The 144,179-nt window shown below is 37.9% G+C and overlaps 3 protein-coding genes across 6 annotated transcripts in view; 1 reads left to right on the top strand and 2 right to left on the bottom strand.

Annotated features, from left to right (window-relative positions):
* The window catches only part of maptb (microtubule-associated protein tau b), a gene marked incomplete at its 5' end in the record, with an annotated part of 14,402 nt that extends 2,098 nt beyond the window's left edge, over positions 1-12,304 (top strand). Inside the window, 8 exons of the mRNA XM_079810555.1 lie at positions 1-805; positions 2,367-2,401; positions 3,179-3,242; positions 4,089-4,139; positions 4,388-4,620; positions 6,655-6,736; positions 6,996-7,102; positions 10,848-12,304. The exon at positions 1-805 is cut by the window's left edge and continues 28 nt beyond it. Of these exons, the coding sequence (XP_079666681.1) occupies positions 1-805; positions 2,367-2,401; positions 3,179-3,242; positions 4,089-4,139; positions 4,388-4,620; positions 6,655-6,736; positions 6,996-7,102; positions 10,848-11,063 (1,593 nt within the window). The 3' untranslated portion in view covers positions 11,064-12,304. The remainder of the gene's footprint in view (positions 806-2,366; positions 2,402-3,178; positions 3,243-4,088; positions 4,140-4,387; positions 4,621-6,654; positions 6,737-6,995; positions 7,103-10,847) is intronic.
* Positions 12,305-18,140: 5,836 nt separating this feature from the next.
* On the bottom strand, positions 18,141-115,949 carry kansl1b (KAT8 regulatory NSL complex subunit 1b). Its single transcript, XM_079826969.1, has 15 exons — positions 115,455-115,949; positions 81,181-82,462; positions 36,620-36,761; positions 34,678-34,773; positions 34,108-34,220; positions 32,608-32,803; positions 29,977-30,136; positions 25,396-25,578; positions 23,834-24,001; positions 23,585-23,724; positions 23,381-23,499; positions 23,224-23,281; positions 21,621-21,733; positions 21,061-21,317; positions 18,141-20,474 (listed from the first exon to the last, which is right to left on the bottom strand). Exons 2-15 carry the CDS (start codon positions 82,371-82,373, stop codon positions 20,242-20,244), a joined length of 3,171 nt encoding a protein of 1,056 aa, XP_079683095.1. The 5' UTR covers positions 82,374-82,462; positions 115,455-115,949; the 3' UTR covers positions 18,141-20,241.
* Positions 115,950-118,634: 2,685 nt separating this feature from the next.
* cdc27 (cell division cycle 27) lies at positions 118,635-139,179 on the bottom strand. 4 transcript variants are annotated; one of them, XM_079827028.1, is made up of 20 exons: positions 139,004-139,171; positions 137,764-137,839; positions 136,763-136,910; positions 135,028-135,084; positions 129,414-129,539; positions 127,833-127,930; positions 127,530-127,702; positions 125,073-125,284; positions 123,540-123,651; positions 122,378-122,493; positions 122,199-122,298; positions 121,899-122,103; positions 121,581-121,753; positions 121,287-121,439; positions 120,984-121,192; positions 120,729-120,846; positions 120,397-120,525; positions 120,243-120,317; positions 119,974-120,139; positions 118,635-119,899 (listed from the first exon to the last, which is right to left on the bottom strand). In XM_079827028.1, exons 1-20 carry the CDS (start codon positions 139,028-139,030, stop codon positions 119,814-119,816), a joined length of 2,559 nt encoding a protein of 852 aa, XP_079683154.1. In that variant the 5' UTR covers positions 139,031-139,171; the 3' UTR covers positions 118,635-119,813. The 4 variants fall into 4 exon arrangements, with proteins under 4 accessions (XP_079683154.1, XP_079683157.1, XP_079683156.1 ...); XM_079827031.1 differs by lacking the exon at positions 135,028-135,084 and having other exon boundaries at positions 139,004-139,179; XM_079827030.1 differs by lacking the exon at positions 135,028-135,084 and having other exon boundaries at positions 118,635-119,902; positions 139,004-139,179.
* Positions 139,180-144,179: the final 5,000 nt, after the last annotated feature.

Below are 144,179 nucleotides of genomic sequence, written 5' to 3' on the forward strand. Positions count from 1 at the left end.
GAGGACAAAGAAGAAGTTAGTGACAAAGAAGAGGAAGAAACAGAAGTTTCCTTGGTGCACAGTTCTGTGACCCCAGACTTGAAAACCCAGAAAGATGACAATGAACGTGAAACGCCTTCTCATCTTCCCATGACCCCAGAGGAAGCTAAAAAACGTGGCCTATCGTTTGACTACACAGAACCCCAGAGTGGTCCTGTGGGCTGGGAGTGCAGCTCTGACAAAACGCCGCCGGAAAGCAAAAGCCCCGACTCATGCAGGGCGGATCCGGGCTCACCTCTTTCTACCAGTGCTGCCGCCGACCCTACTCAAGAGGAATCATCTCTTACAGACTTCCAAACAGATGCTCGGGAAGAAGAAGAGGAAGTAGAGTTACCAGAACCAGAACAGGAAGAAGATGGGACCACCGTTCCTCCTTTTTCCCAAGAAGATGCTGCACCCAAGATGGAGCCTAAGGCAGAGGAACATATAGAACCTAAAGAAGCAAAAGAGATCAAGCAGGAGAAATACTTGGAGACAAGCAACGAGGATCGCATTGATAAGGTCCATTCTTTTGCCACACCAGAACCTGTTGCCAAACCTGAACCTGATGCCGTCAAAACTAATGATGCCGTTAAGCCCAGTGCCCAAGTAACGCCCACAAAAGCACCAAGCAAAGCAGCTCCTGTCAAAGAATCTCCTGCAAAAAAAACAAAGAAACCTGTCGCTACAGTCGCTGCCACTCCTTCCCCCAAATCTGCTCCTAAACTTCAGAAAACCCCCTCTAAAGATGCTGCTCCGGCCAGAAAAGCAAGTGTCCCATCCAAAGGTCTGTTTTCCGTTCTGTTCCTCCAAACCCCACACAAATCTTTTTATTTCTCCTTTCCTTTCAACCTTTTTTAAAGTAGATTAGTAGAACTATGCAGCACCCTTTCTTATAAGCGCACACTACTAAAAGAATGTGTTCGGTTGAAGAAACGGGCTGCTTGTAGCCACAAAATCTCTCTCTCTCTCTTGAATCTTTGTGCCCTGTGTCTATCTCTTCTCCTTCCCTCTCTGTGTGTGGTCAGTGTTATTCGGCTTTTGTCTGTGACTAACTGCATTGATTGACTGTTATTGCTGGCACAGTTTTCACCTGCCCCTCTGTATTGCATGTCACCTATGCATGATGTGTGTTGAATGTATCACTCACAGAACTGTGCATTACCTTTGTGGGTCTACCCCTTTCTAAGATGTCCTTTTTATTAAACAACCAAATGGACCCAGAGGCCCATGCTGATGGGGTTGACTATAACACATGCTGAAAGGAGGTCAGCATTTGCTGCTGGGTTGAAGACAAATGTCCTCTAAATGTCTCGCACAGCTGTGCAGACATCTCCTACAAAAAGATCAGACAAGCTCACTTAATGCTAACCATCTCGTTTGGTGCATGCAAGGCCGCACTATATTGATATTCCTGAATCATTCTGCACTTTTTTTTTATTTTAGCCATCTACCTTTTTTAAACTTTGTAAACTTAGAAATAAACCAGTAAATAAAAAAGTAAACAAATCAAATATAAGAGATTAATAAACAAATAAAAGACAAAATAATATAAAAAATGTAATTTGAAAAATATTATGACATTTTAATATTTGCCTACTGAATTGCAACTGATTTTCTGTCTTGCATAAACTTGTATGCTAAAAACTTTAATACTACTCATTTGCTGCCTTGCACAGCTATGTACTACAGGAAAAGAAAATCTACAACTTTTCCCTGTACAAAGTTAAAACATTCTTATTTCTTTGCATTTTGCAATAATAAAACAAGGTCCTGCACAAATCAATTGATGCCAAAATATAAAATAGTTCACCCAAAAATTGTGTCATTTTCCTCACCCTCCTGTTATACCAAACCCATGTGATTGGGTTTAAGGAATATCAGGGAATAATGGACTATTTACCATGGCAACCAGAATCAGAGATCACAACTAAAAGTGAACTCTCATAATGAACCCACCAAGATTGTTCAGTGAATTTTAATTATATTTTGGTCGGTTCCTATAAAGCTCTAGAATGGCTTCAGAAAACTTCTGTGTTTCACAGAGGAACAACATGAGGGTGAGTAAACAATGACAGAATTTTCATTTTGTAATAAATGTTTGTTTCTGAACGTTTATCATAAACAAACATAAAAACCGAAACACTGGAATCTGTGCTTCTGGGAACAGGACTCTAAAACATCACATCTGATAAATCACATTGGGTACTGATGTAAAAACACATCAACAACAACTTTCCTTCTTTGAATCAAGTAGATCGACATCTTGATAAATGTAAGTCTTGATTTCAGTCAATTAAAACCATCCATATATGAGCTTGCACTTACTGTTCCTTCCTTTCTTGCAGCCAAGGCTGGAGTAGGGGCAACTCCTGAAAAAAAGGTATAGTTATCATGGGTGATGCTATAATTTGTTGGAAAAACTATAGTCTATAAAGTCCATAGCCAGATTAGGTCAAATACACCACTACTGAGAGGAGTCATTGTTTCATAAATTAATTTGTTTTTACACTTAAGTTTATTTACATTTCTAGTCATCTTCAATTTTAGTATTTTAGTTCAGCATTTCATTTGGTATTTTTGTTTCATTTTTACTTTCAATCAAGTTAATTTGATTAATTTACTGCTTTTTACTATTGTTTTACATTTTTTGTCTCGATCACCTTCTCAAACACACAAGTTACCCACCACAACCCTGCATGCAAAAGCTAGACCCACTTCTGCCCCCCAAAGAGGGTCTTCAGTCTCAGGCATCCCCAGCAAAAAGCCCTCAGCCTCCTCAACTCCACCATGTCGCTTTAGCAGTCCAATCTCTGAAAACTATGTAAAAACACCCAACAGTGCAGGAGCAAGAGAGTTCAGGGCCACGGTGAGTATTGCTGCCCATCCCAAACCATCAGTTAAGAGCTTTTGTTCTGTTTTTTTTAATAAACATTTTACAACATTAAGGTCCCCCCTAAATAGGGTCTCTACAAGACAATTGAATTTACAGCACCTGAGACACTTCACGACATCAACATCCTTATTACCAGAGCAGAAAGAGAAGTTAATGAATGCATTTGTCATGTTTTGGTGTATTTTTGCATTTAAATTGTGATATAATTATAAAAAGTTAGAGACTTACTATTAGCTAATTCTTGCTTTAATTGTCCATATTTAGGTTGTAGATGCCAAGACAAAGACAGTGGGTGCCAAACCTCATGGAGTAGGCACCAAAATGCCTGGTAAGTTATTTTTAGATTCATCTTTTCAAGGTGCCACATTAATCTTTATTTAGTACCATAAAAAAAGGATACTTGGTGACTCAAAATGTATTGTTATTATGTGAGCCAAGCACTTGGCAATGTAGTCATCTTATTTATATAGCACATTTTGTACACAATGGTAATTCAAAGTGCTTTACACAGAAAAGGAATTGAAATATTCATAAGAAATATTTTTTTGTTGTTGCTTGTAACAAATTTCACTTTATTAATTAATTCTCCCATGGCATAAGCCCAATCCAAATTGAATGTCGCTGTATGCAAACAAACTTGTCTAATAATTATAAAATCATAAGCAAATAAAACCTGGAAGTGTATGTGGTTCAGTGTATTCCCTGCATGGCAAACTGCAAAAGTCGGCACACCTTCCTGTCATTTTACTGTGTGCACCACTTAAAAGACAATTCTGTCATCCTTTACACACCCATATGTTGTTCAAAACCTGTATTAGTTTCTTTATTCTGTTGAACACAAAAGAAGATATTTTGAATGTTGGTAACCAGACAGTTGATGGTAGCTATTGACTTCTATAGTATTTTTTTCCTGGTTTGGTTACCGCCACTCTTCACAGTATCTTCTTTTGTGTTCAACAAAAGAAAGAAACTAATACAGGTATGGAACAACATAAGTGTGAGTAAATGATGGCGACAGTAAACAAATTTTGACAGAACTAGCCATTTAACTAGTGTTCAGGAAGTACACAATATTTGCCTACTAGAAATAGGTTTGGAAACCCCAAGGGAATGATTCTCTATTTATAGAGAATTTATGTGACTGATTTGTACCACTTTGATTTGTGAAATACAGCTGCTTCAAGGATGGAGCAGCGAAAGACAGGACCAGGGTCCATTGAAAGAGGTAAAAAAGCCTCTTTTGTGCAGGAGCCAATCGAAAATATTTATGTAATATGCAGCTGTTGGCTCTGCCAAAAATCTGCACTTCTAAAACTCCACAAAACTCCATGAAAGCTATTACATATTAATATGCCAAAGAAACGCTGGAAGGTGAAAGCTGTAGTTATTTATCATAAAGTAAAAGAGTAAATGCAAACCAGAAGACCAAAAACAAGAAAATAATCTGGTCTGCTGTTGTTTTTCCACCATCAGCTGACTCACCTAAAACCCCAGACCGTAGTGGTTGCAGCAGCCCAGCCAGTCGGTCCTCCACCCCTGGACAGCAGGTGAAGAAAATAGCGGTGGTGCGCACCCCTCCCAAGTCACCTGGTTCATTGAGAACTCGTGCCCCGATCGCTCCTGTTGCACCCATGCCTGACCTGAAGAATGTCAAGTCCAAGATCGGCTCCACTGAGAACATCAAACACCAACCTGGAGGCGGGAAGGTAATTCTGTCATGCATGTTTGACAACATGATTTGTAATTGGTAAAATCAAATGTCCGGAAGGTCTGAAAACAAAACCAGCTGGTTGGGACACATTTAGAGCGGAATTAAAAGACTCAAGACTTGAATTTTTACAGTTACAATAAAGCTCTAAGAGAAAACTTTGACCCCCATCTGATGGACGTAGGCCAATCATCATAGATGTTTGTGTGGAGATGTTTAGTGGATAATTGGATTCTGGAAGATATTTGATAGAAAAGCCAATAATCAAGCTCATCCATGTTGGGGAATGTTGGTTATAAATTGGAAGTACATCACCACAGAAAAGAAAACGCAATTTTATGTCTTTAACAGTAGAACAAACCCCTTTGCAGAGCCTGGGATCTGCAGTTCAACTCAAAGCACCAGGTTAACGCTCTCGACTCTCCTTGTCCTTCTCCAGGTGGCTATTGTTCATAAGAAGATCGACTTGTCTAATGTTCAGTCTAGATGTGGATCCAAAGACAATATCAAGCATGTTCCTGGAGGTGGTAATGTGAGTAACTGTTAGGGTTAGAACTCACTCAGAAAAATAGTGTAGTTAGAAATTTTAGCATTTTAACTTTATTAATATATCTTGCGTCCTTGATGATCATGTCTGTAAAAGGTCGCTACTAAAAAGGCTCTGATGGCTTTAGCTATGAGCTGTGCTATTAGATGCCAGAGTTTCAGTAAAGGTTTGGCTAGTTCAGGGTCTGCAGCAATCCTTCACAGGCAATGCATTTGGGAAAGACATCCATCTAGATGCCTTTGCGAAAATTAGGTTTAGTTAATTTGCCTGAATCCCCAGTGTTAGTAATCTTCTCTTACCTGGTGTTCTTCTTGGTTCCTCCTGGTGATGCACCTGGATTGCTGACTGGTGTTGCTACATTGCAGATGTGCTGCTTTGTAGTTTGCATGCATGTACCATAGAGAGGTGTTTCTTCCACTGAAATGGAAAAAAAAATCCTCTGCAGGTGAAAATTTTTAGGGGTCTCAGGTAGTCAGATATGCAGAATAAACTCCAAGGGATATGAATCTTCACGTGACTGCTTGAATTGGAGCATGTGCGTTATTGCAGTGCTTGAAAGGCATCTTCAAAGTTCACCATGATTTTTGCCAAAACAAACATATTTTGTTGATCCTGGAACAACATTCCTGTCTGAAAATGTAGTCCTAACCCCAACCCGATCCCTACCCCTAACTTATCCCAACAAAAAGAACAAAACTTGTCTCTCAAATCTGATTGAAATGTTGTTCCAGGAACATGTTGCACTCGGTGAAATCGTGTTCACCGTATTCAAACCATCAATCTGTATTCAAATCCATAATTTCTACTCACTTTTTTTTTTTTTGCAATTCTTTATATTTAACTCTAACCAGACTAGATCATTTCATCCTTAGTTGTGCTACTTTTTCCCCCTCTACTAATCGGAATCATTTTTACCAACAATTAAGCTTTGATGCCTTACGAGCGCTGGTATTGCATTCAGATGTAAATGTAGTTATATCTGAATTTTGTCTTTGTAAATCAGATATAACATGTTTTTGCATTACAATCTCTTCCCTTTGCAAGTATACGAGTGATGCATATATTGAGTGAATCTCTTTTTATACTCAGTATCTGGGACAGAGGGGAAATTTTCTTATTTGATAAGGTATTTACACATTTTTACATCGGATCATAAAAAGACCAAGTGTAAATGCCCTCTATAACGTATTCATATAGATAGTAATCACTTACATTATATACAATATGTGACGTCAACCGAGTCTACATACAAACAGTATGCATTTCCAAATAGAAATGCGTCACTCCATACATGATTTATATCCATTTTGTGGTGGCCTATCAGTGGAAGCAAGTTTCTTCTCTGTCCCATGAACCCTGCTGTTGTGATTAATGGACATTTTCCTACTCCAGATCATCAGCTCCTCAGGTGCCTGAGCATGCGGTTCATTTCCTCCTAAATTGCTCTGGTTGATGACTGACTCTTATCTGTTCTTCATGCTTCAGATTCAGATTGTGCACAAAAAGATCGACCTAAGCAACGTCCAAGCAAAATGCGGCTCCAAGGACAACATTCGTCACAAACCAGGTGAGATTTCAGTCAGATATAAAAGAAACGTATTACAAAAAGCATGTTAGCACAAACATGACAACCAACATTGATTACTGTAGAAATATTATAAAATGTTAATGCATAATCATATAATTGTTTACACATTGTATACAAATTGTATTTACCTTATTGGTTTGGAAGTGCCATCCCCACCCTTTTCTTCACCTTCAGTATACTAAAAACAGGGGAAAGGTTTGATTCAGACAGAAGTTTTACACTTGTATCTGTATTTTAGGAGGTGGAAATGTGGAGATCAAATCTGAGAAGTTGGATTTCAAAGCCCAATCAAAGGTTGGATCTCTGGAGAACATTGGACATGTTCCTCGGGGTGGACAGAAGAGGGTATGTTCTAAGCACAACACCACAAGTCTCTAAGGAGTCACACACGTGCAATAATGTGTTGAATTATTTGTAATACAGATGTAGAATTCATTCACAAAAATATTACAATGCGTAAGACAATGTTTTATGATGCATTTTAATCTAATCTTTTATCTGCACTACTCACTTGAAAGTTTCCTTCTTGCTAGATCTTGCTATGGTCAGCATGCTTCCTTATGCTTGGCAGACTTTCAATGTACTTCTTTTGCACAGATTTTTTGCCAACTTCTTTGAGTTGCCTTTTAGATCTACTGTTTTTAATTGGACTGTCTGTTTCAATACAGAATCTAGAGCATTTTTTTGTTATTATCCCATGGTCCATTAAAGGCACAAAATGTAAGATCTTTGGATTCAAATATCCAAAAACCACTAGAACAATGTTATATATTTTGTTGACTTATGTACTTACATTATTCCATATGTTTCCAAGAATGTTTAAATCCAGAGAAATAAGCTATTTTAACCTGGACACGGGCCGTGTCCATGCGTCGCCTATCAATGACATACCTGCGCTACCCTCGATTTCCTTTTTTTATTTTGTTGAAACCGTGGAAACAAAGACTAATAATATATTATATTTAATATATTATGTTTTTATTGCTAACACTTTACAATAAGGTTGCATTAGTTAACATTAGTTAACTAATTTACTTAACATGAACTAAGAATGCACAACACTTCTACAGCATTTATTAATATTAGTTAATGTTAAATTCAACATTCAATTCGTTGTATTTGTTAACATTAGTTAATGCACTGTGAACTAACATGAACAAACAATGAACAGCTGTATTCTTATTAACCAAGTCTAACATTAACATTAATAAATACAGTAACAAATGTATTGCTCATTGTTAGTTCATGCTAGTAAATGCATTAACTAATAAGACCTTATTGTAAAGTGTTACCGTTTTATTAGACAAGGGAACAACTGTTTGGAGACATTTATAGACAGAAAATAATTATTGTACAGTAATACAGCATTTTTCTCCGTCATACAATATGTTTTAAAATGAATTGCATGCCATTTAGCAAAACAAGCTATCCAGCATTTATTAATATGATATTCTAATATCGATCTAGCTTACTGCAGTGTGCAACAAGTGTCTCATAGCTTACGCGGCTATGCAGAGACTGCGGCATAGTAAAAGTTCCGCTGCTCTCCAGCTGTGTGTTGCGCTCGTCTCTCATTATCAATCGCTCCATCGGCCACGTTGCGCTCCCACAACACTCGGCCCTGCTCTACTTCATACTACAGTAACGTTAATAATCACATCCATGAACATGATTTCTGCCCATGTCCCGTCCCGATTCTTTTCCACCGGCTGTGACTACAAACTACCAAGATTCCGCGCTCAATCTCGGCATCATCAAGCCATGCCTTTGTTTTGAATAGGCGACCTCTAGCGAGGAAAAACTACATAGTGTTCCTTTATCTATTTAAATGCTTATTTCCAAAATTTAACATTCTGTCATTATTTACTTACCTCATGTTGTTCCAAACATGCATGACTCTGTCTTCTGTGGAACACAAAAGGAGACATTTAGCAGAATGTTCTGGCTGCTCTACTCCATTTAATGAAAATTAATGGGGCCTGTTGGGCTTCAAAAACAGCCAAGACACGTAGAATTACTTCTTGTATATTCCACTGAGAGAGAAAATCATATATGACAGTGAGTAAATTATGAACTATTCATTAAATGAAAATATCTGCAGCTTTATCAAAACTTACCTCATTAAATCTGAATTAATTTAGTCACCATGACACAGAAACAAAGTCTATAGGCATCGCATGCATTACTATAGGTGCTAACGAATTACATATACATTTAAATACATATATAATATATTTATACATATATAAACAGCAACTGGGCATCTTGCTCTCCTTCATCTTCTCTCTCTACTGAACATATTTTCAGTCATTTTCAAGATCACGGCACTTTTTAGTGCTCCCTTAGTGCTAACTATTTTCCCATGCAGTAATTTCTGCTCCTGTGTCTGTTTTTATCACACATACCCTAAAACTGCTGGCTGAGTGCTGCTTTCATGTGTTCACATTCAGGAATCAAGTAGGAGTGCTGATCTAAGAACAATTTCCGGCAGATTAAATTTAATAGTTACACTTTATTTCGATGGTCCACTTTAGACATTCTACTAACTATTAGTAACTTTGCTACTACATGTCAACTAACTCTCATTAGAGTATTGGTAGACTGTTAGTTTAGGTTTTGGGTTAGTAGAATTGTTGTTTCTTATAGAATGTCTCTTGGAGGAGCATCACAATAAAGAGTTAGCAGATATTAAGCAGACAGTCTTCTAATACTCTAATGAGAGTTAGTTGGCATGTAGTTGCAAAGTTACTCATAGTAAGTAGAATGTCTAAAGTGGACCATCAAAATAAACTATTAAGTTAATAAGCCTATATAAAATCTCATGACTTGAAAAGAATTCACAAAGAGATTCACCAAATCCCCTAAAATTCATCAATGTCATAATTTTTTTTTTTTAACTCTAGCACTAGATACAGCATAAATAAATAAATCCGCTTTCATCTGCTGATCATCAAACAGCATTGATCATTATTATTTAATCCAAAGGAAGATGACAGATCGGTACTCTTACTCGGAAATATTTAATTAATTAATAATAATAATATTTAAGTATTCAGATAGCTTCATCCCTTCTCCCAGCATTCCCAGTGTGAGTGTTTTTTCCTTCATAACCTCCTTTTTTCATAATTTGCATCCCAACCCCTCAATAATTTGTTTTGTTTACCCATAACTCTGGCCTCCACGCTGTAGAGTGAGAAGGGGAAGGAAGCAGAGCCGCAGGCCGCAAAAGCTTCCTCTAATGGGGACGCTGTTCACTCTAATCATGTGGACATGACCTTTGACCTTCCCTCCACTGAAGGGAACAGTCTGGTTAAGTCAGAGGGCCTCAGTAAGTATATTACTGGAATTATGAAGTGTCAATTTAACTGACGTGTCTCCATTACATGGTTTTTATGTCCTTCTGTGCTAGTTAATAAGCATGTTTTATTTTAGTTTATTTGTGCATTACCTTCTCAATCACCATTTGGTACATTTCTGATACCCTATGCAAAAGGTATATACACAAGTCCCTAACAGAAGACTAGGTTTATAAAATATAAAAATTATACAAGACCCATCTTAACGTACAGCATCAAGTTGTCCATGTACAGTAGGTCCACTAGAGGGCAGCCTTACAGTTTCAGCTGTCTCTGCGAATGAATTAAGACACTACTTCAGTTTTTTAAAGAAATTAATACATGTATTCAGGAAGGAAACATTAAATTGATCAAATGTGACAGACATTTGTCATGTTACAATTTCTATTTCACATAAATGATGTTTTTTTTAAAGATCAAAGAATCCTGACATTGATAATAACAATAATAATAAAATAAAAGATTTTTTTTTTGAGCACTAAATCATCATTTGATGCTGTGATCATTTGGCATCACAGGAATACATTTAAATATATTAAAATAGAAAAATTGTAATGTATTTACTGTATTTTTGATCAAATAAATGAATAAAATATATACATATATAAATGAATATTTTTGTTTTTAAAACATCTTACTGACCCCAAACAATACACATAACCTTTAGCTTTATTTTATGCAAGTACTACCTTAAAAAAACTGATCATTGTTCATTGTACCCTTCCTCCCATCAGATTGAGAGCCACAAGCTAAATTTCCGAGAGCAAGCCAAAGCGCGCACCGACCACGGCGCTGAGATCGTGTATCAGTCCCCCACCATTTCCCAGGACGGATCGCCCCGCCGTCTCAGCAACGTGTCTTCCTCCGGCAGCATCAACATGACCGACTCCCCGCAACTGTCCACACTAGCCGATCAGGTGTCGGCCTCCCTCGCTAAACAAGGCCTGTGAGCTGCCCGCCGAAACGTGTCGGCCATTGACAAATCACACAAATTTTAAAAATTTATCTCCTTCAGTCCTTTCAAATAAGGCGCCTGTCGGATTTCTCCTAACTAAAGGTTGTCCCAGCGGCTTGTCTGCTTGTGAAATATTTTTTGCCTCTTGGCACGGAGGGACAGGTATTGTTGTTATTGGCTTAGTATCATCAAAAGAAGAAAAAAATTACAATTTAAAAGGAGCTGGTGGTGTATTGATCCAAATGGTCATTTACAGCACTGAGTAGCCGGATTTGTTAAGTTTAATGCCCCGTTTTTTTGAAAGAAACAACGACATTTGCTTTCAAAGCTGTATTTGCTTCGTTGCCTTATTGTGAATGTTTTTCTTTACCATAATTTATGCACTCCTGTTTTGACTTGCAGTAAGGAAGGCAAACATGTTACATGGTTTGTTAATGATACTGGCTATGAATTTGACAGGAACCGGACATTTCAAACGCTCTTATAGGTAAAACTTGAGGCAATCAGGCTGTAAAGGACATATTTAAGAACAATAGAGGCCTGCTATAAAATTATTTAAATCAGTGGGCACTATAGTGCATGTTACAGTCCTTCAAAGCTGTTAAAATTCCTTTTATAAAAGCAAAAATAAGACACTAAATAATTACTCAGATCAGTCGAATTCTTAAATCATGGAAATTTTGGTACCAGGCTGCCTGCCTGTAAATTCGTCAAAACTACATCAATACTTCACCACAGCATATTTTCCTCATGATGAATGCACAGGAAGTTGCATCGCTGAAGGAAATCATTTTACTTGGCCTCTAGTGACTCTTGTGACAGAAAAGAAAGCAAATGTCAACACACAAAATCATACAAAACATTGAACTAAAGCTGCTGGACAGGGCTCAACAATAAGGATTTTGTTCCGGCTACACAGCCAGTAGTTATCCATGTTATTTATTTTACACAAAAACATTTTTTAGCAATATTTTAGGTAAAAAAAGGGATTTTTTTTCATCTTTTCAAACTTATTTAATGACAGTTAAAAAAAAAAAAAAAATCACATTTAATTTTATATGAACATTTTATTAAAAAATATTTTACATTTGAGATCTTTTTCATTAAAATACTATGTTTCACATACAAATTTTGTTGGAAAACAATGGTATTATAATGCAAAACCTTACCATTGCATTATTCTTACAATGTCCAATACTTCACTTAAACATAAATTAATATTTAAGTTTTCAAGGCAAAAAAAAAAAAAAAGAGACTATGATTAAATGATTATGATATGATAAAAAAGAAACGACCTCGCCATCCTTATAGTTGAGCTCTGCAGTAGTTTGCCCTGCACAAGCACCATCTAACTGAAATCAATGGGCGCATCCCTCCGGTTTTTCATTACCTTATCCTCCCTTTATGGTAACAATGCTTCTGTATTAATGGATTTCACAGCCTCTGTGTATAAATGCTGTTCCAAAGATTGTGTGAATGGACCAATGCATAAGGACGTAAAAGGATTCCAAAGCACTCAATAAAACAACTAACAACATCATTATGGGAAATCTCGTATTGAGATCAGACAGCTGAAAAGTGCCTCCCAGTGTCCATCAGCTACATTTCAGAAAAACTGTCTATGTTGTAAAGATTCTCTTTGGTCTTAGACAGATTCAGGCACGTGCAGCAACACAGAGCTGATTCATTTGGTCTGAAATACGATGCAGGCCATTTAACACAAGCTTCCCTCAGTACTAAAGCCTTCAATCCAAACCACGCTGCACATTCCCAGCATGCAATGGACTTCACCCATGGTCTTGAATATAATAGCCACAGTCACCACATCCCTGTCCAGCTGTTTAGATAACTACCTTTACTAGACATTAAGAGCGTTTAACTCGTATTAAATCATGAAAAGAAAGAAGAAAAAAAAGGAGGAAGATGAAAGGAACTAAGCTACCTGCAAAGGTTATATGTTGCACTCTTTTTTTTCTAATAGTATTGTGTGGACGATGTAAAATGTACGAATGCGTTCAGATGATCTGATTTGGATCTGACACTAAGCTTTTTATTTAATACCTGCAGTGCATTGCAGCTTTATGCGCATTTGAAAGTGAATGCACTGATTTGACACTAGAGCTGCCTCAAACTACATTATCATTAAGATGTATATCTTGCATTTAAAAAAAAAAATATACAATTAGGTAAAATAGGGGTACAATTTGCATCCAGAATCCACAATATCAGTAAAGGTCTTGCCTAGTGCCACATATATCTCACATGGCCCTGTGAGAAGCTTTCGACGGATTGCTGTAAACCCAACACTGCGTCCTCTTTACAGCATGCTGCTAACATAAACCTGAGCATTTAGACGTGTGGGTTAAGCTGAAGAACAGACTTGTCAGATAAAAAGTTTAAAAATGGCACAGGATAAGGCCTAAGTAATTCTTCCCTTTAGATGTGTTTCAAAACGGTTCTGTAATCTGTTAACCCGTTCTGAGGTCTCTCTCTCCTCCGTTTCATTTCCCGCCTCTGCTCTTCTCATCGCAGTTCTTCATTCTAGCTTGACAGTTGTGATTGTCCTTATTGTAATGTGTTTTATTAACTGGTTTACACTGATACTCCTTGCTGTAAACGTGAATTTGGAAATAAAGTCCGTATTAAACTGCTTTCTGTGTCCTTTGTTTTTTTACAAGGCTGTATTTTTAGCTAGTTTTTCTTAAAATTGTTGAATGGACATGACGCGATATGAGCAAGATGTTTAAAGGTATAGAGTCATGTTTCTTTTTTTTCTTGCCAACTTACAAAATACAAATTTGGCTTTTGAAAGCTGTTCAAACTATTGTACATTTGCCTAATATGTACAAAGACCCCCAGAGAGAGACATAAAACCATAATTGAGGATATCAAGAATGAAAGGGTACATCTATGGTAGGCCTACGTAGTTGCCATATGGCAATAGTTAATTTCTACTAATGTCCTTGTTATTCTGTTTTTAAGTCATATGACATTGGAATGTCCCTCAAAAACACATTTTCCCACTGTCACCCTCACATGGAGGACACATGTTGAAGTGCTCCAGAAATTTCTAAACATCTCTTCTCAAGTGGGATTTTACTTCAGGGAGCAGCCCATCTTAACACACAAGTTCATTTTGTATGTTTCTCCATGGTGTAAGTTCATGTTCCAAGCTACCATTTATTTACTTACCTTTATGAAATACTTTCTAAAATGACTTAAAAAACAACAACAAAAAACCTTTCTGGATTCCAAATAATAAAAAAATTATGAATTTGAACCAAAAATATGTGTATATGGTACAAGTGTATCTTTTTTGTCCATTTGCAAGCAATATTATAATACTTTTAAGAACCATTTTTAAAGGTTAAATGATAGGCATCTACTTATTTTTGGTTTGTATGAATTAAAAGTATATAAATCTAGCAATTTCTAAAAGAAATGTGCATTTAAATAGAAAAAAGAAAAATCAATTTTATAGAGCAACTACTTTTTTGATCATTTTCCATAGTGGGACAGTGTTGCCATATGGCAACGTTTCCCTAGTGATTTGTATGATTGAAGCAATTTCAAGTAATAAAAACTTATTTGAAAAAATATTTCATGGTTAGAACATGGTTAGTATTTTGATGTTTTTTTTTTTTTTTTTGAGAACCAAATAATAATGTTCTAGGAACGTTCTTTTTAGGTTTACTTTTTTGCAACCATAAAATAAAACATACCAATTAACCCTTAATCGTCCCTTGGGGTCCAGCTGACCCCACTGGACTTTTCCTCCATTTTTTAAAAGTGTTCCCTTCATCTCAGGGCCATGAGACTCGGTGACTTTTCCTAAATAATCTATCTAAACATGCACAAAAAATCTGGGCTTGATTTGGTTGTTCTAAAGGTGTGTAAAAAAATTTTTACCGTTTAAGTCCCTCGGGGTCAGATTGACCCCACATTGAAAATGAATGGGAAAGTGTAAAAAATAATTTTTTTTCACTTTTTTTGTCAATTTTTTTTTGCTAAATCCAGTATAAATCTGAAAATTTCCACATTTATATCAAGGTCTGGTCCTAGAGCATAAACACAAAGTAGAACGAACTTTCTGTCTCATACACACACGCACACACACACACACACACAAACACACACATGTGTGTGACTGCAACAGAGAGCATTTTTATAGAAACTGGCAAATAAAATCAACAAAACTGGCATAAATCTGAAAGATTTTCATACATAAATGAAGTACTAATACTAGAGCACAAATGCAATATGGAACAAGCATGTTCACTCACACGCACACACACACAAACACAAACACAGGTGTCTGGAGCATTTTTTGGGATTTTGGCAATGAATGGGAAAATGTAAAAAATGCTTTTTTTTCACTTTGTTTGTAAAAAAAAATCAACTAAATCCAGTATAAATCTGAAAATGTCTACATTTATATCAAGATCTGGTCCTAGAGCATAAACACAAAGTGGAACGAACTTTCTGTCTCATACACACACGCACACACACGCACACAAACACACACATGTGTGACTGCAACAGAGAGCATTTTTATAGAAACTGGCAAATAAAATCAACAAAACTGGCATAAATCTGAAAAAATTCCATACATAAATGAAGGACAAATACTAGAGCACAAATGCAACATGGAACAATCATGAGAAAGAGAGGGAAAAGGGCAAATAAAAGAAAGATGAAAGGCAGCTTAACTTTTGCATAACTTCCCTATGGATCTCTATTGGATAATGTGGTCATTGCACTCTCTTTCTCTTTAACTATAATTCCTAAAGTTTTTCCACAAACCTACAGATGGCGGTATTCTATCCCTAACACATAGAGCAATGTCCAAAAACTATTTATATTTATTTAAGATCATCATTCAAGTGATTTTTTCATAAAAAAATGATTTTTAATGAGCCAAATTATGACATAGTTAAGTATTTGTGCAGTAAATAGGTAAAAAACGACCAAATACCCACAAAAACACAGCATAAATGTATAGTTGAGAAGTAAATAAAAAAAATGATATATAGTTTTCCATGTAAAAAAATTATATTTCCTTATGCAATCGCTCTGTAAAAGTTTGGGGTCTATCTGACCCCAAGGGACTCAAACGTAAACCCTACTTGAGGGGCGATTAAGGGTTAAGGAATTTTCTGTATTTTTTTGGTTATTTAAAAATAATGTTCTGGGAATACTTAGGTTATTATTTAATGACATTTTAGAACCTTAAAATGTGGCAGATGTCTTCACAGAGCTCTGAAAGTAGTTTAATACAGCATTTATGTTGAAATGAGATCAACCTAAACACGTGGTTATGATCATCAGATTAATCCAACTTAATAGCTGAAATATTAAGCCAGTGTTAAGTGTAAATAGCACAGAAATCATAAATACGTGGGGTTGTTTCTATCTTCATTGACCACCTCTGATCTAAATGCGCTTTTTCATGTCTTTCACAGAAAGCCGCACACTCGTCTAATTAAAGGTAGGGTAGGCAATTTTCGAAAAGGCTAGCAATAGCGAGCTAGCTTTGAAAGCACAACATCCCACTCTCCCTTCAGTGTCTCCAAAGCCACACCTCAAACACATGAACGCTACAGCAGGGAGTAAACAAATGCGTCACAAGAAGACATAACTACTTCATGCCTCAAAGCACATCAAATTACAATGAACATAAAACAAAAACTTAAAGAGCACTTACCTGTAGGCAACCACCTGACTGCAGCAAGATTCATTTCGGCATCACAAACCTCTCAGAGTTTAACCTCATGGGATTCCATCTCTTCCATTAACATTTACATCAAATATTCTATTTATAACAACATTTTGAGTTGTCATGATTTAGGTAAGTATATATTTACTAAAACATTTTTTTTTAAATTAAAATTATTCATAAATGAAGTGAATAACTTTACCGTCAAGTTTACAACCTCGAAACAATTAAACGTGACGTGTAGTTTTTTTGCTCAAAATGGCCACCGATCCTTAAGTAGTGCAGGAGAGTATACCATATACGGCAGCAAGTACATTATATATGGATTAACACTTAATTTTATGTGATGGGGTTGAGTTGTTAAGCTTGACAGTACCCTCCCTGAGTGTGTCATATGTCTCCAAAATATGAATAAAAAATATGAAAGTACTTACCATCTTCTGCACCACGGTTAAAGAGACCTGAATGTCATTTTTGTTAAAAGAAGTCACATGTGGGTGGAGTCTAAATTATTATGGGTGTAGAATGGTTGTCGTGACAGGGTTGAGTTCAAACTAAGTAAGAAACGAATTAATACTTACAATATGGCCAAAATTTTTTATTTTAAGTATTTCACATTTGAATGTCTCAGGGACATGACAAAATGTGTGTAAGATATAAATAAAACATTATGAATAACCATGGTGCTGAAGAAATGTAAAATCTGGGAACCCAATGAAATATAGTAAGTCATACATATTCATGAATACATTTAATCTTCCATATGATGGTTGATGTGCTCCGATTATTTTTATTACTTAATAAATAAAAACAAGATTTGGTTTGTATAATACTGATTATAGGAGTCAAGTATAAGTATACAAAGTATAGTCAAGTTATGTTTACCCAGGCTTTATTTTACTCATAAATTGAAAACCCCCATTATAAAACATTGAAGGAACCAGTGACCAATTAAGTCTTCCGGGTTCATGTGATGTCCATTCCAATGGTCACTAGCTCTTGGAGACGAGTACATTCATGATGAATAGAGTGCATTTTTCAAAGCAATTGGTAAAAAATACTGATTTTGCTTGATACTGCATTATCGCCACTAGGAGTCAGTAGAATGACTGTAATTAGCTGTACATTTTCAATTGAGCACCTTCAAAGTCGGTTAACTTGGCACAGCAATTTCCATGCAGTCATTATCCTCCATGAACATTAATTTTAAAAACTGTAACAGGATCTGCTTTTGAATACGTTTATGCAAATTCTTATCCAAATCCTTGGCGATCCAAGCAGATGATGAATAATCTTGCTTCATATGATCCTGATGGGAAAAATTCACTAGTACAACAGAAAGACAGAAGACATAAGTACAATATAATTCACTTTTAATTTGAGAAGCACAAACGTTGCCTGCCTGTCCGATCGGCCAATTATCGATAAACATTTTTTTTTTCTTGTTGCCTCTGCATAAACAAAGTGTTAAATATTTCCGTGTGTCTTCTCCCTAGACAATCAGGACAGCTACAGCCTGAACATCAAACACAGTAAAGAATCAAACAAGGTATGTACAAAATAAACTTTTTTTTTGTTGTTTTGTACAAACTATTACATGCTAAAGGATATACCAGACTCACCCAACCCTCATTCACCACATTGGAAATTCAAAGTATGAAAATAACTCACACGATACAATATTGGCTTTTGAAAGCTAGTCAAACCTTATGGTACATTTGCCCGATAAGTACACAGACCCCCACAGAGAGAGACATAAAACCATAATTGATGATATTAAGAATGAAAGGGGCGGCGGGTTTCTCAGCAGGAAATAGGACAGTTGTTGATGGTCCGCTTACAATTTGCCACATAACCTCAAAAGATGAGATTTCTCTGACACTATGAATGCTGTTATGCTCCAGTGAGATTAAAAAAAAAAAGAATATATTAAGGATTTCTGGTTTACATGACATCCCTTAAACAAGAACAAATGGCTACAATAGCTAGATTTGTGACAACAGATACAGAGAAGCTACTTATAAAAATTGTAAGTAACTGGTGTCCGCTATTAGACTTTATTACATTCGTATTAGTTAAAACAACAGGAAGGAGCTGCAAGCTGTGACTCGCTGACTGGGGAAAAAACAGAAATCGTTCCTCGTCATTACACAATGAGAAAAAAACAACAAAACGGACCGTGACCGACAGCAACCGAGGAGCCAACGAATGAAAATTTGCCATGTCCTTTCTTGTCAAGCACTCCAGCTAATGTTCTTACTCATCATAAGCCCAGTTACGAGATTCGATGATTGCTTGTAGGTATTGCAGATTGTTTAATTAAACGAAGAGAGTTTAGACCTGACCAATCAATGGAAGATCTCTTTTATATGGGGTACCACATTAATGTGGCAGGAAATTTCAGTTTATATTGGAGTGACTGCATGTTCTTTGGACTAACTTGGTCATGCATAGTAACGCCAAGTGCTTCAAAACTCACACTAACGCAATCCCACACGAGAAGGGCCATTCCACGATGCTATAAGCAACAGAGTTGCAGCGAGTGCAATCGAGTCTCCAATATTAGCGGCCTGCGCATGTTTATTCGGGTGCTGATTGTAGGGTTCCTGGAAATAGTGTCATGCTAGAGAGACCAATTAAGTGCTCTAATCAGACTTGGTGGTGTTTAAAAAGCGCACGAGAGCAACATGGCAGTTTCATTTCCTGGCTGCGATGAAGGCACCTGCTCTCTCCGTCACTTTGACAGAAATAGGGCACAGACGGACCATGGTATACAAGAGAACACGGGACGAAAATTAAACTGGGATTGAAATTGGGATTTATGCAATTCCCAGCATTAAATATGAGGAAGTTTGTCTGTTCAAAACAAAAGAAAGGGAATGTGGAAAGAATTAAAAGTGAAGTGCTTTCACAGAGAAAACATAGACAAGCATTGGCGCCTTCGTGCAAGTCTCTTGTAATCATTATTGGCTTTATTTTTGCGTTTTATCACTCCAGTATAAACTGCAAGGCTGAATGAGTAATTTTAGGTTGGATTTTGGAAAAAGCTGGAAGGGAACCACACACAATGCAAGCTGAGCCCCTTAGTACGACAGCATGCCAAGGGGGAAGTGCTCTTCTGCGATATACGATACGTTTCGGAGCTTCTTATTTTGGTTTAGCACTCAAGCTAATCTCGCTTTCTTTCTTCCTTTTTAATTTGTTTTTTTTTCCGTCCTAAACATTTTTGTCCTCCAGTGACCCAAAAGAAAGACTGAATTAAAACAGGTCTCTATATATAATCGCCATACAATTCACTAAAAACTGTGAAAGAATTTACTGATGTTTGAATATCAAACAACAGGGACTTTCATTCGTTTTGTTGGTTTTCTTTCCGTCTACGTTGCTGCTGTTTCAGGAGTTTCTGAAAGCTGGTGGATGGGGGGGGGGGGGTTGGTGGGTGGGCAGAGTCTAGGCTTCATCGGTGAGTAGGTTTGGATGGGTTGGTTTGTTTCTGCTTGGCGCAGTCGTCGCCGAGAGGTGACGACGGCCCAGCGTCGGACTCAGACTTTGAAGTTCTGGAGCCGGACACGCGTCGAATGGTCCTATAGGACCTCTCGCCAGCCGGACTGAGATGGATTTCGCACTCCTGTTGCGGTTCCACGTCCAGCGGAAAGGTCCGGCATTCCCATGGCTGTACCGGTTGGGGAGCCCGTAGGGACAAACAGAGACAGACTAAGTAAATATCTGCACACACAATGGAAGACTGAAGACCTGGTAACCAGAAGGCTGTCAGTTTAAACTCCTTGGTTGCTCCAACAGGACAGTTTTTAGTAACTGAACTACGTGGTGTACAACGGAGCATGTGTGAACTTGAATGTACAATTAAGCCTCTAGTTCATATTGGAGCACTAGCCAAATTCAACAGAAAACACAAAAATAGTTGGGTTTACCTCTATAGTGAGTGATGAACACAAACCATAAATATGTATTTTTTTGTATTCAGATTTGCTACAATAGTAAAAAAGCAAAAAAAAACAAACACAAATTTCTGACTTTACAAAAGAGGGAAAGATTACAGGGAAGAGATTGATTACATCAAAATGTAGCATTACTCCCTCAGCCGTTATCTCAGAAACACTCATGTAGCCGTGATAACTAGTTTTCTGTAATATAATACCGAGGTAGTACAGTGTAATCAATGTATATCATTTTTTTTCATGAAATAAAACTAAACATTTTCATATTTAATAACTGGGCATTTTAATAACCATGATGGAGCTACATTGGGGGCCTACCATTTCCTCGCATGTATCTGGGGTGGAGCAGCGCGTGTCCTCGTTGGACAGCAGCCGGTGGGAGTCTCTGGAGCCCGGCATGTGCAGGCCGGACAGCATCAGCATCTCCGGGCTGACGGGACTGGAGGGAGACGCCACTGAGCTGTACTCGTTCAGCAGGTGGAAATGCGGCGTGTCTGGAGATGAGGGCTGCGGTGTGGAGGGGTTGGTGCCGCACAACAGAGGAGTTGTCCGTCCATCCACAGACTTATACGATCTGTGGAGAAAAAGATTAGCGCTGATTATCATGTGACTAACTGTAGTGAAATCAGTGTAATGCCTATTGCTTTAATAACTTCTCATTACAAAGTTGATGCAAGTGAACAGCCTGGTGTCATTATTCACTGCATTTCTTGTCTCTCGCGTTTGTCAGTTTTCAGTTTTGCACCTCATCTGCCATCATGAAGTGCAAAACTCAACGGCCAGCAACATGTAGACCGCCGCCAAGATGTTAATCAGAAGAAATTGCACTTATCCCTAAAAAGGGCTGAGAAAAGCAGTGCAAGATGTGTTCCCTCACCTACTGCCTCTTCTCTTTGCGACGTTGCTGGCTGTCCAACTCCAGCGAGAACGCTCTTGGTCCTCACAAGGTAGGTGTAGCTGAGAGAATGTAAGGTCAGAGAGATCCTCAACCTGAGAGAATGAGAGAAGATTATTAAATACATACACCAAGCAATATAGTATTCAGGGCTTCAGGCTATAAAAAAGGGGTCACATTTTAAACTAGGGTGAAATTCTTACTAACTCAAAATTAGCTACCACTTTTGCCTCAAACGTAGCCTGGATGCCGAACTTAGCCCCGCCCCTCAACATTTGAGGTCAGGAAGTTTGGTCTGGACTTGATCCGTTGTGGCGCAACTATGTTCGAACCAGAGCTGCTCGAACCAATCAAATTGTCAGGGCAGGCTTTATACATGTCACCAAAGAGCGCTTGGGTTGAATTCGTTCTAATCCTAAACGGAGAACTTGTTCGTATATGCATTCACCTTTACTATTTCTCTCAAAAAAATGATGATCGGGTTGACAAGTACTCCGTGTATCCTTAAATTATTTTAACAACACCAACACCGTTTACACTCATCTTCTTCCAGTGTGCGTGCAGTTGAGTTCTGTTGACAACTATGCGTCGCTCAACATACGTCAATTGCTCCGTTGCTCTGGATCGTTGTATGTCTATCCAATTGAGTGCAGAGGCATTTTCGCCCCATAATAACAGGCAAATGGAGCAGTATCAGACTTGAGCATGACGACGTCAGGCTACCTCAAACTCCTAATTACTGCTTATTAATAGTTAGTAAGGTAGTTGTTAAATTTAAGTATTGGGTAGGATTATGGAATGTAGAATAAAGTCATGAATAAATATGCATGCTAATAGGCAACTAGTTCATATTGAGAAATGGACCGTAAACAAAAGTGTTACCAATAGATTAAAGGGAATCCTAATACGTCAAATTACAGAATTCCTTAATAAAGATGGTTGTTCAAAAGCACTTCATGTTTAGGCTAAATGTTTATTTTATCATTGTAAATTCATCACAACAAAACATTTTGAAGCTGACAGAAATATGATTCAGTAAGTTCGATTCAAAACAATCTGGTTTTCTGACTCATTAGAACGTTTGGCAGTTTCCCTTGCCGTTCACAACTCACACATACTCTAGATCAGGGGTGGCGAACTCCGGTCCTGGAGGGCCACTGTCCTGCATAGTTTTGCTTCAACCCTAATCAAACACACCTGAACAAGCTAATCATGGTCTGAAGGGTTACTAGAAAGCTAAAGGCAGGTGAGTTTTATCAGGGTTGGAGCTGAACTCTGCAGGACAGTGGCCCTCCAGGCCCGGAGTTCGCCACCCCTGCTCTAGATGGAATATATCTGCATATGGACACACAAATGTGTGTTTAGGATTTTACATTAGTGTTGCAAATTTTTTGTTACATATGTAGCCATTTAAGTTCAAAACGTATTGAGCTGCCTATTAAGAAAGCATCCTGGGGTATTATCGTCACATTCGAACCCTGCATGCTTAGTAAAACAAACCTATAATACCCTAAATTTCTAGGTAGGCGGCTTACGGTCTTGACAGGCTAAAATAACTGCTGGGTGACCAACAGCATGGCCATACCTCCACTGCATCGTCCTCTTCAGCTATTGGTTTTGCAAAAACGTCCACTTCTCGCCAACTACAATTAAAAAGCAAAAGGCAAAATAATCAGCAATTTAAGAGCAATTAATGTGGCTAATGACCACACAGGGCGGGACGCTCAATTTGTGTCTCTGACCTCGGGGTAAGGATCTCTTTGTACTGTAGTTTCTCCACTCGGGTGGTGGCGGCCACAGACATGGGGATGACGATGTTATTGATGTCAAAGGGGCTCTCTCCTCTCCGTCTGCGAATAGTCTGTAAGAGTCACACACAGGCATAAGTAACTCATATCTCACGTGATTACACAAACAGAGATGGAAAGCGTTTAAGAGCATCTTACAGAGGCGCTGCTGTTAAGGTGGAGGGGTGTGGAGGTCTCAGAGGTTGATGGCTGTCTCATCAAGGGGCTGTGGGTGGGTGTGTTGAGAGTAGATAGAGAGGAGCATGGACTCCCCATGTCCATATACAACTTTGGAGCATCTATAGACAAATCAAAGTGCGTTAAAGGACAGAACTCAATGTTAAGAGCAAACGAGACATAAGCACATAAAAGCGAATGAATGAGAGGAAAAATGAATGAAGAACATACTTTCTGTACGATCCAGCGAGGGTTCACGGGGTCTCTTACGGCTGTGGCTCCTGTCAAAAGAACTGCTCTGCCGGAAATGCTGGCGAGAGTCAAGTCTACTGGCACTCATTGGGATGTCTAACTGCTGCCGGGACACCTTCTCTGAGCGCACCTTGTGATGAGACAAACCTGAGAGAAAGCAAACAAAAAGTGGAAAATACAGTCAAATATGAAAGGGAGAGCATGAAATTAGGGGAATATATAAATGTATATATTTTACAGTTATTTTACATAATTTATCTCTGTCTAATTGTATTTTTAATCTTTAACTCTTTCCCCGCCCGCATTTTTTAAAAAAGTGGTCAGCCACCGTCAGGGTTTTTGATCATTTTCACAAAAATGTAAGGGCTCATAGAATATTTTGTTGTATGAATATCTGAGCATGCAACATATCAAAAGAAAGAACAGACCTTCTGCTTAAAAAAAAAACGAACAAAAAAAAGTTTCATGCATTCCTTTTTTATCAACACTTAATTATATGAGTTTCATTAAAAAAAAGCAACATTTTTAACAATCACGTTTTTGTCAAAGACTACATCCAGATCAGATTCAGAGCAATGATCAAACACAGATGGAGTAGATGGAGTCCATCAACACCCCAAAGCTTCACAGTCCTGTAGCCTGTTCTGGGTCGACATTTCATTCAGTTTTGATTTATATGATGTTTAATGTTGATGATCATGTTATTTTACATATGCATCTGCTTGCATACAATCGCTTGTTTTTTTGTGTCTTCGTCTGTGTTTTGATCAGGAGATTCTGTACTCATTCAGAAGATGCGTAATAGCGCCCCCTAGCGTATAACAGTGAAAACACGGAAACCCAGAAAATTCCATGTTTAGCAGGGAAGCGTTTTCTCACAATTAATGGAAAATTCTGTGTTTGTCGGAGAAAGAGTTAATGTTATCCTTTCTTTGTCAGCATATGTAATCTTTATTTAATGTAATGCAAGTAATCAATTGTCATGTCAAAATCTCAAACAATAAATTGCATTAAATACACAAACTAATTATATTAATTTCTTAATTTTCGTGTCACTCATTCAACAGCTACAGATCACTAAATCTGGATGCTTTTCAAAGTTCAATAATTCATACACAGAATATGAAGAGAAAAAAAAAGGCGGTAACCGTGGCTGGACTTGTATGACGCCATAAATAACTGCTGAGTCACTGCAGTGAGCGTCTGGCAGAGAGCAGCTAATGAAGGCCAGACACTCACAGGTCACTTTAACTGCCCGTAGGGACCGTCACGTTTAGACCAAATTTAGACTCTCCTAAAGGTGTGAGAATTTGCCTACATTAGAGAAAACTCGGCTCTTGACATTTCAGACGCTGAGGATGCAGGGAATTTTCTCTCACAATTTAGTAGACTGTCAGAGCAGTGGCCTATAGAGCCTTTGTGCCTGTGCAGCCACCTCCATTTCCTATATCCTTTGTATTTTCAATGTCCATGAAAGTGGAGAAAATGCCCTTTAAGTCTAATAAATGAGATCTTTCGGTGTATTTTGTTGTCACACTTACGGACTGTGGAGAGGAGAGAGTTGGCAAGCCTGTGTTTGTCTTTGGAGGAAGGGTCTGAGATACGGCTACCCAAACACATCTTGTGCTTGAGCGAGACCTTCTTGATGGGCTTGATCTTCTCCAGAGGACGATTCTGCCAGTGTCCCTTCAGCACACGCTGCATATGAAGATTCATCATCACATCTGAGAGGAGAAAAAGTTCATAATTTAAAACACGGTTTTGCATTGTCAGAGACCCATAGGCTCATTTAAAAGGTAGGTTTATGTCATCTGTTTCTCTTCCTAATCTGTCATTTAAATATAATAACTTTCTCCACCTCAGAAAATCCTGGCCAACATCAAGCCCTCTAATTTGTACAATTCTTGCAACATTTTTCTTGTTGAATATCCTGTTTCACTTTAAATACATCAGATTGTGTAAGAAAAATTAGCTGTGACAGATTCATGCTGACCAGAAATGGAAATTATGGGAAAAAGAGGATGGAATGAGATCAGGAAAAGCTAGGAGTCAGACACAAACTTGGGCTGATTGTGTTGCACGTAAATGTACATTTGCATTTATCCATCCAGCATCCAAATGGATTTTCCAGATTTTCAATGCATTTAAGCAATATGTTATATCTTTAGACAAGGCAAGTATATTTATATAGCAAATTTCATAAACCGTGGTCATTCATATAGCTTTACATAAAAAGTATTTAGAAAAAGATTAAATAAAAATAATTAAATAGAAAAAAAGGTATATATTACAATGAATACGAGACAAGATAAAAAGACAATTATGTGCATTCCCTGGGAACCAAACCCAAGACCTCGTTTTGCTAACACCAGTTGACATTTTGCTCATCCAGAAGCCTTTCCATCCTTTAGCTACTGTATTAATGTGAATAGTGACTGACTTAAAGGTGCCATAGAATGGAAAACTATATTTATCTTGGCATAGTTGAATAATAAGAGTTCTGTACATGGAACTGACATACCATGAGCCTCAAACACCATTGTTTCCTCCTTCATATGTAAATGTTGTGTGTGCAAAAGACCACTGAAAAATGATCATTAATATTTACACCCCTAAAATTTACATATACCAGCCCATGTTCAAGGTCAGGCAGTATTAATGTGGACCTGTACAGCCAAATCATCAGAAGTTCTGCAGGTATTATGAAGTAGCAAGCAAGGACAATAGCGAAAATGGCAGATCATGGATATAAAGGTTATGTTCCAGGTTGGGCAGGGGATGGGAGCACTTTTCATACCCTTCCCACAGGCACAGAACATCAAGGCATGGTTGATTTTTAATCTATAACAGGATACCGCACCAATTTAATTCAAAGTTGCTAGTAGCGTTAATTTCGTTAACGAAGCTATGGAGAAAATGTTCATTGACAACCTTTTTTTTTCCACGACTAAGACTAGACGAGATGACACAATGTCCTTAAACGATAACTGACTATATAAAAATGCAATATCGTTGATGAAAAAAGACAAGACTAAATGTAAAAACTTGACACAAAATCACTCTTTTGGTTTTGTCGGGGGGAAATAGAGGAGCGTTCGAGCGTTCATGCTTGCAGTTGCCAGATTTCAATACCGTATTTTCCGGACGGTAAGTCGCACTCTCTCATCGTTTGGCTGGTCCTGTGACTTATAGTCAGGTGTGACTTGTATATCAAAATGAATTCATACTTGCTGACGAGAATAAACATTTAGCTACGTACGGTGTGCTAGCTTGCGCGTGCGGTGTGAAGCTGCCGTTATAGTCCAGTATAATGCGACTTATAGTCCAGTGAGACTTACATATGTTTTTTTCCTCTTCGTGACGCATTTTTTGACTGATACGACTTATACTCCGGACAGAATTATAGTCCGGAAAATACGGTAATTTAAATCCCCCAATCAGAGCTTTTCTGTTAAAAGAAGACATATTCTATCTGGTGTTTTACTTAAACTTTGCAATCTGGCAACCATGTGCACGCAAGCTGTCTCTCTTGTGAGCAGATGATCTGAAAACACCAATAAAACATGTAAGCTGCATTTCAGCAATCTCCATTTGAGAAGTGTCATTCAGGTGGTCTGTGTTCTGTCATGACTCACGAGCAGCTTGTGCTGTTTGTGTGACTAAATCTGACATCAAACTTTCTCAATGATGAACTGTAAGAAATCCAAGCATAGATCTCTCAACTATTTGCTGAATAACTGCACTTGTGTGAGCTACTGAAATGAGTAGTGATGCACCGATCATGATTTTACATGGCCGATTCCGATACCGATTTTTTTCAAGCAAACTGGCCGATTCCGATACCGATTTTTTAATTTGTTTTTTATTTAAAGAATGAAAGCATCGTATAGGATTATCATCCTATACAGAACTGATAGTATTTCATTTCAAAAGTGCATGCATGTTCTTCTTTACAAAAAGTAGTATTTCGACTTTGTCACAAGTTAGTCTGTTTCGTTCTCATCCGATCCAACACGTGAGAAGCTGAGCTGAACAAACGCTCACTATCTACGCTTGTCCAGGGCGCGGAGAGGTAAGCTTGCGCAACTTCAGCTCGCGCAGGAAAGCGGCTCTTCATTCCCTTCAGCATATCTCGTCTCTCAGTTCTCCAGTTTCCGTTTGTAACACACAAGTGACATGTTCGCGAATGATTGCGATAGAGGCGTAGGTGCACGCAGGCGCACTTCAGGAAAAACCGGCAGAAAAATACAAAGAAAACCGATCACGCGCTAGAAGCAAAAACCGGCCAGTTCCTATTTTTGGCAGGTCAACCGGTGCATCCCTAGAAATGAGCCTAGCTGTGAAACAGCCAATCGGAGCGGAGCTCAACATTATTATTCATGACCCTTCCAAATAAGGTAATAAACAGCCCATTGAGTAAACTAAATTGAAATAAAAGCCTGCACTGTAGACTAGTCAGAAATAATCACTCATTTTACCATTTACCATAATTTTTTACCATAATTTTACCATTTAAAAATTGATTTCACAAAAATTGATGACACAAACACAAGTAATGTCCCACTTTAGCCTACTTAAACACAAATTGTATGAATATGACTAATACTGATGAATAAATAGGCCTATACAGCTATTAAATAGCAGTTTTTGTGGTAACACTTTACAATAAGGTTCATTAGTTAATATAAACTAATAATGAACTGCACTTATAAAGCATTTGTTTATCTTTGTTAATGTTCATTTTAACATTTACTAATGCATTATTAAAATCTTGCTAACATTAGTCAATGCACTGGGAAATAACATGAACAAACCATGAACAGCTGGATTTTTATGAACTAACGTCAACAAAAATTAACTAATGCTAAACAGAGGTGTTGTTCATGGTTAGTTCATGTTAACTAATGCATTAACTAATGTTAACTAATACAACCTTATTGTAAAGTGTTACCGTTTTTGTTAATACAATGAAGTTGCCACCACACTAATTTAAAAATAAACTTAATAAAATGAAAAAAGTGGCCTTTTGGGGTTATGGAAACAACAGTTACCAAGGCGAATACACAATACCAACATGAACTGTTAATGAAACATGAAAACTGCTCGTGATGAATAGAATGAACATCATACCTGCATGAAAATCCTTTCCAGCTAACACGCGTCGAACCAGTTACGTGATTTATTGGTACTTTACTTTTATTTCATGACTTACTAATTGACAACGCAACACTGCTTGTAGTTTCTCTTGTGCTTTATATATGAAGTGATATACAGCGTGCACCGCCGGTTTTTGCCCTTACCTAAGCCACATACCTTCTATGTAGATATCAGAGAACAATTTAAAATATTGTATCAATGCATTCTATGGCACCTTTAATAGTCTGCAAACATCTAAATCAGTGACACAAAGTGAACCAGACATGTGTGTAATTCTCCAGAAGGGGGAATCAGAGCTTGACTCTAGTATTCATCGTACTTTGGTTCCTCTTCCTTTTTTCCTCCATCTACTCAAGTTTCACCAGCGGTGTCACCTGCCTCTTCTAAGCCCATTATTCATTTGCACAACAGACGCCGGATTAGAGAGGACAACAGGCTCATATTAATGAGGGAAAATACGTCTGTCTCAGTTAGTCTGATAAAGCTAGCCGCTACTGGCACGGCTAGCCAGAGTCAGATTGCACTGCTCTTTAAAATGGTTATCACAGCAAAGGTCAGGCAGAAGAATGCATGATCAGCTAATTTGACCCACACAGGGGAAGGACTGCTGATCTAAGATCAGCTCCTCAAATCTGATGTTACTGAATTCTCTCAGACATGAAAAGCAAAAACAGTTCTGAGATCTCAGCACTAATGACCTGCTCCAAACCCAGAGCAGCCTGCAGGTTATTTTAAGAAGTGCAATAACCAGATCCAGAATAATTAACACTTAAATTAACACCTAATTGTTATGCAGTAAAAAAAAATCCTTATTAAAACTCATCCTTAAGGCAAACTGTGGGCAACAAACAGCGGGGGATAGATAGAGCTGCGCTAGTCATGTGCGATGCAGTCTGTGTCTATGTACATACGGGCATTCTGGAAAGAATGAGAGAAACAGATAAAAGGCTGGGGTGCGTTCTCACCGTCTGGAAAGGAGAGGATGGGGTGAATGCAGGGGTCAAATTGTGCCAGTCTGTCCAGTAGGGGGAGCTGGTGCTGGGTGTCAGCAGGAGGGAGAACACATCCACTGCACATCACACACTGAGCGTTCAGCTCACAGCCACAGCGAGGAGCCACTGACCTCTGAGCGTGACAGAACAACAAGGAGAAAAGTTAGTGTGTGTGTGTGTATGAATAGTAATTATGGCGAGCAGTCCATAAAAACAAAAACAAAAACGTTGTTAACGTTGATAATGAGAATTATTTATTGCGCTGCAAATCATATCTGTGATTTCTGAAGGATCATGTGACACTGAAGACTGGAGTAATTTGCCCTCAAAGGAATCAATTCCATTGTAAAATATGTTACATGTTAAAATAGAACATTTTATTTTACACAAATATTTTTTCACAATACCAAACCCATAAGACCTTTGTTCATCTTCTGAACACAAATGTTAATAAAATATTTTTAAATAAAATCAGAGCCAGTTCTGTACTCTCCATTGACATATACGCAACTACCACTGTGAAGCTTCAAAAAGTTCATAAAGATATTGTAAAACTAATCCATATGAATTAAACAGTTTAGTCCAAATATTCTGAGAGGACATGATAGCTTAATATGATGAACAGCATAAATTAAGGCTTATTAAATGACAGAATTCTCATTTTTGGGTGAACTATCCCTTTAACCTACACAAACTTTTCAATTCCTGTAAAATGACCTCCTTTGAGTGACGGAAAGGATGATCAGATTTGGGAACACATTTAGGACATCAATGAACAAGGCAAGACTTTTTTCGCTGTTTGCAGTCTTAAATTCTGAAGGGTGGATTTAAGACATCAAGGATCCGTGAACACATTTTTGGTGTGTCTGGCAACAATCCCAGCCCCAACCTTGGTAGCATCAAAATGTGAATTCCATGGACTGTCATCAATTATGCCTTTTATTCATCTTAAATCCAATCTTTCAAGTGCCTTCCACTGTGACTTTGCTTTTGTTAATGAAATCTCAGGAGCATCAGCAACTAAAATTTAGGTCTGCCAGGGATCAGCCTTTCCCTTTGTTTCCATTTACTCGAGTCAACCCTTCCAGCCTGATGCTCTCTTACAAATCTCTGTAGCAGATGACCACACATGGATCCTGAGCTGCTCACCCAGTTTTGCATGTGGCAGGTTCTCTAGCACTCACATGCTCGTGTCATTAACCCAGAGCACAGTACTGGAGAGAAAGGGTTGCTATTGGCAACTGTGCCCGGTTTTTCCGAGCCTATTCAAACAAGAGTGCTTCACATTAGAGCAGGACAGTTTATACAGGGACCATCATCTCTGCAATCACACAGAAAGCACCTGAAATTACAGAACTGATCAGCTTTCTTGGTTGTAATGAAATGCAAATTCTGCAAAGTGTTTCATGATCCATTTTGAACACTTCAAAACAACTCCTTTTTTACATGTTGAACCCATTTTCCTTACAATGAGATTAAGCTTAACGGATTAGTAGCATGTTTCGGTCTCTGTCAGTGTTCAAACATAATGGTGGAAATTTTAAAAGCCACTGAGTGTTTGGCTCTAACTGGGGCAGCGTTCATCTGGAGTGCCTGTTATAACGCTAGGATTGGGCTGTACATCAGTTAGCAGGTAGTTTATAACTGGCAGTGAGAGTGAATTTGGCCGTTAGTACATTGATGACACTGGCAGCATTTCTCAAAACATTTGAAGAGCATTGTCTCTGAATGACATCCAAGTGCTGTTATTTGTAATGGAGCCGAGATCGACTGGGGTTGCGCTTATTGTTTTAGCACATGCCTGAGCATTCTCGCTCACAGTGGGCCTGTGTTATGGGAGGAATCGAGTTTTAAAGGCTGTTCAGAAAGCAAATAGATCTATAAATTCAGCAAAATGCAAGCGTGAATAGGGCAGATATTGTTCCATCATTCAGAGGACAGCTGCCTGCTGGACAGGGACTGTAACACTATGCCCTAACCAGGTGTGAGGTGATGTAAATCCAAGTTTCTGTCCTAACTAGCCAAACTAATTTTTTTATGTAGGTGTTTTCAAACTACACCCACTTGGTTTCTACTTCACATAGAAAAACCACAGAACCAAAATCCTGATCCTATATATTTAAACACCAAAAATACACTTGATAGAACATAAAACACAATAAATGACAGTAGTGCCAGTTCTGGAGCAGCACTGTGTGATCTCTGTAACACTCCAGTTTCTGTGTCACCTCTATTTAATCTGTAACCTTTGCAAGAAGCCCGTTGGGACCTTAAGGAGCTCAATGCATCTTCAGTAAAACATGTCCACAGGTGACACTGAAAGAGCTTGTTTTATTCTGTCTCACATCTCTCACAGCAGCTTTCAAGGCCCATTTACACAAAGTGACCTTCTTCACTTAGAATCTGACACATCTTACTGCAAATATCTGTGTTTTTATTCAGACTAAAGGGGGTTCAAATAAGTTAAAAATGTGTCTATGAATATTTTTGGTGCAAAGATGTTAGTTGTGTTAAGTATTCATATCAGACTCATTGTGAACAGGCATTTGTGCTCATAACTACACCAGCCACTTGATCTCGAGAAAAAAACACATCTGTCCTTACCTTACGATTGAGACTGGTGAGTGAACCGGGCCGGAGGACTCTGCGTTTCCTGCATGAGAGCAGTGGCTGCGTGCGGGCCGCCACACACGTGTTGTCATATACAGAGGAAGCCAGAGGGCCAAGCTCCAGATTCTGCCGAGTCTCTGAGCAGCTCTGCTCGCTTGGGTTCGAGGTGACAGGGGAACCGGGACGCAAGCTGGATGAAGAGAGGAAATAAGCATTAGTGAACATGACAGTAGCCACGTTTACATGCGCACTTTTTTGTCATTCCAATTAAAATCATTCCGATTGAAAGATTCGGTGGACTGTTTACATGAGACGTTATCTAAACCGATCTGGTGTTTATATGTGCTGACTTCCAGTCGGAATAATTTTGTGACATGCGCACACAGTTTGTCTGCCGCATCAGATTCATAACGTTAGTATCGTGGATCAATAGTTCTGTGTTGGTAATTTTTATATTTATTTATTTTTCTGTGGGCGGACAAGCAGTAGTTTAAACTAATTTGTCCTATACAATGGCTATTTCAACAGCTGTGAATGATGAATGCGGAATCAAAATTAATTCAATTAATTTATTTTGAAAAACACAAAATTAACTATAAATGCACCCAAATTATAAATAAAAACATAGGATGTACGGTGAAACATGATTGAAAGCATTCAAGACGTGCTCCGCATCATTACTAGTAGGCCTACTAAACGCATAGATATTTCAGATGATTAAGGAAAGATACCATAATCACAAAGGTATAAATATTCACAAAAGTAATTAAAGTAGACTGGGGCTAAGTTAATGTTACTTAACCAATTTGAACCAGTTGTTTAACTTTTTTTTTTATATCTAACTTACGAGAAACAAAATGTCGACACGTCCTCTCCAGCAGCTTGAATGTTCCCCGCAGCTCTCAACGGCCACCAGGACTTATACAGTTTTATAAAAGCTATTCGTTATTTGTTGTAAAGTGTAAGAATCACCTCAGAAAAATGAATTCTTCTGTCAGGCGCAGTTGAAGCCTATAGGACAAACGCTGTCAAGATGAGATGGTGTAGCCAGGCTATGTCTGTGTCATTATTCCAACATCATGTTCATAACATGTTACGAAATAAAACGTTTAATACCTCAGAAAAATTAACTTTCCTCTCTTGTCAACATTAACCTGGTGTGAGCGCGACGCGCGCTCTTCAGTTGTGGAGGCGCGAGCGCTATATATCACGTCACAGAAAGACGTGCACTCAAAGTAATCGGATCAGGTCATTTACATGGTGGAATTTTTTTTTTGATCGGTTCATGAAAAGGTTTATCCCACCCCTCTCAAACCGATTACAATTTCATTCGGTTTGGCCATTTTTATTCTGATTGAGGTGTTTATATGGAGCATTTTCATTCGGATTGAACTTTTAAACCGATTACATTGCTCCATGTAAATGCACCTAGTGACATTTCTTTTTGGGTTAACTTTTTAACAAGGGAAAAAATGAATGCACCTTCTATCATACCTGTTGATAACACCATTGACCTGTCTCAGAGGTCCACAGCTTTTCTTCAAGCCAGTTTCTGAGACGATACCATTGGATGATACGGACGCTTCTAGTCCAACAGTATCATGCTCCTAAAAAGACAAAAAAACAAATGTGATGTTGGAAAGGACATCCCACAATTTTCCCCCTAAGTTGGTTTGGATGAGTTGAATGGTTCTTGCTGTATTTCTTCACTACTCTGAATGGATGAAAAGGTCAGCAGGGTTTTGCATACAACAGACAAAGAGATTGAGTGTTTGCAGCCCATTTTCTCAATCCTCTCGCTCAACAATCCCAGCATTCTCCTGGGCTGTGCGTGGGCCCATATCATGGGCATTTTATCTGTTTGTGTGGGATTTAAACACACTAATGCGTCTTAGGCTGTTTTATGGATTGACAATTGATTACCTATAATCTAACAATAAAAGTAAATAAATGCAATGGTCTTGAATTATAGTTTAAATTGAGTTTAGGACTAGACTGACTCTGATGGTAGTCTATTTACTATTTTTTTATGTGGTCATCATGTGTCTGTGCTCCTGGTCTTACCCGTGCGACAGGGCAGGTAATGGTTTCTGTCCTTGAGTCACTGCTGTCCTCTGGTACTGACTCACACACTGAGCTCACCCCAAGTACAACAGAGCCCTAGAAAACAAACAACCACACACACACATTATAGACCAAAACTGTGAGACATTGCTTTTCCTCCCGTGTCAAAATCCTCCCAATCTTTTTCTTCTAGATTTGGTAAAAATCTAAAAGCAGATCAAATGTTTACCTGCATTAAAGGTAGGGTAGGTAGGATTTGGTTAAAAAACTTTTTTTTCCAAATTTGTTTAAACTTTCTTTATATATCAATACATAATTAAAATGTAAGTACTCTGAAAAAGAAAGTATGAAAATTGAGTGCCTGTAGACCTCTCACGACTGTTTTAAAGACAGCTCATTATTTCCATTCACTCCACCTTCTCCCTTCTGGGCTCTTTCCAAAGCCACGCCCCCAAAACACATGAACGCGCTACGCCGACTGCTCAGCTGGAAGACGCATTATTTACCTGAGACGAGCGGAGAAGAAGGAGCCGAGTGCATGTAGTGACACCATGTCAGAATCACATGTAATAAAAAATCGAACTTTATCATTCTGAATATAAACAAATAAGATGTATTTTAGTACTCACTCTCAAGCTAGAATAACGATACTGGTAAAGTTTAAAATACACACACAACACAGTGTCTACGACACACACAGATACAAGATGTAAACACTGGTAGAGTATATAAAAACAAACCAAGGGCCGAAATAAACGTGCAGGTAAAGTTCCCGGTGAACATGGTAGAAGAGTTTAGACAGAGGGTAGTAGCTAAAGCTAACTTAGTTCTAAAAAAAGTTCCTGGATGCGGTGTACTAGCTGTTACACATGCATTTTGTTATCTAAAGTTACATTTTGCGAAATTCAACACGACAGCGATCAACTTGAGCTAAGCATATTGAGTATTTATCATCTCTACTAATGGCTCGCTAAGTGTATAACATTGTAACTTTATGCTAAGTAATGTTATGTTAGCTATATTAGGCAGCTACGTGTGCTAGTGAGACATGCTTCATGAAAACAAACCAAAAAAATGTATAATCAAAATGAAAGACTACCTGTCCAGCAGAAATACAGCCTCTTGAACTCAAACGGGTGCGCCAGGGTTGCCAGGTTTTCACAACAAAATCCATCCAATTGCTACTCAAAACTAGTCCAAAACAAGCCCAATCGTGTTTCTCCGGTAAAAATCACATTTGGGGGGTTAAATATGTGTCTTCTTGGTAGGGCTGCCTGCTAAAATTCGCAAATCCCGGGGCAAAACATCACATAATTGGGGTCGCTTCAACCCACGGACATGAAAAACAGCCGCGGCAACAGTGTCTGAAGTAGCCCGACTTGGCAACAGTGGGCCGCGCGCATGTGGGCAGATCCTGTAGCAAAAGCGGCGGTAGCCATGGTAGCGAGAGAGAGTGACAGTCGCCCAAGCCAATCACTTGATTCGGCCCGAACGAAAATAATGAGCGGTGTTTATTGCAGATTAAAAAGTCTAGTCACTCGATTTTTATACTCTCTTTTTCAGAGTACTTAAATTTTAATTATGTTTTGACATATAAAGACAGTTTAAACAAATTTGGACAAAAGTGTTTTAGATCAGACTTACCTACCCCACCTTTAATTAACAAAAGAAGATTGGCAATCTGATAGTAAATGTCATACACTTGTTTTATTTAAAATAAGCAACTTTTGAGATCTGCATTGGCCAAATCACATAAATCACAAAATATTAGTCCAATTTAAAAGAACGGTTTTCTACTTTTTCCCCTATACATTTCTGAAGTTTCACATTAAGTCGGAAAGATCTTAAAATACATCCATCAGAACCTGCGTTGCCAAGTTATCAGAGGCAGACACCACCTCTGATATGTGTGAATGTGCATGTTTTGTGTATCTGTGCACACCTTGCTGGAGCGTATCTGTCTGTAAATGTCCGTCTGTTGACGTATACGGTACTCCAGGTCTGAGACTTGGGCCTGTAGCCAGTTCCAGTGACTAATAATGGCAGCTCTGTCCACAGCATAACGGCCTTCTGCTCTCCTACATCTGGAAAACACACAAAAATATACTGGTTACAATTTAGGACAACAGCTTAACTAACATTTTTCATTCATGTTTTAGGAATATCTGTCTTATTAAATAGCATTCGCACTGTAGTTTTAGCTATATGCAAATGCATCCCATTGACTTTGCTTCTAAATCCAGCATTTAGCATACACATTCCAAATAAGATAAGCTAATTTGGTTTGACTCATTTGCAGATTCGGTTCCTCACAATTTCCAATCTCTTTTCCACAGTCAATACAGTCAATTAAAAATGGTCTGATAGTAATCGCCTCGCACAGCATATGGTGACGTGGAAGTGAGAAAACAAAACCAAGAAACAAAATCTGACAGGAAGTTAACAAAGAACATCAGTTCCATCCAAAACATCCTCTAGCTGTTTGTGTGTGTGTGAGAATTTAGCAAGCCACTTGTCACAGACCATTCGAAAATCCGCCTGATGTGTTCCCATTAAGTTTTAATGTAGTCCACACAAATAATACAAATCTTTAAATAATAAAGTATGGTCAAGCATCATTTTGAAAATGCACTGAATTGACCTCTGACCTCTTTACATTAGTCCTAGTACAATCTTGCATAACCTCTGGTCATGCAGTGAGGCAACATAAACAGAGCAAAGCCAGTGCACACAACTGAAAATAAAAAGATTGCGAAACATAGGGAGAAATAAATGGCTATTTTTTTTTTATCTGAAGCATAATAACATGACTCAAGATTTCCCTAAATCAGAGAGAGAGAGAGAGAGAGAGAGAGAGAGAGAGAGAGAGAGAGAGAGAGAGGAGAGAGAGAGAGAGAGAGAGAGAGAGAGAGAGAGAGAGAGAGAGAGAGAGAGAGAGAGAGAGAGAGAGAGAGAGAGAGAGAGAGAGAGAGAGAGAGAGAGAGAGAGAGAGAGAGAGAGAGAGAGAGAGAGAGAGAGAGAGAGAGAGAGAGAGAGAGAGAGAGAGAGAGAGAGAGAGAGAGAGAGGGAGGAGAAAAAGGAAAAGCATCACTGTAACCACAGTGGAGAATGACGAGAAGAGAAATACAAATGTGTGCTGAAACACACATCACTACTTTGTTTTTAACAGCCCAATAAGAACGTTCTTTTATAGGCTGAAATTACACTCAGCTCTGCTTCAGAGGAGCCTGAAAACAACAAAAGCTTGTGTGAAGCCTCACTTGTCTTTTCTTTACACACCAGAGAATTTCAAATCAATGCAGTCAACAAACTAGCCTCATTTCTACCCTTAGGTTTTTTTTTTGTGTTTTTCTTCAGTTCCCGCTCAGATGTACACAGATGGGGTCAACTTTTTAGGGTTGTGTAACACTAATCACACGTTTGCAGCTCTTCTTCAATAGAAGAAAGGAAGAAGGCATCAATGCTCATCAAGCTCATGCACAACAATCTGGCCACTGCATCATGCACGACTGCTAGCACACACGCAGAGCAGGACCAAAACATTTCTTTGTGGCCACTGCATGTCAATGAGCAATCATGTGTGACATTATTGACAACCAATGAAAATGAAATTTACTTTATGTATTCAAAGAACCACACTGCAGCAAGGCACTAGTTATCGACAAATAGCATGCATGTGAAGTGTTTGTTTAAATGCTTATTTTGTTTTGTCAGTCAGGCACTCCATGGGTCCTGGCTTTAGTCATACACCTAAAAAAATGAATTGTTCTTGAAGTATCAGTACTTTTGACAGGAAAGATAACCGGCCCAGATAAGAGCCCACAATCTGTGATCGTGAGGAGATCTGGCAACTAGAGCCCGACCGATAAAGGATTTTTAAGGCCGATACCGATACAAATATTTGGTCACTTAAAAATCCGATATTCCGATATATCAGCCGATATATATAAAAAATAAAAAAATAAAATAACAGAAACGCGTAAAAACACACAAACAGATTTCCCTTATACATCAGTTATTTGTAGTTATTCATGATCCCCAGCCTCTCTAAAATAATATGATAATGCAGTTTAAAAATAAACTTGTTTGTTTTATTGTTACAACAGAACAGAGGAACATAAAATATATTAAAGTTCTGATAAATAAAATGTATAAAAATACAAACTTAAGATATGAAACTTAAAGTCGTTTGGACGAAAACACAATAGGCTAACAAAAACAAAAAATCAAAGTTACCAGTATTAATAGATGTGGTAAGCTTTATAAATATAACTTTTAGCAAGACTGGGAAAAAAAATATTCAGTTAAGTTCTAGAAGTTCTGATAAATAACAACAACAACAAAACATAAACTATATACAGTATAAATATGAGCCACCTTATAATTACAATGTCAACTTGCTTATCCCTTTACATGCACTTTTAATTCTATCCATCAAGCTACAACAAACCATTTTCAATCATCATTTGCTGCCTGCCTTCTAAAATCTACTAACGTTACTGATGATGACTCGTGTAATCCATTATTTGACTCGTTAATGCGGCGTCTGAACGAAGTCACGCACTTTCGTTCACTCTTCACGAGCCTAACTTACGATTTACAATGCAGAGACTGGAACTACAAATATACTAGTTATAAATACAGTAATCATTACTTTATTTAGGCAGAATAAGTTTGTTGTGTTTTTCAAGGCGCATTAATGTTAGCGGTCTCCCACTGATAGCCATGGCATTAGCTAGCTTTGTGGTTAGCGTCTATGATAAGTTATAATTTAGAAATATGTATACTTTTTCAAAATAACGGGCAGGGGAGAGATGATACGTCTCATGATGTCAAACTGTCAGACTATTAAAGAAATACATTTTATTCAGTCACATTGTCCGAGGTAAAATAAGTCAGTCAACTGTAACCTAGCGTAATTACCAGCTCTCTTGGCTTACATGTAACAGCAAAACTGGACTTGGCAGTTACAAATTGTGTCATGTTATTTGAGTTAAGAGAACTGATGGGGATGTTCTTTTAACTGTTATTCAATTCAAGCAATGTATGTCTCGTTGCCAACTTACATGCATTTCGCGGATGATCTGTGTTGTGAATGCAGCGCTCAGAGCGCTGAAGCTCAGCATGACTCTGCTGGATGAGCTGGTGGTGTTGCCAGCCGGCACGTTGTAGAGCGCCCTCTGGTGGACAAACTATGAAACGCCAACACTCAATGTGTTAGAGAGGTGTTTCGTCCGGTTTTTTTATTTTTTAAAAAATATTCATTTATCGGCCATCATAAATGCCGATACCGATAGTTTGGAAAAAGCCTAATATCGGCCGATAATATCGGCCCGCCGATATATCGGTCGGGCTCTACTGGCAACGTGTCTGTGCTAAAGCCTACACAAAAAGGGCCTATGAACATTTCAGTTTCATTCTTTAATAACGCAATTTTGTTAAAATGAAGAATTGAAAAACTAAATTAATAGATTTTATATTAACTTATGTTATGTTAACTTAAATTATGTTATTCTAGTATATAATATAGCAATATTATTTTAATGTTATAAAAATACACCACATACAGGCATTTAAATGTAATCAGACTTTCAGATTTTGCAGGCAATGTGCATATTAATCTTAACAATAGCTACAATCTATTCCAAAGAGGCAGACAAAGACAAGAATGAGGCTCCTGTAAACATGCTATGATTCCCTGGAACAAGCTTAAACACGGTGACCAGCCTTCTTCTTCTTCACTGGAATGCCATGTTTCCACTCTTGCCAGTGTTTTGTATTTTTGGGCATTCAAAATGTTTCCACATGGGTTCAGGGTGGGGGATGGACTGACATGCTGCAATACACACAGTTGGCCACAAGAGGCAGCTTGTCAACATGAATGGATTATGGAGCATGTTCACTTGTAAAGAGAAATGTGACAAGATTTTCTGTCTAGGTACACAGAGCTTTTGAAATGCAGTCAGTATGTTCGTAAGAGAACAAACTCTGAGTGACAAGTCTGATCTGAGTGAGCGTTCGTGGTGGAAAACGACTGAATGTGCACAGATGAGATGTTTCCAGACCTGTTGTCCTTAGAGGAAGCAGAAAACAAACAGGAAGAGGCCACAAAATGAAGACAAGACACTATGTGAAGATCAATGGCAGAACGCTGAAGAGACCACTATTTATTGTTAAAATTATTATGAACATGTCTTGCAAAATCAATCTATTCCAAAGAGGTAGACAAAGGAAAAATAAATAATATTTGCATAGGTCAATATGATCTTAGACATGTTACTTTAAAAAAAATAAAAACCATACAAGGTGTGGATTGAGGTAGGCCTGCTATTTTTATTTGACGGAAAAAACTAAGTCTGCCGGAAAAACACTATTCCGGTTCAAGCTTAAAACGGATTCAGTGTATTTTTTCGTTTTGTCATCTTAATTTGGTAATTATTTAAGTGAAAAATATTTAGTCTTTTTAATGGGTCACAGACACTCATCAATTGTATTTGTATTAAATGCCAATTCAATATTATAATCTTATCAGTTAACGGTTAATAATCGGATAATGAACGGCGGTTGTCGGTCGGGAAAATTAACCGAAATGAGCATCCCTAAATTCAATAGGAAAAAGATAAGGTCTCTACAGACACCAAGTCACACTCAAACAAACTGAAATGCCAACCACATACAGGCCAAACAACCCAGAAACCTTCAGCGGGACTCAAATGGGTCATCATAAGAAAACATCCGCAGTCGACACAAAGGAACAACAACCAACATGTCAAATGCTTAACATAGAACAAGCCTGCTCCGAAGTATTTCAAACCAATAAAAAATAAAGAGCACACACACACACGACAAAAACATCGGAACAGCTCCAATTAGAGGAGTAAAACACCACTGATTATAAAGTTTAATAATAATTTATTCTTAAATAATCTATTATAATTGTCATAATTATAGTCAGTGTGTTACACATTTATTACCCATTATTCAACCTGAGAAAAAAAAACACTTCACAAATTAAACTAACATTACAAATTAACATTTACCAGATTGCATGCTGCGTTGAATAATTTTGAGAAGCATCCTCTAATTTCTAACTAACTTTTTTGATAATAAAATACTTTTTCCTATTCCAGTTTAAAATGCTGAGACAATTATAAATAAGCCATTTGTACGTTAATTCCCCTGCTCTGGCTCTATCAAAATATTGCTGTTTGAGCATCTCCACACAAATGATGTGAATTGGGGCATGAATATCGGTTTGAAAACTGTCATGAACGCATGTTATTTTACAAAAGAAATAAAACATGACTACACCCTTAAAGCAAGTATTTATACCCCCAAGGGTCATCCTTCAACTGTGTCAATGAAACTAGTACACAAACAATGTTCAAGCTGTAATGATTCTTGGGAAAAAACAATGACTAACCTCCCTTAAATTGATGGGAATATTACATGACAATCTTATCCGGCGGAGAGCTTAAAACCATAGCTTGCAAGCAGAGAGCAATCACTCAAAAATGTCCCCAAGTGTAGCAAGAGCTAATGATCAACAGAAATGATGGGAGACAAAAATACATAAAGATCCTTTTCTCCGATGAGTCTTACAAACTGTGACCCTGTACAGAACAAACCATGATAACATTAGCACTTCAGCTAAGACACAATCACAGACCAACTCAAGTGGGAACGTGGAAGGACGGGACGTCCCACCTCAAGGTCAGAAAACACTACAGAGTATCTTCTCTGTAACACAAACAATCCTTGGGGATTTCGTCAACTGAAGCAGTACAGAGATGTGTGAAAAGATTGTGATCACCACAGTATATTTTAGTCAAAAACAATCCTCTCTCTCTCTGATATATATTATTTATATTATATATATATATATATATATATATATATATATATATATATATATATATATATATATATATATATATATATATATATATATATATATATATATATATATATATATATATATATATATATCAGGGTATATACAGAACTTCCTAAGTTGAATTTAATACCTTTTACTACCTTTTTTTAATACCTTAAAAATATTTTTTTAATACCAGCGTGACTTCAAGCTGCAACTATAGTAGCGTAAATTAAATATCTTTCCAAATGGAATAACATATTGCATCACAATGTAACGAGGTCATTATAACTTAACATCAACTGCCCACAGAGATGAGAATAGAAATAAAGACAGAAGTGGAAGGAGACATCATCTTCATAGTTCGTGCAGTGTACAGAGGGAAAGGAGATCCAATTTTCACGGCGCAATATAGATTTTTTTATTTTTTTTTCGTTTTAAATCATGAAGGAGAGTCAGTGGATATCACACAAAAACGCAATGTGCGCGAGAGTCGGGGAAGTCTCACACCTAGTCAATTATTCACTACAGAAAGTGAAAGTAAAATCTGACAAGCTTTCGGCGCATATTCTCACAGAGACAAGAGATATCTCGTTATTTATATAAATCTGCTTTAACATCGCTGATAACGTATAGCCTATAACTGTCTGAATTTATATTCTTAATATTTCTCTTATGCCCATATTGTGAAACAAATTAGAAGAGAAGTATAGGCCCATTTCGCGTTAAACAAGTTGTTTTTGAAATAAAGCTGCTCTTACTTTCTGATAATACTGATATTATTGTTGTGTTCTGACATCTTTTAGACTGATAATCATTTTAATTATAGGCCTATAATTCCTTGTTTAATTGGGCAAAATGTATTTAAATAATGAGGAGTACGCTAATCTATCTATTCTTTTATTATGCAGCGTGTCGGTTATGCATTGATGCATTATGAAATTATCACGGGGGCAAATTAAATGTAATATCAATTTAATAATAAAAGTAGGCCTACCCTAATAATAATAATAATCATTTATATACATAAATTGTAAATGCTAAACCCTCTTGATATCGATAGCTGATGCATTTGATAGGCTCTTTCTCTGTTACAGGTTTTTCGTGCATATTTCACTCATATAGTGTGAAGACAATTCACGCTCGACGATCCGAGCCATGGTGTGAGCACAAACTGTGAGCTTTGGCTTTACTTTGCATGCGATCTACTCGTACAGTGTGAGTAGATAACCTTGCTGAAAACGCACAGTGTATGCCCAGCTTTAAGCAACTTGCATATATCGAAACAGCTCTTCAATGCCATCGCTCAAATATAAAGAGTGGTGTTTAGTTGCAAGCAGGGGCGTAGCCATCTTTTCAGAAGTGAGGGGGACAGAAATGTCAGGTGTAATACCAGTTTTTTTTCTGACCTTTTGTCTAATTGACAGATTTAATTGATCTCCTCTCTTGCTTTTAATTCAGTAAGATCTCAAATACACTGGTGAACAATAACCACTAATATCTATAATGTTTTCCCTATATGTTATGCCAATTTTATGATTGGTTTATGTACTACAAACACTTGTGCATTAAGTCCCCATGGATTTTATGCTTTGTAAAAAAAAATATCACTGAATAAGGCAGAAAATATACAGTACCTATCAAAAGTTTGGAAACATTACAATTGTTAAATGTTTTCGAAAGAAGTCTTCTGCTCACCAAGGCTGCATTTATTTAATAAAAAATGCAGTAAAAAAGTAATACATTGAAATATTATCCCAATGTAAAGCAGCTGTTATCTATGTGAATATATAGTAAAAAAGGAAAAACATTTTTTTAAAAATATTCCTGTGATCAAAGCTGAATTTTCATCATTACTCCAGTCTTCAGTGTCACATGATCTTTCAGAAATCATTCTAATATGTTAATTTGATGCTCAAGAAACATTTATGATTATTATCAATGTTTTGTCATTTTTGTGGAAATCATGAAACTATACAAACATTTGTGGTAAGATAAAAAAAGAGATAAATTAATACTTTTATTCATCAAACATGCATTAAATTGATCAAGTGGCATTTATAATATAACAAAAGATTTATACATGCTTTATTCAATGCAAATAAATGCTGTTCATTCAACTTTCTATTCATTAAAAAATACTGAAAAATAAAATGCATCATGGTTTCCACAGCTGTTTTCAACAATGATTATAATCATAAATGTTTCCTTTTCATCAAATGATCATATGAGAATAATTTCAGGATCATGTGATACTGAAGACTGGAGTAATGATGCTGAAAATTCAACTTTGATCACAGGAATAAATTACACTTTACTATATCAATACAAATTAAAACATCTGTGAATATATATGTGAATATATTTTGCAATATTAAAGTTTTAACTATTTTTTATTAAATAAATGCAGCCTTGGCAAGCAGAAAATACTAAACATTAAAAAGGCTGTCAGTTAGCACTGCATTATTCATATTCTTTATTGTCAATAAATACCTTGAGATGGCTGGAAAAACACAAACCATATATAGTCGCAATCGTGTTTGTTGTCACGTTTTGTCAGTCATAGCGATTATTTTTATTCAGCTGCTGCTACAGCGCTGAATGCCTTTGGAACGTGACAGGGTTTTACTTCTACGAATCAGTTTTGTTTTTTATTTGAGAGCGCGCCCTCCAGCTTCGAGTATGAATTGGAGTGTTGCACGAGAGTGTTAGCACTCCATAGTGTTCAGATCGCCTCATTTTTGGATACGAATAAAATGACAGGTCATGTATAGATTATTTTGTGTCTTTGAATTTAAATTTAGATTTATTTACGTTGGCTTCTACGTAAACGAACTTGCTTGTGTAACAGACGTAGGCCAGTAAGAGCGGTGTGACTAGACGCCGGTTCGAATCCCACACGGAGCGGGTCAACTAGGACCGGTGCGACCCGGTAAAAGTGCGGGGGACGAATGTACGTTTTATTAAAAGTGCGGGGGACATGTCCCCCCCCGTCCCCCGCGTAATCTACGCCCATGGTTGCAAGGATCTAAACACCACAGCACCTCAGCTCGCAATGTAGTGGTGGTGATAGGGCATAGCGTCTGCTGTCTGACGTCTGTCACGCACCTGTTGATGATGCTGCTAGGACTAACGTTCAGGCTACTGCTGACCACAGTGGTTTGAATCGGGAGAGCAGTCGGGGTTGAGGGCAAAGCAGTGGAGGTTGAGGTCGTTGATGCATCCGTAGCGCAGAACATTGATATGGGAAGCTGCTCGCTACGTCCGCGCATCATAGCTTGGTGGCTGCTATATGATTACATTCACCCCCACCCAAGTTATATTAATTGTCTTCTTGCAAACGTGGCAATAAGCCTCGCGGCTGTTGCAAACTACTGGCCTAAGCCAGTCTTTAAATCGTGAGTCCTCCAGCCAGAGTTCCGAAAACTTGCATTTCCCCATGCTTTACTTACTGAATGGAAGCAAGCTCGCGTACATGTTTGGCAGCAAGCCAGCCGGGTACCCAGTTTGTTTCAGCGCGCGCGCGCGAATGAACACCACCTCACATGATATCGCGCAGGTCCTACTCTCAACATATAAATAAATACACGCAAATTTTTGAAAAAAAAGGGCCTGTACTTAACACAAATTGAAAATGTATCTAAAAAAAATTGGGCTCGAAAATGTAATACCTTGTCAGATGACGTTTACTACTTTTTAATGCCCTTAATTTGGGCTAATTTCATTTACTACCTTTTACAACCCCGCGGACACCATGATATATATATTTAATTAATCGCGTTTCTTTGCATGACACATGGACATTACAGTACAGAATAGCTCTTTTGATACCCTGAACATTGTATAAGCATTCATTCATGTGTCATGAAGGGATGGGGATGGTCCTGTTTTTTTTTTGTTTTTTTTTAAGTTTACTTACAAGCTGTCCACACATTAGCAATACAAAAAACAATTAATGCATACATTCTTACATATAGCACCTTCAGTTACAATATTTAATTAATGATTAAATTGACAAACTTGAAGACTTAATTGAGAAAATTGAAGGCTATGTGGCACTGCTTTAATTTAACTTGTTAAATAAAATACACAGCATTTTCAGCACATTTTCCCCAATGTGTATAAAAAATATATTATTTGATATCACTACTGAAATATTGGTACCATAACCTGGTGCATTTTCAGGTTGGACTCTTAGCTACATCATTGCCTTCATGTTGAACTCCTTTTGCTCTGACACATACACACAAGTGTGCACATGCACGCACAGCCTGCTTTTTCAGGAAATGACAGAGGAACTAAATGAAAACACAGGAAATCAAGCCTGCGGTGATTATTACATGGGTAACATGAAGACAGCTGAGACAAGAAGGCTGAATGCACACACCTGCATGCAAGCAAACACCAATAACCTTAAGAATACAAGCACAATAATTTAAAATCAAGTTAAGGTGGCTCAGAAAAAGAAAAAAAAGAAAAAAAAAGACCTGGCAAAACTGGTGGGCACGCTCAAAATGCAACCCATTTTCAGTGCAGCCCACATTTGTAATCATTGTGAGAAAGTGTGAATGTCTGAAGGGCAGAATGAAAGCTGACTTCAAGGCCAGGAATAGAGCTTCTCTACTGCAGACATGATATGGGCGTCGTCTGGAGAACAAAGAGTTGAGAAAAAGAGAGAGCGAGCCCCGCCCCCTTCAAGGTCACATGACTGGTAAGAGGCAGACATGGAGCAAAAGAAGAGGAAAGAAATGGAGAGAGAATGGAAAGAGAGAAAGAAAGAAAAGGCATGCCAAGTTTAAAGCATGAATATAGTGTTTAAGCATGCTTAAAATAGCTTTTATTGTATTGTTTGGGAGTTGTATGGGGATGAAAACTCATTTAACACGTCCAATGACTAAAAATGTATGAAGATGAAGTACAGCATAAATAGCATTCCCAACACCGTTCAACAAACAAATCATCCTTTTGTACTAAAAAAAAAAGACTTATTTGAACTGATTCACAAGGCATTAGGGTTGTGCCGATGGACGATATCATCGTCCATCGTGATGGCTGACAGACATCACGATGGAGAAACACCATCGTGATGCCACGCCCCCGCCCCCGCCCCGCTGCGAGTCTTGCGAGTCGACACACACTAATCCTAGTCTCTTCTATAGACTACAGTTAACCTAAAATATTTGCAGGGATTGCTCTGTAAATTAAATTGAGAATATAACTAATGCATATGCTATTTTAAATACTGTAGTGTGTTAGTCTGTGAAAATAGCCTACCGTGTCAGGCATTTCATCTTGACATTGTTAGAATCTTGTCTTTTTTACATGTCTAACACTGTACATTTAACTGAAAATATTTAATTTTGTACAAGAAAACAGCCCTTATTAATTAATTAATTATTAGTAGCCTATTGTAGTGTCTTGGGAGATCGTGCTCATTGTATAGCTCTGTGGCTATTCTGCACTGAAGCGACTGTTCAGCCTAAAATAAACCCAGAATTCTGCGAACGTTAAAGAACTTTTGTCTGGTTAATAAATAGGCCTATCTTTGTCAAATGTCAAATCAAATGAAAGAATGAAGGTGATTCTGATAACACAAATTTATTAAAACACAGAAGAACAACGAATTGAGAACAAGAAAACGGGAACAACACTCAGACCGCGGGATTTACAGACCTCAGAACGCGGGATTTACATAGGCCTAGACGATGTTTAAATTTCTATGTTTCTGGCTAGAAATACCAACATGTTCACTTTGTCTGGTTTTAATAAGCTGCGGATTGGAGTAACGACATTCCCCGCTGTGCTGAAGACCCGCTCTGATGGAGTACTGGTAGCACATATGCACAAATATTTCCGTGCTAATCTTGCCATGAACGGAAACCTTTTTTCATTCGTTTTCCACCAAGTCAGTGGGTCCTCTTCCCCATCGATGGCCATTTCCTGCAGGTACATGGTCATTTCTGACTCGACCTTTTGCTCATCAGTGAGCGTGGCTGCAGCTGCTGTGGCTGCTCTCTTCGCAAGAAGGCTGCCCAAAGACCACTTTTTTTTCTTAGGCACGGTGGCAACGCCGGCGTCTGGTTCCTCTCCATCTTCTCCAGCATGCGAGGTACCTGGTGTTGGCCTTGGCAGCGACAGCGCAATCTCTCTTACAATCTCCTCCATCATTTCCGATTTTGTAGATTGAAGTTCGGGAGGTTTCATATGGTCCCCACGGTACCTTGGGTCAAGCAGTGTTGCTTTACGCATCATTCTCTGGATGGTGTCATCGCCATATCTGCCTTCCATCTGCTCCAGGATAACACGTTTCAGGTCGGCTGTAAGTTTGGAATCATCTTCTGACTGCTCCAGCACACCTTCAAAATGGGCCACCATGGGCAGCAGTGAGGACACGGTTACATACTTTTCTCCAGAGAGAATGTCTGTGAAGTCCGCTACTGGCTTCAGCGCGTTGTTCACAGATTCCAGAACGCTTATGTCTTGCCATGTCAGCTGGGGGAGTGGGCGGCGGCTTTTGTCTTGGGCAAACACACGTTTGATGGCTTGCTCCTGCTCCAGCATTCTCTCCACCATTTGCTGTTTTGAGCCCCATCGTGTTGCACAGTCCTGTCAGTAAAGACGCAGTAAATAATAAAATAGGCCTACATATTAAATAATTTAAACATATATATATATATATATATATATATATATATATATATATATATATATATATATATATATATATATATATATATTACATTATTTTAAAATATTTTTTAAATAATTCGTTAGTTGTTAGTTTTAAAAATTACCGTGATCAGTGAGTGCTCAGGGAGTTTCATTTCCACTTGCGCTTTCTGCAGCTCACGTCGCCTTAGCCAGCTGTGTGAAAACGCAGCGTTGACTGCCCGGCAAACCCCGAAAGCTCGGTCTGTGCTTGCCCTCTGTTGCGCAAGCGAGTTGTTTATGGCCAGGTTCAAGTTGTGCCCAAAGCAACTTAACCAAGGCCATTTCAACTGCCGGATGGCTGCAACAATATTTGCCCCATTGTCGGTAGTTATACAGGCAATTTGTTTCTCCTGTAGTTTCCAGTCATTAATTGCCTCGCGCAGTGCTTCTTCCAAATTATCTGCTGTATGACTTTCGGGCATGAAGCAAGTTTGTAAGCATTTGGACTGCAGTGTCCACTCTTTATTTACGTAATGCACTGTCACAGACATGTAGGGCATCATATTGCAGCTGGACCACATGTCCGTTGTCAGGGCCAAATATTCTACATCACCCAGCTCTTTCGTGATGTTACTTCTAACCTCGTTGAAAAGGTTTGGAATAGCCGTCTTTGAGAAATATTTCCGACCTGGCAGCTCGTACTGTTTATCAAAGGTATGCAGCATGGCCTTGAATGACGGCTTCTCCACTGTATTGAACGAAACCATCTCTTTGGCCAGGAACCGAGTTACCGCATCTGTCAACTGCCTCCATCTGTCACTGTCGGTTTTATATTTAGTGCTTTTTGCAAAAGCCCCAGTTATCGTCTGCTGACCCTGGCTAGCTTTTTTGCTAGGCCCAGCACGTGCAGGCAAGGTGGCATATTCTGCTGGATGGCGAACACGCAGGTGGTCATGAAGATTGGTCGTCTGTCCATCTTTTGCGCGGATCACACATGAACAGATCTTGCACACAACTTCAGTCAGGTCCCTTGGCTGCCCACTCTCATCAGGTCTAAATCCAAAAAATTGCCATATAGGCGAAGTAGTACCCTTTTTAGCAACCAATACCAACGCCATTGTATCAAATCTTTAAGTGGAAGCACGCTACTTTTTTTCTGCTCACGTGCAACCTATTGGTAAACCCGGATGACGAAATTATAGTTTTTAAGAAAAAAATATTTAAAGAGAAAATTAAAGTAAAGAGATAGGCTATTAAAATAAAAAGTGCTTAAAAGTGCACAGTTCTTCTTAAGTGGAAGGAAGCTATTTTTCCCCTTACGTGCAAACTTTTGGAAAGCGCGGATGAGTCATTATTTGAGTTAGTAAAATAACGAAATTATTGCTTTTAAATATATATAAAAAAATATTTATGTAAAGAGATATTAAAATGAAAAGTGCTTAAAATGCACAGCTCTTCTTAAGTGGAAGGAAGTTACTTTTCCCCTAACATGCAACCTATTGGAAAGCGCGGTTGAGTCATTATTTGAGTTAGTAAAATAATGAAATTATTGCTTTTAAATAGAAAAAAAAAATTATGTAAAGAGATATTAAAATAAAAATTGCTTAAAATGCACAGCTCTTCTTAAGTGGAAGGAAGCTACTTGTGCACCCTATTGGAAAGGCCGGATGAGTCATTAGTTGGGAAATAAAATAAATTAAGTATTAAAGTAAGATAACGAATAATAATTACATAATAACTAATTATAACGAAAATTTTATTATTACCAGCAATATACCCCCCCCCCCCCCCCCCCCCCCCCGGGCGATATCATCGTCCATCGCGATGTTTTGATGTACACATCGTCAGCTGCCGATTTAGGTGACATCGCCCAACCCTACAAGGCATGTGTAAAATACTCAACTTTATGATTCCCACAAGCCACACTGTACAATTAAATTCATTTTCAAATATGTACAAATTATGTAAAATGATGAGTGATGATGAATTGAAACAATTAACTCAAATGTACTGATTTGCTTAAAATAAATCTATAACCAGATTCACGTCAAATACAATTTTTTTGATAGTTTTGGCTAATTCAACGATGCTTTCTGTAACCAACAACAGGACAGTACTCTCAGCACCTTGTTAACATGTTTTACCATATTTCATAATTCGTGAGTGCATAGATAGTCAAGCTATCATCTAAATAAGCCACGTCCCATAATATCCCTTTATACATGAGAATGTGTGGCATGTATGGACGGTGGGCCTGGTCTCTCACACAGGAAGCCTGTTCCCCCATCATCCCAGCGCATTACTGTAAGTCAGCAGATCTCCACAGTACTGACCAGATGCCCAAACCCTCTCCCATATATCCCCCACTGCTCTCAATGTGTGAGGTCGTGGTTTGCTAGATAGTGTTGTGAACTCATAAATAACACAAGACATGTGGCACTGATAGAGGAGGATCTGGAGGGTCTGATAATAACCATGTTTTCCTTGTTGGCCACAACACACAACGACCGTCACTACCGGCACAAAAGGGCCAATGTGGTGCCTGATGCTAACAAAAGAACTGAGGTCAGTTTGCTGTGCTGATGTTTAACTTCAGTAAATACGGAAACAGTCTCTGACTAGCGTTCGAACCTTTCTGATCAACAATACAAGCACTTTGAACTAGTGTTGATACAACACCTTGAAAAATATCACTATTCGATACCATTTTCTATACCACAGGGAAAACTGCCATATATACACACCGCCATACAGATCATTTGTTATCTCATTATGTTTTGATAATTTGGGCAATTTTTGTTGTAATAGTTTACACAAAGCACAGGGAGGTTTTATTTAAATCGTTGAACTACATTTACAAAAAATACAAGTAAACAGTAATAACATAAGAACAAATAAGCAAATTGCACACGACAGCACAAATGAATACAATAAAATAAAGGGTCAAATAAAATAAACACGGCTTCAGGTTTTTCATGTGGTTTTAACAGTATTCAGGTAAGAAATACTACAGAAATAAAAGTAATCAGATGTCAAATAAAACAGAATTTTTTTCAATGCAAAAATACAGATTAATGCGTACAATTAAAGTTGCAAAAGTTATTCAGTCAAGAGCAGCAAGTTATTTTCTCTGACTTTTGTTCGATTAACACAAAATACAGCAGCAGGAATATTAGGCTGCTGTCAGAGTAAGAGTTTAAGAATTTATGCACGGATCCAATATTTAATATAATATTTTTATAGGGATTAGGGATGCAATTTTTTTATAGAACGCAATCATTCTGACTAAAATATACATATTTCTAAAATATTTGTTGTTGGACAATAAATGTGCCATATGTAGAATTTTAAACTTACAAGTATGTATATTTTTATGAAAGTGACCATTATAATTGGGTAATCAAATATAGGCTAATATGCTTTTGTTTTTATTTTCATTTTTAGTTCAGTGAATTAAAAAACAAAATGATTAATACATGCCTACATTACATTCACTGTATTTGTTTATAGCCTTCAATATCAACATTGTTTTTAGGACATCATTGGGCAGGATGTGAAATAAAATTATTATTAAAATAAATACAGATTTTTGTTTTTTGTTTTTATCCAAATAGAAAAACGTAGAAAATACAGCCCTATTAAGTATCCTGATATGCATAGTGTTATGCAGAAACCCCATTTAAAAGGTATATTAAAATGTTCACTGCATAAATAATAATATCTGTGATTATTTAGTACCCTGTTAAAACAATAGTTACATTACATTATTACCATAAAAATGTAACAAAAATATAATAAAGGCAACATCTATAGTTTTTTTTTTATCTGAAAAAAAAAAAAAGGTTAAAAGTGATCAGAGAGCTTACGAATCAGTGAAGCATTGGAATTGGGATCGGTATCAGCCGATCACCATGAAATCGGTACTCGTATCGGCAGCAAAAATCCTGATCGGAGCATCCCTAATAGGGATGTAACGATAGATCATATATCGAGACATAAAAATGCGACAATATATATAGTTGATGTAAACGATATGATTCGCGATATAAAGTTAGTTTTATCCAAGGCTCAGGTTACTGTATTTATAAGGTAGGCCTATAATTCACTCAAAGATGTAAATTCTGTCATCATGTACTCACCCTCATGTCTCTTCAAACCTATACAATTTTAATTTAACTTTAATTTTTAAATTTAATTACATTTTTTTCATGAAACCAGAGAAAGATTTCTGAACCTCTATTAAAAAGTCCATTCCTCTCAAACTTAAGAGCCAAAAAAAATTTCATAAAGGCATTGTAAAACTAATCAATCGAGTGGTCTAATCTTGTGATCTAATGGTTTTATATGATGAACAGATTTAAAACGATGCGTATAGTGTAGTAAACTCGGACATTCAAATGTGACATGATGCGCGGAAACAACATGAGAGTGAGTAAATGCAGAACTAACCATTTACAATTGGGGAATAGTCATTTTGACACGCTTTCTTGCGATTAGAACTGTGACTGATTGCATTGATCACCTGAAGCGCACGCACTGCTTTACACTCCTTAAAGTCAAAGCGCAAATATCATTTAAAGCGTCACTCCTTACAGTGAAAGCGCAAACATCATTTAGATCACCATATCACATTTAGTTTTAGTAGTATGATTATTCAAACCATTTTAGATGGTTTATTCTTATATGTATAGTGCATTAATAGCAGGAACGGCAGAACATAGCGAGCACCGGTAGAAAAAAAAAAGTATGTTTAAGGAATTTCAGTGACATTCAACATTTATATATTTAGTAGTTTAATGTAGTTATGTATAGTAATGCAATGGGGGAATATGTGTCCTGATAACAATATAATAACAATATTATTATTTAAATAAAAAAGCAATACAAAAATCTTTATTTTGTCTTAAAGTATTGTGATAAATATAGTATCGTGGTTAGTATCACGATAGTATCGTATAGTGAAAGGAGTGTATCATTACACCCCTAAATATTTATGTTCTAAAACAGACTGGATTTACCTGAATACTCAGCAAGACGGACATTGTGACAATTTTGCAGATCACAGGTTTCAACAAGAATATAATCTCCACAGGTACAACTGCAGGTCAGAGTAGGTCATGATCAGCTGATCAGTGATCACAGCTGCACAAGTACAGACATGATGATTGCAACATAGAACCCTAAACATGTAATATTTCCTGTGAATTTTAGAGAGAAAACTCTTGCATGTAGAGATTGGTTTGCATAAACAGGTTGACGTTAAACATGCAGCCACTTGAACAAACACGGCGCCTATAACCAGTTATATAGGCCTAAACCAAAATTATTTGTTGTGAAGAGGTCAATGCAGTGCTAAATTTGGTTTACTATATATTGCTGTATGTCATTTTTCTTCTAGTATCTATTTCTTGCCATTTTAAGTGATTATGCTAGTCTAAACTCACTGGTTCAGCAAACTTACATAAGGGCCTCAAGAGGTTTCTTATTTTAATTCACCCCCTCAACTATTTGAGAAAGCAAAATAGATTTCTAAATCTGGGAAAGTGAAATTTTCTAGTAAATTGGGTAGAAATTGCGAGTACAAATCTGTATCCTTATTCTTAACCAGTAAATCCCAAATGACTGGAAAAGTCATGTAAATGAATCAGTTAAAAAGAGCGGCAACTTTGAAGAACATTCAGCTTTTCTGGAATCCTGAAATTTAGTTTACAGAAACTATGAGTGCTTGGCCTTTGAATATGGTTGTGGAGGCCTTAAAAGACAAAATGGTTGAGAACCACTGGTCAGCAGAATTCCCAAGAAAACTCCACAGGATCACTGCAGAAATTGAACGTCCTTCATTAAAACATTTCTACACATCCCTCGTGTCAAATGTGGTCACATTATACATACATTTGGTCAATATGATTCTTTTAGCGGTGTTAAGCTGTTTTACCATATTTAAATTATTCAAGAGAATTCCAGAATTCTAGTAAAATCTGAGCATTTTCCATGTGGGCTGAACTATGACTGTATTTGAAGGTGAACAGAACAAATGTAAATAGGAACTTATGCCAGGCAGGGGGGAGCCAGTGAAACGAGAGGTGAATCCCATGTGGAATTCTGGAGTCTGTACATAAAAGAGTGAGAAGAGAAAAGGGAAAGAGAGAAAAGAAAACAAACTGGTTAAAAAAGCAAGTATGTAGGAACGAGTGAGTGTATGAGCGAGAGAGAGAACAAGTGTGAACCGTTATGCAATGGGTGTGGGTGCAGATTTCCAGGGCCATTTGTTGTGCTGTAAGCAGCTCCAGATGTTTGGAGTTCAGGGTGGGAAAGTGACACTGCTGCTCGGCATGTTTTTAAACTCCTGACTGAATGCACTACCAAAGCAGGAACTGCCTTACGTCACACCAGCACAAGATATCTGTGATGCGTTTCTAAAGAGAAGAAAACTTGGGAGATGAACTGACAGATTCTAAGTATTATGGGATACATGCAGAGCGTATACTGCACACACACGTGTTCACAGCTCTTAGGATGAAAATGAGTTTTTCCTGCAAATTTCATTCATAATCTACTCATCATTGCTTTTTTTTTTGGCTTACTTGAAATACGTTGACATACCTTGAACCTTGGAGCAAATGACAGAAAAAACAAAAGAGAAGCAACCAAGTAATTGTGTCAATGCTTCAGTAAAAGATCCTATGATACTATGCATTTGATATAAAAATGTACTGAACATCAGTGAACATTCTTCATTACTATCATTCTGACATCAAACACCAATTAAATTATTTCTCAGTATTACAGGAAGTGTCCTGTAGTTTGACGCTTGTGCATTTGAGCCAAAACATGAGCAGCTGATTATCTATGAAGTTTGTTTAAAAGCACGTCTGCACCAATTATCAAAACAAGACTGATTAGTGACGCATAAAAAGGATGAAATGTTTGTCAAAAAAACTAGCGTGGGCTCGTTACAAACTGCATCACGGAGCACTAAACACAGCGAGTGGGAAGCCAAACATTTTTACCCATTAAACTGATCAGTGACAACTGCCTGTTAAGAGTAAACAACCAAATGAGCCAATTAGGGCTGCACGTTATTGGGAAAAAAAAAAACATCACTTTTTCTGTGGTATATATTGCGATATGAAAACTATTTCACAAATCTTTTGTAAAGAATTAATAATTCTAGAATGATTGGGGTGATTTTGTATAGGAGTGACAGTTTATCTTATCAATAGACTAATTTGCACACATCAGGGAGCCCATCAGCGTTTTTCTTTCGCTTTCAAATTTGCGATTGCACATCCTCTGTGTATAGGGAGCGGTGGTGCTGAGTGCACATTCTACAAGACAAGACATTAATCAGACACATAGGCTCTGTTGTATAAACAAGCAAAACAACAGTGGACACCATTATGTAAACGTAGTGGTGACATATTCTATGCTAATTTCACCCTCTTGCTCCGTCATGGCGATATCGAAAGACCGCTTTTTCACCTTGACAAAGGTCACACTTTAATATCACGAGACACCACTAATATATACACTAGGGATGTCACAAGTACCAGTACTTCGGTACCAAATCGGTACTGAAATTTTAAAAATGTGACGATACCAGCACTTCTGTAGTACCGGTAGTACCGACTCCCGAGTATATTATATTAAATAGTTAAATAAAACAATTTAAAAAAATAAAACATTCTGCTGTGGTACCGAAATTGATACAGAGTACCATCAAATTTTTATGATATTGGTACCGACTACTGGAATTTTGGTATCGTGACATCCCTAATATACACACACACAGCAGCACTATTATTACTACTATACCAGTGTTTCCTCTAGGATTTTTTCCAGCTGTGGTGGCAGGCCTATTTCCACAGGGGGAGTTGCCAATGCGTGATGTTAGGGCTGTGCAATTAATCGAATTTCGATTTCGATTTCGCCTCCCAACGATCACCAAAATAGTACAATCGAGAAAAAAACGATTATTTTGCCATGTTCAGTTTTGCAAGAACACTCTTATTTTGTCTTGCGTTCTGAATGAAACGCGCACGCGCTCATCCGCCCCTCCCGAAGCCACAAACTTTCTCAGATCGTGAGTCTCGTGTGCATATCATCCGCTGGAATTTAAAAACTCGGCGCGAGTAAAGATGGCAGAAGGAGGGCAGTTACAGCAGCGTTTGGTGAGCAAAAAAGGCAAAACCAACTCCGTTGTCTGGGAACAGTTTGGCTTCGAGGAATCAGACGACGAGCAGAAACATGCTACGTGCAAGATTTGCTACATGGTAGTGGCTGCAACGCAAGGGAACACCACAAATTTGTTTAACAACTTGAAAATTAAACAGAGTGACCTATGACAATCTAATAAAGAAAAAAAAACTGACGAGAGCAGGGATGCCGTGTAAAAGTCATTTTTTCCCCTCATATTTTTCAAATAATTCTCTCTTTGTAAACTTTGTTCAATGCATGCGAGTGCTGCCGTATGTTTGAATATGACAAGTCGTTTTCACCGTCATCACCCGGGTTTAGTGCCAGAAGACGCGAATGAGAAGCCGCGCGCGCTGTGAGAAAATGTATCTCTGTGCGCTCATCCAAGAGCGCGCACACGTCTCACAGCGCGCAAATATTGAGTTCTCTTTCAAGTCTTGCTCTTGAACGGACAAACTCACACAAAACGTATGTCAACATGTCCATCTTGATGAGTATCCTAGCAGACATAGTCTGTATATGCCTTAAGTGAACTTTATACAGTCGATAAAGACGACACATATCCGATCATTAGGTCTTAAAGAGGCAGTAGCCTTTACTGCTGTCGTTTTAATGTCAAACAACAAAAGACAAGGACATCACTCACTGCTCTTGATTGAATAGCTTTTGTAAGTTTAATAGGATTCATCTTTAATTTATGCACTCAAATATGCAATGTTATTTTACATTTGATACATTTCTGTACCTGAAAACTAATGTTAGACGTACCTGAAAAGCATATCTAGCCGAACCATATTGTTGATCTTATTTATTTGTGGTTATCATTTTTACATGAATACTTTTATACTTTGATTTGAATATATGTTATATTATTTATTTTAATAGTTCAAAAAGTACAACAAATGTTACAATTTCAATTGAATTGTGTATTTTTAATAAATACAACACATTCCCAGAGTCATGTGAAATAATCGTGTTACATAATCGTGATTTCAATATTGACCAAAATAATCGTGATTATGATTTTTTTCCATAATCGAGCAGCCCTACGTGATATCCCACAGACCACGCCACTCCCCACCCAAGAATCATGCGCACACAGAGGACACTTTCTGAGGAACTGAAAAATTAAAACAACCAACCAACTCTGAGGAAGAGAACTACCTTAACAAACACACAACAACATTCACACACACTGCAAAAGAACTGTCCCTGTTTGTTGTACATGTCCATCTATAGTTCTGACCGGGTTTCATCGTCTAATCTGTTGTGGTTTACTTTCTTTTTACTACCTCTTGTACTTGGTCTTTTCTGTGAACATTTATGAGCTGATTTTGGCGTTGCAGTTGTCAGCATTTTCTCTCAGGCGGAGAATACACAAAGTAGCAGCAGCGCGTATCGCGTAGTGAGAAATTCACATTGACCAATCAGATGTGGTTTTCGGCTGCAAACTTTCACGGTTGGTTAGTTCTACAAAGGAAATGTCCATATTTGGATTAGACAGCGCTGTGTGTGAGACTGAGAGCTTTATAATGATACCTCGTGTTAGAATGACTTTTGATGATTTCGGGTAGAAATCTAAAAAGGCGCACGTTGACAAAATATAAAGAAATAACCACCTTAATGAGTAATGTTGACTTTTTTTTTTTCTTTTTTTGACATGAAAGCTTGTGGGAGCATGTTAAGGGAGCAAACTGGCCCAAAACCTCAAAATTGACTACTGCATGAAAAAGACGATGTTTTCACCTGCAGTGTCTCGCCTTAAAACATGTTCAAAACATTAGAAATGTTGTCATTAAAAATAGATAGTAAGAGGACAAGTCACAAATATCAGTATCGGCCAATAATTGTTTGTTAAAACCGGTATCCTATATCCTATCGGTGGATCCCTAAGAAAAAACGGATAAAATATGACTGGAACTAAAAAGCATTACAGGTGAGCCAGTAGGGTTAACTAGTCGTTCAACAACTGAGACACAATTCTCAAATAACAAAGATGCACCCACTCAGATGTTGCATTACCTTGCCATGCTATAGTGTGGTAAAGAGTTAAAAACCCTCTGAGAAAATAAGCACCACTACTACAGCCATCAAAGCAGCACTTTTGTACACAATTAGACAACAGACCATCACTGACAGACGTCAAATCGCCTGCTCCGAGCAATGTTCCTGTTTAGTAAAGGAACGCTTTACTAAATAGTTCCAGGAGAAACTGTAGGATTCTGTGAACTTGATGTTTCACAGCCAAAATAATGCTACATTTATGAACCGGATACATTGAAGCCCTTCATTCAGCATTCAGGTTTTGCCTAAATGCCATAAATAACTGCGTTTAGCATCCATATAAAATAAATGCATCTGGTCTGGTGGACATAAACAGGCAATAATTATACAGGCTACCTGAATACTGACTAGTCAATTATGAGCATTTGTAGTTTTGCACATCCCTAGTAATGATGTACATAAAATAAACGCTACAATAAAGTTCCACTGTTACCCAGCAACACACCACACTTAATTAGCTCATACACACAAATGTATGAAACTATTAAAACAAGATAATCTGACTCCTCAATAGAGATCACCACGTTACATGGTCTTCATCTGAGCCTGGAATTTACAAATGTTACAATGTGAGGGACAGAAAAAGGATTTCATGTCACACCACAGATGTGTGTGCTGATCAAGGGAGCATTTAGAGCAGACACACTCTGGTGATCAGATATGAACCAGCTTGATCAAACCCCTAAAGGAGGAATCAGACACTCTATTTAGAAATGTGTACGTCTGTGATGCACCAAACACCTGCTGGTGTGACATCAAACACGCTCTGATCTGAAAAGCAATCACTCACGGCCTATGAGAAACAGAAACCTTGAACCACCAACGATGAGCTAGCACTAATGTTTCAGTCTCTGACGCACAAGCAGAACAACCAGATGAATGTATTTGTATATACATCAATTTCAACAATAATAATACTAATAAAAAAATAAAATATAATAAAGTATATTAAATATTTTATATAATATCTCATGCATAAGCAGAGAAGCCATATTATTTATTTTATATATATATATATATATATATATATATATATATATATATATATATATATATATATATATATATAAAAAGAAATAAATATAAATAAAAGTAAATGTAAAAGGAATAAACACTTATTCTAAATATCTATAGTCTCTGAGCAATGTAATTTAAGTCACAAAATAAGTATAATGAACTAGGGGTCGACCGATATGGATTTTTTTAGTCCCGATACCGATTTTTTTCATCAGCCATAGCCGATGACCGATACGGGCTGCCAATTTTCTTGAGCCGATATTTGGAGCCGATACTGCTTTTGCTCCCTCAATTTACGACATAAAAATGACACAATGATCAGGATGATAACAATTAAAAATTTACAATTAAAAAAAGGAACATTTATTGAACTAAAAAAAACAATATTTAACAAATAGTAAAAACAGGTGAGGTAGAACAAGAAAAAAAAAAAGTTCAGTGGTGAAAATAAATTCTGAAAATAAATATTTAAGCATAAATAAAATAATTACACAATTGCACAGTATCAACAAGCAAGCAGCCTAATAAAGTGCACACTGACTGTACTATAATTCATTTTAAAACTATTTACAACCTAGTCATTTAATGGTTACACTCTAAAAAATGCTGGGTTAAAAATAACCCAAGTTGGGTTGAATATGGATTAACCCAGCAATTGGGTTGTTTTGACCCAGCGGTTGGGTTAAATGTTTGCTTAAAACAACCCAATTGCTGGGTTAAAACAACCCAATTGATGGGTTAGTCCACTTTCAACCCAACTTGGGTTATTTTTAACCCAGCATTTTTTAGAGTGTAGGTGCACTTAACTTAATCTCTTGTAAAGCAACACCAGCGGTAATTCAGGAAAAAATCTCCCAATGCTCCAGGTGAAACTTCAGTCTTTCGACCTTTTACCATCGTGTCAATTCTCAATTGATTTTGATTAATATGCGCGAGGGAGGGAGAGCAAGAGAGTTTGAAGACGGTGAGAGCTGCCCTGTGGACGCCTGTCTGTAAATAATGCAGGGGAAAAAAATATCGGCGAACGCAGCAGCCTTGTATCGCCCGATGCCGTTACACATAAAAATCGCAAATATCGGCCCGATATATCGGTCTAACACTATAATAAACTAGGCAAAAAGCATTTAGAACGTAAAACACTTCACACTGCATGCTAGAAAGAATAAACGCCAATCCAATCCGCGTTAGTGAACATAAGCCGCCTTTCCACCACAGGAACTTTCCCGAGGAACTAGGGACTTGGGGTGGAACCAGGTAAGCCTGTCACAATAACAAATTTTGCTGGACGATAAATTGGCCAATAAATTATTGCGATAAACGATAATATTGTTGTTCTGAGATGATTTTCATCTAAAATAATGATAATGGCATAATGCAGGTACACCTTTTCAAAGATCAATAAACTTTTATTTCTAAAGACTATTTAACACTGAAACCGGAAAACATTTTAAATATCCACAATAAATGAACAAAACAACCAAAAACAATAAAATCAATGGACTATCAGTCTGTTAACAAAAATGCACTTGAATAAATACCAAAAACAATAAAAAAAATGGATGAAAACTGCAATGGATGATTGTGTTTTAGGTGCATATTAGGGGTGGCACGGTTCACAAAACTCACGGTTTTCGGTTCTGTACGGTTCTTGTTGTTTTTTCTTTTAAATCATTAACACTCCAGAAATTTACTTCAGCATATGATATTTAGCTTAATTATCCACAATTTGGGATACAGTATTAAAAAAAATTGTTATATCATGTAACCATGCACAAACTGAATTTGACTTGACTTTAAGCACATTATTGGGGCCATCTCTGAGGAAAGCTAGGAGAGATTTTGATACAGCAAGAGAGAAGACATTGATGACATGCTTTTCATTTATTTGGCAAAAAAGGAGAATATGTATGGCAATCTCTACAGGAACTTAAGTGCCTTTTTAGCACACAAAGACTGAACTTGAAGCACACAAAGATTAAGCTAAAGAATTAACTTGCATTTATCAAACTGCCAACTTCAGTGTAGCTTTAAAGCCTTGTTTAAACTCGCCGCGCCCGCATGAGCGCGAGGGTTTTTTTGCGGCAAAAATGGCATCAGCGCGGAGCGGGCAGTAGAGCGGCTCCGCAACCGAGGAAGCACGAGTTCCAGGCAAATCTGGCCGAGGGCGAGAGCGAGAGAGAATGAAAACAAACAAGCATGCAAGTGGAAATTATCGCGGCCGGAAAAATTAGAGTTAATTTTTTTATCGTGCGATTAATTGATTTATTGACTATCGCGAAATGAAATTCCGTGTACATATATTTCCCCCCTCAAAAGGTAGTACTTTTTCAAAGTTTAGGAACTTTCGGGGGTGGCACTTGGGCGCTGAACATGCTGATTGGTTGACTTCAGGTAGCATTTTATTTCAACCACCACTTTTAAAAGTCGGTGCGGTGAGTGCAGTAAGAGTTGTTTGCTATTCGAATCAACAATGAAGTTTAAAAAATATGACCGATGGACAGACGATGAGGTTGAGGCTTTATATGCTGAGGACCAAATCCAGCTGGAACATTTTTTACATAACTACTACGCATTCTCATTCTGACATTGATTTAAATATTTTCAATAATTTTCTATTCTTGAGTGATTTTTTAAATATATAATTTTGGCAACAGACGAACTGTTAAATGAGTGATCTTGAGATGAGTCCCTGTAATCATCCAATATATAGTGATGTAACATTATAAACTTGACAAAATAGCTTGTAAACAATGCCACATAACGTTACATTTACCTCAGGAAAGACATTCAAAGACCATCAACTCGATAGTTAGCTAGAACAACTAACTCTAGAGAAGGGCATTTCTCAAAAAAATGCACTCTTACAATCCTAGTTTTACACTAAAAAGTTATTAAACCGTTATTAGCAAAACTGCATTATATGCAATTGTTTTCAAATCAGTTTAACCTTTAATATTATAGTAATGCAACAGCGGACTGTTCCCTGTATAGTTTACTGCATTAGTTGAGAGATTTTTTAACATGTACTGTACCTGATATACAAATGATATCTAATCCAACTGAATCTTTATCTGAATCAAAAGCTTATAAATAGAAATCGAATTGTGAAATTTGTGTCAATGCCCAGCCCTAATAAAAACACAGTACCAGTCATTTTAGCAGTTGGACAATTGATGACAGTGTTCAAAGTTCATCGAAAAGACAAAGTTGCAGGCATTGGATAATCACTGGCACGTGACAATACCTAAAGATGTGCATGTATTAAATTTACATAAAGTCCCTCAAACTCGCATACGGGCGTACATTGAGGTAATCATTCCTCAATCACACAGCCTGTTTTATTAAGTTAGGAGCAATATATACTATTAAAGTGTGAGATTTTAACCTGCACTTGCGCACAGAGCCAACAAACTGTGCATGCTTCTGTGATTATCCCTTCGCATGCCATTAAGGTTGACAAAAACGCTGATATGGTCAATTAGAAAGACACCTTCACACTAACGTAAAAAAAGCAACTATTTCCCCAAAAGTATATGTATTTTACAAAGAGACAATAAACAGTTAATTGGTTTAAAGACACTTAACTCTTATGAACTGGTATAGACACACACATTTCATTAGATTGAAAAACAAACTCAATTACTCTAAGTTACTCAAGCAGCCAGCAAAACACAACCACATGTGGCTGCGAGCTTCCAACAGCTTAGGGAACACTGGCCAATGTGAGCATATACTGTGTCCAGCCACCCTCCCACCTTGCGGTTAGAGAAAAATGTTGCATGGAAGAATACGACACGAATAAGTGCGTGAGGAGTACATGTATGCATTTGGTAGTTACGAGAACGTATGTTTGTTGATGCGTTCAAGACTACAAATCTGTACACAGCGACGCTCCCAAAAAAGGACACATTTCAGCAGAGGGGTATGATGTGCATCCAGTGTTTCAGACACAGCAAGAGGATCTCCTCTTGAAAACAGTTCCTGATGGAGTCGGGTCCAATCAGCCTTTAAGCTCTGGGCTGAATCAGAGCCAGCGTAGCGACCAAAAGCCAAAGCTGGATGAGAGCAAAGACTCAGTGTTTCCTACCCAGCACAGTTCAGCAACTCAGGAATTTGTATTGTGGTCCCTAGACAATGTTCAAAAACAATAAGATTATCTGCAGTGTATTAGTGCTGCTTCCTGATCAAACAGGCACACACAGAACTGATCTTGGGACTAAAGTTTCTAGTCCAGGTTTACGATTAAGTGTTTTAAACACTTCAGGACCAACACAACACAAACTGCTGACATAAGATATTATTAACTAAGAAGAGACCAAGCAGAGTTACCAAAAATGTGACTTGCCCTCAATTTGTTCCAAACCTTTATGAGTTTCTTTGTTCTGCTGAACACAAAAGATGATATTTTGAAGAATGCTTGTAACAAAGTAGATAGAGCAACCATTGACTACCATAGTATTTTTCCCCTACTATGGTAGTCAATGGTTGCTCTATCTACTTGGTTACAAGCATTCTTCAAAATATCATCTTTTTTGTTCAGCAGAACAAAGACACTCGTACGGGTTTGGAACAAATTGAGGGTGAGGAAATGACAATTTTCATAACTATCCCTTTTAAGCACAAAAGGTCAAAAGCTCAAAGAACTGATCCATGTTTCCGTCAAAGGGGTCAAAAACAACAATTAAATTGATCAAAGTAAATAAAGTAAGAATTAATAATGTTATACACAGAGTAGTATGTTTTTAAGGTGAAAGTATTAACAGGATTAAAAAAACGACATAACAGACATGGGAAATTATGTCGGTTAGAGGTTCTGAATCTCGGTTACGATTACTTTTGAGTTAATCGTCCAACCCTAAACGGTAGTGTATATTTTATGACTTTTTCCTTGTTAAAATAAAACATTGTGATTATCACCACAATGAAAATAAGGAACGATCACAATGTGGCACTGAGATACTGAAACTAGCTTGCGTTGTGAGAGATGCTATGAGTGACAATAACCTGCAATGTTTGTCACACAAAAATAAGGGAAAAATAACAACCAAGTAATCAAGTTCACACACAAATATTTATTGTTAATAAAAAATAATGCCAAATACTCCATGGCCAGTAAAGAAAAAATTAAAGGCCATTCAACGTCCAGAAAATACATTTTGATCACTGATTATTCTGGCAAAGTTCTTAGTCTCAATTATTTTCTCTTTTTAATCCCTTCAAAAAAATATAAAATAAAATAAATAAAAGTATCTATAATAATTCAGAGATCTGCTTGCTCTCTGGGCATTAGTGACTGTATCTGTGCAACAGCTGCCTGACACATTAACACAAGATCCAGTTTTTTTTATGGCTAGACGCTAAAGAAAAATAAGCAAGGCCAAATTGTTAAAAAAGAAAAAAAAGAAGAAAAAGAAAAAGAAGAAGCTGATTGCTGATGTACTGCCACATCTATAAACTGCTTGCTTGGCTCAATACATATTGGCCCTTCAAGCAATAAATGAGTACCATTATATGTGCTGTTGCTTCTAGAAGGTTCTGGCACTGTTAATTTGACCACCCGGGAATAAGTGATAGAGCAACAAGGACTTTAGCAATAATCTCTTTACCGTCAAACAATGTGCAGTTAAATTTTACCCGATTGGTGGAGAGTGGGGAAATTGACAAGGCGGTTCGATGATGTCACAATAGTGATGAGTCACACTAATAAACTGGCAAACATGTGCAACATAACGTTCATTAGCCTTGATCCACACCAGCACAAAGATACAGACAAACCCTCGGGAAAGGGTATGTGACCTGAACCACAGCTGTGATGACTTGCATATTTCATTACAGAACAAAAACAGGCCTAAGAAAGACCCAACACATTGAACTGTTTTATTCAATCACTGTGCCACACACACACACACACACACACACACACACACACACACACACACACACACACACACACACACACACACACACACACACACACACACACACACACACACACACACACACACACACACACACACACACACACACACACACACACACACACACACACACACACACACACACACACACACACACACACACACACACACACACACACACACACACACACACACACACACACACACACACACACACACACACACACACACACACACACACACACACACACACACACACACACACACATCACAGAGGAGCCTTTTCATTATGGGCCAGGCACTGCGGGCGCTGCCAGGTACAGATGATCGTGAGCCATATAGAGAGAAAGAAACCTCCGTTGTAGGTATAACTCTACACCTTATCATTTTCAATAGTAAATAGCACTTATATTCAGTAAAAATCACTTGTTTGGAGGGTTTTTGGACCCATGGTTGCGTTTTCAAAATAAACAGCTAGCCTACCTAATCCACTAGATGGCTGGAAGACCATAATACATTTAGGCCTAATCCTAATTCTATTTTATACCCCTACCCCTTGAAACAGAGTGGCAAGTCGTAGGGGTGAAAATATTCCCCTAAGAAATGGGACACCAGTACTACACCATTACACGTCACCATACCCTGTTTCTTTTATTAGCGTCCTGTAACATTTAACCAGTATGAAGAGCAATGAAGATAAACAGCACATATCTAACAGAAATCAGGCTTGAGCCCGTTTAACAGATTACTCACTCCCAGCGTTGTTTTGCGCTGTATTTGGACAAGAAAAACGGCACTTGTTTTCAGCTCGAAAACGTATAAGCCTTCGAGTTTCCTAAGATACAGAATGATACAGAACCTGCAAAACTGGTGGAGCCGCATTTCCATCGGGCCAAACTGTTCCCCGTTTAACTGTTCTCATTCCGTGCTGATCCGACCTGCCGGTACGGATATGGTTTAGTTTTCTACTGTGGTGCTGCGATAACGGACCTCTTTGCAATGTAATACAAACGAGTCAGTTGTTGCCTTGGTAAAGCAAGAGTTTACAGATGATACGAGATGTAAATAGATAGGGGTGCACCGAAATTTCGGCTGCCGAAAATGTTCGGCTGAAAATGGCATTATCGGTTCCGGGCCGAAATAAAAAAAACAGCCGAAAATGTAAACCGAAAATGAATGTCACCCGCCCCTCCCATCCGTGCCCAAGCGCTTAAGCCTTGTTTATACTTTCGTCTGGCTCTGCAGCGCGAGTCTCCGCTGACTGCGCGCGCTCCTCCCCAAATGGACGAGGCGTTTATACCATAGACCGTAAAAAAATATGGACGACGCGACTTCATTGACTTCCGCTGACCATAGTTGAAGCTTTCGTAGGCCCGCTCACGGCGCTGACATCTTGGGACCGGAGTTGCGCAGTAGAGAACAGGAAGTAGAGGCGCGATTATCAAAAGCCCACACTCTCACAGGCGCATAACAATTAATTATGTTGGTGTGAAATAAAGATTATTGCGATTATTGGATATGCACTGATATACGGTTCGCCTGAAACAGATCACAATAATAGTCATATGCATTTGATTTAATATGAAGCGTCCGTAACGGTCACGTCCGTAACGCATTATTGTGGTTGTTCAGAGCAAAGTAGTAAGATTAATTGTCGATCCTAATAAGCATAGATGTAATTTAGCTTTGTATATAAAGTTTCAAGTTATTTGTATTCATAACTGTTCTAATATATAAACTTAACCTTTAAAGCGTTATGGACGTGACAGAGCACTAAAGCGCAGTGACCTCTTAATTATAGCTCTTATACATTTAACAGGAAGTGCTGTTAGGACAAAATGAGGGTATTTATTTCTCAGGCATGCCTCCAGCTTTCTGCAAAATGCTTACTGTTTAAATCAAGTTTAAAAAGGGGGTCTTTGATCCCTCTTTTGGAAGCATGAAATATGGTTGGTGAAAATTTTATTTTAGCATTGTTGCTCACCTCATATGTGGTGGATCAACAAAGCAATTTTCTTAATTTCTGTTACATCACATTAATACAGTATATTACAGACCTAAATGGACAACTTAAAAAGGGCTTTGTTCTTTTGGTAAAAAATATTTTTTCATGGTAAGGATGACCTTTGAATGGAATTGCCCAATAATAATAATAATAATAATAATAATAATAATAATAATAATAATAATAATAATAATAATAATAATAAACAAGCCCTTCAGTATGTCCTTTTCAAAAGAATGTCAAAAGAATGAAGCGATTTCACGAATCAGAAAGCAGCACTGGCTCAATTTAACCACACTTGCACTCCACAAGCTACCAAGCATCAATTTTTCAGTGCCGTGGAGTCTTTCATACAGGATAGCACTAACAGACTTCCGACTGCAACATAAAAACTGCAGCTTTGAAAGGTGGACATGAGCTCCGAATGAGCGCCAGACGGACAGAGCATGGTAGACATCTGAAGGTGAAAAGCAAAAAAACAAAAAACACACACCTTTACATGGTTTCCACGGAGATACTCTGCCATCACCAATAAGACACAAGAGATGGTGGGCTGCTGTATCCCGCAGTCCAAAGGGCAACAGGGCGGATGGAAAAAGCTGCTGGCAGTTTCAAAGCAGCGCTGATGTTTAAAAGAATGCCCTTAAATATTCATCTGAGAGCGGATTTACCGTTTCTACACTAATGGTTAAGATGCATACTCAAACAGAGAAAAACCGGTGCTTGAGCAGTGGGTAAGAGCAAATTAAATCATTTGCAATTAGCTTTCGGGTAGGGTGGATGGAGGAGAGATCACAGAATATACATGCAATTGAGTGCAATAGACGATTGAAAAGCAGCAGAAACTAGGGGTATTTTAGCTTTTTACTCAGCCTCATATCATTCCCTCCATGTAACAAAAAATATAAGAATTTGTATAAGAAACAGGCATTATTTGCTAAACATTTTGACATCTGCCCTGGTTTCCCTTTATGAGAGAAGTAGCAATGTCCAATTTGTGAACTAATCTTTCATTTGAGTCGACTTCTTTCAATTAATCACTTGACAGTTCTCAAAAAAAAAAAAAATTCTTTCAGATTGGACTGCTATGATTCTCGCGTTCAACTAACGCACTCAAATATCCGGTCACAGCAATTGACAGTCATAGAGTGGTGAAGGTACGACATTACTTTGTAGGCCTAATCGCAGAAGCGAGTTAGCATTTTAGCATTTCCGTTTCCCTCGTCCCGAAATCAATGTTTTTTTTTTTAATGGGATTTTGGTTAAATGGCTGAAATAAGGTCTGTGGTGAACACAAGCTCAAGACACTTTCATGATTTATTCTACGACATAAAATACATCAGTATTACCCCACTCTTGATTTTTTTGAAGCCGTTACGTGTCTTGCTAACAAGTGGCTAAATGGGACTACAGAGGCTGTTGAGGAGATTAAACGTCATCACGCCGAAAAGGTAAGCTCAGTCCACTTTTACGGCCTCATTATGCTCATAATTGTGCTCTTACAAACAATTCGAACTCAAACGTTCTGGGAAAATGTTTTTAGATAAATATTAGTTGTCGGAAGCTTAGTGATGGTGGCGTTGCAATCGCGGGACCGTGATGTAGTTCGTTTATAGCCTACCTTTAGCCTTTTACTTCTGGCGACTGCATTTAGGCTTCAAAATTAAAAAAAGTGGTGTTCATCTGTGACAATTATCTTGATGGACCAAACGTATAAGTATCATAGAATTTTGTTGACCACAGAGCTTGTTTTTTGCGATAATCCAAAAGCCTATGGGAAAATCCTATTGAGGTTTTCCTTGAGGGAAACCGTGTGATTCTAACTGCCGGTTGGCCTACAAAGTGACGTCATACTTGCACCACTCTATTGGAGGGGAAAGTATTTAGTGCATAACGACTTAAAGTCATAAATACTACGACCTGTTTAGACATGGAAGCTTGATAGCTCTGGCCCAATTCATTTCTTCTTTTGTGTTCCAAGAAAAAAACGTCACAGTTTTGGAACAACACGAGGGTGTGTAAGTGATGACAATTTTCATTTTTGGGTGAACTTATACTACATTATAGATCTAACATCTTGTTACAGATTTAAGTCTGTGTATAAACAAGACCTTTGCATTCAATAAGAAAAAAACAGGTTTACACTTTACTCATGTAGATAAAAGGACAACGTTGAAGCTGAACAGAGCTTCCTTATAGTGACAGGCCTGAGAGCAGAGGGAACAGCGCACAGCTGGGTCTCCCCTTTAAAAATCAGTCAATCTTTCTCTGCTGTTGGCTTCAGGCTACTACAAACACAAATGTAGTCTCAAAGCCCTCAATACCTGATGAGATCCTCAACGTATCAATGTGTCCATCCAGTTGGTGGCTACAGAACAAATCTGTGGACAAATGACACACATTTGCCCTGCAGTTTGGGGACCACAACAGATGACAAGCCAGAATCATTGTCTGTGTTTGGCTGTCTGAGAGTTTGTTCTCTCGTACTCTGTGAGTGTACCGGAAACCGCAGCGTCACAATTAAAGATCTCTCATTTCCTGTACACACTAACGTGGGCCACTCTGCACAAACTCAAAATGGTAGGTGATAACTTTAACTGTACTATGCCACTTTTATGATTTGGTAAAATGGGATTTGTGGGAGTTTGTAACATTAAATCCATGGAATAGAACAGCACTATATATATATATATATATATATATATATATATATATATATATAAGAAAATAACTATACATGATACTATTAGTCCATGCCCATGTGCTTTAAGGTCAGATGTAATATTGTCTTTCTATACCAGAGCAAATATACTGATGCAACACCAAGTATTGACATATTTGTGTCCAATGAAACACTCTTTATAAGTAGAAAGTCACCTCCCTCTAGTACTATCTGTCAACAAGCAAAAGGAAAAAGTAAATCATATTCAAGGCTATAAATGTAAATGGCTATTTGACAAAAAAGATCATGGATAAATTGATCAATAGATCAACATGATTGGCATGAAAACTAGGTCTATCAACTGTGCAACAGAAGTACTTCACAGTTGTGCGTGCACACAGACACACACACAAAAACAGAACAGGTGCAGCCATATGACTGGACGGGATGCAGAGTCAGAATATTTTCCTGGCAGTGCTTGCATTTCAAGCAGCAATGGTATGATTTTAATGTGTGTGAAGAAGAGAGCAGATAGAGGGAGGGCAAAAAGAAAAGAGAAAGCAGCAGAATACAGAAAAGTAGCACAAAAGCATTCAATGAGGTGTTGAAAAAGAAGAACGAGAGATAAACATAGAAAGTGCCACGACAGCAGATTTGTGAGAAACTACATCTAGGCTACAAATCAACTGTATGCACGGTTTTATTGCTCTTCATAATTGATTGATTCTTATGAGACATGTTTCAGAAACCGAGCATACAAAGTCGTAGGTTTGTTTAATGGACATACTGATCAGAGTATTTTAGTACAGTTGGTTCAGTCCATTTCAGCGGAAGAATACAGATGTTCAAATGAATCCAATTCCATGAAAATCATCTTGAGTTCAGTTCTTCTGAAATTTCAAACCTGTATGACTGACTTTCCTCTGCAAAACACAAAAGATCATGCGTTCAAAAAAATCTATCTTGAAGTCAATGGGGTCCTTCTTCACAGAAGATAGATATCATACAAGTTTCTGAAAATATTTAATTGTATTAAAGACAAGTTGCTAGAACGTTTAATGACAGGATCAGATATTTGTCCAGGTATATTTAGTGCATTTGGTTTGTAATTACTTTCTTTGTACTCATTGCTGACTGTTTACTTGTCTAATAGGGCTGGGTAAAAAAAAAAATTTGATTTCTCGATTTTAATCGATTCTCGTCTTAACGAACCGATATCGATTCTTAAATCCCAAGAATCGATTAGTCTTCCTGTTTTCAGTTGATGAATGAAAGGAATATTGTAGCGCAACTCCCATCCAATAAATCGCAATAATATTTGTGCTTTGTTCCTACTGATATGAAACAGTCTCAGATTTCAAATTACGTCCATTTTATTACAAAATTCAGAAACATAAATACCGTTTTGGTGCTGTGGCGTGAGATTGATCTGGCGCAGCTCACATTAACTGATCTTCCTTTCCGCCTTAATACCAGTTACAGTGCAAAATAAACATGTCACATGGAATCGCTCAGTGTTTCAACCACGAAAAGAATTCAGTACAACAGCTTGTAACATCACATTTACCTCAGAAAAACCATATGCAATGTCCATAAACTCATTAGTCAGCTAGAAAAATTTACTCTAGAGGAGCATTTTGCTAAATATTTGCACCATATTACATAGGCTATTCATTATAATGTTCTTCATTATTTAATGCATGCATAAATAAATCTGGCAAGTTTTTATGACAGCCACCATTTAAATGTTTATATTTCAAAAAACGAATTGGAGTAGAAATATTAGTATTAGGGATGGGCAACAGTGGTCGAGTAATCGAGTACTCGAACGTGACAGCGATCATCGATCATGAGAACGACGATCGCCCAGAAAAAAATATATTTGTCTCTTTTTTTTATTGGTTATTGCGTCGTTTTGCGCGGTACCGGAGGTCTGATTGGTTAGCGTTATACAGCACACCTCCAGACCGCGGCGAAATAAAGTGAAACTGAGGCGTGCACTGCAGTGATGTCTGGAATCACTGTCATAGATCATTGAATGGTTAGTGCAAGATGTGCAGCGCCAATCTGTCATAGCCTACATTGCATTATAATGAGAACACGATGGAAATTAGAATGCTGTAAATGATCTGTGCTTAGTTCCCCGTGTATCAGCTGATCCACAGAGAAACTAGCGAGAACACTCAAACTAGCTCGTGAAGTTCATGTGCGCATTTGCGTCCTTTTCTGCAGATGCACGTTGTAAGATTACTTTTATGTTGTCTATATCTGATTAATCTAATATAAGAAGCGTTTGGTTGAGCTTAATAATCTAGCAAAGCGCTGCCGTTATACCGGCTGTTGCTCATTCTCTTCAGTTTCAGCTCAAACGCATATTTCATGCTCGACATTATGGGTTAGAGACGGTCATATTCTTTTCAGATAGGCTATTTCTTTCTCAGAATCAGTGATATTAGTAATGCAGCAGTGCTATACTGTTCTCGTATTTTTTAACAGTAGACCTAGTTTATTTAAAGCTGTTTTTCGTTATGAGTTCGAAAACGCGCAGTGATGTCTGTAAACGCTTCGATCATGAATAATACAATTAAGTGCATGATGTGCAGAGTCAATCTGTCATAACATTTTATTAAAAACGTGTTCTTATAATGCTGTTTCTGTGTGAATTCGTTGTCCGTGTATCAGCGTTGTTAAGGGAAGAGCGCATTCAAAATGTTCCGTTTCATAGCCTGTAAAATCTAGCACGCTGAAGTTCACGTGCGCATTCACGTCCTTTTGTGTTGATTTATGTCGTTATAGGTTCATAATAATCTCATATTAATATTGATATAGGGTGCGTTTGGTTGAGTTTATTAACCAGCTAGCAAGCTCTGCAGGGTGGTGTTATTTCACAGTTTCAGCTCAAAGGCAATGCTCGATATTACTGACTTGGTTATTTGAGACGGTCATTTTATAAAGATGTTTCTTTTTCAACGACATTTATGCATCATAATCTAGCAGTTATTTTTTGTTTTATATGTTCATGTTTTCATATACCTGTTTTCATGTCACATTTGTATTTGTCAACAACCATTTTCATAACAGTTTTCATTATCTCAATGACGGACATGCCCAGCCCCCTGCACATGCCCCGCCCCCGAGTACTCGAGTACCACTCGAGTACCTAATGATGATCGAAATGAGAAATTGACAAAAATGCCCATCCCTAATTAGTATGTAATTGTAAAGTTAATATTATAACTATTATTAAAACAAAACAGTGTGATTTAAGTGTTTGTATAGAAATCAGTTCATTTTTACCTTCAATATTATAGTAGGCTACAACTGACTCCCATAGTTTACAGCATTGGTTAAGAGATTTGTTTTCCTTGAGAAAATTTACCATGTATTGTACCTGATATATATCCAAAATAATCTATATTGAATCGAAATCGAATCGCAAGCTTGTGAATCGAAATCGAATCGAATTGTGAAATTTGTGTAATTACCCAGCACTATTGTCTTCTGTATTGTTTTGAGGACCTTTTACTTGGCTACACTGGCTAAGCTTAGTATTGGTTTTAGCTGAAGTAGCCTATAAATAATTGCGAAATTTTACTGATAAAAACTACTCATATCATGAAATAAGACTTATTTACCGTTTTTTAAAAATTTAGACTTATTTAAATAACCGTGATAATTATTTTTTTTGTCTCATAATCGAGCAGCCCTACATCAAAATGTCAAATCTGTCAGAACACCTTTTGCATTAGTAAGACAAGGCAACTCAGATGAAAAAAACAAACATGAAATGGAATATGAAAAACAGTGAAAAACTATTAGAGGGGATCCAAAAAAGAAAAAGAAAACTTGTCAAGCCGGCTATGTGACCTAGAAGGTTGACTGGTAAAACCAGAAACCATGTCGATAGGGAGGCCTTGATAACAGTAAAAGAAAGTGCTTTTCAATAAGAAAGCGCTACCCCATACAGTATAGTCTAATTTCTGATATACTTTGGTAGCTTTTCATTTAACATTTTTTAGGAAAGTCTACGCAGAGTAGGTACGTTTTTACCATTACCTTGGACAGACGCACACCCCAGGAAAGAAAATGGTTGGTTTTAGTGGTTGACCAATATTGATTTTTTTGATGCCAGATGCTGGTATCTTAAAGAAAAGGGTGTCCAATACCCGATATAAAAATCACACTATTTAAAGATTCTTAAATGAAATATATATATTTTTAAACTTATTTCTTACTAAATTTGAAATAAGGAATTTGAAAATTAATCATGAAAAAATGATCTGAACTTCATAAATAAATCTGTAAAATAAACAGACTAGGGATATTTTAACAGGATTGGAGAATTAAGAAGTTGATATTTACAGTATTTTTCACAAATAAAGAAATTGTTCAAATATATAGAAAGCAAACAGTAACAAACAGGACAAGTCATCTGGCAAGTTTGTGTGCACTGGGAATTACATTTTCAAAGAAAGAAGGAAACAAATTTTACATTCCATTTCCACTCACTAAACATCTACATATTGTTCGTCAAAAACACCAAACTGACAACTTGACCTGCAGCGAGTGCTGAGCATTTTTGGTGAGGTAAGATCAACTCAAGTATGTCTTTGTGAGCTGCGCAATATGTGGATACATAACGTTATACCGCATGATTTTGCCACCAACTGAGAGGATTTTCGTCAGCAGGCAACGTATCTTCTCTTTCATTTATATCCATCTCATGCTCCAAAGCCCTGATTACCTTGACCTGCACTGCTCTGTGTCTGACTGTATACGCGGTTGCCCATTTTCTCTGTGACTCTGAGTCCTCACTGTTTTTTCCGCCTTTTTCAAATGAACAACACAGCCGCACCGCGCTGTACTGGATAAACAAACCGTGTCAGTTCCCTCATCGTCATGTCTCGCGCGCCTCTACCAAAAATTCGAATGCACGGTTTTTGCATTCGAATGTGCATTTTTTTTGTAAATTCGACGAATATTCGAAATTCAAATTTTTATTTGACAGCCCTAATGCCGATAATTTAAGATGCCAAATATAGGCCTTGCCGATATATATTGGTCGACCACTAGTTGGTCTGATATCCAAAGATGGACAGATCATTGATAGAAGAACCTTCAGGAGACTAAGCACATGGAGCACCTAATTACACTCAACTCAAACTTAATCACTCCTTACCTAAATCAGTACTCTTCCTGAATGCAAACATCTTTAAAATACAATTGATTAATGGTTACACAGGGGCGAGAAAAAAACATTTAGTAGCTCCAGAATGAGTTGCTTTGTTTACATTGGAAAAAAATAAAAAAAATAAATTGATCAAAATTTAACCAATATTTACTAACCCTCATTTCATTTCAAACTGGTAAAATGATCAGTAAAATAATCTTTTCAATTAATCAATTCACAAAATCTGTCCGAATGATACATTCCCTTTTCAAAAGTATTTAAAATTGCTCCTTTTGTGGTCCACAAAATTTTAGAATGATATAAGGGTGGGTAAATGACAGAAGTCTTAAGGAGTCTTTACAGCAGAAGGCTGCATGACCGGTACAAACGTCTGATGCTCGACCAGTTCAATGACACCTTTTCATGCAAACCGGTTCTAGCTAACAGGATTACAGCCCAGAAACAAATGAATGCCGCCAGCTGGTGCGTGCAAGTACATGAAAGCTAATTGTTAGCCCATGGTACCAGAAGGACACTAGCAAGACTGAGAAATGTGGTTGCGCTTGTGTGTTCATGATGGATGTTGGGGCTGGTCTTCATGGAAACATGGTTATTTAGTGGAGTTTTGTTCCAGGAGGAACATGGACGTTTGCAAACACTGTATGGACCAACTTTGGCAATTCAGGTTAATTATTAGCAATGTTTGAGCACTTCTAATCTGTCTGAGGTAGGGGAATAGTACAAAATAATATCTACACAAAGGCAACATCAACAACATAAAATCTCAATAATCCTCCCTACAAATCCAATACATCAACAATGAAAAATCATATGGGATACATTTACCTTCCAGTGACTTTTGAGGAAGTCAACCCTGTTTACCAGCAACCAAAAACTAACACAAACGGCTCACTGGGTAATGTAGGTTTGCTTTGGATTCCACTCAAGTGACCCCTCTGCTCATCAAGACACTGGCTTTAATGGCTGACTAAGCAGCAAGACAAATCAACTACCCATTAACAAAAAGACCTTGCATGCAGTTACAACATGCTGTCAAGTGATACTCAATCCCACAAAGGAATCTGTTGCATTATCAACAAAGGACTAAAACCCCATTTTAAAGAAGTACCTATAGATGTGTGGAAGGCAAACGGTCAAGTAAAAAAAACAAAAAAAAACAACAAAAGAAACAATTTAAGTTACACAGTCCTATGTCAATGTGCTTCACTATGCTCGTCGTATAATCTGCAAGTAAGCCTATTTGTCCTTGCGCAATAGTCATGTGACTGAATCCACTGCATGTAGGTTATCCCCTCATGGAGCAGTCTTAGTCTGTAAAAAAAACCCCAAACATTTCTGACTCACTGGGCTATTGAGACACTATACAACTACAATGATGCAGCAAAAGAGACCAATTGAAGAATTGTTGCCGATGTTTAATGTACAAGTAAAGCAAAATTAGGCGAAAGTGGTATTTATCGCAGCTATACACTTTATGTGCCAATGCTTTTATCAATGATCTAGATCTGCCTCGTAAAGAGGATCAATTTCCTTGTGTCTGGAATATTTACTAGGTTTTAGAACAAGGCATTAAGAAAATAAGTAGATACTGGGAAGATGGTAAACAAAAAAAACCTAACCAAAACAAATAAATATAAAACAAGTGCCAAAAGGAAGTAGAAGTTAAACAGCGCCTTATCTTTGCCCTCCACTTGTCCAGTGTGTTTTTACCCGGAGGTTGGGATGGGTGAAAACAGGCCCAATAACTGAATGAGAAAGTGTGTTTATGGATCTAAGGAAGTGACTCACTGCCTCCCAAGAAAAATTCCTTTGCCATTTGAGTGTATTTAAACTAGGCTCAGCCCTTAGGAAGGGAATGACTGGCTTGGTGTGTGTAAGAGAGAGGGCAGGCCTTGTGGAACAAGGATAATAATAATGATGATATTCAAGAGATGAACACATACCTTCATTATAGGGCTGCACGATTTGATTTTTTTTTTATTTGAGTTTATAATTTTTCTGGTTAATTTTTTTTTCAAACAAATGAAACGCACTTGAAAATTGAGTATTTAAGAATATAAATAAGAAAATAATAATAGTATTTTACAGAAAACAGCAGGTTTACCTGTTAACATGCAGGCAGCCTGTAACTACATATCTTTACAAAGGTCTAAGGATTTATTATAAAATAGTATAGTAACAAAATATAATTACATTATTTTTTGTTATTAAGCTTAGCGTTTGTATATTTCCTTAATGTATTTGGTAAGGCTGAATGATTTTGGAAAATAATCCATTTTTGATTTTTTTTAACAATAATGCGATTTAATATGCAATAATTTTTTTGTAAGCTTTTTATCTTCTGTATTATTCAACAAAGACAAACAATAAATCATTTTATGGTAGGGATGGGAATCTTTATGCACCTCAAGATCCGATCAGATTCCGATTCTGGGAGCCAAAATCCGATCCCAAATGTATTCTTGATATTTTTATCTTATTCATTTTATTAATAAAACGAACAATCTTTTTTATTATTTAATTACATATGTAATTTTAAAGGTGAACTATGTAGGATTTTTGCAGTAAAATATCCAGAAACCACTAGGCCAGTGTTATATATTTTGTTCAGTTGAGTACTTAGAATATCCCAAATGTTTCCAACTATTTGTAAATCGTGAGAAATTGCTATTTTAACCAAGGAACCGAGACGTGTGAGCTATGCGTGTGAGGGAGTCGCCTGTCGATTGCGTCATATCTGCGTCACCCTCGGTCTCCGGTTTTATTCAGTGAAACACTTTACTCTCACTGCAGTGTGAACAAGTGTCATAGCAGCCGCTGAGCGAACGTCATAACTTCCTTTTCAACACACTCAGATATATCTAATATGATAAACAGAGTTGCGTTACCTCATACTCATGACTGGAAAAGAGGAAGTGGCGCCGGCAACCGTGTCATAATAAAAGTCCCGCCAGCGCTATGCCATAATAATAGTCCCGCTCTTCAATCGCTCCTGCGGCCTTGCTCAGCTCCACAACACTCGGCCCTGCTCTGCGTCAGACTACAGTAATGTTAAAAATCGCATCCATGAACATGATTTCTGCCCGAGTCCTATCCTGACTGTTTTCCACCGGCTGTGAGCTGAAGACCACATGTCCCAAGATTCTGCACTCAAACGTGGCGTCATCAAACTGCGCCTTTGTTTTGAACAGGCGGCCTCTAGTAGACGGAAAAGTTACATAGTGTAGCTTTAAGTACTTTTTTTAATAATTACACATCAAAATAAATAATTAAAAACAATTGCATGGTAAGAATTTTAAATATATAAACTAATATATCTGACCTACTATAGCTGACCAAATATATACTGACCTTCTGTCAGGGAGTTTTATATTTTTAATATACAAGTCCACTGCATTCCAAACGACATAAACAATGGCTTCGTAGATCATTTGTAAGGAAAATACAGGTGTCTCGCACTGCAAGCATGCGTTTCTCATACTCAAAGCGCATATGTGCAAAGAAGACCACCGAATGTCATTGTAATCCGCTAATTCAACCTTTAGGAAATGTATGAAAGATTATCTTACAGAAGGTTCAAGTGTGTGTGAGGAATCGGAAGCCATAAGAATACAGGCATTTCTACACGCAGCATCGCACACCTGCGGTTGAAAACTAAGCTCAGAATCGACCCAGAATCGTTAGAGAATCTTTTCTCCCACCCTTACTGTATGACCAACAAAATATTAGATAGATTAAACAAACTGTTCTGTTGCGTAGCGTGCCAAGTTGATGCTTCCTCAGAGCTGACTGTGTCATGTGTCTCTCTCACGTGTCACGTGACCAGTGTAATCGCAGCCTTTGCGGTACCAGAAAAAAAAAAAAAAAAAAAAACGCATCATCATATTGCGATATTATAGCAAATGCGATTAATCGTCCAGCCCTAGTATTTAGGCTACTATTTTTCATACAAATACCATAGAAACCATTTTGCAATGGTATTGAGGTGCTATATATGTGGTTATCATGATCTAAACTGTATACTACTATGGAAGACCAATGGTTCATTTTTATAAAACTAATATTTTAATTTTACCATATAAAAGAGGTTTCTACAATTTTATTAGATGTTACTGTTTTTGTTAATGAACATAAATTCACATATGCATCCTTAACTTAATCTACTACTCTCAACTAAAGCTACTGTCAATATGCATTTCTAAAAGACAAAACATGTAATACTAATACCGCAGTTAATATGCTGTTAATTTGAGTCAAACAACAAAAGAAAAACAGAAAATCACTCACTGCTCTTGATTAAATAACTTCAGTAGCTTTAATAAAGAATAAATTTCTTACTTGAAAGCTGCTAAATGCTCTGGCGAGCAGATAAACTGTGAACAGCTGATTCAAGGCGAGGTAAGTAAACAGGGCAGAGTCTGTCAGCAGTCGTGGGCGGGGCCAAAGCAATGTGATGTCACACTGCTAGAATTTGCAAATGGACTGTACTGAGACAGGGTTTATGATTTATGGGGATAAAAAAAAAGAGAAGTGGGTGGATTTTTACATTATAGGGTGGTTGTGTATACACACTGCCAACACACATTTATGTTCAAACACCATGTAAAAGTGCATTTTGCATAATAGGTCCCCTTTAATTTCGATTAATCATGCAGCTGATTATCACAACAATTCCTCTGTAACAAAAGTAATCAATGTGATCTTGAACTGAAAGAACAAATCTACACTTACAAATGCACAGAGATGTACATCAGCCACTTGAATTTGCAATCAGTCACATCATGGTTCTTTACCGTGTGAGAACACAATGGTTTCATGAAACAGCATCACCCAGCCTGCATCAGCACTTATCCTACATCATTACACCATCTTCAAACCACCTGGATTCACATTATCAGGGGAATAATCAAGATCGGTACTCACAGAGGAATGTGGCGTTGCTCAATGTCGACCCGAGCCAATTCATCTTCCTCCACATCAGTTTCTCCTCCTGAGCTGCTTTCTGTGGCGTCGGAATCAAAAGCACATTCGGCAGATTGCAGGTTGGTGGTACAAGTCAGAGACAGACGTTCTAATTCGGCCGGCATGGATCCACCCTTTAGGAAACGTCCCAGTCCGTCTCTCTCCTGAGGGGTGATGGCGGTGTCGCCGTAACGGCCCCTTGGCCGCCTGGCATCCAGAGCACCCAGTGTGTTCTTGAGTAGTCCGCCCAACTGTTGTTGCACGTGGCGCTCGACCTGCTTGGCCTGCACCACCTGCAGCCGTTTGCGTAGTCGCCGTAGCCGTGCCTCGATCTCCCCTTGTCTGCTCTGGCTGTGCTGGGTACGGTCGCTTAACTCCACCCCAAGGTCACCTAAGTGGTCTTGCTGTGTAGCGAGCGAGAGCGACAACGGATCTTCACTGCTTAGCGGCATACAGTCTGAGATTTTGTCCTCTGTGAAAGGTGCAATGGAGGTTGGGGATGTTGCAGGAAGTTCTCCATTGCTGGGACAATTCTGGGACTCACCCGATGATAGTTGGTGCTGCTCTGCACCGTCTCGAAGAGGACCATTCGTTGTCAATCCCCTGGTAGCAATGGCAATTTGAGCCTGATTTGACAAATCCTGCTCGACACTATGTTGGCCACCATTAAAGGTGACTGCATTGTCTCGTTCAGTTGGTTTAGTCACTTTCTTTGTCACACCATTGACAGTGGCACCTTGGAAGGTGGGCGGCCCACATGGCCCACCTCCTCCACCGGCACTCATGATGCTCTTTAGCTGCTCTTCAGAGAGCTCTAAAGCCTGGTGCTTGCGTGGTATGAGGCTCGGCAGGATGCTGTGCGTCTTCAGTAGAACACCTTGCAGTTTGAGAGACTCTTTTGCCGAGGACACAGAGGTCACATCTGAACAGTGATATGAGGTAACGAGGGGCTTGCAGGGGCCGGCCCCACGAGAGGGGCGCTCCTCTGAGGCCTTGCGTTTGACTGTGCCGTTACTGGACACAAGGATATGGTTGGTGGTACCACTTTCCTCCACACCACTTGGGGAGAGGGTGGAGGAGGGCGGAGCCAGTTTGAAGCGTATGCGGTGAGTTTCGGCCGGCGCGTCGGTTAGAGCGGGCGCCATTGCAGCCATGCAGCGCTGGGAGGGGGCGGGTGAGGGGGCCTCTCCCGGTGCCGAGGCCAGCTCCACACCACCCACCCACCACTGTTCCAGGGGACAGCCTGAAAAGAAAACATCATAAGTCAAATTTAGTGGTTTATCATGGACTGACCGAACATGAAGCAGACAAAAGCAAACTGCACTTCAAGTATCAAAAGGAAGAAAACGTGCAAAGTCCCATTCACAAACAGCTTCTGGAAATCACACTGAGATAATGAGTCCCGGGATTTGTCATTTGATTTTGGTTCATTCACACTGCCAGTGATTTTATGGAATCGGTGTGCGCGTTGCCACACATCCCGTAAAGACACATGACATCAGGATGTGACATGTAATGTCTTCACAGCATCTTAAAGGGTCATGAACCCCCCCATTTGAGATGTGAACATATTTACAGACTGCACATCACTAAAACACTCATACATTTTACCAATAACTGGAAAATGGTTATTTTTGCATTTTCAGAGCAATTTAGTTCTTTTCGTCCTAAGTTGAAGCAACGTCACAGAATCTGAGGTAGAAGTGTGCCTCTGGAGTGTGATTGGTTGCCGGGGCTGGAGAGCACGATTCCACGCTATCCGGTTCTGAGCGCTTCCAATCACTGCGCCATAGTATGCATGTGATCGCATTACAGTGGAGAATTCAAACATCACGAAAGACCATTTCAGTGCTGTTCCTTTACCTCTGCCTGTTTAGCTTTGCGTTCAGACACGTGCCGTAAGTATATTTCCTCAGCACAGTAGCACAAAAGTGTGTTTGACATGTCATAGAAGAAAACTGAAAAGTTGTGTAGGCTTTCAAAGTTAGGCTCCGTCAGAGTGATCATCTTCCGAGTGGACTTTTCTCTGAACTTGCCGGGAGCGCGACAGAGAAAACCAGCGCATGCGAAATCTGAGGTAAAATGAAATAATGTTGCTTTCCGCTGCAGATACACTTAAAAAAAAAAAAAAAAGAATTTTTAGATGTAACATTAATATTAACATTTAAACATAGCCTTTGTAAAAAATATAAAGCAAAACATTAAATGTGCATAAAGTAAACGACTAGTATTTCCAAGTTGACCATCAGCAGCAGTATCGTTTAATCGACTAGTCGGCTAGTCGCGCACATCCCTATATCTTACATGTTATTTTGAACCCCTAATATAAAGCATGCCTCGTATTTAAAACAAATAGGATTAAGCCCCACTGCAGCTCACTGTTACCCCTTTTCCACCAAGGCAGTTTGAGTGCTGGTTCGGAGCCAGAGCCTAGTTTCAAATCGGTTCTCTGTCTTTCTACACCCAAAGCACCAGCTCTGAACCAGGAAAAGTGGTTCTTAAGTAGCACCAAAACATTGCTGGTCTAGAAGTAAGAACCGCTTGCGTCAGGGGCTGGGGGTGGGGTTACCGTGACCAACAAAATGAACACAAACTTGTGACCACCATTTTTGAAATAGCAGCTAATGGAGCTAATAGCTGCTCGATTGTAATCTCCGTCTATACAAATTACGGCGAGCTGCACGAATGCGTTGGATTCGCTGTGTTTTGATGCCGATGCAGGATCTCACAGCCATGTGCATCAATAGTAACGCAACATTCGCCATTGTTGATGGAAGTCTTGTTTGAGATGCATCTGTGCTGTGCAGACTGATCGCCGTAAGACATCAAATTACAACGAGAGCATTCGACTCCTTATGCTTTTGAATCGCTCTTGCGGTGTTTTGATATCATACGCTGATCAGTCTGTGCAGCGCCGATGCATCTCGAACAAGCCTGGCGTGTTTGTGTTTCCCGCTGCCTCGCTAGCGTTGTTGAGAAAGATGAGACATATACAGTGACGTAGGGCTGGGCGATAAAACGATAATTATCGAAAAATTTTCCTTAATAAAACGCTAACAACAGTTTGATAAATGCTCGATATAATGCTTGCGCGCCATGCATAATGCTGCACATGCGTTTTGCAGACCGGGCTTCTGGGTGCCGCACGTGGTGTTGTTGACAGTCACAGTGGCTGACAGGCTTGGAGGATTAGAGTGGAGTGGAGCAATAGTGAAGAAAATTCAGTGCTCACGACCAGCTCGGAGGAAACCGATATCGTTGACAAGAAAGGCCATTCAACTTCAGTGGTTTGGAGATATTTTGGCTATTTGCAATCTGACACAAAACAGAACGACGTGCACTGCTTATCATAGGTTCACCACACGATAATATAATTATTAAATTCAATCTTGCTACTTCAAAAGTTCTTCCATATAGCATTGAGCCCAACACAGCGGTAAATCTACATTAGCCTAATATCAGTTCGTTAATATCGAGTGAACGTTGCATGTAACCATATCCATTTTCGCTCTCTTAAAGTGACAGCAGTCGTAAAACTGCTGCCGTCTCTGAGTTTCTCTTTGTCTTGTGTTGTTTGATGAACCTTTATGACACACTGCTCTTGAATGACTAACTTTTGCAACCTTAAGTGTAAGGATTAATCTAATTTAACTTATTCAGGGAAGACCATATTAATTTACATTTGATTTCTTTCAAAAATCCTGATCGGAGCACCCTTAATAACAGAAAAAAAAATTGCAATAGTTTTGTCCTTTGTGGCAGTAGCCAGTTTTGGTGTAACAAGTTTTACATATAGCTGCCAATTATTAAATGTAATCAGTGTTTTAAGAGGCCACGTCCCATTAAGCTGATCTGATGTGTGTTGGTCTGCCTAACCCCTCTTTGTTTGGAATAATTTTATGTTCCTCTGCCTTACTTGGGAAAGATCGCCTACAGTAGCCTTAAGTTATCTCATTTTCTAAAATCAACACTTGGTGGTTCTTCAAGATCTTGACTCTAGCCTATTTCTACAGTTTTTTTTTCTCAATACAGTTAATTTAGAGTTGGTTTAATTTCTTCTGCAAGATTATAGATAAAAGATTCCCATTCCCCTGCCATTCTGTGATCGGCAATCAGCACATTCGGCAGATCATGATCTTGGTGATCGGTAATCGGCCCCAAAAATGCTGATCGGAGCATCTCTAGTTGCAAGCACATATAGAGCAACGTGTTTCCACTTACAAAGTATGGCAATATTTCATCTAAGTCAAACAGTTAAAAGATGCTTTGAAAGTTTTAGAGGAGGCACACCAAAAAAAAAAATGTGGCGTTACAAATCAAATTCACAATAAGTAGTAGAGAAGTTAATTTGCGCGTGGTTGCGTTTTAGCAGCGGTAACATGCGCTGTAAACTTGCGTGGTTTTTTAAAAACAGAGCTTGCGTCGCGTCCACCGTTTGAACGCAAGAGGATCTCCAGATATAGGGCTGAATAGAAAAAAAAGGTATCAATGGGTCTGTCCAGTAACTCGTGATGAACCTCAGGCGAACTGCACACTTTGCAGAGAAGCATTTGAGTTGCTCAGACTGACTGACTTAAAGCAGCAGCGGTGACACACATCCGTGCTTCTAAAGGTAAAGGCCTATTGTTTTTTTTAAATGGATAATCTATTCATATAATATTCCATACATTATCAGAGCTTGGCAGACAGAATTATTATATATTTTTAGACAGGTTAATTAATAGATTATAGCCTAATTAATGTTATTATTAATGTATCATTTTAATCATACATAAATAACTCGCCATATAAAGTTTGACATTTATTAAAAGAATATTTAGATAAAAATGGGACAAATAATTACATGTCGTCATAATTTAAGTAAATTAATAAAAAAAAAGTAAAAAATTTTAATTTCAGAATTGTCAAAAAAGTGATTACTGGTTCAGAATGACTGCTTAAACTAAGGGACAGTTCACCCAAAAATGAAAATTCTGTCATCATTTATTCACCCTCAAGTGGTTCCAAACATGTATACATTTCTTTGTTATGTTGAACACATTGGAAGATTAATTCCTACTACGGAAGTCAATGGTGACCCAAAGCAGCCTGGTTACAAACTTTCTTCAAAATATTTTCTTTTGTGTTCAGAAGAACAAAGAAACTCATACAGGTTTGGAACATCATGAGGGAGAGTAAATGATGACAGAATGTTTTAGTTTTTGGTGAACAATCCCTTCAAAGTGCACCAAATAGGCTACTAAAGAGTTCTTTAGAAATAAATTAAATAATCAAATGTAAAATAATATTACATTTTATATTTTATATTGTCGTGAATGGGTGTCCCTTATTTTGCCACACTGAAGGTGGCAACCCTAGTATGACGTCAACACGCTTCAGAAGATGCCAAAACTAATAGTTTCATTGTTGGGACTAAAAACCTAAAACTGGAAGCCATAAAAGACCACAAATCATCCAAATGCCACATCCATTAATCTGCCCTACTCATTTAATGAAATGTTCATGGTTGTGTGTGTATACGAGAGAAAGAGAAAATGTCAGTATTTCATTGAGACTTGTAGGGCTGTAATCAACCAAAGAAAATCTTGGTCGACTGAAGTCCTGAAATTTTCGACTAAAATCGACTAAAATTACGTTAGGAAAAAAAACGTTATATGAATAAGCTGCGCACTGTGCGCAGTACTTGGTAGCCTTGTTGTCTACCTAAATTAATTATAAATAGGGATGCACCGATATGAACATTTTGGCCGATACCGATAACCGATAATTCTTAATATTTGAAAGCCGATAACCGATATATTGGCCGATAAATCTAAATACAAATTTTAATAAACTCTGAGAGCCTGATTACAAAAACAAAAGGCTCACCATTAAAAGCCATGTCCCAAACACTTCAACATAAATCAAACCTATACACTACAGTAGCCTATTTGAACCAGTGTGAGATTCCATACCTTTTCAAATTAATTTTACACTCCTATGGCCAAATATTTTTTTTAAACACTTTACAATAAGGTTTAATTTTTGTTAGTGTTAGTTAACCAACAATGAATGAACAATACTTCAACAGGATTTATTAATTTTAGTTCATGTTAATCTCAACATATTCAGACCCAAAGTTGTGTCTTTTAACATTAGGTATGAACTGTGAATGGACTGTTACAAAACAAACATTTTATTACAAAAAGAAACAAAGGTTATTGCTCTCTGTTTGTTCATGATAGTTAATGCATTAATAAAATGAGACCTTATTTGTAAAATGTTACCAAAAATTATATTGTCTAAAAAATAAAAATAATATACCTAAATAATGCAAACAAGTAATTGAACAGCATTGCTTAGGCTGCATAATAAAGAATCAGAATGCAAGTGCATGAAATAACCTCCGCACAGACGATAAAGAAATGGTTTTAATCAAATAGAGCCCGACCGATATATCGGCGGGCCGATATTATCGGCCGATATTAGGCTTTTTCCAAACTATCGGTATCGGCATTTATGATGGCCGATAAATGAATATTTTTTTAAAAATAAAAAAACCGGACGAAACGCCTCTCAAACACATTGAGTGTTGGCGTTTCATAGTTTGTCCACCAGAGGGCACTCTACAACGTGCCGGCTGGCAACACCACCAGCTCATCCAGCAGAGTCATGCTGAGCTTCAGCGCTCTGAGCGCTGCATTCACAACACAGATCATCCGCGAAATGCATGTAAGTTGGCAACGAGACATACATTGCTTGAATTGAATAACAGTTAAAAGAACATCCCCATCAGTTCTCTTAACTCAAATAACATGACACAATTTGTAACTGCCAAGTCCAGTTTTGCGGTTACATGTAAGCCAAGAGAGCTGGTAATTACGCTAGGTAAACTTACAATTGACTGACTTATTTTACCTCGGACAATGTGACTGAATAAAATGTATTTCTTTAATAGTCTGACAGTTTGACAGCATGAGACGTATCATCTCTCCCCTGCCCGTTATTTTGAAAAAGTATACATATTTCTAAATTATAACTTATCATAGACGCTAACCACAAAGCTAGCTAATGCCATGGCTATCAGTGGGAGACCGCTAACATTAATGCGCCTTGGAAATCACAACAAACTTATTCTGCCTAAATAAAGTAATGATTACTGTATTTATAACTAGTATATTTGTAGTTCCAGTCTCTGCATTGTAAATCGTAAGTTAGGCTCGTGAAGAGTGAACGAAAGTGCGTGACTTCGTTCAGACGCCGCATTAACGAGTCAAATAATGGATTTACTGCATCATCATAAGTAGTAGATTTTAGAAGGCAGGCAGCAAATGATGATTGAAAATGGTTTGTGGTAGCTTGATGGATAGAATTAAAAGTGCATGTAAAGGGATAAGCAAGTTGACATTGTAATTATAAGGTGGCTCATTTTTATACTGTATATAGTTTATGTTTTGCTGTTGTTGTTATTTATCAGAACTTCTAGAACTTAACTGAATATTTTTTTTCCAGTCTTGCTAAAAGTTATATTTATAAAGCTTACCACATCTATTAATACTGGTAACTTTGATTTTTTGTTTTTGTTAGCCTATTGTGTTTTCGTCCAAACGACTTTAAGTTTCATATCTTAAGTTTGTATTTTTATACATTTTATTTATCAGAACTTTAATATATTTTATGTTCCTCTGTTCTGTTGTAACAATAAAACAAACAAGTTTATTTTTAAACTGCATTATCATATTATTTTAGAGAGGCTGAGGGATCATGAATAACTACAAATAACTGATGTATAAGGGAAATCTGTTTGGTTTTTTTTTACGCGTTTCTGTTATTTTATTTTTTTATTTTTTATATATATCGGCTGATATATCGGAATATCGGATTTTTAAGTGACCAAATATTTGTATCGGTATCGGCCTTAAAAATCCTTTATCGGTCGGGCTCTATAATCAAACCATATTGTTGATGGAAAGATACGAGAACAATAAAAGTGCTAATTATATAAAATAATGCTTCTGTGTTTTTGAAAAAAAAAATATGTTTAATATTACAGTAATAGTAAACATCTGTAATATTAGTCTAGTCTATTAGGAATAATGTTGCTGTTTGAGAGCGCGCTGAAGCTGGAGAGAATGAACGAACAACCATAAACTGAAGCGCTTAGAAGTTTAATTAACAACTAAACGCATTATATATGAGAACAATCAGATATTTATACAAAATAAATATAATATTACAACTTATATTAGCACAAAATCACGCATAGGTGAAGGGTTATAACTCCTGTGGATGCTCTTCCTCTGTTTGAGAGCGTGCTGAAACTGAAGATGATCACCGGTACAGTGAAGCACTGCGGGTTATTGACTTAACGAAACGCATCCTATATGACTTTAATCAGATGTTTATACTACAAAAACGTAATATTACGACTTACATATGCTTAAAATGACGCGAAAGCACAAGCAAACTTGACTGTGCTGGTCAGAATGCGTTGTTGACGCTTCCCACAACAGCGCGCTGAAAAACAACTAAACCCAGAGAATTCACTACGTTTTATAACAGAAATATTCTCATTGCAGTGTTATGTATAGGACAGTCCCAGTAGTTATTAATGCTGTGCATTTCTGTTTGAAATGCGCACGCCGGTACAATGAAGTGCTTTACTGCATCGTTAATTAACTCAACCAAACGCATCCTATATGGGATTATATACACAAAATAATAAATATAATATTACAACTTACAATGGCACAAAAGGCTGTGAATGCACAAGCAAACTTGACTGTGCTCGTCATGAAGGTGTAACTCCGTGGGCGCGCGCTGAAGCTAAAGACCGGTACAATGAAGTGCTTTACTGCATCGTTAATTAACTCAACCAAACGCATCCTATATGGGATTATATACACAAAATAATAAATATAATATTACAACTTACAATGGCACAAAAGGCTGTGAATGCACAAGCGAACTTGACTGTGCTCGTCATGAAGGTGTAACTCCGTGGGCGCGCTCTTCCCTCAACAAACGCGCTGAAACACAACGCTCTTTTACAGACTATTCTATTCTCATTATCATTTTATGTAGATTATAGAAGACTTGCACTGCTCATGTTGCACATAACTGTATTTTCCTTTTCGAAGTGATTCCAAACATATTTAGAGCAATTAAAACCCATCATGGTGGACAGCGCGTCCGTCTCAGCTGAAGGAAATAATACATTATCTATCGGCTTGACTATATCGGTCAAATTTTCTTATTGGACCGATAACGATAACATCAAAAATAATCATTTATCGGCCGATAACGATATGTTGCCGATATATCGTGCATCCCTAATTATAAATAAACATAAAAAACTAGTAGGCTATTTGCAGTATATTAAATAGTTTTTGAGCTGATTATTTTGCTCTGAAATGAGTCTGACACACGAGTCTGACGGCTCTGACAGCGTCGCATCAACTGCACCTGCACAATATCATAGACTATGACTTCCGAAAATATAGTACTATGTGTTGTCAACTAGATATCATCACAAGAACTTTTGAGGAATATGCAACATAATTTAGACAATTGTTTTTGTCATGTATTATAATAACTGACAGACACTCATTTCAGCCGCTCTGTGCAGCTCGAACAGGAGCTGAGCTCAACTCAGCGGCTGAGACACGAATAGACTATTAACTTAAAGCTTTTACTCTTAAACACAAAAGGCACGTCCACTTTAATAAAAAAGGAATATTTATTAAACAAGCCAGATCAATAGCAGAAAAAACGCTCACAGTTAAATAAATAATATACAAGAAAACTAGCCTTCTTCAATCTGTCTCTCTTCTCCAGTGGGTTGGGCTAATCCAAAAGAAGTGGAAACAATGGGGGTGTTCTGAAGACAGACTGTTACCAGTGAAACAGGGCTGCTCTGAAAACACCCCCATTAGCAATTAGTGCTCTCCACCTGATGAAAATGAACGCGGCGCGGCAAAACTGATGAAATGAATGAACGCAGCAAAACTAATGAAATGAACGTGGCGCGGCAAAACTGACAGTACAGATCCACTTAGCGCGGTGTTGTGACGCTTCCCCTCATGTGTATGTTGATGGGCGTTCCTCAAGTTTACCGCTATGGGTGTGCGTTTGAGCCAGCGGGGAATGAAAAACAAAGGACCCGTGAGAGACTTCTCTTCTCCAGTGGGTTGGGCTAATCCAAAAGAAGTGGAAACAATGGGGGTGTTCTGAGGGCAGACTGTTACCTGTGAAACAGGGGTGCTCTGAAAACACCCCCATTAGCAATTAGTGCTTTCCACCTGATGAAATGAACGCGGCGCGGCAAAACTGATTAAATGAACGCAGCAAAACTAATTAAATGAACGCGGCAAAACTAATTAAATGAACGCAGCAAAACTAATGAAATTAACGCGGCAAAAAAATCGACCAATCTGAATTTTGGTCGAGCCAGAACGTATCGACTGGGAGATTACAGCCCTAGAGACTTGAGATTAAATAAACTGCTTAAGTATTGTAGAGCTTGTAGTATTAATTTTCATATGCAGTTACACATTGTCGGTTAAAAACAAGAAAGTGGCTGGTAAAAACATTGAGTGGCTGGTAGATGTTGAAATCCACCAGCCACTGAAGTTAATTTCCATCCCTGCTTCAGACTGTGACTTCAGTTCTGTGATGTCAAGCAATGTTTAGCCTGTTCTCATTATCCTCAAAACAATGACAACACACCGTGACGTTCGGAGTGATTTTGAATGCAGGTAGTTGACAGCACCAATAACTAAATCTGGAATATAAGCCAATTCATTCTGAACTGTAAAAACCCTTTAGGTGTAAATCATTCTTATTAAAAGCTAAAAAGCTGATGTGCCATGCCTTAACGGATTTGGTGAATATTTTGATAGCAGAGAGACAATTAATTCACAAAGACTAGGTTCTTAGGACAGGTTTCAGGTTAAGATAAAAATGGAGTGGGGTGACTCACACTAAAACAACAGGGCTCAATGCTGAAATGTCACCTTGTCTTGTTAGATGGCCATTACAATAAATTATGGGGGGGGGCACCTATAAATTCAACAGCTACTTTGAATTTGATCATTCAAAAATGACATGCAGATTTGAAAACACTATATGGCATTTTCCATGCAGTTACAAGTATCTGAGCTTTCCAAAAAGATGCACAAGAACCATGAAAGATTGAATGAATTATTCAGGCTGGTGTAGCAATCTTTGACGATAAACGCTGACAGAATGATTCCTAACCTGTTTGGTCTAAAACAGAGACACATCTAATAGATGTTTACTTGACGTGTGTATGTGTACAAACAAGAAGCTGGCTATTCGGCTGTTAAGTCTGACGTCACGCGGCAGAACTTCCGGGTCCAAACGCTCTCTCATACCACAAGAAAAACAACAAACGGTGCTAATATAAAAGTTTGATATTTGAAAGTTTAATATTTGCTTGTGTTTTTAAGTCGAGTCAGGCATCAAGCGCAAGAGAACTGTAGTCGCCCACTGTTTTCTGTACGCACACACACAGAGCCGCGCAGACCGCACGTGAACGGTGAACACATTGTGCGCACAGAAAACAGCGTGCAGGCATTTTGACTTTATTTGAAGCTTAACTGACATGTGCTCACAAAATAAAGTCAAAATGCCCGTCTCGGCGAGTATCCTTGTAAAGGATGTGTGTTGGTTATGTGTTGTAAACAATCGATGAAGGAAACGGATGCGTGTCATTTAGGTCTGTGGCTCCAAGCATTCGTCTTAAAGGGACAGTAGCCTTGTGTACCGGCAGCTGTTTGTGTCGCCAATGGTGACCAAACAACAAAAGAGAAAATTACTTTTTACTTTTACTAGCTTTAACAATGATAAAACAGGGCTTGACATTAAGCCTGTTCACAAGCAATCTGTCATTCACTTGTCCGAGTAAAAAATTTGCTTGTCCAGATTTTTCTTTTTGTGTGTTGTAAATATAATCTATTCTGAAGCAATATTCTCACCAGTGTTCAATCAGATTTGACATATTTAAATCTGCATATTTGGGATATTTTTACCTTTTTATAAAGGGCATTTTTCCATAATCTTAAATATAGGCTATGCTTCAGCTTTCATTTTATATTCTTAAATTTGATCTATAAATTAAATTAGAATAAGACACTATAGGCTGTTACCAATAAAATAAAATTATTTACACTGAAAAATTACAACTGCATTAAATAATGTTATGAGATTATTTTAAATATTTTTGAATATACAAATAAGAAATGTTGGAAAGATGAAACTAAACCACCAGTAGGTGGCAGCAGGTGACAGTCTTAATGAGTGAGTCATTGAGTCGATTCATTCAAACGATTCATTCAAATGGATGATTCATTCAAGAATGAGGCAGTCGTTTACGAATTGAATCTTTGATTCAACCGATTCATTGAAAACACTGAATCATTCAGTAACACGCTGTTGCTGTGAGATGAGTTACGTTTTTGTTTGGAACTATTTTCGCTGCTGAAATAGAACAAAAACAGTCCATATTGCATCTAAAATGTAAGTGACTTAATGTTAATTAATTGTTTATGGGGCTGCCGTATGAAATCAGCCTCATGTTCAGTCGTGATGGTATTCAGGAAAACAAAACTTTTGTTAGTGTTTTGTTGCTTAACTGTATCATATGTTATAAATAACTACACAATTTTTAACCGTGTATGTTAACTGAGTTTCTTTGTATGAGCGGCGCTAATTTTTTCGATTTTCTCCTCGAGAGGCGGCGCGAGCCTCAACAGCACAACCTTGTCAACGTCAGTTTATATTAATATCCACTGTCGATCTCCACTTACACTAACTGAATGCAGAATCATGATTGCATTTCGGTGATGCCCTAGTTACTTTTTGTTTTGACGTTTTAACCAGGATACTTGTCCGTCGGGCAAGTAAAATTATTTTTCACTTGCCCCTTCAAAAAATCCACTTGTCCCAGACAAGTGTTAATGTCGAGCCCTGGATAAAATGTATTAATTATATTAGTTGCATTTAATTTATATAGGCTAGTGAAAACTACTATTTTACATTTGATTATTGAATTTCTGTTTTCTTGAATAGTTAGATTTACCTGAAAAACAAAGCACTGCTCATAAAGCACATCCATATTATCTTTCGTCTATTGCATCCATCCATGCTTGTAATTTGTTTATTATTATCTATGCAGATTCACTCCCCTACAAAATCACCCCTATTATTCTAGAATGATTCATTATTTTCAAATAGAGCCATTCAAATCATCTGGTGAAATAGTTTTTATATCGCAATATATAAATCGCAGAAAAACAAAATATCGCAATGTATGTTTTTTCCAATATCGTGCAACCCTAGCTTGTATTGTGCATAGTTTTACCATTTTCGGCAGGTTTTCTGCTCACACCAAAAGTGTGCGTACCACTGATTTAAATAAGTGGAAATCACGGACGGAATCCAGTCATAAAAACTAAATTTTAAATTAAATCAAAAGTAGGTTAGTACACTTAAATCACATCGCGATATGGACTAGTGTCTGTGAATATTAAACCGAGAGAAGACTATTTGAATACGAATCCTACATGTTCTGTGTGAATGAATGAATGCCCCACACACACACACTGAAGCATGCATGCTGGCGGGTTTTACTATATGACGACATGAACTTCATCTCCAGAGCTGCTCTGAGAGTCACCTTTAGACATGTGCCGGTAAACAGTAATACGATATACCGCAATAATGAACATGCACAATATTGTTATCGTGGGCACTTCAAAATACCGTGAATAATTATTTATTACGAATTATCCAGATTTTTAGAATGCATTTTAAGAATACTTTACCCATCAACCATTTAAAATGAACAACACATCAAAGAGGAACGCGCACTGATGTAAACAGACCGTGCATGAGCTGAGCACATGGCGGAACAAGTGAAGCGCTAAAGTGTACATTCACTCTCTGACAGCAGAGGGCGCTGACAGAGCAGAAGAAATGCAGCCGTTTCCCCGGTAACCCTCGTAAACAAAACGATAGTGCTCGTCATCACATAACCTAATACTTAATATACTTAAAGACTTAAGGCTATTCATTTTCAAACTTAAACATTTTAATCTGGACTAAATTACATGCCCTAGATATTGTTTGAATATGTTCTGACTGTTGTTCAATCACACACTTTACAATAAGGCTCCATTATCTAACATTAGTTCATTCATTAACAAACTGACAATGAAAAAATACTTCAAAAGCATGTATTAATCTTATTAAATGCTGAAATGTACATTTAACTAACACATTATTAAAATCAAAAGTTGTAACTGTATTATTGAATGGACCTGAGCTTACACTAACTAACGGTTCCTTTTTAAACTAACATTATCAAAGAAGAATAACTTCTGTAAAAATGTAGCTATTCATTCTTTGTTAATGTTAATGCATTAACTGGTGAGACATTATTGTAAATTGTTGTTTATAATTCTTTTGCACTTAATCTGTTTTAAATATTTGTTTACTTTATACATTTTTGTGTATTGCTTTATTGTATTTAAATGTTTGGTTATTTTGTTATAAGAAAGTTATTAAACCTGTTATAGTATGACAACACTTTTTTTGCAACTTATTTCAATATCGTGATAATACCGTATACCGTGATAAAAGCTTCAGCAATTAATCGTAACATGAAAATTTGATACCGGCACATGCCTAGTCACTTTATAAGCATTTTACCGTTTAATTTGAGAAAAACAGTCATATCATATACACAAAGAAACTCAAGATCATCACAGCAACCAGTCAAAATAAAAGTTTGAAGAAATGTATTACTATTGTATAGTACTATGTAGGGAAGGGGCGTATACCAGTAAAAATTCTCCCCGTGATAACGATAAAGCCTAGTTGATGACGCGACCCATTCGCAGCCTACGTGCAAACGAAAACAACTAATCTAAGCTGTGGAGGAGTTTATCGCTAAACGAGGAGCTACCGTTACAATCTGGGATCTGTACACAGATATATTTTCACTCGCTGAGCACTTGGACTGAGCGCTTGAGAGATTTGCTTTTTATCAAGCGATCCATAAAGCACGCTATTTCAGTTGATCTCAATGAATGCACTGTGTATTTGACGCACAATAAACACTAGTGTGAGGCGCCCGACAGAGCGCTCAGTGTTTCTCACACACTCAAAGAGAGAGCGAGTCTTACATACCAGCAAATCAGTTTGAGCGAAAGCAGATAACGTGATTAATATTCATAAACCCAGCAGCTCATCAAACCTTAGTTCAGTTTATATTGTTATTAGTAGAATTTGTAGTATTCTCTTATCAGTATTATTGTTCAGTTTTTTTTTTACAGATATAAATGACCAACAATGTCTTAAGCACCACTACTAGACCTAAGTTTAGTTAAAATAACAAATATGTATTCATACGTTTTTATTCGCACATGATTACCACGTTTTAGTTCACATTACTTAATTACTTTTTTTTTATTGTAATCTGAAGACATGGTTGGGATTATTTATTTTGCTGTTTGCACCATGAGAATATAAATAAATACAGAATATGTGTTTACGTTTCAAACTTGTCATTGATTTGAATTATTATTGTTTGTATTATTTGATATTTTTCAGCACAGTTGCACTATTTAAACATTACCTGCACTTTTCCATTTCTGAAATGGCGGGTGTTTGGAATTTTACTGTTTTTTCCTTTTTCTATTTGTTGTACTTTAGATCAGTGTTTGTTTTTCTGAGGCTCTGAAGAATGCATGCAGTTATCACTTGTAGCCAAAAACATGGGGAATGGTACTACATTTATATCTGCATTGCAATAAATACCAGAAAATATCTTGATATATTTTTAAGTCCATATTGGGCTTCCATCCCTAGTACTATGCACTACTGCATTATTATTGTACAGTATGTATGTCTTCATGCAATTCTACTACTACCAACAACAACAACAACAACACAATAATTGTGACCCATGCTGGCAAAATGAGTCTCAATGAACACACTTTTTAAAAATGAGTGACTGTTATTTTCACATAACTAATAAAAAAACCTTAAAAAATTATAAATGACTAATAAAAAAACCTGAGCTACACCTGTTTGAAGTCGATAGTCAGCAAAGTAAATTGAGAAAAATCGAGTTCAAGTTTTCTGAAGGTTCCAAATCAAAATTAAACTAGCAAACATACCTTAATCCCGGGCAGTGATGGGAATAACGGCGTTACAGATAAACGGCGTTACTAACGGAATTATTAACGAGTAATCAAACGAATTACTGTTTCTCCCGTTACAACGCCGTTAGCGTTACTGAGGAAAAAAAATGCGGCGTTAGTCGCGTTACTATAATTGAGTTCACTGAATCGGTTTTCATCCGAACAGGCTCTCTGTCAGTCGGACCTGTAACGTGTGTGTGTGTGCGCGCGCGCGCGCCAGCCATGCGTGTTGGGGGTGGGTGCGGTGGTACACATAAGTGATGATGATTGGTGGGTGGGAGACAAGGTTGAAGTTGATAGGTTGAGTTTACACCTATTTTTTTCACGGTCTATGGTTCACACACACACCTATGACGCACACGCATATGCACATTCAACGATGGTCCAACGACTTCAAAGGTAGCTTTCGCAAACTGGAAGTATAAGCGCTACTTTCCCCTCATTGAGGTGAAAGGTCAGAATATTTACGTAACGTGCAACTTATGCCCAGGAAGAAAGAGTCTCTCCACGCCGGTGGCAAGTGATTCTGAAGCGCCTCACATCATTCATATGCCAGAAAATTAGTGGCTAAAAACCCAGGTGATAACGTGAGCTCCACCACCAAAGGAAAGTATAGTACTGATAATATTTACACAATATTTACACTATAGTAGGCCTACTGATAATATTTACAATAATGTATTGAATTTGATAGGTGTCTCTCACATTGTCCCACAGCAACATTACAATAGTGTACATTAATGTACAATGTTTTATAACAATAATTTATTCTATTTAGTGTCCAATTCATTCATTTAACATATCTAATATTGGGGGCATCCAAGTTATTTGACATTTTTGAACATTGGGGGGGGGGGGGTAACGCAGTAATTACTTTCCCTGGTAATTAGTTACTTTTATAATGATGTAACTCAGTTACTAACTCAGTTACTATTTTTAAGAAGTAACTAGTAACTATAACTAATTACTTTTTTAAAGTAACGTGCCCAACACTGATCCCGGGTAATAACACCAATTTTAACACATCAAGTCAAACACCAAATATTTATAGGACAGGGTTTTTCCTACATTGAACATTTTTTGGCGGCCGCCAAAACACATTTGTCCCGCCAAAGCCTTATTTGATCAGTTATTGTGATTTATGATAAAATAAGCATTCTTAGCCTTCTAATATTTCACATATTACGTTAATCAAAATCAAAAGGTCGGAAGCCCGAATCCATGTTGCACATGTCAGAAGATGTTTTCCTTTAATTAACGCTGGGGGTGAATTGCGCTCAAAAAACGCTCTTCTCTGACATAAACAATACTTTCAATAAACGGGAAACAAATCCTATCCGGTTATGAAGTGTTTTCTGTGTGTTGACAAATCTTTCACGATGTTCTAACAGACGGATTCGCACACAAAGCGTCTGCTAATGTCCGATTCTCGACCTAATGACTCCTTTGAACCGAATCATTTTAACGACTGGTTAGAACAACTGATCTGTCCAACACTGAACTCACAAATCAGTTTAATCATTTACTCTGAACACGTCTGAAATGAGAACACAAGTGTTCTTACCCAATTTAGCAAGAGTGGGTGTAAGACTTAGTTTTAATTATCCACAGTCTTTCAGCTTATTTATGTTCACAATGTGTGGTAAAATAAATAGCCTATAAATAAATTAGTTTAGACTGGAGTGAGGTGAACCCAGAACAAAGTTGTTATAAGCTAGCTGATAATTTTATGAAATTGTATATGGCAGAAAATTAGGCTATTTGTTCATTTTTTTAATTCTACTTTTTAATATTGATATGATTATATACCAAAACAATTATCTGTAAATAATAGTGTAAAAATGAGGAACAAAAACAAACATCAAAGTATCAAAATAAGAGAAGCAAAATTTACAAACTTTCTTTGAATTTATTTAAAATGTATTGTCAGTATTGCGCTTGCAGATCATGTGGGTAGGGTACTTTTTTTACTGTGTGTGTGTGTATGTATGGATGACCATGTCTGTCAGCCACCATCGAAGACCATTTTTGACCCAGGAAAAACCCTGTAGGAAAAACTGTTTTTCCATGATGCCAATTGTTTGATTAACATTAATGAAACAGACAGCCTATTTATTAAGGCCCACTGTACCGCACGGATCTAAAATAATGTAACACATCAGTTAACCAAAGGCTCACATAATACATAACAGACAATGTTTGTGTAAATACTCGCCACGACAGATGTTTTGAAATACTGTTATTGTGTGTATATATCATGTGTGTATATTGGGATTGCACGCTGTCAGGCGCCTTTATGCGCGCGCTTCGGAGCTGTCATACTTGCAGATCTTTAATTGCTATTTGGAGCCATTGGGATCGCTAGATGAGGGCTTAGCCTAATTGACTATTTTTTGTGAAAACCTCAAAAATCTAAATGTTTCACTCGTTTTGCCTGTAGCTCAAAATTATCCAGCATGGGTCACAACTTTATTTTTAAAGTAATAAGCGCACCATTTTTCTTCCATGTTTTAATTTCAACAGTAAACCTCTGTTGTTCAGCACTCTGTTTGCCAGAGAATGGAAGGATTTTTTATTTTTTTTATTTGATTAAATAAATTAATGTTTTATGCCTTCATTTAATTACCATAAAAACTAAAATACACAACATTTCATAGGGCCCTATTATTGTAAACAAATTAATAAAGTTATTTATTTATTTATTTAATTAATTAGACATGTTTTTGATTAAATTATTAAAAATGGAATCCAGAAAAGTGTAAATGTAAAAACATTTTGTGTGTATGTGCTGTCGATTATAGTTCTTTGAAAAATTGGTATCTGCAGGTCAAAAAAAAAATGGAATTGGCCAAGAAAAGTGCAATCGGTGCATCTCTAGTCCTAATATTCGCACTTCACTTAATTTTGGCTTTTTGTACAGTGTACTCACACAGCATGGCTTCTACAGAATAGCGCGAAAAGCACAGAAAAACTTAATGTTTACTTCTAGAGCGTGGAAAGAGATGGATAAGTGGAAAGAGATGGATAAGAGGCAGATTAAGGTTGGTAACAGCACAATTGAAAAGGCAGTTTCTAGCTTAATTCATTCAGCTTCAACAATGAGACTTCTCAAATAATACTGTTATTATTCACTGCACAGTTAAGGTGTGTGTACTTAAAGCGTATGGGAAAAAGTAAAGGAAACTAAAGCAAACACCTTTAGCAATGACAGCAGTCATGTTACATGCCAAAACATTATTAACATATCTAATATCATTGCTTTTCTAACAGTGCGATGAGTGATTAAGAGATACGCTTCTCTAAGTTTTCAATCATCATTTTACAACACATACATGTTCAACTTCAAATAACAAAATGACTTCCTGTAGTGTGGAACTTAACACGCAAGTCTGGTATTGAATGTCATGTTCCTCCACTAATATATCAACCAATGTGATGGTTCTGCAGTTCATATGACCTTTACCTCTAGATAGATCCAAACCTTCCTGGGTGGGGTTGAGTCTTGTCACAGAGCTTGTTTAACCATTATCTCTATTAAGGAACCACTAGACAGAACAACCCTGGGCTTCTTTATATTTTTCTTAAGAGCCCATGTCCCATGAAAACAATGGAACCACACCTACAAAAGCAGACATATCCTACAAAAAAAGTGGTTGAACAGTTTATTAAAATGGCATATGCCGACAAATAACTATAATGCAATCTGGTTGATATTAAGGCTGTCAATAATGATTATTTTAGTAATCAGTCGATTATTTTGATGATTAATGAAGTATAAAAACAAGGTTAAAAACAGACCCAAGTAAAGGCCTAAGCCTTTAAAATGACTTAAAAAAGGGACTTTTTTACCACTTTTACATGGTGTTTGCAGTGTGTAACTAACCAACCACCCAATGGTAAAAATCCACCAACTCCTTTTTTATAATACCCATAAATCAGAAACAGCGTCTAAAAATTCCAGTTTTCCCCCTACTGTGACATCACAGTAGGGACAAGCCCCGCCCACTGGTAACGATCTCTGCCCTATTAGGCGCCGATCAGAAAGAACACGTTTTTTTCAGGTTTAAAACGAGAGACGCACAACACTGATTCTTTTGGTTGACGTTTTTAATAGGGCTGTAATCTCCCAGTCGATTAGTCGATTATTAGTCGATACGTTCTGGCTCGACCAAAATTCTGATTGGTCGATTTTTTGCCGCGTTCATTTCATTAGTTTTGCCGAGCCACGTTCATTTCATTAGTTTTGCCGAGCCACGTTCATTTCATTAGTTTTGCTGTGTTCATTTCATCAGTTTTGCCGCGCCGCGTTCATTTGATCAGGTGGAACGCACTAATTGCTAATGGGGGTGTTTTCAGAGCACCCCTGTTTCACAGGTAACAGTCTGTCTTCAGAACATCCCCATTGTTTCCACTTCTTTTGGATTAGCCCAACCCACTGGAGAAGAGAAGTCTCTCGCGGGTCCTTTGTTTTTCATTCCCCGCTGGCTCAAACGCACACCCATAGCGGTAAACTTGAGGAACGCCCATCAACATACACATGAGGGGAAGCGTCACAACACCGCGCTAAGTGGATCTGTACTGTCAGTTTTGCCGCGTTGATTTCATCAGTTTTGCCGAGCCACGTTCATTTCATTAGTTTTGCCGAGCCACGTTCATTTCATTAGTTTTGCTGTGTTCATTTCATCAGTTTTGCCGCGCCGCGTTCATTTAATAATCAAATAATAATAAATAATAATAAATTTTAAATGTAAAGTGCAGTACAAATAAAATTTATTATTATTTATTATTATTTGATCAGGTGGAAAGCACTAATTGCTAATGGGGGTGTTTTCAGAGCACCCCTGTTTCACTGGTAACAGTCTGTCTTCAGAACACCCCCATTGTTTCCACTTCTTTTGGATTAGCCCAACCCACTGTGGAAGAGAGACAGATTGAAGAAGGCTAGTTTTCTTGTATATTATTTATCTAATTGTGAGAGCGTTTTTTCTGCTCTTGATCTGGCTTGTTTAATAAATATTCCTTTTTATTAAAGTGGACGTGCCTTTTGTGTTTAAGAGTAAAAGCTTTAAGTTAATAGTCTATTCGTGTCTCAGCCGCTGAGTTGAGCTCAGCTCCTGTTCGAGCTGCACAGAGCGGCTGAAATGATACTGTCTGTCAGTTATTATAATACATATGACAAAAACAATTGTCTAAATTATGTTGCATATTCCTCAAAAGTTCTTGTGATGATATCTAGTTGACAACATAGCCTATGACTTCCGAAAATATAGTACTATGATATTGCGCAGGTGCACGTGATACAACGCTGTCAGAGCCGACAGACTAGGGCTGTAACGATTTGACCAAAAATAAAAACCTCGATTAATTGAACATTTGACTTCGATTACGATTAATGAACGATTATTATTTTATTTTTATTTTTTGCCCTCATAAGGTTTTTGAGTAAGTTCACTGATAAGGTTTGTACTGTAAACATTTTCTACAATTAAAGCTGGAGTTTTTTTTTTTTTTTATGAAAAAGTGCATTTCTTTGTGATTTTAAAATACTTGAAGGAAACGGTTGACTTTCAGCAGTTATTGTCTATGGGGCAGATTTCTGTTTGTTGTACATCAGATACAGATAAATTAACACATAGGCCTGCATTACATTTATTTGAATGCATTAATGAGAGAGTGATTGTGTGTGTGAATTACTCATACCGTCTCTATTCATTATGAAGCTGTGGTTTGTACTTCCTGCAAAGGTATTAAAATGTATGCCTATAACAGTTGAGTTTCTAAGCTACTTAAGTGACTTTACTTTAGTCACAGGACAGCGTTGACACCGCGTTTCTGCGTGCGATCTTCACGTGATGTGCGAGCTTCTGTCTGAGTGTTCGTTTGTCACAATATATCAGGCATTAGTTCAACATAATACACATCTGATGGTCGAAACTCACTTTAATGTTCAAACTGGCAGGGCTTAAACCACATACAAATGACAAAGCTTTGTGAGGACGCAGGTGACAGAGGTCTGCCTTCAGGGCGCGCGCTGTCAGAGACGCGACACGGCTCGGCTCTGTGTCACTGAAAAAAGCTGAGCACTGAACGGAGAAGTTTTCCGTATTGTTGTTTTTGAATAGTGCACAATCGTTTTAAATGTTGAAACTGGCAAGCCTTTAAACGCATACTTGACAAACTTTATGAGGACAAAAGTGAAAGCGGCTTCGGGGCTTGCGCGCGCCGTCTGTGTGTGTGTGTGTGTCAGCGCGTAGGCTATAAGAACAGCAATTAACTTACCTGTATAAACTGTGTAAAACATGCAGCTACTATAGTGATTCTGGACATCTATAAACACAGATAACCGCTCCTGCATCTCTCTCTGTGTGCCTGCAAACTGCACTTGATGTGACTGACGGGGCGGAGTCACGTGAAAACCGAAATAACCGACATGGGAAAAATATGTCGGTTAGAGGTTCTTAATGTCGGTTTAGGTTATTTTTCGATTAATCGTACAGCCCTACGACAGACTCATACGTCAAAAGACTAATTTCAGTGCAAAATAATCAGCTCAAAAACGATTTAATATTCTGCAAATAGCCTACTAGTTTTTTATGTTTATTTATAATTAATTTAGGCAGACAACAAGGCTACCAAGTACTGCACACAGTGTGCAGCTTATTCATTTAACGTTTTTTTACCTAACGTCATTTTAGTCGATTTTTAGTCGAAAATTTCAGGACTTCAGTCGACCAAGATTTTCTTTGGTTGATTACAGCCCTAGTTTTTAATTTACAAAAGAGCGGTACGCTGAGTTTCTTATGTTGCTAGGCCACCCCCGAATCAGCTGTCCTGTCAGTATAAATCAAGGTAACCGTCATAGGGCTGCAGCTATCGATTATTTTAGTAATCGAGTATTCTACCAATTATCCCATCGATTAATCGGATAAAAGTACTTTTTCTTTATTAAAGAGCAATACTAAATATACAAAAGATAATAAGACAGTAGGCTTGCTACGATAGTCAGTGTTGCTGGTGTTACCGGTGTTCAGACTCAACACCGGTTACATCACTTGCCCTCCGTGGCACCGCCCCATCGCCGTTTAGATTATTTTATAGTAATAATATAATTTAGTTCACGGGTAACTTCAGTGATTTAGCATTAGGCTTTGTATCAGTAAAAACCCGGTAGTATATTCAAATTATGATACTTTTCCCCCTCATATCCCCTATCCCCCTGAGACGAGAGAATTATGCATTGTATATCTGGAAAAATTCCTCCGATGACGCAAATATCGTCATTTTGCGTCATCAGAGGATTTTTTGGCCAGAGGCAAAGAGGCATTTATCAACCCGCCCATAGGGAGAGATCTCACGCACAGAATGTAAGACACAGAGACGGCCGCACGGACAATCATAACGGAGCGCGGTGCAGAGTAAAGTGAGTGTTTCAACTTTTCAATTAATTCCGGTGATAGTTTAGCTTCCATATGCAATCTGAAAACGTGCCAGACTGGCGCTTAACGTTACCTCAGTTCCGCTCTTCGATGAATGAAATCTGACACTGCTGCGTCTGTGCTGTGACTTTCGTTCGGCTCACTCACACTTTATTGAAAAGACACGTTCAGTTTTTAACTGTAGAGTTTATTCTCTAAATGAACGAAATTATTGTATTACTATGAAGATCAAAACGACGGTGGGGCTCGTAGGGCAGCGAAGCAAGTGCATTCTGGGAATTGTTGTCTTTCATCCACATGAGACAAAAATACATTTTCTGTCGTTTCTCAGTCTAGAAGGCACCAAATTCAAAAATAATTTCACATTTCTACTGCATAAATGACTCAGTTTAAATCCAAAGCTTAAATGCTAAATCACTGAAGTTACCCTTTCAGTTAGAGAACAGACAATACAAATAAAAACTGAACGTGTCTGCTTAATAAAGCATGATCCGACCATGAGTCTCGGCAGCGGCAGGAGTCATTCATCAGATTTCATTCATTAGAGAGTGAGGAGCTGACTGAGATGATCGCGGAAGATTTGGTTTCAAAGCGAAACATAAAAGCGCCTTTTTAAGGGAGTTTGTCATTTGTTTTGTCGTTGTGTTTTTCATTAAAAATAATAGGCTAATGAACCCAAAATCCAAGCAACCCGCCACCGAATTTGCGCTAATTCAAAACCAAAATGTGCACGGCTGCACAGAGCGCGCATTTACGGACGAACTGTCATTCACTCATGGCGTGCGTCTCAATCAGCTCCCTTTTTCAGTAGTAAGGGCACTGATCAGGATATAACTCAATGGGCTGACTCCCTGATCAGTGCCCTGACTACTGAACTAGGGAGCTGATTGAGACGCACCCATGGCCTCACAGAGCGTGCATTAATGGACGAACTGTTATTCATTAATGGCCTCACAGAGCACGCATTTACAGACGAGCTGTCATTCATGGTGTGCGTGCACTGGCATGTTTTCAGGTCAGTTTTCAGGCGCGTTATGAAAGCCCGAGCGATTGAGTGCATGTTACTTTCGGTTAGAGTGCATTCAACTGCCATATTAAATTCAAAATACAAATGTATAAATAAATAAAAACCATAAATAAAAATATAAAAATCAATTTCAAAATACTTTAAAAAGGTAAACATAGTACAACCTAAAACTAAACCTACAACCTATAAATCTAAATAATAGTAATATAAATAATAATAATGCCTAAACATTGCATTTATGTTGTGCGACTTAACTTTCAAGTTTCAGCTTCAGTTCAGGAATGACATTAGCCTTTACTGTCTTCTTGGAAAGCTTTGAGGCTTTTGTAAGAAGCAAAAAATATTGGACAAGAAGGTAACTTGGAATAAGAACAAGAGTAGAGATGGGCATACTAGAGATGCGCGGATCAGCTCTAACATCACCGAATCTGTTAAAAACAACCATCCACCCGCAACCTATGATTTTCTCTGATTTAGATATGCGCACCTGATCATCACATACAATTATTCAAATTCTCAGTGTTAAGCGCGATGCTATCGTGACATATTAGCTACACTGATGTGGGTTGCTTTAAAAATCTTCTTTGGCGAAACTACATTAAATAACCTAAACCAGGGTCGACAACCTATACAGCTGATGAGTAACCGCTGGAACGTGAGCAAAAGCAAGATATGTTTTTGTATTTAATTCAAATAAAGTAGCTACATCACACATACAGATCTACCTTTTGAGCTAATCATTCATCATAGTAACACAGCTTGTTTTATTAAAGGTCCCATGGCATGAAATTTTCATTTTATGAGGTATTTCAACATTAATATGAGTTCCCCTAGCCTGAAAATTGTCCCCAAGTGGATAGAAATGTTGATCGGTGTAAAACCGAGTTCTGGCTGTCTTTCTCTGCCTTTGAGAAAATGACAGGCCAGACGAGCCAATCCTGAAGTCTCCTGGTTTGACGTCCAAGCAGGAACGGTTTCCTCCCTTTCCTCAGCCCAGAGAATCTGGCACGCCCATGCAAACGCTCGAGAGATCATGGGTTGTGAACGAGTGAATGCTGGCAGTTTCTCAGTGTTTGGATGTACAAATGAAAACAGAAGTCTTTTTTCAGTTCCTTCTGATCTGTGATCAGTGATTTCTGATGTGTAGCTAATTATTTATTATTCGTGCACACGCAGCGGCTTCTCTCTCTCCCAACAGAACGGTGTTTTCGTGTTTTCTATCTTGTGAGTCAGTGTTTTTGTACGTCCTCGTCGCGTCTATCTGTTCTTAAATGTACATACAGTCGGGAGTTTCTGCTTAACATCGGCAGAGCCACATCTTTAGAGATAAACCTCACGCACGCCGAAGTTCGGCCTTCAACATCCCCGACCCCCAGTACTGCATCTGGCCCACAGCGGAGGCACCAAACGCGGCGTGAGATTAAGCAGACGGGGGGTAAGCGTGAGGGTATCCGGGCTAGCCAGCCTAGCCCCACAATAAACTGGATTACATTCGATTACTGCTGTTGTGTCTTTGTTTGCGCTGTGTAAGTTACTCAATGCGCGTCACTGACGCTTTTCATATGATTGGAACATATCTAGAAATAATGCTTTAATCAAACTTACTAACTCGTTCATCTCGCTGTAATGGTACATTGCATGTGTTACAAAGTTGGTAGAATAATGATGAAGACGGGCTCGGCGTGACTGGTACTCGTGTTTATTCAGAACTCTCAGATACAAACACAATAAACTCGCGCTGACAGACAGCGCTCTCACAACTCAGTAGTTACTATAAATAACTTTGTTAGCAATCACTCCGTCTCCGTGATGTCCGGTTCGCGAACGAATCATTCTTTTGAATCGGTTCTTTTTAGTGAACCGAACCAGTTCACCAAATCGGACTGAATCGTTCTAAACGGTTCGCGTCTCGAGTCAGCGCTGATCCATAATTTACTAAAGTTACTAACTTTCTGACATGAGTGACAGTCCCTCCGACTAGAAATAAACTAATAACCTGAAGTATATTCTAGTAACTACAACAGTTCACCCTGAACTGAGACATGCTGAGAGAACTGATGAGAAGTGAACTCAGGTCCATTCGTCTCTCTGGCAGCAGCTCGTGCGTCGTAGACCTCGCTAAACCACGCCCCCTCCGCTCATTTCAAATGCAAAGATGTCAGCCAATCACAACAGTGGGCGTTTTTACTGAAGTCTCACAGCAGACACGCCTCTTGAAACAGGGCAGTCAGCCACAGGGCAAACAGCAGTATAGACAAAATGCCTTTTATTTCTAAATTATGACATTTTATGATGTAAAAATCATACTAACAATATAAGTACACCTCAGGAAACACTATAAAATAATAGAAAAATGCCATGCCATGGGACCTTTAAATTAGGTGCTATAAATATGATTCAAGTGTGAGATTTAAATTACGCAAATCAATGAGCACGCAATTCTGAAAGCACGAGGGCTGTGCATCATGCGCGCACAACAGTTACAGCTTCTTCTGCTATTTGTTGCGCTTAGCTTTGAGAACATTTTAATGGTGTATTTTCGGATATCAAGTATAAATAAAGTCTCATTAAACATTTCACATACACTTCACAATGACGGTGATGCATGTGCAAACTCCATTTATGTGTTTAGAGTTGCTCGTAGCCTCTCTCTTCATCTGACGCGCGATCTGCCGCAAATTAAACTTAAATGTTCAACGTAGCATCCTGAAGCTCAACACACAGTGGTCTTCATTTAAAAATAGCGAGACTAAATTATATTACTAGTGCCGCTCTTTCGCATTACGGTCTTTGATCTTGAAATGAGCTGAAAAGTAAAAGAATGACACACATTCATTGCCGTTTACCGTGAAATTAGAGTTCCGTGTCTTTATTAAAATCAACACATTAATGATTTCTCTCTCATCCGCGATTACTTTACCCACCTGACCCCCGGATATAACTGCAATCCGTGCATACCCCTAGTCCTTATACAAAAAATGTCTTTCTGCAACATGACCGTGTGTAGTGAAATGAACAACACGAAGCGTTGAGGCAAATGACTTTGCCTCAATGATTTTTTGAATTCGAGTAACTCGAGGAATCGTTTCGGCCCAAAACACTCACCACAACGGAAGGCTGCCTCTCCATTCATTCAATTGGTCAAAAAAAGAAAAAATAAATAAACACTGGCGAACGATGTCGGGCGCTTTTCTACTCCGAGTTGATTTTTTTTCCAACTTCAGGCGCTCAAGAGCGTTCCTACAAAAACACGAGGCGCAGCAAGTGGCTAAATCGTGAGGCGCCTGGGGGCGCATAAACAGCTTGCAAAACGCTCACTGCCAATAGAAAACTATTTTAAAAATAAGCACACAGTACGCCATGTTTATATCTCGATATAGTGATATAATGTCTCCGCTACGTAAACCTTATAACTGATGATGAACATAAGAGTTTCCATAAACTCCTGGCATCTGGGCCACTGAGGATGCAATGGATTAATTTCATTTATAAAGGGAATGTGATCAAGAAAATAGTAAATTTGTATAGGTTTGTGTGAATCATTTCACATCGGAGTGCTTTGCAAACGAGGGTCAGCAAAATTCATCATTTGCAAAAAAGTTGATTCTCAAAGATGGATCAGTACCAACTGTTGGTGATCAAACTTCATATCCACAACACATAAGAAATTGCACTTTGTTTTGTGAATGTTTGCAAATTGCGTTTCTACATGTGCTTGTTAGCACGTAGACTGTATACACAGAGACCAGAGCTATGCTATTTTTTATTTTTAACCCGAAAACTCACCTTCAGTATAATCATATGCAACTTTTTACTTAAAGGCAATTTAAAAAAAAAAGGGAGATAAAATCCGCTCTTCAGACCTTTTACAACAAGTGTTGCTTTGCAACATCAGTAGAACATATGAAGACGAAGATATTCAAGAAGGTGTCTATTCAGTGTCCCACATTCCTCTCAAAGAGCAGAGCGGTAGGCCTATATGACGCATCTTTGCGGGGAAATAGTATGAATCAAATATTTTTCTAACTAATATTTAATTTTCATATATTCTTGAGGCTACCATTATTTACTGAAAATCGTTTTTGTTTTATAGGCTGTGTTGTTTCACTGACGGAAGTGCTAAAATAAACACGCATGCTTATGATGTTTCAGCCTCAAATTAGGGCTGGGCGATATATCGCATGACATTGTTAGGCGCATCTTGTCAGTAAAGCCGGTTCCTTGATTAGTAGTAAATCGCCATCACCTGCTTTCAGTTCACTGACAAGCTGAGCCATATCGCCTTAATTATCGCAGGCGATACGTCCGTGATAATTAAGGCGATATGGCTCAGCTTCACCGGTTTAACAAGTTTGTAAGCTTTAAAATTATACCTATTTGTTTGTTTCCGAAATATGCGCTGTACGCCAATGTAGACCAATCACAACAGACTGTGCCATCTGACCAATCAGAGCAGAGTAGTACGGAAAGGAGGGATTTAGAGAGACCGATTCATCCATAGAGTCGTTTGAGAATCATTGAACAATGTAGTGATGTGCAATGTATATTATGGAAAAATTATACTGTTTCTTGACCTTTGACCTACTCAATTTGCATGCAAACCTGTTATAGGAGACAAAATTAGTATATGAAATGTAATAATCGCAAGATCTTGTTACACTCCTACTTATGAAAATACCCAAGATGGCTTGAAGAACAAAGATAAACCATATCGTCAAGTTGTGGGTTTATTATCTTATAGTTTATATTACTTGTATTATATGCGTTTGTTTATATTATTTCTGAGACATATTTGGCTTCCAGTATGAATGAACCATGCATTACATGTGATTAAATCGCTCAATAATGCTTACACCACCCTCTTTTTGGTAAAAAAATAGAAAAGTAGATAAAAATAATGCTTCTCTCTTTGGAAATTTTTAAAGCAAAATTTGATAATCCATGTTTTTTCTCCATTGTAGTGAACTGAAATATTTCTTTCTAATCATTGAAAGTTATAGAGCACCTCTACCCCAGTTCATTTCTCCTGTTCAGTCTGTCGAGATCAGATGTCTACGAATGAAAACGAACACACAGGAGAACTGCTTTATAGTAGAAAATGAGGACGAGGATGTGGAATAGCGTGTTGTCAATAAAAAAAAGGGGGGGGGGGTTGTATCCGATTAATACAACAAATAATCGACAAACTAATCGATTATGAAAATAATCGTTAGTTGCAGCCCTACTGCGCACCTATCGAAATGAATTGTAATAGAAACCGAGCGAAACTCAAGCGCTCGCTCAGTGTTCAAGAAGAGTGAAAATATATCTGTGCTAAACTTATACTTGGCCTTTAACTCAAACACTAGCAAGTGAAATCTAACAATTAGCCAACGGCTAATAATAGACATTATTTAGCATGGAAATTGGAGGGGGTTGATGGGTCAAAGATTACAGGAAATACAACACAAATACATACATACATACATACATAGAATGTTGTTCCTTACTTTAGCCGTTTTCATTGAAACCGTGAAAACATTTTAATAAATTGGCTTATCCCTTTGTTTTTATCTTTGTGGTTCTAATCTTGGCCCTCAAACAACAACCTATCACAGGGGAAGTTTTCCAATGATCTGCTTTTGTGGATTGTGATAACCTCCCTCTCTCACAATGCCTGAAATGTGTGAAGGACAAAAACATGCATTTCAATGACTCCTGAGTGGTAGAAAGAAAGTAGTAGTTCCCTTGGTCCTATCTCTCAAACAATCCAAAATTTTGCATTTGGACACTCATTAACAGAGCAAAGACTATTCTTAGACAGGTCGAGCATGTCATCACCAGCTAGCGACTCTTATTTTCCCAGGGGATAGTTTTATCCTGAGCACAATGCAGTTGTGTAATTACACTTACCTAAAGTCCCAACAGGACTACCAAACACAGATCTCAGAACAGCAATGTTTTTGTGTAACCTATGCCACACACAGTGCTGGCTTATGAGAAAAAATAAGGTACTTATTAAATAATCTTGTAACAGTTTGTACTTTTCTAGTCAACTGTTCTTGCTGGACATCTAAAGATTACATCTATCCATCTATAGATAAATACACGTTTAAAAAGTCCATCACAAACTGATTTAAATAAATAATCAATACATTCAATTAAACAAAACTGATTTCAAGTGGTTGCAATACGCCCAGATCATGGTTCTCACACTGTCTGGCCTGAGGAGGAAGTGTGTGAATGAAAGCTTATCTTTTGAGTGTGTAAATGTAGGCGTGTGAGGGAGAGAAATACTTTATGAAAAGGCTATTATTTGTGGAAAGTTGACGCATCACATGTCCTTGAACTATTTTAAAATAAACATGGGAATCTTAGGTTAAAATTGATATGAAAATATAACAGGAGATTGCGTATTTTGCCTTCATTTTTGCAGCATTTGTCCTGTGGTAATCCAAGTTGTAAAAGTGGAAATATTCCATATAATATGAACTACAAATTTAATTATAAAATAAGCAAAATGCTTACAGGATTGCAACATGTCACACCACTGGACATTTTTCTTTGAACTAGACCTACTCTTGTGGAAGGTAAATGAACTTTAAACTCCAGGTTCTGCCTAATCTTGGCTAACAACTTTCAACAACTGTGTCACAGCTTGTTTGATAAACCGAGGTTTTTTATCACTCTCTTCAGAAGATCAATCTACAAAAAGCAAAAACAAAAAAAAGGGAGGAGGAAATTTCGACTTCACAGGCAGGTCAACTCCAGATTCTCAGAGTCTGGCAGGCTTTGATTTCTAACATATGGTTCAAGTATTCCCAGCAGGGCGAATTTACTTACAGAAGCCCTTTAAGACTGAAATCAAAGAGTTAAAAAAAGTTTTTAAATTTCATTTAAAAAGACTTAAAGTGAATAACTTTGGCCACAAAAAAGTGCTGTTGTTTGTAAAACAGACACACTTGCCCTTGTAACAGAGAATCCATGTTAATTGGAATTATACTACAAAAGTTCTCTCTGTATACAGGCCACTGTGTCAGGTTATTTTTCCCCAAACACATTAAACAGGTGGTCCTGTCTCACAATCTATCGGACTCCTCTCCCAGCCAAATGGCCCGGTGGATGTCTCCAGTGAACTTTCCAGCATTGAACTTTCCAGAGAGAACAACCTTGATGCTTCCAGACACTGTTTGTCAGTAGCTTGCACTCTCTTTCACTTTTCATTTTTAACCTCCCAAAGTCCTGACAATCTAAAGCCCTGCCAAGGAGATCAGAATTCAAATCACACTTAAGAGACGCAAGTTAGGAGCTAAGCCTTTTAAGTTTAAAATAAAGCCAGGCCTTGGGGTTTTTGATTCAGACAAAAACAGGTAATTTTTGTGACACAGATCTATACTTCAAAAGGGACATTGACTGTGAGTTAGAGTTGCAAGGGTCTCAATACTCAATTGGATCATAAAGGGATTACAGAAAGATTGATTTAAATGCCTTGAAGCAATAATTCAATTCTCTTTAAATTCACTTGGACAGCCTTCAACAGTGTGGGAGCCAAAAATTATTTCATGCAGCTCAACAGCTGAGATCTGGGGCGGCCCACACATAAGGTAGATCAAGCATGTCTAGAGAGAAAGACAAAATTTTGAATTTTTATGAATACATCCACACACACACTACAGTGTCTACATGACTTTAAGGGTCAAATAATTTACCTAAAGCATATTACGTGCTCAAGTATACACTAAAAAAAACAAAATCAAAAGGTATAAAACTGTCGATGAGATTTCCAAACGACTGCATCGCCTTGAAAATTAAAGGACTTCGTCAATGGTATTGATGTGTTACGTAACAGCTCTTCCTGTAAGGAGGGGATGTAGGACAATGATAAATCTGGATGGAATGAAAAGTACACAACAGCTTATAACCATATGCCGACCCCTGGAGACTCTTAAAATATCCCAGACAGACTTTAACAATTTAATACATTTGCTGTGCAGTCAATGTACTAGAGAGCTAGTTTAATATGGGGGGGGGGTCCTGTACAGAACACTAAAGACATCAAAACCAGGAAATAAGAGAGTAAACGGAACAAACAGGACAAGAGAGAGAGAGAGACATGGCATTTCCCATTAAGGATCAATACAGTATCTATCTATCAGACGAGGGGGGAGGTTTGGGTCTAGGAAAGTCTTTGTTTCAACCATGTTTTAACCCCATCTGGGAACAACAAGGTTTCAGAAAGACAAACAGGCCCCCCATTTAATAAAATTACAGTCAACGTAGTCTTGAGGGACAGACCATATGTAATGTATCTGAATGTCGTATACAGGGCTAAACACATTAAGGTACAAAAGACATAACACCACGTCATTAATGAGGAACAATACATCACGCATGTCTCCTCACACCATAAACATTTCGTACAAATGCGGAACCTGTTGTATTTGAGACCTGAGATCAATGGTGTGCAGCGAAAAATATGCAACGTAACACATTATATAATGGAAAAGTACAGCGCGTTAGGCTAACCACAGGTTGAGCAGGTTAATGTTCTATTACACCTAAAGCCCTCTGCTCTCCACAGCCAGGCAAAATAATGTGCTAAATATAAATAACCCCCCAAATTATACGGAAAATGAGGGCTAGGATGAGCTTAAGGCCATAAAGAATCGCTGGCCGCCTTTCGAAAGCTGGCGTGTTGCCCACCAAAACAGGATTTTTAGATATTATTCCGGAGACGCAGCCGACGGCTGTGCGGCGCGAGGAGAATCTAATAAAAATGCTCTCGCGACGTCAGTCCGGGGCGAGGACAAACGAAAAGGGGCAGGGGGGAAAAACAACCAAATATTATGTAATGCAGCTAGTTATGGAAAACTCCCCGTGTCCAGTCTCAATGCAAAAGTTGTAACTGTTTACCGCCCGATTGCATCATTTTTGCACATCCATGCGTATATTCAGTACTGAACAGACCCCGGAAATCAAATCTATGTGCGATTTGTTTTCTTTAAAACACATTAGAATAAATAAAAAAAACTTCTTAAAGGGCCAGTACGCGTTGACTGTATAATTAATCTGTATTACTGGAAGGCAAGACCGTCACACACAGGCCTGGGACAGCATCCAATAACTGAGATAGTAATGCAATGCACACGATTCGCAGGGCACAAGCGAACCCCTACTGATCTGGATGCAGCAGACATATACTGCGCACCCAACCCATGATCACACACGCGCACACTGCATGGGTTTAACCTACTCAATGCAAAGCCTACGAGTGAACGAACTTCTACGTCTCATGCGCGATTAGCAACTGCGTGCTTTCGTAAAGTTGACACGTATAATTAGTCTGGTTGATTTTGCAACCTTGATGGTCTGACTTTCAACGCCGCCTACTTCACGAGTTTAACCAGACCAAATAACCACCGAGAGCAAAAAGCCCTCGAATTGAGCCGCGTTTATAGAGTTAACGCGCCCTCGACGTGCAATGTTTCACCGCACGTCGATCTAGTGCATAATTGCGTTAAAAATGTCTGAAGTTGCCTCACGCCACCGAGTTTTAAACTAACAAAGAGAAAAGGAGGAACCTACCACGTGATGAGGAGCCGATTCGGGGGAAATGTATGTAATAAATCCCCACGCTAAAGAAATATAGTAGTAATAACTGACAGGCTGAAGCAATTATCCAGATGCAGATTCCGCTGTTGCACGTTCAGGTGGAAAAATCCCCGGCCTCTCGCGCGCTCCGGTGTTCGGTAACCCCCCCTCCTCTTCCTCCTCCCACTTCTCCAGGCTGCGTTTAGGAATCACGAAATGGGCGAAAGAAACGGGGGCAGTCGAGCTATAGGAGCCCAGTCGGCTGTTTTTCAATCGCCCCCGACAAAATCCACGTAAAAACAGTGAAATGTATCCCTTTTCCGGTCGTTCTTTGAGCGCAATCCCTTCTCTCCTTCTCCGAAAGGTCTCCGTGTTCGATTCCGGCTGTTAAAACTCCGTTTTTGTCCGTTTTTTATTGTTGTCGTTCGAGGGGGGAAGCGACGAGCTCGGAAAATGGCGGCTCGCTCCTCTCCCTCGGATTGCGAGTCTGACAAACAGAAAGAAGCGGAGCGGCGCAGTGGCGGGAGAGACGCGCTACTCCGACTGGCCGCTAGAGGCGCCACGCTTCCTGTCATAATGCGTCATGACATTAGGGGGCGCCAAATGTAGACGTCCATTTACTACATCGCCAAATGAATCCTATTCAAACAGACGCATAATTGGTCGAAAGGCTAAATTTGACCATAATTCAAATGTTTACGTTTTAACAAAATAACATTTATACAGTATGGATGAAAACAGCACTATAAGTAGCGCATAAGTGCCCTGCCTATTGGTGCACGTTTCTAGAAGGAAGTTCTAAAATAAATGTTGTACCAGTAGAGGGAACTCAAGGGCATCTGAAGTGCTCTAGTGACCAAGGGATATAAGTGTTCGATAAAATACTAAGTGGAGTGGAATATGAACAAATAACCACTATAGAATCAGATCAGATGGCACTACACTGAATTACTGTGCATTAAAATAAACCATTTAAAACCAAGTTAAACAAGACCCCTGCACGTGAACTGAAATGCACGATTTGTATTAGTAGAAAGACAAAAATTAGCAACATAAAGTGAATACAAATCGAAATATGCTTAACACTATTTGGCAAAAATGGGCTTTTATCAGAAAAGCTGGAAATTATGAAACCAAGATAAGGAGGGTTTAGAGCTTCCTGTTTACTGGGGCCCTCATACATGAAAAGACAGCACCATCTACTGTTTAAAAGAGGAATACTCCATTTTTTAACTTCCTTTCTGTGGCACTGGTTATTTAGTTGACTCTTTTTTCCTCTGTTTATTCTAACAACTTAAAGTACTGCAGAGATACTACAGGAAAACCCCCCTAATATATTACAAACGAATATACATAAACAGATCAAAAAACACATGACTTAAAAGAGTGTCAGACCTTAGAGATGACTGGCTTCAGTCTAATCTGATGGGTTACTGGAACCTCCATTGTTAATCCAAATGTAACTTGTAAACTCAGTGATCTTTGTAAAACAAACAGTGATCCAACCTGCAGTCTGAAAAACAAACAAAAAGATAGTTAGCATTTACATTGATCATTTTAATAACCTACATTCCTAACAATAACATCCATGATTTTAAATGTTTTTTATTATTATTTATAATATGTAATCTGAATTGCACATTTTATATTTTAAAAGTTATTTTAAATATATTAAACCTAAATATTCATTACATAAAATAAAGCTGCAAATGTATCTTGTCTTCCACTTGTCACAGTCAGATCTTTGGGAGACAATAACAGGAGAGTACTTATTTAATAATGTAAGTTAAGTTAGTTCAGATCAGTGTAAACAAATGTAAACAAAATAAGAGTAAAAAAAAAATAAGATTAACAAAAAGTCAAATACAAAAACCGCGCATTAGAAACTGAATCAAGGCAGATGATGGAGTTTGGGAATTCGTTTCAAAAGCACGCAAGCTGCCTAACGTTACCTGACATCATACGTGCTTTCAAAATGCTGACTTAATAGGCAGCTAGTGAGGTTTTAAAACACAACCACATTCAATCGATACCAATATAATAATAATAAAACGTGCAGAGTATAATAAAGACATGAATAAGAATATCATTACTGCAATTGAATTAGATAAGCTTTTTTTAAAAATAAAATAAAGTCCAGTATTAATTTCGTTTACTCAGGCCCGTTCACTGTAGGTTTAGCATGCTAACATCATCAGCTGATAGTCTCTGCTGTATTACAGCCTTTCTTTCATCCCCACTCACATCTTCAAGACGAATTCAAAGGGTAAAATGTTAGCTGACATCCCCAGTTGTAACTACAGGAAAAATACTATTGTATCGTTGTTTTAATTATATTTGGAGGGTTAATTCTGATGGACCGAGAGATTTTTTGAACCCAAACAATTTTTGGCCTGTTGACTACAATCTCCGGGATGAAATTACTTTGTCATAATGTCTACCGCTCACTGAATGAGAGAAAAAAAGAAACAGCGTATCCCTGTAGATCTTATTTAGCATTTAACGTTGAAAACAGTATTTTTCCCGTACCAAAACAGCAAAAATAAGTATATTTTACATGACAGAGTACAGAATTCACGTTCACTTACCTGCACAGAACAACCAGCCTTGAGCCGGAAGTACCGCCTCATTTCAACCTGTGATTGGTCAGTGGGTGTAAAGTCGTCCGCTGATTGGCTGGTTTATGTGTTTTTAGTGAGAGATGGGCTTACGAGTGAAAGTAAAAAAAAACTGTAACTTTGCAAGAGAGTTGATTTTGGTTTATTTGTTTGAATTTATTGTGCCTTAAACATACAAGTAGCCAACACACTGTCACGTTTGAACATATATCAGGCCTATTGTAACGCCTAATATCGCCGTATCTTTGTCTGCTGTTGTCATTCTCGCAAGCGATTTTATAAATGTCAGCGCATATCTATGGAAATTATATATTATTATTAGACACTTATAATGAAGTTACAAACTTCTTACATTGTCCAGTGCAGGTGCATCATATTTTAATTTATGTTTTTACAGGAATATAAATAAATGTAGGCACTCGAGTGGAATCATGGCATTTGGTGAAAACCATGGTAATATTACGAACCTATGCACTTTTAAACAGTGTTTAAGAAAAAGGCCAGTGTTGATTAGTGTACAGGTTTCGTATTTGTCTACAATGACCACATCAGGACTATCAGTCAAAGTTGTTTATTCTATTACCTTTTAATTCCTTAAAATGTACAATAAGAAGCATTTAGCAGAGATCAAAAACATTTTATAATAATAAACATGTTCTGGTAAAATAAAATCCATGAAAGATACTTTGTGCACATTTTCTATATGTTCATCAGTATTATCCTCAACAGCACCAACATTTCAGAAAATTGTCTCAAGTAGTCTGACCACTGGTCACTGTGCCATACAATAGTGTTGTTAATTTGGACATTGTGGTATGGGTTCCTAAACAGTCTAATGTGTGCCAAGGAAACCACCACACCCATACACTTATCCTTTAATCAACAATTCTCTAATCAATGTCTTGCAGCTTGGCAAAAATGTGGATGCAGATGTTTTGAAGGTTCACAACTTTTAGAGTTAAACAGATGAGTGTGAGAGTGGCAAATTGTTCTGAAAATAAGACAAATAAATTAAAACAAAAGAAGTGCTTTTTGAGCATCACTCACAAGTTTTAAAATCTGATGGGGAAATAAACTGCATCATCCAGAACTAGTACTTTCTACAGTTAACTTTCAAAACAAATTTCTTCTAAACAGATGGCAATCTGATCGAAGATGTGCAGTTTATATTGAATCTCTTAAGCCAAACACTTTTTTTCTACGATGTGGGCAGAAAGTGCTTTTTTTTCTCCCAGCAATTACGTTCCATGAAGAAAAAGGAAGGGGAGAGGAATCAAAGGACTACCAACTCTTACACAGGTCTTTATTCAGAGTAAATGCTGATAAAATAACATAAAAGGCCTACGCATTAAGACAGGAACATCCATGAATGTCTGTGGCTCTTTTTTGAGTCTTAAATTGACAATTAACTTGTTGAGAAGACGGTGGCAATTTGAGCTCAGACAGAACTTGAATTCTTCAAGTGATCATGTCTGCGATAAAGGATGCCTGCCAGTGAAGATGAAGGATGAGACAGGACCAGAAGATCAGACCGATGAGACCTCTAAGGCATGATGACGAGGGGGTGGAAAAAGGCAAGAAGGAATGATGAAAATAAAATGACAGAAATGAGGAGGTACTGTTATTAGCAGCAGTTTGTTTTCCTTTTTTTCTTCTTCCTCCTTTTTCAAAGCTGGAGTCTTCGAGTAGCCCCCAAATTGGCAATTTTTCAAAGTCCAGAGTGGTGTCCAGGGGGCTACAGAACCTCATCGCTCTCCGTGGTGTGGAGCTGTGTGTCATCAGCGTCCGTCATACTACTCTCCTGTGACTCCTCCACCTCTGCTGCTGAGACCAACCAACAACATTAGATAATGCACACAGCGCCAATTTAATGGCTCACCGAGTAGGACACTTACTTGAATAGTAGGGATAGTCATCTGGAGTGACAGGTTCATCATCATCTGGGAGGTATCGCTTATCTATGGCCTCTTTGATCTGATTATTGGCCCCTTTGGGGTCTAAGTCCATGGCCCAAGAGAAGTTCATTAGTGCCAGATGAGTCTGGCCAAGCTTCTTATAGACCTATAAAAGATGATGTACATTTGTTAAGTGGACATTTTTAAAAAATTATGATTTCAGCATATAGCTGATGTAAAATATATAAGCAGCTGAGCTTTAGGCGTACCTTTCCTATTAAGAAGTAAACAAGGGACTCTTTGGGCACTATTTGCTTTAGCTCTTCAAGCTCCTGCAGAGCCGCCTGTGAAGAATAAATGAGTTATTTAACATTTAAAAATGCATATAATCTTGGCCGCCTGATGTAAGAAGATGAGGCGTACCTTGTACTTTTCATTGGCAAAGAGAATAGAGGCCCTATGAAATTTGCATAGCGGGTTCTTGGGGTCGATGCTAATGGCTCTGTTCAGGGTCTCCAGTGCATGGTCTGATTTCTTCAAAGCATGTTGAACCTGATATGAGCACATGAGAAAGGATATGAAGATGTAGCAATGCAACAATTCAAAACAAAAAAGTACATATAGAGCTAGTCTGACATTTCCAAATTCAAAAGTAACAATCTTGCACTGTCGTTTACCTAAGAAATAAGAGGCCCACAAATTTAGGCTAAATCACTTCAGATTAACACTATTTTCCCTGCATTAGATTTACTCACCACTCCGATATGACAGAGCAGCACAGAGCTCTGAGGATTTATACTCAAAGCCTTCTTGAAATGAATCTCGGCTAGGTTAAACTTCTCCTGCTTGTAGTAAATCATTCCTAAGCCGTACCTAAAGTAGCAGACAGAAGCAGACACAACATAAAATTAATTATTGAGATTCAACTGTTTATTTCATTTTATGCACTTCAGGTTTCATCAAAAGTAGTGTCTCGTTTCCAAAGCCAAAGAATAGAGTCTGAACCATACCAGGCATTGTAGTGACGTTTATTGAGGCGTATAGCATTGCGGAAGCAGCCCAAGGCTTTCTCCAGCTCCTCTGTGAGAACTAGTTCATGCCCTAATAGTGTGTATGCATATGCAAAGCTGGGGTCCACCTGGATGGCTCGTGTAAAGAACTTAATGGCAATGTCATGCTCCCGCTGTAAGCTGAAACAGTTACCGGCTACACACCAGGGCTGTACACAGAGAGATGAAAAAAATAAACCATGAGATAAAGCATTTAAGAACGGCAAACCCTGCACATTTGCTATATTGCAGTGAGAAGCTTACCTCTGGTGAGTTTTTGTCCATGTCAGTGAGATCTTTAGAGAGGGCGGAAAGCGCCACATCCTTCTGTAAATGCCAGAGTGTTGTGGAATAGATCTCCATACCTTCCACTCGATAGCTCTCGATGCGCCGGACTTCTGAGAAAATCCTCTCCGCCTGGTTGAACAGACAGAAAAATTCAGTCTTGATTACCTTTTTTGTAAGAATAATTTGAAATAAATATTTTTTACCACTGATCATTTCTTGAATGCCTTCAATTATAAATGATGTCATCTGATTCAAGCAGCCCTGACTCACCTGCATGTATTCAGCCAGTTCAAAGTGGGCTCGCCCGATCTGACCCAGCACCCACCCTGTGTTGTAGTGGTGTGAAGGCAGCTGACTTAAGATGTTAATGGCCTCTCTGCAGTTATAAGAACAGAGAGCTAGATAGCCCCTCCCAATATCCCGCATCAACGTCATCAGCCCATCTGAATAAAACACATGAAAAAAAGAACCTGCTTCAGTTTTGCTGAAATTAAATTATTTGCGATAGAAATAAAACAAATAAATACATAGATTTATGTGTTTATAGTTCTTCAAATACATCTTAAAAAGACAAGCATTCTCAGATACCTGCAGCAGCCTTTTGTAGATTAAAAGCTTGGAACTGTGGTGAGCTGATAATGCCTTTGCCCTCCGATATGGAAGAATCCAGCTTGAGGATCTCAATGCTCTCATTCAGGTTAGATGGGGTGATTCCTCCCTTACCCGTTTTCGTTTTGGTCTTTCGGTTGGGAATCTTGGTGGGGAACTTCATTTTCAGCTTCTTACTGTTCTCCTGTTCAATTCCATGATTAACAGTGTTTATAAAACCTTCTTTCTTTTTTTTGTGCAAATGTATAGTCATAAACTTGCTTGTGTAAAAGACAGTACCTTGGCAGTGGAGCTGGCACTGGTGAAGAGTCTTGAGCTCCGCCGTGGCTGCACATTTGGGGGAGCAGCAATGGTTGGGCTCAGCACTTGCGGTGTAGTACTTCAAACCAGAAAAAGATGTCACCAGAAGCCATTAACATAGCTATTAGTTGCCTGTGTTAATATGTAGTGAAATGTACCTGGTCTGTGGAGCAGTAGTCTGAGTTTGGTTGAAAGGGTTTGGAATGACCTCTCTGCTGTTGCCACTCTGTGCAAACACTGACTTCGTCCCCACTTGGCTGATTCTACTGACAGACTGAAATGGGAGATGGGGGTGGGGGTTTCTTGAAATTTTCTGAAATTTCTTGTTTCAAAAGAAATAATTTATCATTTACAATTGGATCATATGAAGCTTATTTCTCTCCAGACTGTTTGCTCAAGTTTTTAACGTCATGTTCGCATCAGGGCTTTTTACATGGCAAACACAAGGTCAAGGTCAATATCACAATCCATACAATTTGTATTATTATATAAAACAATTAAATTTAACATAAGACAGAACATCTAAAATACATTTGGGTGATATTCCATGTAAACCCGTTTCTAAATAAAAACATTTCCTAACAGTATCATAAACATTACAATCCAAAAGAATATGTTTAACAGTCAAAGGAACTTGACACGAGAGACATAGAGGAGGAACTTTGCCCATCAATAAAAACCCATGTGTAAGTCTTGAGTGACCCAGTCGGCACCTAAAGAAGTTGTTGAAGACTGTTGAAGTTATGGAAGACATTTCTTTTTATATTTTCGTTCCATTCCTTCTGCCACTTGTTAGTGATGTACAAGTTAATTAAAGGTCTGAAATCAAAAGGGGGTATTTGATAGTCGGATATTTCCAGGTCAAGCCCATCCCTGGCAGCCGTGTCCGCCCTCTCATTACCAGTCAGTCCAATGTGACTCGGAACTCAGCAAAGGATAATATTAAAGTTTTCCTTTTTTAAGAGATCATATTTATTTAAAATTTGGACAGTTATGTGGTGGTCAGTCTTTACGGACAAAATGTCTTCATCTTGAAGTTCAATGTCCTACTTAAACAATTAAAGATTCACAACACAAAGTTAGCTCTCCAGTCCACCCAGAACATTAGTAAAAAATAAGCTGAAAAATCATGTCATTCAGCAATAAAAACAAACAGAGATAGGGTGCAAAATAGTAATATACTATAAACATAACATAACATAATACAACATAAACCTTGGCTAATGTTATAAAAAAAAAAAAAAAATTAAAACAGAGCCCCTTTAAAAGGTCCCATGGGAATACTATAACAGCAAGCTGCTATAAATAAAGAAGACTTACCTTCTTTGGAGGGCCAGGCGGAGGAGGTGGCTCCATCCCAGTTCCACTGTGACTGTAATTCTGCAGGTACGTTGGGTCTCCTGGGCTTGGATCCAGAGGCAAAATTCCAAAACTTTACAGTTTTAAACAGAAAGAATAATTACTAGAAGGAAACCATAAGATTTCAAAGTTCTGCCAATTTATCACATTCATAATGGGAATGAATAAAGAAAAGTATTTTGGAACTACATTTAAAAAGTCTTATGCGTGTTTAAGTGTGAGGTAGGGCTGCAGCTATCGATTCTTTTTGTAATCGATTAATCTAGCACTTAATCGATCTATTAATCGGATAAAAAATGTGTGTGGTTTTTAAACAACCAAAACAAATAATGCATAACGAAAATGAAGAGGAAAAGCAATTTAATTAATTAATATGCACAACAGGTTTCATGCTGTTTCATGCATGTTTTCTAGCCCTGACATCAAAGTAAATATCTGTTTTATGTAGATTTCTACACCTGCAGCATTTACGATTAGGCTACTAACAAATAATATATAATTTCTGGGGTGAGCCTATTTGCTATGGTAACCTAGCAACCTGTGTGTGTGTGTGTGTGTGTGTGTGTGTGTGTGTGTGTGTGTGTGTGTGTGTGTGTGTGTGTGTGTGTGTGTGTCGTGCGTGAGGAAGAGTGACGCCCCAGTCAGACCAGTTGCTTCATTGCAGTTTGGTACGGCAGAAATACATACATTCATTTTCAATAGAACGCTGCATTTGACTTGCATTGCTGTGCATTTTAGGTGAAGCATCCGTTCTAAAAATCACGTCACAACATCACATCCCGGTGTATACAGTGAATGCATGCTGAAATTATTGTTGCGTGGCTACATAAAAATTTAAGCATATGTGATGCATTGCCGCGATTGGTCTGACTGGCGCGTGAGAGAGACGAGGGTGTGTGTGTGTGTGTGTGTGTGTGTGTGTGTAAAGAGGTTCTTTTTTTTAGGCTATACTCTCGTGCATTTGAACCTGAATATGTTTACTACTTAAAAACATCAAAGCTAAGCATCATATCTAGTCAAACCGCATCACAACATCACTACAAATACAGTATGGGATTAAAATCAGCGCGAACATCAATCTTTAGGCTTAGGCTATGTTACCATTGAAGTCGTGCTGCTGTGGAATGCCAGGTCTACTTTGCAGTAGACACATTGCACATTGTTCTCTTCTTTTTTTAAGAATGTAATGATCCCAAACTTTAGACATTCTCTGCCGTTTATGGACATCTTTACTCTCCGCCATAGCGCCAACTAAATTCAAAATGTATCACACGCTATGGTGTGCTTCCTGAACATTGAACAGCGGTCCGTGTGAATCCGATCCCTGCACGTATAGTGCGCGTCATAGTAATTTAACGAGGCTTCGAGGCAGAATTTTTGCCTTGAGGAATTTTTGTAATCGAGTTAATCGAGTAACTCGATGAATCGTTTCAGCCCTAGTGTGAGGCATAACAGCCCTAATGTTCGATTTGGGTCTCTCAAAGTGGTCGTTACCTTGGTGTTAGGGGGCTGAGTGTGGCTGTGCCCCCCAGCAAACAGCGGCCACTCTTGGGTTTGTTTTGCACCTGTTTGGATAACACTGAGCCACTGGTACCCAGTGGAATGGAGTCTGGCGAGATGACGGAGGAGTCGATGTAGGACACAGAGGAGTCCGTATTCAGGGAGTACTTTGAGTTAGATGATTCTAGATTGAGCCGATTTAGCTCCTTTAGAGAGGGAAGAAAGACAATGCAAATATATGATAAAGATGATGATCCAAAATCAAAACGTTAAATATAATAGTCAACCCATGTACTCAAACAATACCTCATATGGCATATACCCCGATCAGGCATAACATTTTGACCATTGACAGGTGAAGTGAATAACACTGATTATCTCTTCATCAAGGCACCTGTTAGTGGGTGGGATATATTAGGCAGCAAGTGAACATTTTGTCCTCAAAGTTGATGTGTTAGAAGCAGGAAAAATGCGCAAGCATAAGGATTTGAGCGAGTTTGACAAGGGCCAAATTGTGATGTTAGACGACTGGGGGAAGGAACAGTGGTGAACCAGCAACAGGGTCATGGGCAGCCAAGGCTCATGGATGCACATGGGGAACGAAGGCTGGCCCGTGTGGTCCAATCAAACAGACGATCTACTATAGCTCAAATTGCTCAAGAAGTTAATGCCGGTTCTGATAGAAAGGTTTCAGAATACACAGTGCATCACAGTTTGTTGCATAAGCGGCTGCATTAGAGCTGCACTATTCTGGATAAATTGAGAATCACGATTTTTTTAGTAAAATGGAGATTGTGATTCTCTCACGATTCTGAAGAGAGAAAAAAACATTAGTCAACTAAACAAAATAACATGCAAACTAGAGGTTCTGACAAAATAGTCATTGCTGTAGTCTATTTAAAAGATTCATTTGACTCCATTACATTTTTTTATTTAATTTTGTTCAATGTCGCATTCATCACGACTTGTTTTGTTATTGGATGAATCAGCATTATTTAATAAATCTCTTAAACGAATGATTCAATGACAAACACTTTTTTAAACACTCACTTGTCGCCACCTCCTAATACAATACAAACAAGTGCCAAAATATGATAAGATGATTTACTTTTATCTTGATAAAAACAGTGTTTTATCCCATTATTTAAATGTTTGTAACACATGAATAACGATAATGTGTGGTTGAAAAGATGAGTGTTTGTTTGTGAAGCTGCTTCATACTGTACATTTATGGCAGCTGCTTTCTCTGGATCAGCAGCAGTGCGAAAGCAGATTTAAATGTTGCAGTGTGAATGATTGTCCTTTCAAAGGTTAACCAAAGTCTTCGTTATGTCCAGTTTCACAACACAAGCGTCAGCGAAGCATGAGCAGTACGTGTTTTGTCACTGCCCATATCAATGAATGAAAGCGTTCACATCAGAAACGTGACTGCTGACCCAGTCACGGTGCGTGTCCACTGGTGCGGAACAGAAACGCTCACTCTGCTCCACTTGCTTTGTGTCAGTGGACACCCATCATTCATTAACATGGGCAGCGGCAAAACGCGCGCCATTCACACTCCGCTAACGCTTGCATTAAAGGGATAGCAGAATCACGGTCATTTAGGAATAAGATTGCGTGGGTGTTTAAATCGAGATTGCGATCTTTTAACGATTACTCGTGCAGCTCTAGGCTGCATAGCCGCAGACCAGACAGGGTACCCATGCTGACCCGTCCACCGCTGCAAGCACCAACAGTGGGCACGTGAGCATCAGAACTGGACCACGGAGCAATGGAAGAAGGTGGCCTGGTCTGATGAATCACGTTATCTTTTACATCACATGGATGGCCGGGTGCGTGTGCATCGCTTACCTGGGGAACATATGGCACCAGGATGCACTATGGGAAGAAGGCAAGCCAGCAGAGGCAGAGTGATGTTTTGGGCAATGTTCTGCTGGGAAACCTTGGGTCCTGCCATCCATGTGGATGTTACTTTGACATATACCAACTACATAAGCATTGTTGCAGACCATGTACACCCTTTCATGGAAACGGTATTCCCTGGTGGCTGTGGCCTCTTTCAGCAGGATAGTGCACCCTGCCACAAAGCAAAAAATTGTTCTGGAATGGTTTGAGGAGCACAACAACGAGTTTGAGGTGTTGACTTGGCCTCCAAATTCCCCAGATCTCAATCCAGTCATCTGTGGGATGTGCTGAACAATCAAGTCCGATCCATGGAGGCCCCACCTCACAACTTACACAACTTAAAGGACCTGCTGCTAAAAATCTTGGTGCCAAATACCACAGCACACTTTCAGGGGTCTAGTGGAGTCCATGCCTCAACGGATCAGGGCTGTTTTGGCAGCAAAAGGGGGACCAACCCAATATTAAGTCATAATGTTTTGCCTGATTGGTGTACACATCTCCCTTTATAAAACATAAAATGCAAGGAAAACCAGAGGAAGGACATACCAAAGTATCTTGTGGGGTCTCCATTAGGACGGTGTCGACTTGTCGGTGTCCCATGTTGTTACTAGGTGTGTGTGCAGGGCTGATGGGAGGAGGGGGGATGCCTCCTCCACTGCCTCCACTGAAATTCTGCAAGGAGGTCAATCTGAAGATCTGCTCTGGATCTGGTCGTTCCCCTGTAGCACAGAGGGCACCGTTTAAAAAAATCACATTATCTGGCAGGGAGTCTCTTCAGGGAGTCCTGTAACGGTGTAGCATGGATGAGGTTGGATGATGACCCTAATTAATAACGAAAAAGAAACTCACCAATCTGACATAGAGACTCAAATGGAGACCATAAGAAAGGGTTCTCGCTCATGCTCTTTTGGTAACATTCAGCTCCTTTTGCTATTCGATCTGTTTTGCTGCAGGAATAAAGAAAGGAGCGTTCATTTTGTGCATGATCATGAACATTTTAGCCACTGAAAATGTTTCATAAAGTTTTCTGTCAAAATATACAAAAGGCTGAAAATGTCAACGAAAATCAAAACTTTACAACCCAAAAAAACCCCCAAAGAAAACAGCTTTTTTATTTAATTTTATGCAAATAACAATGATTATTGGCTGAAAAAAAGTCACATTTACAGCTGTCGAGAACCACAGCGTCATTGAGACGCTCACAGAGAAACCCAAACACACAGCGAGTGTTGCAAACAAAATTAAAACATTACAGATTTAGTTATGTGCATTGCTTAGTTGTGTATTAAAGTACACATCCCCAGAAGTGATTGTTCTCTTTGTTATTAGCACATTAACAAAGAGTGCAGAAGCTGTGAGACCAGGGGTGGGTGATATACCGGTAGACATGATTAACCTGTAGAAATTTTGGACTATCGTCTCCATTTCCCTCATGTGACCTTGCTGTGCAGTCACGAAAGCTTATCTTTTGCATTCGCTTATAGAGCGTGTGAGAACTGAACTGTGAGTGCTTTTTGCCACCTACTTGGGCTTGAACGGTTAAATACACATACATATGTGAAAGTGACATGTATTTGCAAATAAACTGAGTCATTTAGGTCATAAATAAACATTAAAAAAGTATATTGGATCTGTGCAGTCGTAAAAGTGACAGCATCCAAATTTACCTGCTGTCTTTATTAATAAAACAAAAAAAAAGAGAAAATCTCTCACTGCTCTTAATTGAATCACTTTTGTAACATTTAATAAATATATATTTATTTTACACAGTAAAGACTATCTATAGTTTTTTTTATACATTTGATTATAAATGTTATGCATTTCTAGTGCTTTCAGGTAGGTCTATTTCCTCTGTGTCTGTTCTATTGTAGTTTGTTTTATTGTTTACTATTGTAGAGAACTGTTTACTTGTCTTCAGTAAGCTTGAGAGGTTTTTAGGCTAGTATTAGTTGTTGTTTTTTATAATATTGAAAAATGATGATAATAATTATAAAATTTCAATGCTATCAAACATTTTTTGGTCTTGATTTTGGTCATATAGCCCATCCCTATGTGAGGCTATAGCACACAATATCTCATGTAATACATTAGAAGAGGAATCTCTCATGTGAGAAAACAGATAATCTTAATTTACTAAACAACCTACCACCTTACCTGAAGAAATTCAAAACTCTCCAAGCAATCTGTCATTGAGCACTGCTCTATATGAGTACAAAACAAAACTCTCAAAACAGTCCTGTCTTTCTCTTAAAACCATTAAAGAAAAAGAGCTTTGGTTCCAGCCTGCTTTATCCACAAGTTAAACAACACAGCCTCTCACTAGTGTATCTTTCCCAGGAGCAACTGCAGAGCAGATATCTCTGTATTTTTTTTATAAAGGTTCACTGATTTCAGTAGGTCAAGGTAAGTAGCCAAACAATCTCAACGTACCAGTAGATTTGCCCCAGCAGTGCCAGAGTGAAACAGGCTGAGTCTCCAAACTCAGTAATGATGTCGTCTTGGCTCTTCTGTTTGTTCAGGACTCCTCCAGTCAAGATCTGTTCTCCTTCTGCCAACCTGACAGAGAAAAATACAAATAACTCAAAACTGCAAGAAATTTGTATTGAAATAAGTAAGCTAACCCACACAATACAGACCAGTTGCCAATCTCAAATGAAGGTGAAGCCACAGTATTCATGGGTAATGAGATCTATAGCTTTCAATCCCACTCATTCTTTTGATTAATCCTATGATATCAAAAGTACATCTACTTCAATACTAAAGTAAAGATACCAGTCTTTCTACAGTAATTGGTAGTACTTAAAACACTTAGGCTTTCAAAACTTTCACAGGCAAAATATATTTAGCTTAAAATGCTAGCTACAACTGTATACAAGACCACTTTGTCACCTATCTGGGGCTTGAAAGCGGTAGGTGCATAGGCTTTCAATGGAAGGACAGAAGTTCTCAGATTTTAAGAAAATCTTAAAACAAAGCAGTATAAATGCAAAGACCTGCTTCTGCCTTTTATCTAATTAATATTAATCAACAGTATGACACACAAACTAATTGGAGAGTTAATTCATTGGAAAATAATTATAAATGTCCCGAACCAATCTCAAGGATTGGTAAGGGGGCCGATTTTTTTTTTTTAACTGATCGGTATCGGCTATCCTAAGTCTAATCCTTTACGTCAGCTGTCACGCAGGTGTTGTGCGGTAGTTGGAGGTATGCAACTTCAATTGACCTATCGGTAAGCCCCGCCCCCCTTAGTTACTGTTGCTAACTCGGACAAACAAACGGAGTTGCTATATCTTACAATGACAGCTGTCAGTGTGAAAACCTTATCCCAAAATGTTTTTGGACACAGATTGTAGCGTATATCCCGTCCGAATGATGGCCAAACTTAACTGATGGTTTATCAAGTTTATTGCATCGTTATTCACTCCAAAAAAATCATCGTAAGAGCTGAACAAACAAAGCATAAGAAGTGCGCATTAACGTCTCATTCACAAACTATCTCTCACCATTGCATTACCATTAAAGGTGAACTATGTAGGATTTTTGCAGTAAAATATCCAGAAACCACTAGGCCAGTGTTATATATTTTGTTCAGTTGAGTACTTAGAATATCCCAAATGTTTCCAACTATTTGTAAATCGTGAGAAATTGCTATTTTAACCAAGGAACCGGGACGTGTGAGCTATGCGTGTGAGGGAGTCGCCTGTCGATTGCGTCATATCTGCGTCACCCTCGGTCTCCGGTTTTATTCAGTGAAACACTTTACTTTCACTGCAGTGTGAACAAGTGTCATAGCAGCCGCCGAGCGAACGTCATAACTTCCTTTTCAACACACTCAGATATATCTAATACGATAAACAGAGTTGCGTTACCTCAAACTCATGACTGGAAAAGAGGAAGTACCACCGGCAACCATGTCATAATAAAAGTCCCGCCAGCGACTATTTCATAACAGTCCCGCTCTTCAATCGCTCCTGCGGTCTTGCTCAGCTCCACAACACTCGGTCCTGCTCTGCTTCAGACTACAGTAATGTTAATAATCGCATCCATGAACATGATTTCTGCCCGAGTCCTATCCTGACTGTTTCCCACCGGCTGTGAGGTGAAGACCACGGGCCTATACCATGAAGCCGGTTTAGCTGGCTAGCCAGATATGTTTAAGCTTAGTTTGTGCCAATCCTGGGTTTTAGGTACCATTAAAGTGGTTTGGCTTTTAGCAGGGTTCATCTCCATAGTAACTAACGCTCCACGGCTAACCTGCTCCAGGGCAGGTTATGTTCTGGATAAGAGATCTCAAACTGAAATTAGACCAATCAGCTGTGAGCAAAGTGACACACCTCTGATGCAATGAAGTCACTCCCCCTGTTTCTACTCCAAATTAAAGGTCACTACATAGCAAATGATTTTAAAAGACTAAAGTGTCTGGCTTTTAACAATGCTTATTTATTATAATAATAATTTTGAATGACTTAGATATCATTTAAGTAATTATATACCCTTATTCACTTACACATGTATCATTTTAGTTAATCAATCATTAATAGGCACATAGTTAAAATTAATATAAATAGCTTTATATAAAATGTATATAAAGGTCATACAAATGAGCTTTAAAATCAATAAATAAAGCTATAAAAATGACTACATGCGAGTTTAAATGTTCAATTCTCTCTATATATCAACTAAACTAACTTTATAACTTTTACTTGTACTGACTAAGTAAGATTTTTCTTAAAGTTGACAGCTTTCATAGACAGCTCTTTTCTTCTTCCTGTGTACATTTGTTTAAATTCTTAATATTTTCAATCATGTAATATTCTGCAGAAGAGAGAAATCAATTCTGCAAAAGAGAGAAATCTCTCGCGAGAAGTAGATGTCAGTTTCACTGATCCACATCGTGTGATTGGCTGTTCATTGGTCACAGCTAAAATCCTAAACTCAGGATCAAAGCCTGAGTTGACAGAGAAAGTTGATGAGCTGCGTCATGGTACCAATAAAGCTTGATTACATCGGTTTGGTTTTGTCAACTCAAAACCAATCCTGTAACCCTGAGTTTGTTCAACTACCTTCATGGTACAGGCCCCACATGTCCCGAGATTCTGCGCTCAAACATGCCGTCATCAAACTACGCCTTTGTTTTGAACAGGCGACCTCTAGTGGACGGAAAAGTTACATAGTGTAGCTTTAACATACACAGCAAATTACACAAAAACACTCATACAACTAAACAGTAAACAAACATATAAACAGACCGTATGCCTTTTCGAGGGTGCAGTTAATAACTGGTAAACGTTGTATCTGCAAAACAACTCCGATAAACTGCGTGCAAGCTCTTTCTTTCGTTACCCGGAGACTATAATACAAATCAAAATAGGAGTCCTCCTTAGTAGGACAGAATGTAGACCTTAAACATATCGAAAAGGAAATTAATTTACATATAACCAGTTTAATATGGAGAGGCACTGAAATATAGACCTTCGTGTTTTTGACCTACAGTGTTACATGACGTGAGAACAGTTAGTTATTAAGGTTTGTATGTTAGCAGGGACTTTAATCGTAACTTAACGAGAGTATAACAAACAGAAAATCCTCTCAGAATACCTGGAATCAGTGTTACAGTACCTCAGGCACGACGTTTTAGCATTTTTGTAGCATAAACACCATCAAACTGATGAGAGCTTCGGATTTTCCAATGCATCTCTATGGCGCTGACACCTAAAGATGTCCGAGTTCTGGTCCCAGCGCAGCTGATACTCAACTGCTATTGGCTCATCTGCGTTCGAGGAGAGGGGCTTACCGATAGGTCAATTGGATTTGCCAACCACCATTAAAAGGTGTGTGTGTGTGTATATATAGATAGAGAGACAGAGACAGATAGACAGATAGATAGATTCTTATTATTATAAATGATATACTGTATTTACTTATTATTATTAGAATATTATATGTATATGCGCGTGTGTGTGTGTGTATATATATATATATATATATATATATATATATATATATATACACATATACACGCATATACATATCTATTCTAATAATAATAAATACAGTATATCATTCATAATAATAAGATTCTTATTGTGTGTGTATATATCTATATCTAATATATATATATATATATTTACACACACACACACTCACCTAAAGGATTATTAGGAACACCTGTTCAATTTCTCATTAATGCAATTATCTAATCAACCAATCACATGGCAGTTGCTTCAATGCATTTAGGGGTGTGGTCCTGGTCAAGACAATCTCCTGAACTCCAAACTAGAGCTGCAACTAACGATTATTTTTTCTGTCGACTAATCTAACGATTATTTTTTCGATTAGTCGACTAATCTAACGATTATTTTTCCAGATTAATCTTATTCTTTTTTACTGATTATTGTATTTCAAAGAGGGTAGAGAATTTGTATATTATTTTAACATGAAATCAATGAATGATGACAATATTAATTGTATTTCAGGAAGGGTAGTGTACATAGTATGCCATTTTATAATGAAATATGAACACAAGAAGCTTTTTAAACATAATATATAATGATACTATTCATCATAAAATGTATACAGAGTAGGCCTAATTAGGAAAAGTTGTTTACTATAGTAGTTGAGTATGATTTACTTATTGATTTGTGTCAATAAACGAAAATGCACTTGTATTTATCTGCAAAAGGTTCACATACAGGAGCTTCCAGCATAGTGTTAATGTATAACTAGTCGTCTATTTTGAAGATATACATGTGCATAAACAACGACTAAAGCTGCCAGAAGTTTTTGCCCAAACTTCAAAGACACATTTAAATGATTAAAGCTAGAGGCATATCTTTACTTTAATGTTACTTTAATCATGTAAACTACCTATATACAGCAAGTTATTATGCATATGTGTTTGGGACAGAGCGGAACCAGGTCGCATTTACAGCAGATATATGCAGCCCATAATAAATAAAAGCAAGAGACGTACTGGGGTCGTAGGAGAACCCAGGAAAATGTGACCGTCTGTTGCAATACACGCGCCACGGTTCAGATGCGCGAGAGAACACTGGCTGCAGGGTTGCCAGGTTTACACAACAAAACCCACCCATTCGTTACTCAAAACTAGCCTAATCGCGTTTCGGGGAGGTTCTCTGGTAAACATCGCGTTCGGGGGGTTAAATATGTGTGTTTTTTTTGCTTCAAACCGCGGACATGAGACACAGCCCGCGGCAACAGTGTAGAAGTTGCCCAATTCCGCGGAAAAAAGCGGACTTGGCAACACTGACTGCAGTGTGAAAGCTCCCGCTCTCCACACACACAGCTTCTGCTCTGCCTGCGCGCGCAGTGTGAAACCGGCGTTACAGAGCGAACAAAGCACAGTTTTATTCGGCTTCTGTTTAAAGTACTCCCACACTTTTGAATGTCGCGGTCTGGCTTTATATGATAAATGATCATTTTCACTATGCCCGGGAGCAGAAGCTGCCATTATTCTAGATCTTCTGTTCCATTCTAGAACGTAAATAATGTGCCGCCGACGCGTCGACGCATTTCACGCACGTCGACGTATTTCCATAGTCGACGTCATCGACGACGTCAACGCGTCGTTGCAGCCCTACTCCAAACTGAATGTCAGAATGGGAAAGAAAGGTGATTTAAGCAATTTTGAGTGTGGCATGGTTGTTGGTGCCAGACGGGCCGGTCTGAGTATTTCACAATCTGCTCAGTTACTGGGATTTTCACACACACAACCATTTCTAGGGTTTACAAAGAATGGTGTGAAAAGGGAAAAACATCCAGTATGCGGCAGTCCTGTGGCCGAAAATGCCTTGTTGTTGCTAGAGGTCAGAGGAGAATCGGCCGACTGATTCAAGCTGATAGAAGAGCAACTTTGACTGAAATAACCACTCGTTACAACCGAGGTATGCAGCGAAGCATTTGTGAAGCCACAACATGCATAACCTTGAGGCGGATGGGCTACAACAGCAGAAGACCCCACCAGGTACCACTCATCTCCACTACAAATAGGAAAAAGAGGCTACAATTTGCACTAGCTCACCAAAATTGGACAGTTGAAGACTGGAAAAATGTTGCCTGGTCTGATGAGTCTCGATTTCTGTTGAGACATTCAGATGGTAGAGTCAGAATTTGGCGTAAACAGAATGAGAACATGGATCCATCATGCCTTGTTACCACTGTGCAGGCTGGTGGTTGTGGTGGTGTAATTGTGTGGGGGATGTTTTCTTGGCACACTTTAGGCCCCTTAGTGCCAATTGGGAATCGTTTAAATGCCACGGCCTACCTGAGCATTGTTTCTGACCATGTCCATCCCTTTATGACCACCATATACCCATCCTCTGATGGCTACTTCCAGCAGGATAATGCACCATGTCACAAAGCTCGAATCATTTCAAATTGTTTTCTTGAACATGACAATGAGTTCACTGTACTAAAATATCCCCCAAAGTCACCAGATCTCAACCAAATAGAGCATCTTTGGGATGTGGTGGAACGGGAGCTTCGTGCCCTGGATGTGCATCCCACAAATCTCCATCAACTGCAAGATGCTATCCTATCAATATGGGCCAACATTTCTAAAGAATGCTTTCAGCACCTTGTTGAATCAATGGCACGTAAAATTAAGGCAGTTCTGAAGGCGAAAGGGGGTCAAACACAGTATTAGTATGGTGTTCCTAATAATCCTTTAGGTGAGTGTGTGTAATATATATATATATATATATAGCCATCATATATACACACACACACACACACACACACACACCTTTGTTTGTACCTTTATGTACTGTTTGTACCTTTTTAGTACCTTTATGTTTTTGAAAGAAGTCTGCATTTATTTTAAACAAAAATAATGTCATTTTATTTTTTATTTTGTCATTTTATAATGTCAATATTATTACAATTTAAAATAAATGTTCTCTATTTTTATAAATTAATTTTTTTATTTTTATTCCTGTGATGACAAAGCTGAATTTTCAGCATAATTACTGGAGTATCAAATTATCCTTCAGAAATCATTCTAACATGATGATTTGCTGCAATAGAAACATTTATTATTATTATTATTATTATTATTATTATCATCATCATCATCAACAGGGATGTCAATGCATCAGGGGTGAAAAAGATGTCAGACGCGAATCTCATAGATTACCTATTTTGATCTCACTGTGAGGATCTATGTTTAAATGTTGAAAACATTTTTGTGGAAATGTTTGTGATCAGGATTTCTTGATGAAAAGTTTAATAAACAGCATTTGCATTCATTTCATTTAATAAACTTTATCAAAACATTAATTAAATAGAAATCTTTTTTAACATTATCAGGCATGTGATCAGCTAAGGATGCATTAAATTGATCAAAATTGACAGTAAAGAAATGTCTGTTACAAAAGCTTTCGGTTTCAGATAAATGCTGTTGTTTTGAACTTTCTATTCATCAAAGAATCATGAAAAAAATTGTACACAACCATTTTCAACATTGATAATAATAAAAATTGTTTCTTGAGCAGCAAATCATCATATTAGAATGATTTCTGAATGATCACGTGACACTGAAGACTGATGGACATTCCTAAAATTAATATTTACTCAATTGAGGAAAAAAATTGCCTTTTAATTAGTGCACATTTACAAGAATTTTGTGCAGTAGCATATAGCAGTAGCGTTTGAATATTGCTATGATTGTGAGGTATTGAATATTTAGTAAGGAAATGGGCACTGGGATATGATGATCATGAGTCATGAGTTATGATTAGTTGGGGAATCATCCATACTTGCTCAGTTCCACACAGCACTTGGCAAGGAGATATTTGCATTGCGGCGTGGTGCAGCTGTGTCCTTTCAGGAGGTGGTAGGCCTTGTATGCTTTCCCTGAACGGTAGTAGCATGTGGCCAGCAGGAAAAGTGCCTCTTCTGAATGGACTGACAGGTGAAAAGAAAAGAATATTCAGAACACGAATGATAGAATGGAACAGGATTTATCCTAAATTGTATAATCAAATTCTGGATTTAATATGACGGACATTAGGGCTGTGCAATATGACAATTTATATCGTATAGACTAAATTAAAAGTCTGTCGTTTCATATTATGCTCCATCGTTTCTTTAGTGGTGTCGCAAACTAAAATGTTTACGGCAATACTTTTTCATCATTTGGATGACAGCAATCTTACACACCACCCCGAGGATGCAGGCAGAAACGTGAATAATAGCATGGCGAGTGAAAGGGAGACAGCGAGCAGGAGTCTGTGTTCGTGTGTCACAATGCATCAGCACAGTAGCTCAATACAATAATACACATCCGATGGTCTAAAATCGCTTGAATGTCTGGCAAGCCTAAAAAACACATAGAATTGACAAAGTTTAGTGAAGACGCAAGTGAAAGTGATGTTGTGAGCTTGTGTCAGAGACACAACGTGGATCGGCTCTGTGTCACAGAAAACAGTTTGCAAGCACTGAAGTGTCATATCACTCAGCCTTAACGGACATAATATTTTGAAAAAACAATGCAAGCAGTGTAAGGTATTTTAAAGAAGCAATACTACACTGTGTACATTATTATAAAAAATATATTTTAAAAAATAAATAAATAAATAATGCAAGCAATTTAAGGCATTTTAAACAGTTTATGTTGATGGGTAAAATTAATAAAAATGGCATCTTCCATTTTGAGTCACACAAACTTGTTTTATTGCAAAGCCTTGGCTCAGCTCTAAAAGATGAGGGGAAATGGAGGATGTTGTCTGTCTGTAAGGAGCACAATTTGAGCGATTACCCTCAGCATAGAGCCTTTCTGCCAGGAATACAGCATCTCGGTAGGCGTAGTGGTTCAGAGCATGCCAGACAGCAGCCTATGGACCAAAACAGAGCTTCAGTTACCTTCATTCGTTGTACAGTTAGAAAAAAAGAAAGGTGCGCCACAAAAATGGTAAACCATAGCACTGAATGATTTAAGGTTAATGATTTTATTATACACCTGGCAGCAAGTATACACATCTGATCATCAAAACTGCAGATGAAATTAAGTCCCACACAAACAGTGAGACTGCAGAGATGTTTAAATGTATATCAAATGATTTGTTGTCATTAAGTCATGTCTTCATCACAATTTCAGGAAATAACGATTTCAATATATACAAAGGTTGGAAGAGAAGGAGGGAAACCAGCTGATGTTGACTGACAGATGTGATGCACATAGGCTTGCTTAAATGTCCCAAAACTGACTAACTGACTAAGTAGGCAGCTTATTCTGCTTTGAGACACAGCCAATGTGTAAACATTGTATATGCATTTGAATTGATGTCTGACGTTTATGCCTGACAGACATACACAGGTTTAAGAGCTGTACTCGATGAACCGTTGGCTACCTAGTATCTGACAGAGACTCATTAAACCCATTTTAACGTTTATATTGGCCCATTATAACTTATAAATATAAAAATACTAATTTAAAAGGCAATTATGTGTTTTGTTTTTATTTCTAATGAGCTCATATATCAGACAAATAACCAGCTCCAGAATTGCTAATCATCAAATCACTTCAAATGCACTGGCTAATGTTACTCTTCCTATATTCTCTTCAGCAATCTCTATAAACATGCAAATCTACAATTTTCAATGATCCTTACCCCTGCAGATATTTTCAAACAAGCGTCAAAATGAAACATCACTAACGTTAACGTTACCCCAATAATATAAACCCCAATAAATCAGGCAGCTGGCTAACCTGCAAGACAACACATTAGCTTGCCTACAAACTACTAACAAACAAACTAATTGCCCCGAGTTGACAAGCACTGCATTTATTAAAATATCAATTGTAAATAAAAATAAAAGCAATACATTGTATGTTTAAGGGCAGTTTTGGGTAAGGTAAAGGGCAGAGGCCCTTAGCATTAGCCGCTAACTGAGGCCGCGGTGTAGCAGCGCTCAATCATCCGGTCTCTCGCGCTGGATAAAAGTCTCCTCCCGCAACTGGGACTGCAACGGAGCGCTTTAACATTTAGTTCAAATACCTGGACAGGTTCCTGCAACACCGTCATTCCGTAGCCAGGCTCCTCTTCACCTCCTTTTTTTGGTTTCTTTGCTCCTTCTTCAGTCGCTTTCCTAGCTCAATATCCACTCCAGGCCAGAAGTAGCAAAACTAGCATCGAAGATTTGAACATTCCAACCGTTATCGTTGTATCCGGAAATGCCCGAACACAACCGATTCAAATAGACACTTTACGATAAGGGACGAATTCTGTCGGAAATAGCCGATTAGGAAACCTCCAATTTTCGGAATCCTAGGCCGAAAAGCAGATAAAGTGACATTAAATATTAAATTACGTCAATGTTTACCAAACTAGGGGTTGTGATAGAACTGCAGGGGGGTTGTGAGTTTAATGAAAAGCTATTAAGTAATTAAATCATAAAAATGTCAAATTAAAATAATTACAAAAAAAAATCTAAATAAAACACTTACTAAAAAAGATTTTAAAATATATTTTATTTGTTTTTTTATTTTATCTGCATGTCATGTGACCATTAACAGACATCAGAGAACTGGGAACTTAATTCTGTTATTGGACTTAATTTTATTATTGACCTAACTTACTTAAAATCTCAGGTGGTAGGCCTACTTCAAGTAAATATATTATGTGGGGTTCAGCTGAAAAAAAAAAATTTGGGGGATCCCTGCATTGTATATCAGGTGTTGATTAGATATGCAGTTGCAATGTTGAGAAACCTCTTCTTAAAAGTGATCAAATCCTGAGGCTCTCAGTTTTCAGTGATCAGATCATGACTGTGTGCAATTCCACAAACCCTGAACGTGGCTTTTTTAAGAAAGGAAAATTCAACAAAAATACAAAAGAAGTAGTAGGTAGAATCAATGAATTATGCAATTATTTACTGCAATTGTAATCATGTAAACATGTAATCACGCAATCAATAGAAAATTAACTAATTTAAAATGTAATATAATCCGGTATAAAAGTATATTATTTTTGGAATCTACGAAATCCAGATTACACAGCCTACCGATCAGGCATAACATTATTTCATAATATTGTCTTGGTCCCCCTCTATGCTGCCAAAACAGCCCTGACCCGACCCGTCAAGTTTTGGACTCCAATGGACCCCTGAAGGTGTGCTGTAGGATCTGGCCCCATAGCAGCAGATCCTTTAAATTCTGTTAGTTGCGAGGCGAGGCCTACATGTATGCAAATGAATCATAATCATACACTGTTCGTTCATTGGCCAGAGGAGAACTGGCCCCCCGACTGAGCCTGGTTTCTCCCAAGGTTTTTTTTTCTCCATTCTGTCACCTGATGGAGTTTTGGTTCCTTGCCACTGTCACCTTTGTCCCCTTTGGCTTTTGGCTTGCTTAGTTGAAGACACTAAATATTCAACAATATTTTTGATCTGCCTGCATTGACACCATTGTATGAGAACTGAACTGAGCTGACCAATTACATCACGGTTTTCTCCAGAGTGGCTGAATAGATAAAATAATAACTTTTTTTTTACAACAGAAATGAAGCATCTGAATTTATGATGGACTATGACACTATTTTCTTCTATCTGCTGTAGCCGAAACAAACTCTGTTGAATTATTTTCCTGTTAAAGCTGCTTTGAAACAATCTGTATTGTAAAAAGCACTAAAGGTGACTCGACTTGACTTGACTATTCTTTATGAGCACTGTGAATTCAAACATTCTTCTGTCACATACTGTTTTTCGCCTATAGATATTAACTAACTTTAACTAACGAGACCTTATTGTTTTTTATAATTCTTTTGCAACACCTGCAAACACCTTGAAACATTTGTTTGCTTTATACATTTTTTGTGTATTATTTTAGTGTATTTAAATGTAATTTTTGTTGTAAGAAAAAATTATTAAACCTGTTTGGAGGACAACCCTTTTTCTAACCTAATTCAGTGTGATAATACCATATACCATGATAAAAACTTCAACAATTATGATATGAAAATTTGATACCATCATGCCTAATATATTTAAAGTGGGACTATACATAGCCTACACAGTCTTAGGAGTTTGGGTTGAAAAAAGAACCCAACATTTTTTATGAGTGTGATTGACCATTTTCACATTTACAGGTTTCTCAAAAGCGAAAGTCGTCATAGTTAGGTAAACTTTTGGTGAATGACTATATCAGACTATATCAAATATATGTTCAAGTTTGCTCAAATAGCAAAATAATGATGCCAATTTTACCATCACTCCCATAGTTTGCGGGATAAAAAATAAAAAAATGTAAAACTTGACTGTTAAAATGCGTCATCACAGTCGGTGAAAAAGGTCCACCCAGTGACAGTTACTTTTTGTGTGGCTTGGTCTAAAGTTCATGTGAAAAAAAAGGTAAATATTGGATTTATTTGATAATTTGTTGGTTGAATGGTGAAAACATTTGACTGTAGACTATTTCATGACCTTGGAAATTGACATTTAATCACATATGAAAAAATAAAGTTCTTATAAGAGAAACATTATAAACAAAACAAAAGTCTATTCTAAAGCTGATCACGGCAGTAGAGTTTGAGATTTGATCAGATCACCACAATCAATGTGAAAAAAGTTGAATTTTGACAACAATTTTGAATTCCAGCCAAATTAAAAATGTTCAGAATAAAAACCATAAGATCCCCCTAAATAGAAACATAAATCTTCACATGCGCCTGTGAAAGAGGTGTCTTCTCAGTTGGCTTTTCCCCAAGGGGACATTTAGTGAATATGTTATTGGTCAGAATCTGCATTTTCCACCAGTCAAGTGTGACATATTATGTTACCATGCGATAAGGGGGGTTTCAAATGCAAATTTTCTTTTACCTATAGTCTCTTAGGGACATGTCAGTATTTGTACAGTGTCTTGCATTCATTGTGACAGTAGAAGTTTAATGAGTTCTGTTGTATGTTTCTTTTTGTTTTTGTGACCTAGTTTCTCTGTTATTATGCATACAGTGTACAAAATGATTTACAATTTTCGACCTTTCAGGATGTAATATAACTTCTGATCCCCTCTAGATTAAACAATGACTATACAGCATTGATTTTAACTCATTGTAATTTGACAATTAATGGGGACTCAGTGCATGATGAATAAATAAGTTAAATAATGTTGAATTTGCAAAAAGTTCCAATATTCTCAACAACATATTTGTTCTCAACTAAATATTATGCTATATTATATATTATATGAACAGTTCACACAGTTCCAACAAACACCAAATTCCAACGATTGTGTCAGAGTAAAAAAATCAGTATATTTCCCAACATACAATCAAACAGACACATATTAAATGATTTTCCCGCTGTTTGTTTGAGTAGTGTGAACTTGTCCCTGCAGTGGATGCAGATCTGCTCCATTAGATGGCACTAGTGTTATTCATAATGCATCTCCTCTTCTGCATCAGTAAAGCTAATTCTTTGCAATATCACTTTTGGTGAAAACATTGACTTATACAGGCAACATGACAAATACAGGCATTTTGCATTTTAAGCTTGAGCACGTGAGCAGTTTTTTATTTATTTATGCAATGCAATTTTTTGTTGACCTGACACCACATAATGATGTGGCACAAAATACATTTAGATTTAGATTTTATGCATTTGGCATTGTATTGGAATACAGTGGCCCTAAAAAGTGTTTGTTATAGTGTACGTATGAATTCTTAAAATTGCAGTTGATTACAAATGATCAAGGTAAGTAGCACCTGCAAACAAATGTCCAAAAACCTTGGTCTTAATTAGTGTGTGTGTGTGTGTGTGTGTGTGTGTGTGTGTGTGTGTGTGTGTGTGTGTGTGTGTGTGTGTGTGTGTGTGTGTGTGTGTGTGTGTGTGTGTGTGTGTGTGTGTGTGTGTGTGTGTGTGTGTGTGGAGAGAGAGAGAGAGAGAGAGAGAGAGATTTATCATATAAAACCCAACTGATAACGTAGTAAAACAATTAATAATTAGTAAAATACATGACACATGTTATATTATATTCATACATTGAGATCATATAATGCAATGACATTTAAGTGTACCTTAAGTGTCCTTAAATTTGGAGCCACATTGGCAAAACTCCACTACTCCAGGCATCCTGGGTCTGATAAAAGCTTAATGAAAGTTCCTTGTAGGTTGAATGAGTATCTCAGATTCTGTGCACTAAATGTATTATACTCAGATAAAGTGACACACTTAATTGATTAGAGTTGGGATGAACTCCAGCATGCAATTGAGGATACTGGGAAAGGAACCTGGGGCACACCAACACTGATGATGTGACATGCTCAGCTGGGATGATGTGACACTAGGTCGATAAGTAATTTAGCTCTGGTATGTTCAGCTGGGTGCTGCATTTACAACATTTAGATAGTGCAACACTTCTAAGTCTGGGCCTGTAAATCTGTGAACACAAGGCAGCAACTATGCAATTCTGTGCCATGTCTGATTCTGAATGAAGTTGCCTTCAAAGCGTATTGCAGTTTACTGCATTATATAACATACAATTAATCTAGCAATAAAATTACCTAATTTCAATCAGATAAAATATCTGTATCAGATATAGCCAGTCCTTCTTGGCTGTATCTATGGCAAAAGTTGCAAAAAACACTATATTGGCAAAAGTTTTGGGATGCCTGCACACTCTAAAAAAACATGGTTATTTAAAGGTTCTTTACACATAGTATCAGTTCTATTTAGAACCGTATCGTCCTGAAGAAACCTTTATATGCTGAAATGGTTCTTTGTGTTAGAGTGTAGGGTTCTTTATTCTCGCCTTTTTTCCTTCAAATTTGTAACTGTGTGTGTGTGTGTGTGTGCGGCAGCCGCCTGTGAGGGGCTGCTGGTTTTACTTTCAGTTTGTGTTTATTTAGGGGCCAAGCACCGAAGGTGCGTAGGCACCTATTTTAATCATTGGCGTTTCTTATTCTTCTTCTTCCGTTTCTTCCGCTCTGGAAGTCTATGGCAGCCCATAGAACCCAAGGGGGTAATCCAGCACCCGGAAAGTGTACCTTCCATTTTGGGCTTCGGACATATTTAATTTTGAAGTAAAATGCTGTATTTTACAAACACATAAACGTATTGTTACAAAACTTTGTATGGGTCATCGGCACAATGCCCTGAAATAGTCTGAAAAGTTTCGGACCAGAGCCTCCAAAAAATTATTTACATGCTTATAACTTTGGATGTGGTTGACTTATTTTC

This window comes from Gobio gobio (genome assembly GCF_949357685.1).
Source record: "Gobio gobio genome assembly, chromosome: 1".
NCBI lineage: Eukaryota > Metazoa > Chordata > Actinopteri > Cypriniformes > Gobionidae > Gobio > Gobio gobio.

What these genes read in the sequence shown, in the direction of transcription:
- kansl1b (XM_079826969.1), bottom strand. Translation starts at nt 82,373, where the DNA reads ATGGCTGCAATGGCGCCCGCTCTAACCGACGCGCCGGCCGAAACTCAC. An exon ending in GAGCAACGCCACATTCCTCT is followed by an intron (nt 36,762 to 81,180) that starts GTGAGTACCGAT and finishes TGTGTTTTCCAG; the next exon opens with ATGTAGGAGAGCAGAAGGCC. An exon ending in GTCAATGGTGTTATCAACAG is followed by an intron (nt 32,804 to 34,107) that starts GTATGATAGAAG and finishes CTCTTCATCCAG; the next exon opens with CTTGCGTCCCGGTTCCCCTG.
- cdc27 (XM_079827028.1), bottom strand. Translation starts at nt 139,030, where the DNA reads ATGACGGTGTTGCAGGAACCTGTCCAG. An exon ending in CGCCTGGCCCTCCAAAGAAG is followed by an intron (nt 122,494 to 123,539) that starts GTAAGTCTTCTT and finishes CTCCCATTTCAG; the next exon opens with TCTGTCAGTAGAATCAGCCA. An exon ending in ACTACTGCTCCACAGACCAG is followed by an intron (nt 122,299 to 122,377) that starts GTACATTTCACT and finishes TCTGGTTTGAAG; the next exon opens with TACTACACCGCAAGTGCTGA.